We start from the raw sequence: 144,179 nt of genomic DNA, 5'->3' as shown, positions 1-144,179 counted from the left end.
ACACAATAAAAATATTACTGTAACTGCATGAAGTAAGACACAAATGAATTGTTACCATGACAACGGTGTATGAAAAACACAAGACACTGTGTAAGTAATTTATTTTACCAACTTAGTTTATGCAAAGGGGGATGTGCTATGTTTTTTTTTTGTCTTTTTGTAATGACATTTTATCGCGGAAAAGTGATTATTTTTTCATCAATTTTAATTGAATCTAATGAAATATTCACAATGATTTTCTTTTGAATAGCAATACATTTTTTAACAGATAATCAATATATAATTATATACCCTCCCCCCAACCGACCTCATTGTGAGGTACGTGAATGTTATTCAATAGAATATAAGAATATTTTATTAGTTAATCATTTGATAGAGTAAAAGGTATACAGAAATGTAAAAAAGTTAAGAACTGACACGAAGGGGGCACGAAATCGTGATACATGTATATGTTACACGAAAACGAATATCAATACATGTAGGTCACAGTATGATTTCCTATGATTTCCTATTCAGTGTGTATCGTCCTGAACATGCATGAAATATTTGCCACAAGTAACCATCAATCAATCGATCTATTCAGTGTGAATCAATAAGATTTTCAAAATCTTACACACGAATATGTTAAATCTGGCTTTATTTTAAAGTGTTATGAAAGTTTTACATTAAAACTCATCTGGCATATATGATAATGTCTCTGTATTGTAGCGATAAATTAACAAAACTTCACATTATTTGTTTCTAAAATTAAAATTCGGGCAATGACGATTTTTTTACACCTATCATAGATTGAACTTTAAAAAATAAATTCCCAAATCGGCAACAGAAACTATCAGACGAATATAATTTTGAAGTAAATTATAGTTTGCATTTTTATCAAGGAAAATAATGACCTCACACAGGTCATTATTTTAGGCCTCGGAGCATATTTCATTGAAACATGGTATCATCCGGGTTGTTTCTTCGAAAGAATGACCTATCGTTCTGAAAAAAAATAACTCCATATAGGTATATAAAATTTGATTTAACTATCTCTATTTGATAAATCTGAGAATCATGTGAGAATGTAAAAATCTATTTTTATAATATATCTTTATTTTATTGTGGCTGTTGTCATGTCAGTTATTAAAAATTAAAAAAAAAAAGAAAAAGTAGTTCTTCCATGTCACACGTATATCAATGGCATGGCATCAAGTCATACAAATCAATATAAGAATAAACGAGACATATATGTATGATTTGTTTATTACTTGTTATTGGCTTTGAACTAGCTGTCAGTAACTGCGAGCACTCTCAGATCTGTACTTAGTGTCTTTTTGTTGTTGGGATGTACAAGTACCCGTTTACGTCCACATTGTATTTTTGTTATATGTGTTTCTATTTGTATCAAATTGATGGGTTAAGCCTTTTTCAACTGATTTTTATAGTTCGTTCTTATGTTGTACTCTTACACCGCCAGGTTAGGGGGAGGGTTGGGATCCCGCTAACATGTTTCACCCCGCCATATTCTGTATGTATGTGCCTGTCCCAAGTCAGAAGCCTGTAATTCAGTGGTTGTCGTTTGTTGCTGTGTTACTTATTTGTTTTTCGTTCATTTTTTTGTACATTAATTAGGCCGTTAGTTTTCTCGTTTGAATTGATTTACATTTGTGATTTTGGGGCCTTTTATAGCTGACTGTACGGTATGGGCTTTGCTCATTGTTGAAGACCGTACGGTGACCTATAGCTGTTATTTCTGTGTCATTTGGTCTCTTGTGGAGAGTTGTCTCATTGGCAATCATACCACATCTTCTTTTTTTTATATAACATAGGTTCAACAAACCTGAAATGAAAAACTTTCTTCATTGTCTTGGAGGGAAAGGGGCATCATACAATATGATAGTTTGATCAAAGGAATGCAAATGTATTGAACTGAAACTTATAGAAAATAATAATTTAAAAAAAAACAACACGCAATGTATTACATAATCAAAAGATAAATGATCTTTTCTCAAAGATTTGCAGCTGAATATTTCTATTTCATTGTATTTTTATTTATATTTAAAGGTTTCAAGAACAAGACCCTTAAATCGTCAAAGTATGTATTAAAGTGTAGTATGCATGTTCAAAGTCAATACAAAAACACAAAGAATGCAGAATGTATGTACAAGTTGGTTGGTGTTTCAGACAATGTTATACATCGTTGTTATAAAAAAGTTTATATGGACGATTTCTAGAAGATAAAAAAAACTAAAACAGAAAAAAATTGCAAAAACACTTCACTTCCTGAAATGCAAAGGATATTCAAGTTCAGAAACATGATTTGAATGTATATACATTATGACACATGTTTTGATAATTCTAAATTCAAGGTTCCTTAAAGCAGCATCCATAAGAACAGTTAAATCAATTAAAAATGTCATCACTTTGCATTTTAATCAAAACATATAATACTAGTATTTGAAAATCAATATTTATTTACTAAATGAATTTCTTGATACCTATTAAAAGGTGTATATTCCAAATTTCAGATCTGATGAATATACTGGTGTACAGAGAGGCAATCCCGCATTTATAGATGAATACACCACGTTACAGACTGAAATCGGTATGTCAAAACACATAGCCACAATACGATGTAGATATTACTAAGAAAAAGGCAGATTACGCGAAAACATGAAGGTATTAAGAAAAGAAGATGAGGTATGATTGCTAATGGGACAACTATCCATCTGAGACTAATTGTCTCGTATGTTAGAAACATAAATCACTATAATGCCTTTAATAATAAGCCAAACCCATATTTCGCTATTAAGGCCAACCTTAAATGTTACAAAAGAATACAGACGGCCTTATTTATGCTAAAACAAAATGCATTGTAAAGTTATTGTAGTTTGGAATAATTTTCACTTTGGCAACCATCCCACAACTATTATATATCTATTTACATAGAAGCGTTATAATTTGTCAGCAAAACGTTCAGGTTATGGCAAGTAAACAATAAAAGAAAATATAGTGATGTGATTCATATTGCCATACAAAAGCAGTGAAAAAGGTATCAACTTGATAAAAGACTAATACTTACAGTCATCATTTTTACATAAATATCAGTCTGGTGGGCGTTTTTACGTCTAATATATGAAGCCTGTACGTTTACAAAACTTCCCGAACATATTAACATCAGATTATCCATGACCCAAGGTCATTATAACCGAAAAGGTCAACGACATATACATATTATATATTCTTCAGAGAAAATGCGCATGTCAATTCTAGTTGCGTTTTATAGGTGAACCGGAGGTCGATTTTTTCGGGATGTTTCCTTGGGAATACACATAACAATTTAACAGAAGTCATTTTCTTACTGGTGCTTGATTTTATGTTCGCATATTGTTTTTTTCTTCTGTTGAACTATAGTATTTTGGCATATTATATCTCAAAACGAACTACAATTATGCCACATTACAGAAGTATACAAATCACATAACAGCTTAGACAAGAGTATTTGGTACATATATGGTGTTGCTATTACCGAAATATAAACATTTATCTTGCATGTCATTGGTTATCGATAAAATGATTTCACGCAATAACAGTATGTCAATGTTAATGTAAAGAAAATAACACTTTTTGCATAAATTTAATAGGAATTTGTTTTAAATATGATTTACATAATCACATCAAAACATTTCTTTTGGAAGAATAATTGTTATTTTTCTCTCGCATTTGTTTTAATGAGCTACAAAAATCATGAGCAAAGAAAACATATAACGGAAATGTGCTCGATTATTTGATTATATTTTATCTGAAGATTAATTATTTTAGTTTTTAAAAAAATATTTCATGGGATTTTATAAATCGTATTAAAACAAATTGATAAATTCGTACATGTAAAAAGCTTTTATTTCATGATGTAATTGGGTATATATAGTAGTTATGTAAATGATCGGAAATATATAAAGTTCCCTGACATTCAATAATTGAAATTGATAGATTAAACATATTTTGCTGTTCAGAAACTAAACAAATGGATGAGACACAAGTTTTACAACTTAGTAATGTCTTCTCCAGTACATACACAATTTACAAATAAATGAACATTAAAAGAAATATACAATATATATATACAAGTCTAAATTGAAAACAACGTTCAAACCTATGATTGCATTGGATAACAATCACAATTTTTATACGTGTGCATTCAAAACAAATTTCTTGGTAGAGGGGTCTAAATACAACACAAACAACATTTTCCAAAAGACCAAAAAAGTGAAAAGTATATTTTAACAAAACGCATTTGACTAGCAGGTCGAACAACGGATGTTCTTACGCCCTGTTTACTGCCATGGCGATTGCCAAATAAACGGATCACCAGATGTAACAAAATGGATCTTAATTATAAATTTAATACCAAACAATATATATATATATACTTTTGTATAACGTATGACGACGTTGTAAATGAAGTGGAAATTGGTTTAGGTATATAAAACTTTGCGAGTCGATGATTTTACACAACTAATCGAACGTACCTTTTGATCATTTGGTGTTCTACTTGGTACATTAAACACGTTTATACCTGACGTAACACATAACATAGTACACGGATTAGAAGGTTAATCAACTTCAATATAAGTTTTGAAAAAAAAGGATTTATACACATAGTTCTAGACTGTAAGTACAATCTATGTGTTTAATAGCTATTATAAAATTACTTAGGTTACAAAGTTTGCCATTATTTCATCGACTCGCAAAGTTTATTTCGCTAAACAAAGGTGACAGATATGACCATGCGATAAGTATGTGTACTATTATCATTACAATATCAATGGTTTGTTATGCGAAGGAAAGCGTCCAGCATCTTTTATATATTTATGAACATTAAAAAAAATTGCAGTATTTATTTCGGTGGTAAGGAGTTCGTTACCATATAATAAAATATCAGTATTTAGTTGTAAATCTAACAGAATTAGCTCTCCAAATAAAGTATTTCTATGTTAAGTGTCTCTGTAACAGTCAACCAAATAGTGTCCTACACTTTCAGTTCTATAACCACATAAACATGATGGATCAGGAACCAAATTACAACGAAATGAATCATCATTTAATGAACTACACTCATTTCTTAATCTTGTGTGAAGAACGTTCATATACCGATCTCCACAGTAAAAATAATTTGGCTTCTTCTTTAACTGAAATTACTTTTGTTTCAATTTGAGTTTGAAGGTTGAAGAATTCCATAATTTAAATGTAGCTGGTAAAAAAGATTGTTGATACATTGTTAACCTACTAGTTGGTTGTGTAATATTTTGACTATTACGCAAATTATATGAACTAGTTCCAGCGACTGTAGGTGGCACTAGTTCCGTTAAATAGTCCGGTGCCTGATTATTTACAATTTTATAGAATAATGTTAATTTTTTTACTTCCCTTCTTGTTTTTAATTTTTCCCACCCAGTCTCAATATAAATCGAATTAATACTGAATTCCTGTGATTATTCGGGCAGCTTCAAGTTGGACCCTTTCCAGTCTATCAGAGTTCATTTGCCCACAATTATCTCAAACTTCAGAGGCAAATTCTAGTACAGGCCTTATAAACGTAAGATAAATATTTTCTAGATAATTCCTCTTTAGTTTATATTTTAGTTTCCTAAATACATTCAGTTGTTTTGAAACTGATTCTATTAATTTATCAATATGTTTAGTCCACCCACAGTCGCTACTAAACACAACCTCCAAATGCTTATGAAGATTTACTGGATGAAGTGTTGTTTGGTCAAATTCAAACGACAAATTACAACCAGTGCCCCTGACATTACAGACCATAATGTCAGTTTTATTTGGGTTAAATTTTATCATTCATCTGTCTGACCATTCCTTCAAATGAGTCAAATCAGAGATAATATTGTTCTGCAAAGAAATTCCGTTTGACGCTACATGACCTATCGATGTGTCATCAGCAAATAATCGTCCAAAGCTTATAATATCATCTGTAATATCGTTTATAAAAATTAGAAATAATATAGGCCCTAAACAAATCCCTGAGGCACACCTGCTTTCAATTTACCAGCATTAGATAACGCATCTTTTACCATAACTCTCTGAGTACGATATTGATAGCCAGTGATAGGCACGATAAAGATATATTTTTAAATATTGAACTTCGGTTAGATAAAAAAACTTACTAGATACATCTACCCTTGCATAGATCTGTTTAAGCTGTAATGAATCTCATTCTAAGTAATTAAGACCGAGATCATTGATGAAACACACGTTACCTGGTTTAAAGGTACAACATTTAATTTGTAAAGAAATAGCTAGTATTGAATGGTCAACGGGATGTACTTACAAAAAAATAGATATTTCAATAACTGTGTATGTTTCCATATGAAATATGTCTCACTTCATAGGATAACTATATGTCCATGTCAAATGAATCTAACCTACTTTTTGACATATTTAGGCGAATCTATAACAGTCTTGTCACGACAGTAGGCTTATTCAAGACAAATGACATCGTACCCGGACAATTATGTTGACTAATATTCTTCATTCAGGAAATGCGTGCTTGGCAGATAGATCCAATTGTATGATTTTTTTTAGTTTGCCACAAACAAGCATTTACAACCGACAAAAATAATTTAAATTTGCAAGTGAATAATTGATAAATTTTAATGTATTTTTTTTCAGAATCAAGACCACATCAAGAGCAAAGGTATATATGAAAACTTATAACAGTACGATTAGCTAGTTAACTTACGGTTTCATCATTAAAAACAATATGGTGTATAACATGTTGCATCAAGGCATCAACCCATTCGAGCTTAAAAAAGTGATACAAAAAGTGACAGTTAGAGCTGCCTAATATCTTTACTGACAGCTACAATACTATGAGGGTCGGTTGAGAACAAACCTTTATGCAGGAGATCATTGCAGGTTTCAAAGTGTAACATTCAGTTTCTTTGGAGCACAATTCCAGCGCCGCCCGCATGTGGAGTATATGTCTCTCAGTTGAAAAGATTTCTCAGAAGGTTGGTACTTGCAAGGAAGCTACTGAACCAAGGGCACCAAGTGGTAAAGTTTAAATCGTCCCTTCGAAAGTTTAACGGAACCACTCATGAGTTGGTTGACCGTTATGGAATACATGTTTAACAGATGATCAGGGAAATGTTCCAATTTTCGTAGCCACAATCATATCCCCTTTTCCTCTATTGTGACCGAATTATCACCGAATAAATTTTTTCACGGATTTGTACAAACGATGAGCAGTACGACAGGTGACACGTGTGCCAAGATCCGATCTCACTTCTAGAGCCCCTCAATTCATCCCCGTTTTTCGGTGTGGTTCGTGTTGCTAATTTTTGCCTAGTATTGCAAGTATTATTTTGAAAACTGATTGTCGCATCGTTTTTTTCTGATTATTTTTGCATCGTAGTTGTCCTTTGGAATTACGAGTTTTTATTCGGCCTTTGGTATCTTCCACCTTCTTTTTGTAATTTGATACAATACAATACTGACTCGAATGTTGTAATCATACACTTCTTGTTGCTATGACTGAAAAAACAAAAAACAAAAAAAAAACGTTTGTTATGGAATTAACTACAGACATTTGGAACAATAAATTATCATTCGTGAAAAACAGAAAACGCAGCAAAAGGAATAATGAGTTGACTTACAATAAATGTTGATCTCGGGACCTTCTTTTATATTACTAATATATCAAAGGAACATCATCTTGTTTCGTCCACACTTTATTGCTATTTATCTATTTTGCAATAGTGATGGAAATGGTTACAGTTGATTTCTTGTAATTAACATATCCCAAAGTATTTGAAAAGAGTTGAAACGATGCAGACTTATGGAAATGTGATCTTACTGTTACATTGAATAACGTGATAACGAACAACTGCATATATAGATCAACACTCAATTAGTAAATTTAAAAATACCATACCCACTTTGTATTAAATCCTATGTTATTGAGTTTCTTTAGACCGCATTCCTAGTCATGTGCCTGTTTTATTTCGTTGTTAAAGTTAGTAACCATCCTGTTGTTAGCTGTATTATTCATGTTTTTGTTTTGTGTTTTATTTTCAAAATTTAGTCTAGATAGGTAAAAGAGGATGGTGGTCGAGCTCACGTAAAACGTAATTAAACCTCATCGCATTCCGTGCCTGTGCAAAGTAAGGATATCTGAGTCGGGTGTTGTACATTGTTGTTCATCTTATTCTGCATGTCGGCTGTTGGTGATTTGTGTGGATCTGATGTTATGTCTAGTATTTTTGATGATTTATGTTATCTTTTTAATGTATTTTGTACTTTCACTTAATTTTCATGACTCTCTTCTTTCGCGTTGTAGATATGCCATGTTTTTGTTTCAATTGCAACACCAGGGATCATAATGGACATTTGTGTTGGTGTTGCCTGCTAGGAAATCAAATAAAATGATTCCAACAATAAATGATTTTTTACATTTCAATCGTGAAACAGTTAGTTTTCCTAGAACGCTTGTGCTGCATTAAATGAAAATGGCTGCCTTTTGAACGTTCGATTCGAAGTACAAAAGTTCTGAATTTTCCTATTACAATCGAAATAATTATATCATGTCGTGCTCTATGTTCGTTTTATTATGGATAAGCATTGTATTTATTCACATTTTACACTAGCACTCGGTATAGGTGGCACGGTAGTATTTCCTGTGCCATAGAGATAATGAAAGCCTTTTAAGAATTTTTAACATTTTCTAAAACTGACACTGAATCTACATACACAGTTAACTGAAGTGCTTTTATTATAATATTCAGTAAAAGATATGTATGATGACTGTTTACTTTTTCTGCTATTATTATACACCTTAGGCGACTATAGTGATTTTATCATGCAGTGAATACAAAATTTAAATATATATATATATATATATATTAATGGAAAAAACAAGTGACCCTAGTATAAGGTCAATTAAAAGGCTTATTGGAATAAAAACTTCATTGACAAATGCATAAAGCACTATATCATATATACAGATATGACTATTTGTATTAGGGTGCGATAAGTATATGACATGAAGTTGTATATTCTATTCGGAAGAATTGGTGGTTGGTGTGGTGTTTACTACTGTCTTACATTTTTTTATTATTTATGTTGATCTCTATATTTGTTATATACGAGGACTAATGTAGATTTGTATCGTGTGGTATTACCAAAACATATTTAATTTGAAAAAAGAAAGAAATAAACCACATGGCCAAATTTTTTCCTCAGTGTAAGCCAGTACGAGTTATCGCGCATGATTTTAATTTCTTATCCGAGGATCAGTCTTTTCTGTGTTTGATATCTTATCAAGACATCATGCTGAATTTGTAAAGACAATGTTGACACTCGTAAATAATTTAACAACCCTAAGAAAACAATATTATAACCATATGACATTGTATCATGTTTGGTTCCGCATAAATACGAGTTGTGTAAACTGACTTAATTTCCAAAAGATAAAATTCGATTTTATAGAATTTCAAATATACAAAATGAAAAGTCGAAAAAGGATAAAATCATATAAGATTATGATATACCCAAATATATATCATTAAATCAATTGTCTGGTTATATTATATAAAAGCACATACATTTGTGTATAATAAGTTTAAAATTGCTATTTATCAATTGCAAAAGCAAGAAGGTTGCAATTGTGAGGTTATATATATTATATTAGATATAATTTCTTGATTTCAGTAACATGATTTTTTAGAGAAATGTGCAATGAGTTGACAATCCAAATATGGATCGATGTAATAACAAACTAATAAATAAATAATCGAAAAATGATGCACAACAGTCATCAATAAAAATGTTCATTTTGATAGTAATCTTGTTTTTATAAATTTAACTTTCAAATGATGTATTGTTCGATTTAGAACAATAAGCCAGAGAACAATAAGGCGATATATCTAAAACCATAGATGTATAAACCCATACATCTATGCTAAAACCTTTCTTTCGACATAAAACCGAAATAGACACAACGTAGAATTTGAATACACATACACAAACACATTGCAACATTTTGATTTCTTTTATTAAAAGACTAAATTCAGTCTCTGCCTTTTATCTTGTTTTACCTCCAAGAATTGTATGTTGATTTTTAATTTCAATATTTTTTCAGCCATGATTTCTGTGAGACATTTTTCTTAAAATAGGCTTTCAACACTTAATGCTACCTTTGCCTTAACGATATAAAAAACAACGTCTTCTATCTAAAATAGATTTGCAGATGTTGGCACTACTATCATAGTCACTGGCTAGAACAATACACAATTTCTCCAAATTAGGAAAGTTTTTAAAAGTTTGGATGTTCTGACAAAATTTTTCTAAATAAGATCATTTCGCAGGTAATCATACAATGGACACTCTAACAATACATGTTCCTCAGTTTCAACAATATTTCTACAAGTTTCACAAGTTTGTTGATACAAGGATAGTCTCTGACTCACTAACATTAATGATATAATCCTAGATTACTTGATTTTATTTTAGATAGAAGTCAATCAAAGCACAAATGAATTTATATAATGATATTCTCAAACTAATCAGGCATATTTTCCCAAAATTTTATTGCATGCCGACTAAAAACATAAAAATGTCCCACAGAAGAAATGGTTACAATAATGTTCCGAGTATAATAAAAAAAAAAAAAAAGGGTGTGGGAGGACACTGCCCGGAAAATAATATTACTGATATGCAACGCTATACTAAAGGAAAGGTTTAACAACGGATTTGAACTTGACAATTTTATCTGAAATTCACACCAGGTGACCAAATACATGTTGAAATTTGTGGACTTCACGAGGATGTCTTTAGAAAACATGCTAGTCGAAACAACAGGGGTTGCAGACATCTGTTTTCAAGTATAATTCTAAATTTTTACAATACCAATTATCTTATTAATTTCGATAATTTCAAAATTTAAACTTCTGCAAATACATGTACAAACATGTTAAGTAATGCACTTTACATTAACAGAAAAAATAATTAAAATAAGTGTCCTTTTTAACACGAATTTTATATAAATGTTCAAATACAAATTAAATTTATTATTTTTCTCGACAGAAACTTTTGAAAGGACGGAGACAAATAAAGAATAGTATTTACTTTAAGTGGATAAAAGGAGAATGTGAATCAAATAAGCAACATACTAATATATTACATGTAATGTATCGAAAATTTTGCTTCTTAAAAAGTCAAATTATCTATTTCAATTTAATTCAATTTTAAGCGATTGCCGCTTTGTAATCTCTAAATTAACATTTACTATATAAATATATTTTCGTATATAGTCCACACTGGCACATATACTACCCTTGTCTTATTCTTTTCAGACTTTGGCAATTGGTTTGTCTTGGAGAATATATTTGCTTACTCATTTGAAACTTTTATGCATGAAAATGTGCAATTTATATAAAGTAAACTTGAAAAGAAAGAGGCAACCGTTACGAAGAAAAAAATCACAAATTACAGAGAGTAATAGAAGTCATCACACGGTCATGTGTTAATAAATTATCCATGAATATTTACCTGGTATGACTTAGATTATTTCTGGTCATCTTCAGTAAATGATCGCAACTCGATTTTTAAATAAAAAAGGAATGGATTCACAAAATTTTGTAAAATATAAAATTTATATCGTTGGATAGATTTAAAACCAGAGAATAAATATATGTGCGAATGAAGTTGTTTCTAATAAAGATTTAATGTCTATTCATATATGAAAACCCATGTGCACACATTTTTGGTTTTGTATTGTATGAAGTAATAGGTCGTGCACCCGGTGTTTTTTAATTGAAAATGGAACAAACTTCTGCAATCCTTATCAAAATACAAATTAGATCTGTAGAAAGCTTAAAAATTGAACTTTCAAAATTGATGCCAATGAAAAAGAAATTTAATGTTATTTACCGACAGCTAATCAACATTTAAGATTTCCTTTAATAATCTATAGTAAATTTATCGATATCGATTGTGGCCAAATTTTACGCATGCGCACGTGCCAAAAATAGCAATCAGTCGATGAAAGACAGACAAAACAGGACAAAAGAAAGAAAGCACGAATAGAAAAACAACTTGTACACAACACTCCAACGAAATCGTCAATGGAGCAACGTTAACTCAAACCCTTTTAAAATTTTGTACGCATATATTTTGGAAGGAAAACAGATCCTACTAACTAATGCACCGGCAAACTGCTGATTAAAAGTAGGAACCAGGCGATAATATGGATTCTGCAGTATCAAATTCTATGAAAAGAAGGACGAGGTTACAACTTCAAAACAAGATGTTTATCCTTGGTCATACATGCATGGCACGAATTTTTACCGCATATTCATGACGAATCAACCAAATAACTATGACGTCATTTCGAATTTGAAGAATCATCGTAATGTACACTGGTACTATGTGTATCTCAAAACAAATTAGATCTCTATCAGGGAGATTCTGGAAGAAAATGCAAGAAAGGTAAACCCATCTCCTATAATTTTAGATCATCTGTTGATGCCTATCTCCACATTTGAATCTTTGCACTACCCTTGAGTTTAAAAAACAAACTGATGTAAATAATTTAATTATACAAATGGGGTCAACAATTCAAAATTGTTTAATACTTACAATAAAGTAACGTATGTATTAATCATTTATAATATTGCTATGGATCTAGTGGCTAGAATGAGTGATAGAGGTGGTAACTAGTCCCGGAGAGGAGAAGCTATTTAAAGATACGAAAGAGAAGGAATACAATTACAGTTTGGGTGTTAAAAATTATAACTTCATGTTCGGTTTTGGATACATATCGTTGGATGAGCGCAGAAACGTTCGATATAAATACGCGTTCCCTTAGATTAATTATTCTGCATATATGATTTGTTTTGATATATAACAGTCAGTGTATTCATATAAAAATTGATATATAGTCAATTCTAATTGCTTAAAAATTGATATATGTTTATTTGTTATTGTTAAACTATTATATCATACAATTTAGAAAATATTGATCACGAGTATGCACTCACAACACATCACAGTACAACACAACACGCAAGTCAATAACGTCACATGTATGTTTGTAACCTAGAAATACGATAAATATAATGCATCAATTTATGTGCAACTATGGGTATTCCATGGCGTATTCGATACCCAATCAATGAATATTTTTGCTTTTCTGGATATCATTGCTATATGTCGCATCATACATTGTACTTTATCTATAGAAAAATTGCATTATATTAATATGTTGGTCAAAGTCCCATTATTCTGGAATTTACCTCAGCAATTAAAAAAAAATAGAACGGTATCTTACTATTACTAATTCCAACATCTGCAGAAAGTTTACAGTATATATATCCAGGCATACTTATTTCCTAGAACAACATGTAAAATCTACTTCAATCTTACAATTCAAAGTCCCGTTGCAAATTCGGAAACCGGAAATTGTCAAAATTAGCTTTAATTTGTCAATGCCAACAACAGTGAAAACTTTTTGTTTTGAGAAATCATTCCTTGCATACTGAAGTTCGTGCACGATATTTGAAAAACTACATGAATTATCACTGGTCAGGGCATATTACTAAAACGTATGATACTGCTACTCAAAAGCTTTTTAGAAAGATTAAACTCATTCTTCTTTTATACAATTAATCATATTTTATCCATGATGTACATTCTTACAGTTCTAACTCTTATGAGGAATGTGGGAGACGAACTGAAGCACACCCATGCAGTAACGTGAAATCAATGGGATCTGGTGAGCGTAACAACTGTTAAGGGGTCGGTCACTTTGATTTATGAGTATGTCTAATGCTTAATTGCAATCGTTATTACTAGTATACTTTTTATGATATCACTCAGGCAATAGTGTTGCTGGTCGCTCATTATTCCTAACATATATGATTTGTTTAGCTTTTATTTGCATCAGGTATTTAATACATTTTTAGTATAACTATCCACTTCATAAGTAATGTAGTTGCAATTTAACTAAGACTAAGCAAACTATCATAAAAAAGATAAGTGTTTTTACAATACAACAAACTTTCGACCAGAGTTATAAATAAAATATTCACACAGACTACACAACCTCTGTCATCAATACTAGAAAATCAAACATAACACAGTGAGTAACTTATAATTGTTTTGGCCTTTGCTAATATAAGTGCAAAAAAATTGTTATTAATATAATCTTGCTCTAAGATCCCTTTAACATATTTATTAGTAAAATCACAAAATTTAGACAAAAGAACGCACAATCAGTAGGAAGACCAAACAACACATTCCTTTTTTTCAGAACCAAAACAAACTCAAGAGCATTGGTATGTATGTATAATACATATCGATTTGCTTAAGTACTGGAAAACAATATATTTATGTTGTGATAAATTGTAGATTACAAATAAACCAACATATTAACTACTTTTGGAGTGTCAAAAACTCGTTGGAAGTACTTGATAAATTGCATGCATATATTGGTGGTTTTGAATCTGTTCAAAGTTTTGATTTTTCTACCCTATATACCACTTTGCCTCATATACTTATTAAGAAAAAATTCACACACCTAATTAAATGGGCATTTAAAAAGTCGGAATGCGAATACATATGTTCAAACTCTTTTAGGTAAATTTTTAGTAGCAACAAACAAAAGAGCTATGTCAATTGGACATGCTTTGATACTATATCTGCCCTTAAATTTTTACTTGATAACATTTTAGTTCGTTTTGGAGATTCCGTATATCGTCAAGTTATCGGAATTCCAATGGGGACTAACTGTGCACCACTTATTGCGGACCTGTTTTTGTATTGTTATGAATTACAATTTATGACTAAAATCAGCAAAGACCCATCGAAACAACATCTGATACAAACATTTAACAATACTTTTAGATATTTGGATGATATATTGGCTCTCAATAATGACAACTTCTGTATGTATACTAAAGACCCATTGGTGGCCTTCGGCTGTTGTCTGCTCTATGGTCGGTTTGTTGTCTCTTTGACACATTCCCCATTTCCATTCTCAATTTTATATAAGGTTTCACTAACTCTAACTAAAAATTCAGGCTTTATAATCGCCCACATGTCAACATATGAACTTTTGCTTGAATTAACTGTCAAGAACCAGTAAAAAAGGTTTATACAATATTTTAAAAAGAAATATAAAGAGTAGATTACAAACATATCCAAATCTCGTGACACACTAGGATACAAGGATGTACGTTTTACACACAAAAACTGCTTGTACTTAGTTATGAGTAAGAACGAATGAAATTGACACTTTTCAAGTTTTGCGGTACCCATGATGAATAAGTTGTCCTATACGATCGATATGTCTGTGTTTCAACTCACAAGGGACATGATTCACAGCCTTATATTTTTATATGACAGAAAAGTCGTCTAGTCTACAATTGCATTGATTGTGTCATATTGTCAGAGTGTTGATACGCATTGCGGTGATGCATGCATAACAAGAGGCACTTAACCTTTCGATGCACTCAGTTTCGCTCCTTTTAGAGTTGAAGCAGTTTCATCAGTTTGTTTTTGTTACCTTCAGTAGGTTTTTATTTAAGAAATATGGTATTGGAAAATCGGTATGATAATGCTGCTTTGAAATACAACAAATTTTTAAAACAAAATGTTAATCAGAACTGGTATTGTTTAATCAGCAGTAATTTATCTTGATCGTTTGAATGTTTTCTTTATTAAGTAATTGTTTATGTTTACCATATTTAAAAAGTAATATAAGAAAAGTTTGATAAACGCGATGTTAGATAGACAGAATATTAAGACTTGGGCGTTTATTAAAAAGACAGAAGCTCGATAATACTATGACAATGTGATGCTATATGATCGATTTGTCTTTCAGGAGATGAAAAATAACGTTAATTCAAAATGTCACGAATTTGTTTTGCTATGTTCATCCCTTTATAGAATACATTAACCAAGTCATAAAATAGTAAGAACCCAATAACGTCAAATGCATTAGAATTGGTCAAACTTTAAATAATTATCAGTGAAAATAAGTTTATTTACAATCTTTTAACGCAACCCTATTAACATGATAGTAATTTCATAAACGTGTCCTACCAAGTTTAATCAGACATTTTAAGGACAAAGAACAATTAGGACAATGTTTCAATTTATATACAATCAATATTTTATGTTTTATATATTTCGAATGATGATGATATTGATGTGGTTATAATTTTTTTTTTTTATATAGTTGAAAAATGACCTATGATTTCTTATATATTGTGGTGTTCCTTGTGCAAATTTATGTAAATAGAACGAGCGCCAATAAAGCTTTTTGTTGTTTCCTTTTTCCTCTGTCACTTAAAAATAATGTACCACACATTTATTTGATTGTAGTATTAATACATACGAGGAATGTGGAAGAAACTTTGAAGCCCATACTTATGATACTTTGGACAAATAGAGTCAGGTGAGGCAATAATTGTGTTATGCTCTTGAACGTTTTAGATTTTTTTTACTATCCAAACTTTCGGCCTCGAGCATATTTGATGACAACATGTAGGGCGCACAAAAATCTGCGTTTTACTTTATCAAATATCGCTTGGTTTATTCTGATGTTGGTCGACTTTATTTCGAAAAAGTACTATCAGTAACTTGCAGGTATGTTGGTACTGGCATGAGCTAAAATAAATTGTGTTTATAAATTTCAATTGTTTTGATTACGTAATTGTTTTTATTATAAACTAGCAATTATATTCCCCCAAGAAACAATTTCTCCATTTTTCAATAAGATTATTTGACCGACAAACATTATTCAGAAGGCATTCGCTAAATTTGTTTGATTTCTTTTAACTAGGGAGGGGGTGCGCGTTGTGTGTAAATAATATACAATGCTGGCTTAGAAATAATTATCTTGTTTAGAACAGTCACTTTGTTTAAGATACCAAACACATATTAAGGTAGGCAACTGAATACACATTTTTAAAAGACTTTAAGAATGTACCATATTAATTCACAGTAAGAAGAAATAAAGTGGACAATCGAGGGAAGTAAAGTTGCTCCAAGTGTTTTGTATTTCGTTTAAGACAAACACAACTCAAACCCCTCTTTTCTTTTATCATTTTTTTATACGAATTGGCTTTGCACTACGTCATGTGTAGATGCTAATGGTTCCCATTAATAACAAAGTAGTGCAATGCAAATATTTGAAAAAAAATATTCAGAAGGGACGATTGATTTTCCACTCTAAGAGAATATGTGAGCATGTGAATTGTTTCTCTATATTGACTAAGTAAAGTTTTGTGAACAAAATCTATTTAAATAGGAGATGTGGTATGATTTCCAATGAGACAACAGTCCAACAGAGTTAAAATAACATAGATTGAAGCTACTAGAAGTCACCATATGGCCTTCAACGATGAAAAACCGTATAGTTAGCTTCATGTATAAGAGACCCCGACATGACAAATTGTGAAACAATCCACGCAAAAAATTCACCGGCTAAGTTTATGACAACACAATAATAAAAAAATAAATATAAACAGACATCAAACAACAACACTGAATTACATAATCATAAACCGGGACAACCACATACAGCATGTGGCGGGTTTAAACATGTGTGCGAGCGTTTAACCTCCCCCCTCACAAGAACAAACTATAAACATCAGTTGGAAAGGACTTTACTCACATGATCGGGACACAAATAACTAACTTTAAGACAATAGACAAGAAGAACAGTTCTAAAAGTAGTCGCAGTTACTGAAAGCTACCTCAAGGCCAATAACAAATAACAGATGAATCTTGTTCTACAAGATTAAATATCAATCAGTATAAAATCAAAGTATTTAGTATAAAGACGTCATACATTGTAATTAGTCACAGAAAAAAAAAATGCCCATATGGAATGCCAAAACATAAGTGGGATGTAGAACCATAAATGTTCATGAATGAAAAGCAAAACATATTGATTTATTGTTTAATTTATGAAAAAACAAAAATCAAAGTAAGTACCGATAAAACCCATATAAAAAGATCTTATTACGGTGATAAAATGACATCCTTCACGAAGAGGTTTATTCACTGGATCGTATTCATATTTACGTAATTCAGACTATTGCTACCGAAAATAAAAACCGTGATGCGAATGAAATCGATACAAACTATCTAATTTGTTTTAACCAATATTATAAGATTACCTTCGCGAACACTGTATTATAAGGTTTCCATACACAGTCTCGAACAAATCTTTATTTAAATTTGATCATAAAATATATATGTTTGTACAAAAATATCTTATGCTTATTATTTAGTTAGTCTTTAAGTGAATTTTCAGACTTCTCCATTGCGGTTAATTCAGTACTGTTCAGGCCATTTGCTTGCAGTCAATGAAGATATGATAAGTTTATGTTCAGAATTTTCAATTTATCTGTATACATCAATACTGAAATGTCTGAATACATGTAGCTTCTGTTCAGTAATGGACTGACTGCAAGCGACTTAATGGTCTGCACAGTAACATGAGTAATGAATTTTCCGCAGTGGATAAGTCTGAAAATATAATGAAAGACTGAATATGATAATTTATTGCTCAAACTTTTCAAATAATGTTTAGATCAAAAACACCGTTTAAGACTAAAATGCATTTACTAGTGAATTCTTGTAGAAAGTTGGATTATCCGTAAAGAACAATCGACCTTTGACAAGCAAACCTTGTCAGTCTAGACCGGAGTCGAACAACATGCGGAGTTTGAACTTACAACTCACAGCCTCAGTGCTTACAGGCTAGAGACCACAATGGACGAATTACTTAGACCAAGTCCACTTGCTTACCTTTTCTCAGATACTTATTGAAAGACAATTAATTTCTCTCTTATTTATGCTTGTGAGTTTGAACCCCACTCGAAGCAGGTTTATTTGATTCCGATCCAATTTGACTAAAACTGCCAGTTTTTCTGCCGGAGGTCGGTGGTTCCCATACGGATACACTGTTTCCCTCAATGATGAAACCTAACAACAGCGTTAAACACTAACAGTCAATCAATGATCTTCCATTACGTTTTTCCCCGAAAAGTCTGAAAGATCCTACAGTTAAAAACGAATCACCTTCCGGAAAACGGTTTTTATTAAAAAATAAAATAAACCATATTATAAAAAAAAAACAATGGACAAGCCAGTATTTGAAGCCTGTTAGTAACAAACATATTTAAAACAAGCAAAAACCAAAAACCAAAAGTCACTCCCACCAAAAAAAAAATAAAAAATCGAAACTAACAAAAAACAAAACAAAAACAAAAACAAACAAAAAACATAAACAAAAACAAAAACAAAAACAACAAAAAATTCAATAAGAACTTAAAGTTTCGAACAAATTTGAATACTTCCATTCATAGTCTATGCAAATAAATTAAAGAATAAAGAATGAATTAGCCGGTATTTGAAGGCAGCTGTAAAAACATTCTGTCAATACAATGTAACATAAATACGAAAAAAAAACCTCAAATTACTCTCTCTCTATAATATTCAGTGTGAATAATTTTAAACATTTATAATTGTTGCTATTAAGTTAGGTTTCATATTTCTAAAATATTTTTATTCCTGCCTTTTATAGTATTTATTTTATGTACTACAAATTGAGAGGCAAAAATTGCCTCATTGATTCCTTGAATTCCAAGTGTTGAAATCTGGTCTATGCAATTGTAAAAAGGACATGCATGATAATTTTAAACCGTCATTATGTTTTAGTACAAACTGTGGTCAGTCATCAATCCACATTATATTTTTTTGGATGATTTCAGAATATTTTGCATGCATACAAATGTTAACTATTATGTACGACTTGATCTCACGAGGTGCCTATATACAAAAAGTTTTAAGTGTTTTATGTTGAACTCTAATCTATGACATCCCTGGAGCTATGTATGCGAAACTTAATAAAAGAAATCACCCCGATCTGTCAAGATGTAGAACGAGGACAAAATGACGTTAAATGTAGCTGCGCAGGTGATACTCACATTGTTTTCATTTAAATTAGTCGATACATTTTACAATTAATGAATTAATAGAACAATTTCTTCTCAACGAAAAGCGAATTCATATTTGAGAAGCATAACGAGGACAGTTTTTACAGTTAGTATACCCTAGGTTTCTCAAAATAAAGATGATTCAAGAGAAATAAAAATACTTAATTTTTATAAAACCGACAAGCAACAAACATTGGGTACAGATTCGAGGTATATGTAAAACTAGACCAAATGATATGTACATTTTTATTGAAATATAACTAAACCATGCCTGTCGATCTTAGATAAATAGTCACACTGTGTCAAAAAGGTTAACATGATACACTAATTTTGTATATTTGGTAATTATAACTTAGTACAGAATAAAAACAACAAGACGATTTGTAGAGTCCATTGCTGTTGAAACCGAGATTATGGTGAATATAATGCACATGTATCATCGATGCAAAGTAATATAGCAGTTATTTAAAGAGTGTGGTAAATTAGGAACCGGTTATTCGTTGTGTGGGTGATGAAGGTGTTTTTTTTTTAATAAATTGTCTAATGCTTAATTTCATGAAAAGACAAGTTATTTAAGGTAGATTCATGGTATACCGCCATCTTGGATTGTACTATCGCAGTACACAATCAGTCTAGTTATTTGCCCAAATCTGCAAATTTGTAGACAGAATGTGCAATTTTATTGGTTGGACTGTTTATGTATATGAAGAAAACTTGCTAATCTATTGCATTATTCAAAATTTTAAACAAATACCAAACATTTGTGTTTTAGAATCATTTTTTTCAACTAAGCCATTTAAGGGGAGATAACTCTTTTAGCAAAAAATTTATACTGGACTGATAGGGAAATTTTTAATTTTTAATTGTAGCAAGTAAACAAGTTCGGTGACACCATTTTTTATTTTTATTTTCTTAACACATATTATAAAACCTATCTTCTTACAATTTATTTCAAAATCTCATAGATTTCTTTTTATGCACAAAAATGTGTTTTTTCATGAACAATCTAAGCAAATTTAGGCAATTTTCAACAACTCATAGCTTGAAAAATAGCACGGTGACCAATCCTTTTTATTATTATTTTTTTTTAAAAAGATCACAGTAAAATCTTCATTCTGGCAAAGTATAAGAAAAATTCTATCTCGGGAAACATATACCGATGATCTACCTTAAGAATGTTAGAAAGAAGTTAACAAAACACCTTGTTTCAACAGGATTAACGAGGGAGAAATAAATAAATACAACGTTTAGTTAGAAAAAGAACTTCCTGCTCCTATATACTAAACAAATGTGTAATAACATGTAAGAATATCAATGTTTTATGCAATTGTAGTTAATGCACGTGTCTAAAGATTTATATAAAAATATGTTTTGAATTGACCTGTTGTAAAAATCATGTAGGAATGTTAGACATCAATGTAAAATAAATCTGAAGATGCTGAAACTACCAACTAGCATAGAAAAAAGAGGTACTGATTACTTCAGGTCAAGAAAAGTAGCCGGTTCAATGTTTCTAAAGATATGATATTTCTTCCTATTATTCAATAATGACCCACTTTGAATACCCAAGATCATAATTTTTATAAACTGTCTTTCAAAGTTATAACCGTGTAACATCACACCCGGTCTGAAGAGTCCTACGCTGCACGTCACAATGGATGTACCCCAAATATAACCCGATCAGACGTTAAAAAATTCTTTACTTCATACGGAATAAACTAATATTCACCAATGAAATCCATTACCAGATTTATCCCATCTAAATGTGAGCGTATTATTAAATGATGCCGGAAAATAAATCATGATTGTAGGTCATGAAAATGACAGTGAAGTGTTCACAAGTTGATAAGTTGATATGGGAAGTGTTGAATAGATATTTCAATGACGCAAGGTCAAACACAAAATGATTCAAATTAATTAAGTTTTGTTCTGTCTTTATTGTTAAATTGTTTTACATCAAATATAGATATCATGTTAACTTCCGTATTCATAATTAACTTGTTAGTGTAATTCAGATCAGGTCCTGAGTTACAAATCATCAAAAAGGTTACAATTATCACTGATGGGTATCTTTATATAGGAAAATAATATGTATTATAGATACAATGGATGAGCGTTGAAAAAGAAACTATGATCCCGGAGGGCGAATTATTTGTTTTTCGTGACCCAACGCTTATCCATTGTGTCTCTAACTCAAACTATTGTTTTGATGTCTTTTTTCTTAATTAGAAGGAATTGTAAGTGAGTTTACATAACCATTTTATTATGTTCAACGATGCATTTATAAATCATAGTTCAAAATAAATCAGTTAGAAAAATACAAATATAACATAACACATCTGTTTTTAAAATAACGCACGTATGTTCACTACTAAATTACTGTTTTTGTATTTGAATGAGTAAGTTATTTTGAAATCAATGATGTTCTAACCTCTAATGTAAAGAATATCAATTGACTTCAATTTTAAGCCTAAAAAGATTTTACTAAATTCCTTTGCTGATGTAAGAAATAAAAAAACTAAATTTATTAAATCCAAATAAAATAGATGACATTACAATCATTTGAAAAATACTAAGACATTCCTTCTCTCTAGTAATCACCTACAGGGTCGTGATCAGAAAGTTTTTAAAACCTAAAGAATGTTTATACCAAAGAGAATAATACATACTGACGTGATACAATTCTACATATATCGTTAAAAAAATTCCTTATTTTTTAGCCTAGTTATCAATCATCTTTGAGTCAGTCCAAAAAGAAACTGCACAATTGAAGTTGTGAAAATGAATATAATCCGTAATTCACCAAAACAAAAGACATATTCGAACTAATTTCTAAGTATATATAGTGTGTTTGTTACTGTTGCTAGCAAGAAATGTATTACTAGGCACATCACGATTTACTCGCATACAATTTGCAATATAAATTTGTAAAGGTATGTATTAAAACAGATGAAATAATACCATAACAGAAATGAACCAATTGAATGTAATCATTTTCTTTTGAAATCCATGCAATAGCCAATAATAATCATGCAAAAATAAACTAGAAAACCCGATTTTTTTTCAAACATATCCACAATCACATACAAAATAAGAAAAACAGAAAGCTTAAAAAAATAAGGCAATAAAGAGAAATCAGGGATTCGAACCTTAACCAACAAATTTCTTCTTCAAAATTGACTCTTTAACTCATTCATCTAAACCTCGCGGCTACCATCTTATACATCTTATACTATACGATTCTCTATTATGTATATACTAATGTACAAGCCCTGTACCTGTGTCTGTTGTAACGATGTGTATCAAATGTTAATATACATATATATCGTCTGCACCTTTGTATAATGTGAAGTTTACATATCGCAATTATTACGTAGCGTTCGTGCATGTTCACGATAAAACCCCAAACAACATATTTATTTAGTGTAAATCATATCACATAAACTGCTAGATAAATGAATTAGGTATTAACAATTCACTTCGAAACTCAACATATACCCCTACGACACTTACTAAAGAGTAAATCCTGGATAATCATTGGTTTGTTTTATGTTCCTTTGGAATTTCAACCAAAGATGAAGAACTAGATCTTCCATCACTGTATTGGATACCTAAACTACATAAGTGTCCTTACAAACAACGGTATATTGCTGGGTCTTCCAAGTGCTCCACGAAACCTCTTTTTAAATAATTAACATCAATTTTATCAGCAATCAAAGCCGGGCTTCAAAGTTATTGTGAAACTGCCTATTCTAGAGGTGGCGTGAATCAGATAAAGATACTAAAAAAAGCAGATCTTTTAGAGTACATACAATCTAAGACTCTTTCATCTTGCAATAGTATTTAAACATTTGACTTTTCTACACTTTACACAAGTATTCCCCATTCCAAACTAAAAGACAAATTGAAAGAGTTGGTATTGCTTTGTTTCATAAAAATAAAAGAATGGCCAATGTAGTGTTACGGCCAGAAAAGACCTTTGAATTGTAGCCAACAAAAGACACAAATCAATAACAAAATTTAACAAGATTTATTATACACAAGTTTACAAGAAGTATTACACAAATAGAAATGTCAACTTAACTGTCAAAATATAAGTCCGATCTTTAGTCTTTTCTTTATCCGGAATCCTTCTCGTAACTGTACGGAATATGTCCAATCTAGTATGATGTAATTAACGTAAATAAAAGTGTCAATCCAACTGAACGTCTGAGAATATAAATGTCTAAGTCTGAAAGTCTAACTTTAGTGTCTGTATATATATATATATAGTTGTCATGGAAATCTCTAGAACAATGTAGAAGGGAAACTCCTAGAAAACCGTAGAACGGAAACTATAGAATATGGTAGAAGTTTGAATTACACATTGTAGGTTATGATCATTCCAGAATTATTATGTAAGTCAAATAGAAAGTTCTAATCATTCCATCAGTATCTATGATTGTTCCAGTTATTTCTAAACTGCACAATTGTAAACAATTGTAAGTATTACGTAAACATATTATACATGTTATAAGGCCACACAAAACAAATTAGGCCTAGATGAATAAATGTAATAATTACAATATCATAACATCTCCCCCCTTAAAAAAAGTTTGAGTGCAACAAGAACTTTTCATGAACAATATATATACAAAAATACATAGTATGTATACAGCGTTTTACTAAAATCTAGATAATGCATCTGCTTTTACATTATCTTTACCTTTAATATGTTTTACAATAACATCATATTCGTGTAACAATAAACTCCACCTAGTCAACCTCTTGTTTCTTCTTTTATGCATAAAGGTGAGAGGATTATGATCAGTATAAACCATAATAGGATGCATAGTGGGATATAAATATACATCAAAATGTTGAAGTGCAGACAACAGTGCAAAACACTCTTTTTCAATAGTTGGTTAATTTTTCTGATGTTTATCTAATTTCTTAGAAAAATATGAAATAGGTTCCTCAACATTATCATATGTCTCTTGATATAAAGCGGCTCCAACTCCTACATCACTTGCATCAACGGCAAGTTTTAATTATTTTTCAAAGGCTGGAGTGATCAGAACAGGACTGTTACTTAAAAGTGATTTGCTGTTTTCAAAAGCATTTTGACAATTATCACTCCAGATGAATTTAGAATCTTTCCGTAAAAGAGGAGTCAATGGTTGAACAACAGTAGCAAAATTTGAACAGAATTTCCTGTAAAATCCAATCATGCCTAATTATTTCATAAGTTATTTTTTTTTTTTTGGTAATTGCATCCACTTTATCCATAACAGGTTTCACTTGACCTTGGCCAACAATGTGCCCTAAATAATCAACAGTGGCCTCACAAAATTCACTATTACCAAGATTAACAGTCACATTTGATTGTGACAATCTATCGAAAGTATCATATAAATGTGTTAAATGCTCTTCCCAGCTATCACTACATACAATAAGATCATCAATATAAGCATAACAACAGTCTAAATCTTTTATAACATTATTGATCATTCTTTGAAATGTAGCTGGAGCACTTTTCATACCAAACGGCATGACAGTATATTGAAAAATGCCGTCTGGTGTGACAAAAGCTGATATTTCACGAGCTCTCTGTGTCAATGGTACTTGCCAATAACCTTTCAATAAATCAAAATTGCTTACAAATTTTGCTTGTCCAATGTTATGAATGCAGTCGTCTATCCTTGGAATCCGATAGGAATCAGATTTTGAAACTGAATTTACTTTTTTGAAATCAGTCACGAAACGAAAAGTTTTATCTGGTTTGGGCACAAGGAGACAAAGAGAGCTCCACTCACTGTTACTCGGCTCAATAATATCATTGTCAAGCATATATCTAATTTCTTGTCTCATAAAATCAAGTTTAAGTGGATTGAGCCAGTAAGGATGTTGCTTAATTGGAGAAGCATCGCCTACATACAACATCATGACAAACAGCAGTGGTTTTGTTTGGCACATCTGAAAACATTTTTAAAAGAAAATACCAAAGTTTTCAATTTTTCTTTACGATCAAAAGTCAGATGTGCAAGTTTTGAGTCTAAATTTGACAAAATTTCAGAATTTTTCAACCTAACTGTTTGTTCAATAGTATTTGAATCAAAAGATGGTTCCATTATATCTGGTTTGTCATGATTGTTCTCCAATTCAACTATGGCTAAATTGGCAACTGGTTTACTCTCACCTTCATAAGTACGCTCAAAATATGGTTTTAACATATTAATATGATTCACTCTATTTTGTTTGTGCCGACCTGATGTTTTTACAATATTATTCAAATCAATAATTTAACCCTCTATTGTATAAGGACCACAATATTTAGCCTGTAAAGGATGTCCAGGGACTGGCAAAAATACAAGTAGCTTTTCACCAGGCCCCTGGCATCTTTATCATTATTGTAGTCCATTAAGGCTTTTGCCATTACGAATGTTGAGCAATTTTTTCAAACTGTGGAAAATATTTATCAACTGTTATTTTCACAATAGGCGGGAAGCAAACGTATACTTTTTTGCGGCATCAAAATGTTCTGATTTTGGCTGTACTTTAGTGTTGCTTTCTTGTTTGACCATTTCAATTTTAATTTTCTCCATCTCTAACCTTTCCCTCATTTCAAGTTCTGCCCGTTTTAATTTAAATTCATCTTCTTTTTCTTTTCTTTCCTCCATCTCTAACTTTTCCTTCATTTTAAGTTCTGCCTGTTTTTCTTCTTTTCCAATTGTTTTAATTTAACTTCGTTTTCCAGTTGTTTTAATTTAAATTCATCTTCTTTTTCTAATTGTTTTCATTTAAATTCATGTTCTTATTTAAGCTGTTTTAATTTGATGGAAGAGAACATCTATAAAGCCTAACTCCACACCTTGTAACAAAACGGAGGCACTAACAGAAGTCTACTCGGACAAAGGCAACACACCATCTAACAATAAAGTCTGAGAAGCTCCAGTGTCGCGTAAAATATTAATAGGCTGAGGAGTAGTATTATCAACAATAGAAACAAACCCATTAGACATAAAGGGTTTATAATCCTCCATGTCATCACAAAACTGGACTTACAAGCCTGACTCGCAGGACATTCCAACTTATTGGTAATAAGGGGTGTCGTACATGCACTGGATTTGGGCTTATTGTCTCTTTCATTCTTCTTCTGGAGTCTAAAAAAATCAGTCATCAGGTGACCATTTTTCTTACAATAAGCGCAAAATTGTGACTTCTTCTCAAAAGTATCAAATCTTGGACTAGACATATTATAACTAGACTGACTCTTATTCTGTGCAACAGGCTTACTATCAGTATGCTCAGTACTTTTATTTTTTGTAACGTCCGCTCGAAGTATTAAAATTTTGACCTTTGAAACTTCTTTTATGTTAAAAGGTATAATTATCGGAAATAACAGATGCATCTTGTAATGTCTCAACAGTTTTGTCATCTAAATGTGTTTTTAAGTCTAAATGAACACCCTGCTTGAACTCTATTAATAACACCAATTGTCTTATATTATCAGAATTGTTATCTATTTTCTTTGAGGTAAGTCATTTATCAAATAGATCTTTTTTTCCTTAGCAAATTCAACATAGGTTTGTGAAACAAACTTTTTATAAGACCTAAATTTCTGTCTATATGCTTCTGGCACTAGCTCATAAGCTTTCAAACCTTCCTGTTTTACGGTGTCATAATCCGAACTTCTTTCGGATGAAAGTGCTGCGTAAATTTCAGCGGCCTTGCTGTCAAAAACACTTTGCAGCATTGTTGTCCATTAAGGCTTTGGCCATTTCAAATTTTAAGCAATTTTCTCAAACTGTGGAAAATATTTATCAACTGTTTTTTTTTCTCAAAAGCTGGGAACCAAACGAATATTTTTTTGCGGCATCAAAATGTTCTGATTTTGGCTGTACTTTAGTGTTGCTTTCTTCTTTGACCATTTCAATTTTTATTTCTCCATCTCTAACCTTTCCCTCATTTCAAGTTCTGCCTGTTTTAATTTAAATTCATCTTCTTTTTCTTTTCTTTTCTCCATCTCTAACCTTTCCTTCATTTCAAGTTCTGCCTGTTTTTCTTCTTTTTTCAATTGTTTTAATTTAACTTCGTTTTCCAGTTGTTTTAGTTTAAATTCATCTTCCTTTTCTAATTGTTTTAATTTAAGTTCATGTTCTAATTCAAGCTGTTTTAATTTGATAGCATCAACATTTTTGACCTTGCGTTCAAGAGCCTCTTCACTAAAAACTTCTGAGTCAACTAAATTGTCTATTACCAAATTTTTTATAATTTGTTTTCTCATAGATCCTCTCAAATCTATTTGTAGATGTTTAGCAAGCAACACTAATTTTTCTTTCTTTAGTTTATCAAACCCTTTCGAGTCTGGCGTTTTCAAAAGTTTACCAGCATCAAATGTCATTTCATTGAATTTTGTTGGCTAGTTCTAATTCAATAAAAATACTGCAAAAATTTTAATCTGATGCTAATGTTCTCCCGGACGAGCCTCAAATTTCTGTTACGGCCAGAAAACACCTTTTAATTGTAGCCAACAAAAGATACAAATTAATAATAAAATTTAACAAGATTTATCATACACAAATTTACAAGAAGTATTACACAAATAAAAATGTCAACAAGTCCGATCCTTTGTCTTTTCTTTATCAGGAATCCTTCTCGTAACTGTACGGAATATGTCCAATCTAGTATGATGTAGTTAACGTAAATAAAAGAGTGTCAATCGAACTGAGAGAACTTCTGAGGATTTTGATGTCTTAGTCTGAAAGTTTAACTTTATTGTCTGTATATATATATAGTTGTCACGGAAATCTCTAGAACACTGTAGAAGGGAAACTCCTAGAAAACCGTAAAACGGAAACTATAGAATATGGTAGAAGTTTGAATTACACATTGTAGTTTATGATCATTCCAGAATTATCATGTAAGTCAAATAGAAAGTTCTAATCATTCCATCAGTATCTATGATTGTTCCAGTGATTTCTAAACTGCACAATTGTAAACAATTGTAAGTATAATGTTAAACATATTATACATGTAATAAGGCCACACAAACCAAATTAGGCCAAGCTAAATAAGTATAATAATTACAATATCATAACAGTAGATAGAAATATCTTGTCTTGGGGAGGGATAATCCTACTTTGTAAAACATCACTCTGAAACTGACATTATTAAAATGCTTGATTTCTTGATTGACAACATATTTGTTACGTTTGGAGGACGTGTTTTTCAACAAACTATCGGCATTCGTATGGGAACCAACTGTGTCCCTCTTCTTGACTTTATTCTTATGAGGCTGACTTCATACAGGAACTTCTTAGGAAGAAATAAAAAAGTAAGCAGCATCCTCTAACTTTACCTCCCGCTATATAGATGATGTTCTCTCTCACTAAATAATTCAAAATTTGTTGAACGCATCTATCCCATCGACTTTAAGATAAAGGATACAGCAGATACAGTTAGATATGCCTCATATCTTGAGTTACATTTAGAAATTGACAATGAGGGTAGGTTAAAAACAAAACTTTTCGACAAAAGAGATGATTTCAGCTTCCGAATTGTGAACTTTTCATTTCTATGTAGCAACAGTCCAGCATCGCCTGCATACGGAGTATATATCTCCCAATTGATATAATATTCCCGGGCTTGTATTTCCTATCATGATTTCCCTGATAGAGGGTTGCTGCTCAAAAGGAAGCCATTAAACCAAGAGTTCCAAATGGTGAAGTTGAAATCATCCCTTCGTAAATTTTACGGACGCCATCCAAAGTTGGTTGACCGTTATGGAATATCCGTTTCACGGATGATAGCAGATATGTTCCTAATGTCGTAACTTCAATCCCGTCCCCTTTTCACGAATGTGACCCACCAAATTAGAATTGTTACCGGGTTTGTACTTAAATGAGCAACACGACGGGTGCCACATATGGAGCATGGTCTGCTTACCCTTCTGGAGCACCTGAGATCACTCCCAGTTTTGGTGGGTTTCGTTTTGCTTTGTCTTTATTTTTTTTATGTTGTATTTTGTGTACTTTTGTTTGTCTGTTTGTCTTATTCTTTTTTTAGCGATGGCGTTGTCAGTTTATTTTCGATTTATGAGTTTGAATGTCCCTCTGGTATCTTTCGTCCCTCTTACACATATACAGACTTCATCTTTAGAAATGTGTTTATGACACAGTAAATTTTCTAACAGACTTGAAGGAAGAACGATTGAAATGAACATAACAAAAGTTTCAATGTCAACATCAATAATTGTTTGATTGAAACAATATGTCGGTGTCTCAACAAACTAGCGATATGTGTACGCTGTCTGGAATCTAAAATACAAGAGTAGTTGTCGTCAAATCTATTAGTTTACCGATTGTTTTCCTATATCACATTTTGAAATTTGTCTTTTTATTTTAACAAGTTGACAAATGATTAGCAGTCAGACTATAATGACATTTTGACTTATAATGGACTTGCATGACAGCGGATGCATGCATAACAGAGGCCGCTTGATTTTGTGAAAACACCAAGTCTCTCCCCATAATTTTTGTTTAAAACCATGGTTGATATTGTCGTAATAATTGATGAGATTTGTACATTTTGTCTTCAATTACATAGCAATTTTAAAATTCATCAACCGGTACTTTAACAGATGTTTTTGAAAAACAATGAAAACAACATGCTATAAATGTCATGCTTCCGAAGTGCTTTTTCTGGATTAACTTTCATCAAGATCGCCAAAAGCCGAATATTTGAAAGCCAAGGGTGTAAAAGAACCGAAACAGTTGGAGAGCTATATGAACAAAAAGTACCTAATAATAATAGCCAAGTCCATCTAATGACAATTTGAACTATAAACAAACAAGACAGGTATAGGGGCAAGTGGAATGAAGAGTAAAGGCATCGGTAAAAGAGATTTGCGTAGACTATGAAAAAGGAGAAAAACATGGAAGTACATTCAGAGAAAGGAGAAGTAGGTATCATACGACAATAGTTTGATTGGCAATGAGACAAATCTCCACCAGAGACCAAATGACATAGAGGTTATCAACTGTAGGTCACCGTATGGCTTTCAACAATGAGCAAAGCCCATATTACACATAGTTAGCTATAAAAGACCTCGAAATGGCAAATGTAAAACAATTCAAACGAGGAACAAACGGCCTGACTAATGTTCAACACAATGAACGAAAAACACATATGATATATAGCAACAAAAACAAAAGACAACCCCTAATTAAAGACTACTGACTTAGGATAGGCCCATACAGAATGTGGCGGGGTTAAACATGTTTGTGGGCGCGAAACCCTCCCCCTAACATGAAACAGTGGTGTACTGGCTCAACATATAAATAAACTATAAAAATAAGTCGAAAAGACCTTAATAAGTCTTGGATTATATCTTGATAATAATGAGAAGATATCAGAATGAGGATATTTGAATTGAATGTGCAAACAATGATCTTTTCAAACCTTATCCTGTCATTAAAAGACAAATAAATTATATAACGCCGAACAAGCTTTTTGTCGGCATTCTATATTTCGAAGAAAAAACAAAAGGTGCTCGTATCTGTTCGATGTAATTAATTCATTAAGCAATGATTCATTCCACTGGAAACAATCAAATCGTAGTTGAAAAGTGTTAAACAATCTCTGAGATATACTAAGTGTCTTTGTTATTGTGGCGATGTCTAAATATCCAGTCACGTCAGTTCTTAGTTTTTGTTAGAAGTTTTTTTCTGCTTTGTATCGATCTGATATGTTAAGCTCTTTTAACTGACTTTTATAGTTCGTTTCTTATGTTGTTCCTTTACACCACTGCCCCTGGTTAGAGGGAAGGATTGGCATACTAATTTAACTGCGCCACATTATGTATGTGTCTGTCCAAAGACAGGATCAAGCCTGTTATTCAGTGGTTATCGTTTGTTGCTGTTTATTATATTCGTTTTTCGTTTATTGTTTTGTACATAAATCTGGCCGTTTGTTTTCTCGTTTGATCTGTTTTACAATTGTCGTGGCGGAGCCTTTAATATCTGACAATGCATTATGGGTTTTAACATTGTTAATGTTACGGTGACCTAAAGTTATTAACTTCTGCGTCAATTGGCCTCTGGTGGAGAGTTTTCTCATTGTTAATCATACAAGATCCTTTCATTTTTATATAAAGGATGACAAAAGTACCAGTGTTATTGTTCAAACAGAGATCAGTATCTTACAACCACACATTGAAGGCACTATAATTATTTTTAAGGGACGGATAAATCATAAAAGAGGGACGAAAGATGTCAGAGGGACAGTCAAACTCATAGATCGAAAACAAACTGACAACGCCATGGCCAAAAATAAAAAGACAAACAGACAAATAATAGTACAGATGAAACAACATAGAAAACTAAAGACTAAGCAACACGAACCCCCACCAAAAACTGGGGGTGATCTCAGGTGCTCCGGAAGGGTAAGCAGATCCTGCTCAACATGTGGCACCCGTCGTGTTGCTTATGTTATTACAAATCCGGTAAATAGTCTAATTCGGTAAGTCACATTCGTGTAAAGGGAAGGGTATTGTAGTTACGACATAAGGAACATATCCGATATCATCTGTAAAACGGTTATTCCATAACGGTCAACCAACTCGTGATGGCGTCCGTAAAATTTACGAAGGGATGATTTCAACTTCACCATTTTGAACTCTTGGTTTAATAGCTTCCTTGTGAGCAGCAATCCTCTATCAAGGAAATCATGATAGGAAATACAAACCCGGGAACATGAAAGTTATTCCTATCTCTGGGTGAATACCTCCACTGGTGTACTCTTGTTCTCTGAGGGTATCAACATCGACAGTAGTTTAGTACTTTGGTACTCGTATGAGAATATGGATATTCTTATGTTAAAATTTACCATAAATAAACTTAGAAACTCATGTTAGGGAGAGAAAAAAATGAAAACAACACGCTATAAATGTCATGCGTCCGAAGTGCTTTTCTGGATTCACCTTCACCAGGAACGTTCAAAACCAAATATTTGAAAGCCAAGGGTGTATAAGAAACAGTACGGAATAAATCACCCTCATAGCTCTGATTCTTTGTCAAAGTGTGGCCATACGTTTCTTCCGGTGTTGCTAATATCAACTCTTCAACATTTGTTTTAGGTTTTAGATGTTCAAAAGAACATTTCCCCGCGAATCAGTAAAAAGAAATCAATTATTGAAACTGACGTCTGAATGACGAAAAAATCAATTGTTCAAATTGGCGTCTGGTGCAGAAGAACTGGTACCGTTAACTTCAGGTAAATAATTGGTTTTATACTTTGTATGCTAAATGTTTAAATGTCTGCCTTCCTTTTGAATTGTAACATGTAGTAGTTTTTTTTTTTAAATAAAAGGAGATGTGTCAATGCAACAGCAACACACCGACAAAATTTAAAGGCAATTTAGTGGACAACGATTAATTTTTAACTATAGACTAGTGTATATTATAGGTCAAGCGATTAATCGTCCAATGTCGATACAAAAAGAGAGGAGAAGGATACTTAAGGGACATTCAAACTCATAAGTCGAAATTAAACTGACAACGCCATGGCTAAAAATACAAAAAGACAAACAGACAAAATAAATATAGAAAACCTAAGACTGAGCAATATGACACCACCCCCAAATTATGGGTGATCTCATGTGCTCCGAAAGGGTAAGCAGATCCTGCTCCAAATGTGGCACCCGTCGTGTTGCTCATTTATGTACAAACTCAGCTATATGTATCGTTCTGTAGGTCACAATCGGGGACCAGAATGTAGTTACGACAATTGGAACATATCCGTCGTCATCAGTGAAACAGATATACAATAACGGTCACCAATTCGTGATGGTGTCTGTAAAATTTACGAAAGGATGATTTCAACTTTACCACTTCGAACTCTTAGTTTCATATCTTCCTTGTGAGCAGCAACACTCTACCAAGGACATCATGATAGGAAACACAAGCCCTGGAATATCGTATCAACTGGGAGATACATATAATACTCCGTATGCAGGCGATAGAATGCTGCTATATAGAAATGTAAAGTTCACAATTGGGAAGCTGAAATCATATTTTTTGTCGAAAAGTTGTGATTTCAACCGACCCTTATTATCAATTTCTAGATGTAAGTCAAGATATGAAGCATACTTTACTTTATCTGTTGTAGCCTTTTTCTCAAGTTCGATATGAAAGATCGTTGTGAAAAAATATAGAGCAGGAAACGGACTTTTAAACTTTTAATGCATTACAAATTGGTTGATGAATGAAGAAAAGGCACACGAACATATAGAAACCATTTTTATACCGTTATATATATCAGAAATTCTCGGAGTGCCTAATGAAAGGCCGGAAATACTGAACATGCCTATATGAAACCCTGCCGCGCTACACTCTAATACCATGTGCTTTACGTTATACAAAAATTATCACAATAAGCAGCTATAATTCTGCGAGCATCATATAACGATATGAACAGATACTTTCGTTAACACAAAAATTTATGTGTCCACATATTTTTCTAAATTACTGTCCAATTGTTGCACTTTTCATCTAAATGTCTCATTACTTGAAATCTTAACATCACTGTAAAATATTCTAGACTTTAGTCGTAATTAGTACATTCTTCTAAACAAAAATACAAAGAAAACAAAATGTACAGAAAAAAATACTGCTGTTTTTGATTAATTTTTGTTGATGCTGTTAATATGCCATCCGCATGGAGGTTAAAATTTCTAGACATTCGTGCAACGAAATCACAAAATCGTTTTTAAAAATTTTTTTAAACATCAACATTTCTAGTAAAGTTCACTTGTTTAATTCGTAAAATGCAATTGTAATATTTTAATTATGATGCAGTATTCCAGTTTTGACAACTGTTCGCACCTTTTTCAAATTGGTCCCCACGTGTATCAATTAAATTCATGCAAATACTAGGAAAACAGACTAATAACATTACAAGTTATTTCCCTTTGAACGGTTTATCAACTTATAAACACAGTAACAATAAGGAATTACAATTTGATATGCTTTTATTGAATATAGTTTGTGATAGGTTATTGATCAAAAAGCAATTAATAATTTGTATAGCCATTCCTTATTTCGCCTATTTTCTGCCATGAATTGATACGTATTTACCAACACATGTCATTCAGTTGCAGTGCATCATATGAGCAACATTAGAGAATATAGTATTACAAAAATTAATAATTTCTATATTTGTTTCAGGAGTTATTGTGCCGAATTGCTGTATTTAGAAAATTAGCGACTATACAACGCTAGTGTAACAAATGTTCAGTACCCCTGTTCCCGTGATTAAACTCCTTATTACGTAGCTTTTTAGTGCCTTGGTAATTGGCTGATTGTGATTGCTTTAAATCCAGTCGCATTGTTCCATGTATATTCAACACCAAAACTCAATTTAGTACGTAGTCTGTAGAAAGGTGGTTGACCGGGATGGAGGGCTCTCACTATCATATGTTAAATACGTACAGACAAAGTCCTTTGCAGATGAGGAGCTCATCTTTCAAAAATTTAAGGCAGGGATTCTTTTCTATTCTAAAGCACATAGAGATTAAATCGAAACCAACTATTGTTCCCTTTTCTTCTGCAACTATTATTTTCATGACAATGAAACAAATTATTTATCACCAGCATCCCTCCGACAAAGATAAATGATCGAAATGCCTTATTCATTATCTTGAGGGAAATAAACGGACCCTTATCCAGGGTCATACTGTCCTGTATTGTTGTGATATTGCTTAAACTAAATAAATTGTGAGAAATATCAAGAGAAAGAAAGAAAGATAATGAATTGTTTTGATACTGTTAGTGTTCTTACAAATAAGAAAAGAGATGAACAGAACAAATTTCCGATTTTTGTTTGTGTAAAGTTTTACCTGAGCATACCCGCTCTTTTATCCAATAATAGTTCCACCTTACAAACAAAAAAACAAACCCGTTTTTTCACAAGAGTACATAATTGCTGTCAAAAGATGTGGTTGGAAGAATGAAATTGTATTATGCCATTAATATCTCAAATAAACATGTTTTTTATGTCAATTGATGAGAAAAACCTATGGACTATGGGCTCATTCCGGCATTAAATAAATCAAAAAGACTAACAAAAATATTAAAATGAAATTAAAAATCATTTGATTTACTGTGATGATCCCCTTGGCGTTTCATACTTTTTTAAACTATTTTACTGTATTGACATTTCATCATATGTTTTTCCAAGAATATTCTATTTCGTCTAAAGCACAAGGAAAAAATATTAAGTCAATGCGTACACGTTTGATTAACATCTGAAATTGTAATCGACACTGCTCTACTGAGGTTTTCGACCTTTATAATTAGATATTCGTGGAAATATATATAGGTTAATTATTTAGAACACACGATTCAAACCAAAGGAAAACACTACAAGTTCGGCATAAAAATTTAAAATAAACTTCCGCATTCAAATATCTGTAACTGCTACATTCAACCAATACATATACGATTTGATGTGGTGAGGAGATAGGGTTATCTCTAAAAGCATATTTCAGTATCTCAATTATCCTCAAAAACGTTTTAATGCAGTAACATATCAAATATTTTGATCTTGGCGGGAAATCTGAAACACGTTCGGCATGTGATAATTTTTCTAAACATCATAGTAAGTTCGGTATTTGTGCTTTCAAACAAATTAAAAAAGATACGAGTAAAAGGTAGGGCCTATTTGATTAGTTCAAAAATGTATGCAATGTTATTCAACAGGAAACAAATAAACTATACATAAAAACATCAAGTATATCATTTTATCAGTGCATTGTGTGTTAAAATCAATGAAGTTGTTATTATGAAATAGAAATAATATGTCCCTGACTAATTACGCCTACATAACCTTGAACAAGTATTTATCAATTCGTTTTGTTGTAAAACATGGTGTAAAAGTCGCAAATGAAACTTTAATATCTATACGTTCGAGTTGTGTCATGGGCATTAACTTGTGAGTCTGCAATGTTTGTAAATTAAACTATTGTTGAAAAAAATGCAGAAACGGACAGTTGATCGCTTGTGTGTATGTTTTAATTGCGGTCTCGATAGAAACCCCCTCTTTTATCATTTAACACGTTTAATGTATAAAACATTATTTGTATACATGTATCGCGATTTTTCGGTTTTTTTCGGAACACAATATTTATGAATAATAAAAGTAGCAGATGTTTTGGGGTTTTCAAAATAATACAAAAACGACTTCAGACTAGATACAAAACACTGGATACGCATAAACGTAAACTTGATGTTGTATCATTGTTTGTTTCGTTGGATTTTTCTATTTACAAAGACTAAACACCATGTATCCCAAGTAAAACTGGGGCTTAAATAAAGTTAAACGTTTTGAACACTATCGTTAATATAAAATCGAAAGAAAAAAAATATGCAAATAGTGTTTATGTAATATACTAATATAATCTAGTGTCGTATAGTATATTTGTCTTAACTTTGCATAAATGACAAGACAGTGAAGAACTAAACGTGAATAAACATTACTATTGATACATGTATATTACATCTATTGAAAGGGGCAAGCTGTTTAAGCTAAAATTATCACAAATGTTATTAGCTGGTCTCGTTTGTAGTTGTCAAGGACTGTGTGGTTTTATTCAAAGCTTAATTCTATTTGAAGGGTTTTATGTAACAATAAAGTTGAAACTAGATCTGTAACAGGTTAATTATCGCAATAAGATGTAATGGATTTTAGATTTTCCATTTAAATTTATGCAATAAAGTAGTCAATCTAACTGCATGGTCTATCAGGTTTTTACCGTTTGACGCTTTGTGTGAAAAATAATCGCTACACATAACATTACTTCTATTAACATCATAATATAACCCATATCAAATGTTCGAAATCTATTATCTTAAAAGTCACATACCAAAACAAATAATACATTGCATACGCAATTATTTAAATAACGACCTAGTCAATCATAGCTTAATGTATGATTATTGGTGCTGTTGTCAAAATAAACAAATATATTTATGGTTTAATATGTAGTATTCACTTCAAATTTGATTACGCTTTGTAGAAATGAATTCTTTGTACGATTTGTAACTTTGTTAACACCACATTAATGGAGTTTTGATGTAGCGCAGATTTCACGTTAGGTCTGAGGAAATAAAAAAAAAAACGTTATCATTGACAATGAACTGATACATGAATGCAAACGTATGAAAATTAAAAAAAGGAGTTAGGAAGACCTTATGAGTGGTACCAAGGATATGTAACTGTTTCAATTCGCCTTTTATATAAAATGTCAATATCTCTTTACTAGAAATTCGTCTATCTGTTTAGAAATTCGTCTATCTGTTATGTCTACGTGGAACGTTAATAAAGCCTTTATTTTATTAAGATTTTTGTGTAGGTAGCCAGTCACGTGGCACAAATTCTAGTGGCATTCTAAATACTTAGTCCTCTACTTGGTCGACAAGCATACATGGACTACCTACTTTTTTAGTGTTATGCGTGTAATTAACATACTTTAAACAATTCTCAAAAGTCACTATGCAAAAATCCGAAAATCACTAAAAATCAATATTGTCTTTACAAATTATTAGCTGAATTCTTTTTGAAGACATGAAGAAGGTTTGGCGCCAGCAAACATATTCAACCCTACCATATTATGAATGTTCCTGTAACAAATCAGGAGCCTGTAATTCAATGGTTGTCAATTGTTGCTGTTTATTAAGGTCTTTCCTTTTCCAAAAGGGAAACCCCTTACTGTTTTTCTTCTGATTATTATTATTACTATTATTATTATTATTATTATTATTGTTATTATTATTATTAGGTCTTTCCACTTTTCGGTGGAAAGACCTTTTGATTTTGTACTGATTTTTTTTTTCTTCTGCCGTCTGAGATATTTTTTTGTTACTTGACATATCGAAAGGATGTTTGGCCCATGATATTGTACAGTGATTACGAGTTCACCATTCACCCTGTGTGACCGAACAATTTATCTTATAGGAGTTATCTCCCCGCGACCCTTTTTTCTTATTGTCTTTTTTTCTCTGGAACCGTAAATGATATCGACAAAAATATTTTTCCAAATTGTTTGTCTACTCTTGAGGATGTTATGTTAAGTTTAACCGAAGTGATACAATGACATCTTATGGGAGTTATTTCCCTTTTCAAATTTAAAAAATGTCATATGTTGAATAAATTCATACACCATAAGTCAAAGAGACCTAGAGTCTTTTGATATGAAGTCCTTGCTTCATTTTGAGAAAATTGAGGTCAAGGTCATAGGTTAAGGTCATGTTCTTATATTTTAACTTTGCTTGTTATCTTTATTCAAAAGAAACCGTAACAGTTAATGATAAAATGTTTTTACCAAATAATTGTTCACGTCATGGCGCAACTTTAACCCTTAATTCGAAGTGTTTTGGTGACCCTTTATAGGAGTTTTCTCCCCTTATGTATTTGAAATCAGTACAACTCCTCAACCATACAAGTGAATGACATGGGATCTTTCGATTTGAGTTCACTGACCTATAACCTTGAAATTGAGGTCAAGGTTACAGGTGAATTTGATATTCTAGGTTTTGACCTTTGTTAAAAATTCATACTGGTTCATTACAATACATTAGGTTTTTTGTATTTGGTAGTTAGACATATGACCTTTTGAAAGGTTAACCGGAAATATTTCACATTAATTTAACCGGAAGTAGCCTATTGTTACTAATTTAATGAAAAAGTACCTAGAAATCTTATATTTTTGGAATCAGTTTGAAGTAACAAATGATATGAACCAGTAGTGACATATTTTAACACAGTTTTTTTTTAAATTTCATTCTTTATTATCGAAGTTGAGGTGGAAAGACCTTCAATTGTTCTCTGAACAATTGGTTTTTAATTATTGTTATTATTCTTTTTCCGCCAAACTTTGCAGCCTTAACCGTAAGACGTGTCGCTTTCAGGTTCACAATTTGTATCGGTGACACAAATATCTATACGGAACTCACCCTGTGAATCGTAAAATTTTATCGGTCCGGAGTTATCTGCCCGAAATCTAAAAACCTTGTTATCATTCAAACACCGTAACCGTAATAGGTACAAGAAAACCGAAGGGTGGAATTTCCTCACCAATGGTCATCAATTCATGTGACTTTGAACATGCCTCAACGTCAAATTTGTATGTTGACCTTGACCTTTGACCTTACATCTTGTTATGGGATAATCTCAGAAATCCTTATACTTACAAAAGTCTTGAATATTGGAAATTGATTGGGTCATTTTGGCGCAACATTGTTATCTTTTGACCGAAGAGATTTGAACTTTCTGTAAAGGGCATAACCCCCGTTTACGGTTTCTGAAGAGACAAAATAAGCTTTAATCATTCAACTAAAGGACCTAGACCCATGGGGTCTTTTGCAATGACATCTAGGACAATGACCTTGAGAAAGACACAAGTTCAAAGGTGAAGGTTATGTCCCAGATAGCGAATTATGTGTTTTTGACCTTACTTATAGGGTTAAAGGTGTGTTTTCAAGCTTTTTAGGTTGACCTTGACCTTTGACCTTACAACTTTTTATGGGATATCTCTAAAACCATTATACTTAAAAAAATCTTGAATAGTGAATACTTTTTGTGACATTAAGGCGCAACTTTGTTATATTTGACTGAAGAGTTTTACGTAAGGGGCATAACCCCCGTTAACGGATTCTGAAAAAACAAAAATAACTTTGACTATTGATTTAAAGGTCCTAGACCCATGGGGTCTTTTACAATCACATCGTAGACCAATGACCTTGACAAAGGTCAACAGGTCAAAAGTCAAGGTCATGTTCCAAATAGCGAATTATGTGTTTTGGCCATATTCTAAAGGTTTTATGTGTGTTTTAGAGCTTTTCAATGCACTCTACACCTATTGAAACATATATTTTACATTACGAAAAGGACAGTTGACATTTTAATTATATCTATTTTTCGTTTATTGTTCTGTACATCAATATAAATCAGGCCGTTAGTTTTCTTCTTTTTTTTTTTTACATTTATTGAAGGCCATACGGTGACCGATAGTTGTTAAATTCTACGTCATTTTGGTCGCTTTGTCTCATTGGCAATCCTACCGCATCTTCTTGTTTATATATTTTATCTTGATTGCTGGCGTAGACAGTATTATTGATAGATGAAGAGCCGCATTATATATAATATATATATAATTTTATAATTTTACCAGATTCTTTGCTGAGTATCTTTCATAGATTTATCAGAATTTTTTTTTAGAATTGTGATTGAAGTAGAAAAATATTAACCCATATTTTGTTGATGAGGTTTGTATTGCTCAATCTTTAGTTTTCTGGTAAATTTTTGGTTTTTATTGTTTGTCTTTTCTTCGTTTTTTTTTTTCTTTCTTTTTGGTCGTTGTGTTTTTTGTTTTATTTCAATTATGATTGCTGAGTGGCTTTTCTTGGTAATAGTGGAAACTGTAATAGGTTTTAGAACGGTAGTAAATCCAAAATCCATTGTATATTTTCTTAAATACAACACATATTTTTGTATCGTAGATATAACATTATCATGTATCCTGAACAACACAGAAGCCTTCTCCGACTTATAGAACGGACAAATTCGATAATCTAGTTCAAATATAGAATTTGTAGTCATTGTTTAATTTTTGTTTAATACTTAATTGAAAACTGCCAAAATCTTGCCAAACTGAATAATTATGTGAGAAGGAGAAACAGCTTTGAAACATGGCGCCCGTTTGCTTTTCTCAAGAGTAGCCAACAATCGCGGTCCCTTGTTTCCACTTAGTTTCTTGCTATTATTGTAAACAACTTAAATTAGAAAACTAATTGCTTTTGACTATCTATTTGAGCCATCCAATAATGATTCGTTTTTGAGCCATCCAATAATGATTCGTTATCAGTTATGGTATCCGTAGGTGACGTTTTTCATTTTTGTAGTAGGGAAAAATTACCAGTAATCATCTCATACACACTGCTTCAAATATACCGGAAATTAGCATCTACTGCATTAAGCTGGCCTTTAAGTCTGCATAATGAGCAAATCGTTATTAAAATCATGTTATATTCGTTGTTCCAGTATAGCGTGTTGCGGTAAAAATGGTAAAGAGATGACACAAATCGTGTTATTTTCGTCTATTGAGATATAATAATATAGTAACATTCGAAATACGTATCGGAAGCACAATTCCAGGCTTCAATGTCAATAAAGAGACATTGTGTGAATATCAACGATAAATAAAGGCAACAGTAGTATACCGTTATTCGAAATTCATAAATCGATTGAGAAAAAAAAACAAATCCGGGTTACAAACTAAAACTGAGGGAAACACATCAAATATAAGAGGAGAACAACGACACAACAGAAACACAATACTAAAATGCAACACACACAGAAACGATCTATAGTATAACAATGGCCATTTTCCTGACTTGGTACAGAACATTTTAGGAAAAAATGGTGGGTTGAACCTGGTTTTGTGGCTAGCCAAACCTCGCACTGTTATGGCAATGTTAAATATGACACTAAAATGACACCATTACATGACATGAATACAGTACAACATTACGGACAGAAAATTACGCAAATAAATAATACAATATATGTCATTTGGACAACGAAACAACAGAAACACTGAAGTGAACAAACAACAAACGACAATGCAACACACACAGAAACAAACTATACGATAACAATTGCCATTTTCCTGACTTGGTACAGGACATTTGTAAGAAAAAAATGGTGGGTTGAACCTGGTTTTGTGGCTAGCCAAATCTCCCGCTTTTATGGCAATGTTAAATATAACATTAAAATGACAAGATTACATGACAGGACTACATTACAAATAAATGGGAGAACATACAGGACAGAGACACACACAAATAATAGCTACAAAAGGTACCAGGCTTATAATTTAATACACCAGACGAGCGTTTCGTCTACATAAGACCCAACAGTGACGCTCAGATAAAAAAAGTTCGAAAGCCAAACCAAGTACAAAGTTGAAGAGCATTGAGGACCAAAAGTTTCAAAAAGTTGTGCCAAATATGGATAAGGTTATATGCCTGGGATAAGAAAATTCTTAGTATTTAGAATAATTCATACTTTTGCAAACAGTAAATTTATAAAAATGACTACATAATAGATATACTTGTTAACACCGTAGTGGTGACTAACTACAGAATAAAAACGAATACGTAAAACAACCAAAATCAGCACAAAAAAAGGCACAGCCGAACAACGTATTATATGTTAGCCGAAGAGATCGACGCACAATGTGACGTCACATATAAATTTCTATAAATTTCCAAAAAATAGGATAGAGTTCAAGATTAGGTTTGTAATACTGATATAACATGTATTAATAACAATGAAAATTACAATACTTATTAATATACAAGTGTAGTAGTAATTATATAATTAATTGTATTATCAAGCTATGTCGGTATTTCTTCTAAATCAAACTGTATATACATCGTATAAAACTATCAACCGGAGATTAAATGATATAGGTCACTGTACTACCTTATACCATTACAAAGCAAAAACCGTAAAAAAGTTACGACATCACAAAATATTATAAAAGATCAAACTAGAAACCCTTCGGTCTGATTTATGCGCAAAACAATATAAATACAAATAAAAACAAATATGATAAACCGCAACAAAAGAAAACCACTTAATTACAGGTTCCTGACTTTGGACGGGCACATTAAGGATGTGGTAACACTCTCCTTATCCTGGAACAGTGATATAATAGCACAACGTAAGAACAAACTATAAAAATCAGTTGAAAAGGGTTTGGAATATCGGATCGACACAAAGCACAAAAAGTACCGATTAGGGAGTACTCGATGTAATTCAAAGCTAGCTATAGTGCAAAACCAATAATATCTTATTAAACAAGCAACACAAGACAAAATATTGACCAGTACATATCAAATGGATTTAGTGTTAAAAATGACCTTGTACAATGCAAAACACGTCAATAGTAGTATTGGCACCGCATTAATGTTAATCTGCCACATGAAAAAATAAAAACTTTTTAATTTGACAAAACTGGTATTCTCTAACGATAACTGTCCTTTTTTTCAAAGAGCTGTAAATGTCGTTACAAAGAAGAATTTTTATCTTACGTGTATCCTAGATTAGTGTAAGAAAACAACTGGTGTGTTTTTGCAACAAAATATGTACAAAACTGAGGCAAAAAGCAAAACAGGTCGTGCGATCTAAATACTAAATGCTCTGTTGTCCAATGTTCGGAAGTAATGTCCCTTGTGTCATGAAGTTTATCGTAACAATGTTGGATGAAACAAAAAACGAATAACATGAAGTTATATTTCATCACTGAGGCCAATATTAATAAATGTATAATTCCGATAGATTTGCAGAAATAATACGAGTTGTACGGTAAAAATCATGTTGAAAGTTATGCCTAAATATTTTTCGATATAAGTCAAGATATTAGGCAGACTAAGCTGTATTTGTTGTAACTTAAACGTTATTTCAAGTTCAATAGGATAGATGCGTTCAACACAGTTCCCACACTTTAAGTTATGTAATATCAGGACTTCATCTATAGCGGAACATGAAGTTAAAGAAAATGCTAGCTCCTTTTCATTCTTCACAAAAAAGCTCCTGATATGAATCAAGGAACAACGTGGTAATACGCGAAGCAGTTGGTTACAACGGGAATGCTGATTGTTTGTTAAAAACACGTCCTCAAAACATATCAAATATGTTGTCAATCAAGAAATCAAGAATCTTGATAATATAAAAAAAAATAGATGAGTTCAGTTTGCCAATGAGAGAACTATCCACCACAGTTATAATGAAGTGGATGAGAGCTGAATAGTACTAGTAAATAAGTTTTAGCCCGAAACGGTCATTTTGATCTTAACAGGATCTGAAAAGTCTGAAAAATAATATTGTTCAGTCATGTTAAGCTTTTCAGTGATTTTTCAGACTGATCCACTGCGGTAAATTCAGTACGATTCAGACAGTTCGCATACAGTCAAATCAGTAGCATTTTAGACAATTAAGTATGATATTGATGTGTACAGGTATATAACAGATACTGAATAGTCTGAATATAGACTGAACAGATCTTAATTGAATGCAAGCTAATGATCTGAACAGAACTGAATTTACCGCAGTGGATAAGTCTGGAAATTGACTGAAAAACTGAAAATGACGTAATAGATTTTTGTTCAGTCTTTTAAGAGCTGTTCAGATCAAATTGACCGTTTCAGATCAAAATTGGATTTCTGGTGATATATATATAAAATGTGTTCTGTTAAAGTGTACTTTGTCACTTTTTTGGTCTTTTGGAAAATGTTGTTTGTGCTGTATTTAGACCCCTTTACCAAGAAATTTGTTTTGCACGCACACGTATAAAAATTGCGGTTTTTATCCAACGCAATCATAGGTTTGAACGTTGTTTTCAATTTAGACTTGTTTATATTTTTTCGTTTAAGCTTGTATTATATTTGCCTTCGGGTTTATATGATCCGTTCATCCTATTTCGACTCATCAAAATTCAAGAGTCTATCCTAAATTGAAGTAAATTATATAGCCTTCCAAATACCGTTTCGATTCATGAAGAGACATTAATTGTCGAAATCCGGATATGTTGTACTAATTTTTGCACCTTTTGTTTGCGGTATACCAAGTTTATTGTTTTCTGTTTGATATTAAATTAATAGTTAAGATCTATTTTGTTACATCTGGTGATCATTTTATTTGGCAATCGCCAATGGTAGTCAGCAGGGTTTAAGAACATCCGTTGTTCGACCTGTTAGTCAAATGCGTTTTGTTAAAATATACTTTGTCACTTTTTTGTTTTTTTTTTGGAAAATTTTTAGACATCATTTCCAAGAAATTCGTTTTGCATGCACATGTATAAAAATTGCGGTTTTTATCCAACGCAATCATAGGTTTGAACGTTGTTTTCACTTTAGACTTGTATATATATATATATATATATATATATATATATATATATATATATATAGAAGTGTATCAAAAGGACCAACCAGCAAATTTACTATATACCGGATCGTCTAGAATAGACGATGCTGTGCAGATAAGGAAAAAAATTATATAAGTCTAGAGATTTGCACAACGATACTAATATAAGATGGTATTATACGAAGATGTTGTTAATAAATCGTGTTGACAAATATTTCGGCTTATCAAATAGCCTTCTTCAATGTCAGTTATTTTAACAATACTCTTGTAAAAATAACTGACACTGAAGAAGGCTATTTGTTAAGCCGAAATATTTGTCAACACGATCTATTAATTAACAACATCTTCGTATAATACCATCTTATATTAGTATCGTTGTGCAAATCTCTAGACTTATATATATATATATATATATATATATATATATATATATATATAATTCGTCTAAACAACAGCCCAACTCATGACAATGTTAGATCTGTAAATTTGTGTAAGCAAATTTTTTTTCTTCCCTGGCCGGGATTCGAACTCATGCTACTGAGATAGCGTGGCAACGAATCACCTCGCACTATGCCCGACGCGCTTGACCCCTCTACCACCTAGGCTCTATATAATAAAGCTTTTGGTAGCCAGGTGTTACCTTTCCTCGTCAGTTTTTATCTAGCGTCGTAACACAGTACATGATATATAAGGCATGAAGATGGAATTGTAAAGATCAGCTGAATTATCTATTGTAAAAAATCCTACAAATTAATGTAAGATGCAGTGACAGGAATAATTATATTATTAGTACGTCTGAACCAGTGACGACTCCACAACTGATTTGATCCAACGGATCACGAGCAGTGATGGTGATACAAGGCTGAAAATACATTCTGTATATATAATTCGTGGGGACCTCGGTGGCCGAGTGGTCTAAGAAATTACTACTGTAATCACTAGCCAGTCAACACTGAGGTTGTGAGTTCGAACCCCGCTCGTGCGGGTGCACTCGACTCCAATCTTAATTGACTAGGATTGTCAGTTTTCCTATCGAAGGCTGGTGGTTTTCTCCGGGCACTCCTGCTTCCTCCACCAATAAAAAGTGGCCGCCACGAAATAGCCCAAATGTGGCGCTATAAAGTGGCGTTAAAACACCAACAATCAATCAATCAATATAATTCGTCTAAACAACAGCCAAACAATGTTAGATCTGTAAATTTGCGGAAGCAAATGTTTTTGTTCTTCCCTGGTTGGGATTTGACCTCATGCTACTGAGATATCGTGGCACCAAATCGCCTTGCACTATGCCCGACGCCCTAGACCACTCGACCACCTAGGCTCTATAATAATAAAGCTTTCGGTGGCCGGGTGTTACCTTTCCTCGTCAGTTTTTATCTAGTGTCGTAACACAGTACATGATATATAAGGCATGAAGATGGAATTGTTACAGATCAGCTGAATTATCTATTGTAATGGATCCTACAAATTAATGTAAGATGCAATCCATCGGATCATCAGCAGTGATGGTGATACAAAACTGAAAATACATTCTGTATATATAATTCGTGGGGGCTGAAAATACATATATATATATATATATATATATATATATATATATATATATATATATATATATAAGTGCCTATAAATAGCAGCACATGACATACAAATCTATGGGAGTGGGGATTAATCAGTGCAGAGATTAATTCAATTACACAAATAAAATTATAGATTGCCTAACAATGTAATTTTAACACACATTTTAGTATGTAAATATAAGAATGTTTAAAATATTTACAAAATGATGAAAATAAACGCAATATTTCGCTAGACTAACTAGCTTTATCAAGCGTGCATCTATCCAGGTGAAATCGGATGAAGATGATAAGAAACTTTTGCAGCTCAATGTATATGTTGCACTTGAATTTAGCTGCCTTGAAAATAATACATAATTTGGATGAAGTTCAAGATTTTTACAACATTGGTAGTTGAAGTTAGCAACGTCCATTGGCCAATATTACAGGATAAAAAGGTCGATGCTGTGTACTAAATAATTCTTTATCTTTCCTGTATCACATGAATTTTCTAGGACACTGTAACTCTTTCCACCATTTAATAAAATTTACATATGAATCATCTATGGAGAAAATAAACTTCCTCGACACTACGAGTTACATCAAGAACGGAACCATTATAACGGACCTTCATACCAAACAAACGGACAAACATCAATTCCTTTCTCCTAAAAGTTGCCATCCTAAACACTGCTCCCGTGGCATCCCATACAGCCAGGCATTGCGAATCAAGAGAATATGCTCTACTGAAAATAAGCAAAATGCTAGACTTGGACAACTACGTAAACATCTAGTTGTTCGAGGATACAATAACAACATCATTGATAGCGCTTTCGAAAGAGCAAACAAAACTAGTCGCCAAGAACTTCTAGAGTACAAAGATAAGAATGAAGCAGCTAACAGAACACCCCTTGTACTCACTTACCAACCTGATTTTAGAAATGTGTCTTCCATTGTTCAGAAGCATTGGAAAATTATAGAAAATGATTCAAATCTTAAAAAAGTATTTTCCTCACCACCAGTCATGGCCTTCAGAAGACCTAAAAACATCCGTGACAAATTAGTGACATTTGTATTAGCAAAGCAGCCTACTCCATCTCCCGGTTGCTACAAACAATGTGGTCGAAGGAACTGCTTGTGTTGTAAAGCTGACAATACAGGCAGTTCTTTCATCAGCTCCGTTACTAAACAAAATTATACCATCTACTCAAATTCCAACTGTAAAACGGAGAAATCAGTTTATATATTAACATGTGACACTTGTGGCATTCAGTATGTGGGAGAAACAATGGACAAATTTAATATTCGGCTCAATAACCATCGTTCATGGTACAAAACCAACAAAAACTGTCCTCTCACAAGACATCTTCGTTCAACGAAACATTCTTTTGATAATGTTACTTTCCAAATCATAGAAGTCAACACCGAGTGGGACACCACGGCGAGAGGGAGAAGAGAAAATTTTTGGATCCACCAACTCCACACTTTAGAACCTGATGGTCTTAACGAAAAAGATGAGAAAAGATACAGGAAAGATAAAGAATAATTTAGTACACAGCATCGTCCTTTTGATCCTGTAATATTGGACAATAGACGTTACTAACTTCAACTACCAATTTTGTAAAAATCTTGAACTTCATCCAAATTATGTATTATTTTCAAGGCAGCAAAATTCAAGTGCAACATATACATTATGCTGTTAAAGATTCTTATCATCTACATCCGATTTCACCTGGATAGATGCACGCTTGATAAAGCTAGTTAGTCTAGCGAAATATTGCGTTTATTTTCATCATTTTGTAAATATTTTAAACATTCTTATATTTACATACTAAATAGTGTGTTAAAATTACATTGTTAGGCAATCTATATATATATATATATATATATATATATATATAGGCAACCGTACAGCCTTCATCAATTAGAAACCCTATCATATAGTCGGCTATAAAAGGCCCCGACATGAAGCTTCGTGTGACATAATCCAATTGAAAATCTCACGCCATAATTTATGACCAAACGACAACCACTGACATGAGACAGGCATGTAACACATGTGTCGGGGTTGAACATGTTTGAGAGCGCTCAAACATCCCGTAACAGTGGTGCCTCAGTATAATAAAAGAACAACTGTTAAATTCAGTTGCAATTGGCTTAGCTCAAAAGGTCGATACGAGGCTTTGTATATCTATAAGTTTGAACACTGAAAAATATCTTTTTCTATGGAAGGCATAAGCGGATAGATCAAGAATGGAGCGGAGGGGTGGCGGTCCCCCCCCCCCTTTTCTAGGAAAAAAAAGGGAATCACTGAAGCATGACTGGAGCGGGCCTACTCTTAGGGCAGTCAGTGGGCCCGCCTTATTAAAATTTCTGGATTCGCCACTGGAAGGTATAGTAATGATATTATAGTATTACATCGAGGCGACATTAAGGAAATTCACACTTGAATTTTCATCTACAGAGATAATATTTCTTGATTTTAACATTTTAAATAACAATATCTTAGTTGTGAAAACACACTTTAAACCAACGAATACATTACTTTATCTACATCGCAAAAGCTTTCATAGTCGACACGTCTTTGCAGGTTTTATAAAGGGAGAGGTCATCAGATACATCAGAACTACAAATAATGACGATGATTCACATCATATTTTGTTGCAGTTTAGATTGAACTTAATTAAAAGAGGATATAAGGAGATTAGAATCAAACAGTACATAAATAAGGCATAATCAAGTGATAGATCTGATTTAACAAAAAAAGGTCAAAACACACACAAAGGAAATTCCTTTAGTATTGGCAACGACATTCAATCCGTGTACTGTTGTTTATCTGTTTGTCTTCTTCTGTTTTAGCCATGACGTTGGACGTTTATTTTCGACTTATGAGTTTGAATGTCCCTTTGGTTTCTTTCGCCTCGCCTTTCATATATACAAGGACCAGGTACGCAGAATGAATACAAAATCAATTACTATGTGCAAATACATTTGCATGTTGTAAAAGCAAAAGCCCTGTTTTATTTAGGTTATAATATACACATCCTATGTGACAGGTAGCGCGTCCCGGTTTTTACTTGAGAAATCGACGTTTGAATAAACACTACTGATATGTTGGCGCTGGCGTTATTGATTAATTGTTTTAACTGAACATTCATCCGCAATTGTTTCTTGCATATTCAACATGTGAAAAAAAGTTGTGTAATACACCTTAATGATAATTGTTCATATATTTTTCGCTATTAGCGAACTTTTGTTTTTTAACAACATAATATTATTCATCAAATCATGTTTGCTTGCGAACTTTTGTTAATGTGAATAATTTTTTTTCTAGGCACTGTTAAACAAAACAAGTGGTATTTGATTATTTTTGTAGATAATTTATCGCAGGTTATACCTAAAAATATAGTTTGCTACCTAGTACAATGTAGTACATCCACACAGCAAACGTAAAATATATATTCAAAAAAAGAAACATTGATAAATAGAAATGTGTGGAATATTTTATATGTAAACTATTTACAACCGACAAGCTAAACGATGAACGACAAATTAATTGATAATATACATCCGCATTTAAATATTCTTTAACTATCAAACTAAACACAACTAATACATATTAGGCCTGGTGTGATGAACAGATGCATTTTTCTCTTAAAACAGATTTGATTATCTCATTCACTCTTGAACAAAAAACAATCTACGTTCTGTTAAATATGAAATTATTTGATTTTTATAGGGAAAGTTGATACTTGTTTGTCATGTGTAAATGTGTACTTAACATTGTCGGAAGTTAGGTGTGTTTCGTTTTAAACACAGTTCAAAAATGGAACGAAAATAGGTTAGGTCAATTTCATTAGTACATACAATGTAATCAGTGTTATATTACCGGAAAACAAAAAACTATTTATGTAAACAATCAATTGTATCATTTCATCATTACATTGCGGGTTAAAACCAATAGAGTTGTTGTTATGAAATATCCTGTCCCTGAATGATTACACCGACACAAATTTGAACAATTATCCAACATTACGTTCTTGTTGTAATTTATGAGTCAATATTTGAAAGTGGTTTTGATTGTGGGTCAGTTGTTAAAATTAAATTCACAAATAAAGATTGCTACTGTTATAACATTTATTTTGAAATTTCATAGGATGCCATGTTTATTTCGGTCAGCATGTGCCCATCAGGTTCGTGTGTCATTATAATTTACTTGTAAAACAGGAATATATTTGCAATTTCATTAACACCCCTCTTATTATTATTTTATATTGATATATCCATCTGCACATGTATCCCTATTTTGAATAATGATGGCAGATGATTTCATTGGTACCTTCAGATCAATAAGCAACATCAAAGACAAGAACAAAATACTGGATACTCATAACGTAAACCTGATGCTTATTATTTGTGTCGTGGGATTATTTCATCGATCGAATTATTTTGTGTACAAGGGAAAAGAGTGACACGAATTCCAATTACAACTAGCTTTATGTATACTTCACGTTTTGAACATTAGCTTTTACGATAAATGAACAAGAATACTAAAATTTAGTTGATGCAAAATGTGTGAGATAATTGCATATCGTGTGATAAAAATGGTTGACATTATATGTCTAATTTATACAGATGTCTAAATAGTGCAGACCTAAATGAGAGGAAACATTCCTATTGGTACATGTATACTAGGTTTATAGGAAGCTGCAATAAATCCAAAGCTAATTAACTAATATTTAAAACAATAATTTGTGGTAACCAGTTACGTAACACACATTATGACCTTTTTGTCTAGGGACATTCTACATATTCTCAACTTGGTCAGCCTGTATACATGGACAACATTCCAGCAGCGCCTGCATACGGAGTATATATCTCCCAATTGATACGATATTCCCGGGCTTGTGTTTCCTATCATGATTTCCTTGATAGAGGATTTCTGCTCACAAGGAAGCTATTAAGCCAAGAGTTCCAAATGGTGAAGTTGAAATCATCCCTTCGTAGATTTTACGGACGCCATCACGAGTTGGTTGACCGTTATGGAATAACCGTTTCACAGATGATATCGGATATGTTCCTTATGTCGTAACTACAATATCCTTCCCTTTTCACGAATGTGACTTACCGAATTAGACTATTTACCGGATTTGTAATAACATAAGCAACACGACGGGTGCCACATGTGGAGCAGGATCTGCGTACCCTTCTGGAGCATCTGAGATCACCCCCAGTTTTTGGTGGGGTTCGTGTTGCTTAGTCTTTAGTTTTCTATGTTGTGTCATCTGTACTATTATTTGTCTGTTTGTCTTTTTATTTTTGGCCATGGCGTTGTCAGTTTGTTTTCGATCTATGAGTTTGACTGTCCCTCTGGTATCTTTCGTCCCTCTTTTCTTGATTTAAAGTAATACATATGATTTTTAAAAATATATGTTTGAATACAAAAATTTGTGTATTGATATTTATCTTGTTTATGTTATTATATGTTTATAAATCAAAAGCTTACAAATAAAACTTGTGAGGGCTGTGTATTCCTCTCATGTAAATTTAAAATGTGACTGCTATTTTAGAAAACACAACAAAACAAAACATTTACAATACAAAAACGTGTAATGGTATAAGTTGACAGTCAAAAACGGTGCTAGTTTAATAAAAAGTGTAATAACATGGTAACTTTTAATGTCGAATTTGCACGTACCTATGTATTTTTTTAATCTCAATGGTGAACATATTGAAAAAAGTTGTACCATACATTAACGTTAATTACATAGTATTGACTGAATTAAGCTATGTTCATGTTTTTTTATTTCTCATAAGAATGCATGCATCATAATGCATAAATACAAAAATATGCTTTTATTTTGATAAATATTACTAGTCTTGTAATTTTTATAAGCAATGTACATATTAAAATTTCTGTACAAATTGAAATTAATAAGATGTAAATTATTTGCAAATTGATACGCATGTGTTTGTTTTAGGGTTTTTCTTGGGAAATTTACTATCTGCAGTTGACAGAGAAGTGAATTACTCATAAAAAATATGCACAATCGATCCATTTTAAACATCATGCCCATAAGAAGGGCCAATATACATCGAAATTTTAATGTGTTTAGAATGGGCTCTGAGGATTCAGATATAAAAAGAATTAAGCACATTCGCATAATGTTATATCATGAATATATTGACCTCTCGTTATATTAGCACAAAATTATCATTTAGTAAAAAAAGAATATGAGAATTTGGAGTATATGCTACTTTGAACGTGACCAATCAGATATTCGTTTTAGCATTAAATGTTTAAAGTTAGATGTAAAAAACGTTTACTTTGTATATCATTAGACTGTTGATACCAATAGAACAAATCAATACAATCTATGTTAAATTCTGAATTAGATTTAATTTATATTACTAACATCTACACGTACACGTACACTTGTACACCTTAAGTAGGTTTGTGTTCCAGCGCACAAAATTTCGTCCTGTTTTTTTCTTCTTATTATATATTCCTAATTTACTTGGTATATTAGTACACATTATGTTATAAAACAGAAGTACACATATGACTGAAATTGATATAATCAAACAGATGTAAGTCGATAATTTGGTGTAAATAAGCTCATCGTAGAGATAAAGATTGAAATTTTGTACGCAAACCCGCGTTTTGTCTACTAAAGACTCATCAGTCACTCACGAATTAAAAAAGTTAAAAAGGCTGAATAAAGTACGAAGTTGATAGGAATTGGGGACCCAAAAAAACAAAAGGTTTTGCCAAACACAGCCAAGGTAATATATTCCTTTACAGTTTACATGCCGGAATTGGCAAGGGTACTCGTGTATATTATCTGCGTTATACGAAAACCAACATGTTATTTCATGTTATTTTTAGTTATCATTAAAATATTTTATTCCAGTTATCTGCATGTTTTTGTGCATACTACCTTGAACTTTACCACTGTGTCACTGATGTATTGAGGACATATGATTACTTATGTCTCAGATTAGACATGTATGCATGCCGTCATCCAGAACAAAACATGTGTCTCGCTTTTTGTATCTTCTGAGGACATATAAATAAAGCGGCGTGTACAATATTTGTTTATGGTTCAATAGCAATTATGTTGTATACATTTTGTTGATTGCAGAACGTTTGATGAGTCTAATAGCTATGGTCATAATATTGCCAACTTTGTCAGGGATGTTAACGTTGATAAACTTGTCATCTATTATGATTAGTAGCAGTACTTTCAGCAGTATTTAAAACCGATGTAACAAATTTAACATATTTTATACCTTCATAACGGAATCAACAAAAACTAGATAACTTATGTGTTAAGAATCTTGTGACTTAGAACCTATTACCATCAATTTATTTTATAAAAAGAAAACCACAAACTATAACTTCACTATTTAACATGTCAAACACTCAAAGAGTTAGATGATAAAGAGCAGTGGTATATTTTGAACAAATACAATTTTTTTTTTCATAATGACACTAATAAAGGTGTCGCATGTCGAAAGCCTACGATTTCTAAAACCTTTTCAAATTCAGTGCCATTTAGTTCAAGTTTTTATTTATTGGACTTAAAATAAAAGAAAAGCTGACAGATGGAAGTTTGTGATACAAATTTATTTAATTTTTTATTAAAACAAAACATACAATAATGAAAAACAATACATTAGAAGATTAACATGAGTTTATAAAAAAAATGAAGATTAAATACAAAGAAAAAAATGCGGTAACAAAACAGATATGACAATGTCATGGAAATAGTACAAAATCACTCAAAGCAAAACAGTAAAATATATGTAAATATTAAGACATTTTTAAAAACAAACAACCAAATATATCATGAATGGAGTAGGCCCGATAAAACCTTGAAATGGCCCCTCATTCTAGCTTAAATAGAAAATTAGGATTTATTGACCAATGTGGCAATAAAACAAACAACCAAATATATCATGAATGGAGTAGGCCCGATAAAACCTTGAAATGGCCCTTCATTCTAGCTTAAATAGAAAATTAGGATTTATTGACCAATGTGGCAATGAATCAAAGCTGAAACAATGACCGGAAAATTGATTATTTGGACCGGAAACATAGGGAGCATGTTTCAACAATAAATATCTTATTTATACTATATAATATTTGTTACGACATTTTGCATATCTGACTTGAAAAGTTGGTTGTTATTTATATATTTATAAGTTTTAACATATTATAAATCCAATATGAGAATTTTGATCAAATCGGTGAACAAAAATTTACAACTAATTTTAAATCATTTACAAAGCAAAATAAAATATTTAGTCAAAATTTGTATGAATTTTAATATTTTTCTGTTATAAATCATATGTATGCAAATGCATGCATGCTTTTAATGCTTCAAAAATGCTTTATTTTCTAAACCTGTTCCGATACAACCAAAACAAGTTGTACGTATGATAAGCACATTGTAAATGCAAAAAAAAAATCAAAACTTTTTTACTGATCATCTCATATCATGTTTTCAGCTACATTCACATATGATACATTGTGTGGAAATAAAAACAGATAAGAAACTTGACGAAAATCGTGATAGCTTTACAATCAATCTAAATAAGATTGAAAGAAAATATACAAAGGAAGCAAGTACATGTTGTACCACCGCTTATGAACAGCGGTGTGTTACATGTACTCAGAAATTGTTTCTTAAACCATTTATAAAAATTCGAAAGACAATTCATATTTTGCACATCTCATAGATAAACTATTTGATCTTCCTATCGTTTGAAAATATCGAAAATATAAGGAAGAAAAATATCAGTTCTTCTTATGTTAGTTAGTCCATCAAGGGAATATATCGATGTTATGAAAAGTAAGTAAGCATGAATAATACATACAAAATTTAGAAAATGACAAACATAAAAATGAAAAGATTTCAATAAATTCGCTTAGAAATGTTAATTGTTGTCGTTCAAGATCCCGCTGTCTTCAACTATGATTTTCTTATTTATTTTGTTTAAAAACTCCAAAATTAATGCCAATGATTACGCAAACAAGTTTGCAAAGGATTTCCGAAGCTAAAACCCAATAGAAAAACTATGAGAATAACATAATGAATAACACTACTAAAAATGTTTTTGTTTGAGTATTTCATTCGGTTTAACTAAACCAATATCATGGACGTTAATCGTTTAAACGACTTATCTTGCGTTGAAGTCCATTTAAGATTAATGAAAAACTTAATTTGAACCTGGGTAAGTTAGATCTTTCCGTGTGGAGGTGTAATTTGTTTATTGTCGACAACTGTATAGTTGGTCTCGAGAAGTCATCTATTTATGTTTTGTTTTGTTTTGTTTTATTTTATTTTGATATATTTGATGTGTGTTTGTCCATTTTTTATGTGTCATTGACGCATAAATCGTTCTTCTCCTTTTCACATCGATAACTCTACATTCTAACTCGTGCGTTAAATGCCAATAAAAACACTAACAGAAACAGAAAGATTAACGAAACAATCCGTTACACCATATGTTTTAACCAATTTAATTTAAATCCGTCTTTAACTGACAATACACTGACGAAATATGCTTATCGTGATACACACAATGTATTGAATCCACACTGACCTTTTACCGACAATGTCATGGTTATTACTTATGACTGTAACCTAGCATTCTTTTTAAAATTGATAGATATAGGAAGATGTGGTATGAGTGCCAATGATACAATTCTCCATCCAAGGTACAATTTATAAAAGTAAACCATTATAGGTCAAGGTACGGCCTTCAACACGGAGCATTGGCTCACACCGAACAGCAAGCTATAAAGAGCCCCAAAAAATTACTAGTGTAAAACCATTTAAACGGAAAAACCAACGGTCTAATCTATATAAAAACGAGAAAAGAGAAACACGTATGAACTACATAAACAGACGACAACTACTGTAATCAGATTCCTGACTTACGACAGGTGCAAACATTTGCAGCAGGATTAAACGTTTTAATAGTACCAAACCTTCTGCCTTTTCTGAACCAATAGTATAACATCACAACATAGAAAAACACACTATAAAATATCAATTGGAAGGCTTAACTCAATAAACAAAACGTAAATTAACACACAATGAACGAATAAATTTGACCTGTGACACCTGAATGCAAATACACAGTTAATAAAAAATTACAAGGGATAAATAATTAAAGTCAAAAGTAAATAAACAGGTTTAAACAAAGTTAAAGTATGATATCACTGTGAAATTTCAAACAATTTATAGAAAATCATCACTTTTGAAGAAAGCTGCGTCATATTATACACAGGTAAATGATAACCATTTAAAAAAAAGAATGAAACAATTGTGCTTTGTGTATTATTAGGAATGCAACAATGGTAATTATGGTCCACTATATATCCATTGACAACTCACTTGTCTGTTCTCTTCTCATCGCCGCATAATTCTAAGAAATTGAACAAAGTAGTTAACATTCATCAGTGTTTATTTTTTAATACACACCGAATTGATTTCGGAAGAACATCTTTATTCAATAACATGGTCTTCATTGACATAATAAGCAAGTGTTTGATGTTTACGTTTTTTTCTGCTTTACCACATTACCTCTCGGAAAGTCAAAAAAAAAACGTGTGTCTATTTATTACAATGTATTAATCATATTATAGAATATCAAAAATATGTTTAAGAAAACATCTTTGCATTTACATTTCAATTCAATTTGATGTAATAAGTTGTTACTAAACTTTACGAATACATTCATAACAATTTTGTATATGAATACATGTAGATGTTATAAAGGTTAGCATAATATTCTTTTTTTATGCGAATCTTAAATTTCGGAAACAATCTATACCTCTGCTTCTTAGTTCTACCTTAACTTTGCTTTTGTATATTTTTGGCTGGATTTAAAACCTGTCTTAACTGCTGTTTACCATTTTGTTTGGCATTACTTAAAGTGATCAATTATTCTCGGACTGACTCGTTTCACACTTGTTAGAAGGATGAACTACATTATTTTACACAATAGAATTAAAGCATGATGAGCTATATAATGACGGCTAGAAAAATGTATAGCACACTTGACCATGGCTACAACAACAAACAATTCAAAGGCAAACAAACGTCACTTTACTTTAACAAAAAGCAATACTTACTTCTGCAAAAGTTGACGATTACAATTACAATCAATAAAAACCAAGCTACTGGAAATATCACGATGAGAAAAAGCCCAGTGAAACACCATGCTGTAAATATAATAATAAGTATACTATAAACGTTACAGGTAGAATAACCTATATCAAATATATTAATTCTTCAAATTCGATGGTGTCTATTCAATTTAAAAAGAGGAAACATTACATAATTTGCATTACAACTATCCAAATCTATCACCAAACATTTCTTACGTCCGATGTTTTTTTGTTTTTGTTTTTTCACGGATTATTTCACAGTTAAGTCGGTCTATAAGTCTACTGATGAACCTTTAACATTCCTACAGTGAAATGGAAACCTGCACCAGTTAATGATGTTGAAAACTGAAATACATCAAAATTTATGATATCTTATGTCTTTTGTTTTACAAAGTGAATAAACGGGTGGAGCGCTTTATGGTCGTGCTCCTAAATGCCGTGTCTTTGGTAAGTTAAGTCAAATACAACTTTTGAAGTGTTTCGCTTGAACCGGGAGAAAATTGATTCAACGACCTACTGTAAGCTACATGTAGTAAAACAAATTACAGTTAAAATCCGGTCGATACTTACTTCAAAAAGTCAGAACTGTAGGTAAAGAACATTACAGTTAAAATCCGGTCGATACTCACTGCAAAACATCAGAACTGTAGGAATATATGAACCGGATATTTTGGCCATTAGGGAAACTGAATGGAACAATAATTATTGCTCACAAAATAATCGGACAAAAATCATTTAATCATTGACGGTTACATACCCTGAAGGGTGCAACATATTGAGCAGGATCTGCTTACACTTCCGAAGCAGTTGAGATGAACTCCAGTTTTTGATGGGGTTCAAGTTGCTCATTCTTTAGTTTTCTATGTTGTGTTTTGTGTACTGATGTTTGTCTATTCGTTTTTCCTTTACCATGGCATTGTCAGTTTGTATTCAACTTTTGAAATTGAATGTCCTTTTTGTATCTTTAGACTCCTTTTAGAAAAAACTTACGTGATAACTTCTTGTCATCATTGTCAGCACATACGCCCGAGGCTAAAAAGAATAAAACAATATTCGATGAATGAAGGAAATAACCGCAAACTATATATCAGTATATAACATGTATAAGGCACAAGGTTGACTGAAGTAAACAACTTCATTTGCAGTCGTTAAGGAATTGTTGTTTGTATACGATAAACATATAGTTTTTTTTTGCAAAATTACTTATGTATGATTAATTTTGTGTGGTTCGGTTGTTGCGAATGTTCATTCAATCAGTTTAATACAGCATTCTGATTTATGATGTTAGCACTTACTGCTACATACTGCCTCTCGTGAATAGTTCAAATCAATTTCCTGTCAGGATTACATAACAAGAATGCATTAAAAAAAGCATGTATTGTAATTACGGAAACTAGTGCAGTCAGGATTCTACTTCTTCAAAATTATCTCCCCGTTACGCCAGCTAATTTTTACAGTCGTTAAAATGGTTGCCATTGTAGGGATAACGCGTTTCCAATTTAGCTCTTGAAAACCGATATATGTATCCTAATAGCACCATTCCGATCCTATATTCCAGTTGTATTTTAAAAAACAAATGTATCTGATAGTTATTGAGAATTGTTTAATGTACTTTTTTGCATTTAGGCAACTTAAAACTATTGTCTGATCGGTTGTCAGGGGTAATTTTCGAAAGTTCAAAAACATTTAAAAATTTCTAATTAAATATTTCGTGGAAGGGCAGACTAAAATTTTTCGAGGTTGAAGAATGATAACCCTAGATAACACACACAAAAAATGAGGTTTTTTTGAAGTTATGCATTTGTAAGATCCAGTTGTAAAGTCTGTCGTCAATTAATTTTAGTAAAAATGTGTTATTCGAACATATATATATATATATTTCCCTTGACTCATATATTTCATTTCTTAGTGCTGTGATTTTTAAATGTTTAAATCAACCTGTAGCCTAAACATATAAAAATAGTAGAATAAAAGCGAGATGATGCATCAAATATTTTTGCCTTCTACGTTTTCAAGACAGAAAAGTCAACCCAAACAGACCCGAACACACAAAGATGTACTCGACTTTCTCTTTTCAGTTTCATTGAAATTTTAAAGCCCAGTTAAACAGATGTTAACAATTCAAATATACCTATTTTGCCTTTTTTATCTTCTCTAATAAAGATTTAATCTGCAAATTTGTGGAAGCAAATTTTTGTTCTTTCCTGTCGGGATTCGAACTTTGGGATATCGTGACAACACCGCCTGCACTGTGTCCAGTGCTCTAGACCAATCGGCCAGTAGAATCTAGAGTTGTAACACAGTACATGATATATTAGTCATGAAGATGGATTTGATTGCAGATTAGCTAAATTATCTGTCGTAAAGGATCATAAGATGCAGTCACAGAAATAATAATTTGATAGTTTAGTCTAGGATGGTCGAGTGGCCTAGGGCGCTAGGCACAGTGCATGTGTGGTTGTCACGATATGAGTTCGAATTCCTGCAAAGGAAGAACAAACATGTGCTTCCTGAAAGTTGCAGATTTAGCATTGTTGTGCTGATATATATATATATATATAGTCTATGTGGCCGAGAGGTCTAGAGCGATGAACACAGTTCAGGCGATGTTGTCTCGATATCCCAATAGCATTATTATTTTGACGTAAGTAAAATAGAGGCGAAATATACCAAAGGGATATTATAACTCATAAGTCGAAAGCAAACTGACAATGTTATTGAAAAACAAAATGACAAACAGTGAAAAGACAAACATCAATATACAAAACACAACATTGAAAAACTAAAGACTGAGCAAAACGCAATGTATAAAGGCACTTCAAACATATAGTTCTTGTATCATATGTAGCTTATCTTGTGTATTCTAACATCAATAAAAATGGGAAATAGAATGAATATTTCTGCTTGCATTATGATTGACAGATATGACACTTAGTTTATCTATTTATAGTGAAATAAAACTCACACGCTGCATTATACATTTTTTTCCACAAATAGAAAAATAACAAATACTCACTTTTGCGATAATATATCACGATAAAAACATATACAAGGAAACATAAAACATGACATAAAGCTGTAAATACACAAGCCACTGTAGCTAGTATCGCGTCTACGTCATAGTCCCAAAATCTATTGTGCAGAACTACCAAGACAATCATTGTTGTCATGAAGACAACTACTTGATAAAAAGCGGCAACAAAGAGTAATTGTATAACCTTGAATGACACACCTAGAAATACAAATCAATGTCATAATGAGCAAGTGGACTGAGGAAAACATAACATAGTTTTTTAAACAAATTGAAAAAACACTAAGATAAAGAATTCAATTCTGTGAAAAATAAATTTTCTAAAAGATAATTATAGATTGAAAAACTTACACATCCATTCGATTATCATTTGTATAAAATAGTAGAAGTTCCCTGATTGATGTTATTTAAATTTTGAGGTCGAATAATACAAAAGTAACCATATATGTAGGAATGAAATAGTAAATTTGTAGAGACCAAGTGAGTTGGAAGTATAAGCACGTGCTTTACATGAATTATGTTATGGAATTATGATTGAATATCGTCGTCGCTCAAAAAGTTCCCCAAGTCGAAGTTGTGTTGTATTCTGATTTGGTAAAATTGTGTTTCTTAACAACAGCAATATTCAAACATTTCTGACCTACATAGTGCAGGATAAGAAAATGAAACTTTCCAATCATTACTGGCTAAATTGGGTCAGACGATGAACTATCACATTCAATATACAATATACATATATAAATAGTTAATCGTTAACAGATTTATTTTAAAACAAACATGATATTTTGATTCTATTCATCTCTGTTTGCTTAAGCATCTGTTTAAGCCATTAACTCGAAGTTAAGAGGCAACTGACTTTTCTCAGATATGTTCAGATGTCTTTTGTGTTTTGGTTTTTTGTTTCTTCAGGCTTATGCGTTTCAGTTACAACTGCAGCTATCTTTGATGGCAATAAAGTATGTTCAATTGCAACATTTTAAAGAGATCAAAACGGTATGAATTATTATTTATTTGGTACATTGTAACAAGTAGTCTTTAAAATGTGCTTGTACTTTTATATTTATGTCATCTACTTCATAATTTAAGTACCTAATTTTGACATGTATAAAATTTTCATTCGGAGTTTGTTTATCTATAAACATTGTCCTTATCGTGTTGTCAGAGAAATGGCAACAAATTATCTCCATTTTCGAGGGATCTTAGCAGTAGAAATTAGATATGCTTACCCTTCCTGAGCACCTAAGACCCCTCCTGATTTTTTCATGGAGTTTGTGTTGCTCAGTCTTAGTCTACTTTTTTGTGTTTTGTGGTGTACAGTTTGCCATATAAATCATCGTATGCATCTATGAATGAATGATCAAATAGCATTCATTCATTCCATCAATGTTTCTGTTTATTAGATTTATCATTTTTAATGTAGTTTTTTAACAAAATTCATAATCCATCAATATCCTGGACTGTTCCCAGTTATTGAGGTCGCACATACGATAACCAGGATCTTTTAAGGTATAGATGACGACGTTAACGATTGCAATGGCAGTGAAATACTTACCGCAAACACTTAATCTGTCTCCAAAAACTAAAAGAAAAACAGAAGATGTAAAGTAATTTCATGACTAAAAAAAAAAAAGGAAATACCTTAGAAACATTAACCTAATAACGGACAATAATTTGAATAAATATATATTCATTGATTTGACCAAATATCCAATTGAATTTGAACATGTGTATTCATTATTTGCGACATATAAATAAGCAATTGCAAATAAAGAAAATAAGACTGTTTTTAAAGGTTTTGATACTGAAATTGCTATCACAATTAACGTTTCTAGAGAATCGGATGGAAAGTCCTTTATAAGCAAATTATAAAATTAATTTTAACTTGAGCAAATGTAGATATAGGAAGATGTGGTATGAATGCCAAAGAGACAACTCTCTTTCCAAGTCAAAATATATAAAAGTAAACCATTATAGGTCAAAGTACGGTCTTCAACACGGAGCCTTGGCTCACAACGAACAGCAAGCTATAAAGGGTCCCATAAATTACTAGTGTAAAACCATTCAAACGGGAAAACCAACGGTCTAATCTATATAAAAAACGAGAAACGAGAAACACTTATGAACCACATCAACAAACGACAACTACTGACCATCAGATTCCTGACTTAGGACAGGTGCAAACAATTGCAGCGGGTTTAAACGTTTTAATGGTAGTTTATTTATTACTTTAACCAATAGTTAACGCGAGCGGTAAAGGCGCGTATATTTTCAAGTGCACGTAAAGATAAAGGTGCAAAATCTGTATACTACTTTCTTAACAGAGAGAACGTAAAAGTGCGTTTAATCCAGTAGACATAAGAAATGTCCAATCTGATGGCATAGCGTAATGCAAGTAAACGTGCGTATGCACAAAAAAAACGCGGAAATTGGCGAAAAACAAACCTGCTTGTTATGTATCATAATTAAGTTTACAAATAAAAATGAATATTAACTTTTGACAAGAAATTGTATTTATTTTATTGTTGTAGTGGAGTTGCTGACTCATTTGCATAGCGCTTTAATTTCCTTATTCGTGTCGACTTTCAAAATTACTTGAATAAATCATATTTCAGTCCTTGCAGTAACTTGGATAAGAAAAAAACAACAATTATTTATTTGATGTCTAAGATAAATCATTTTAAGTATACCTTTTGGAAAGCAATCACATTATTTCCCTGATTTTTTTTTTTAAATTCAGTATGAAACATATGTTAAAACATTTACATTTACTGACATTTTAAAAAAAAACATGCATATGGACTTCATTGTTTAAAGCTTAGTTATACGGTTTGTATTTTTTTTTTAACAAATTGTATATTACAAATTAGAATCAAGTACATTTTATAATCTAAAATCGTATTAGTACAAATATAATTCAACTATCTACTTAAGAAACTGAAATTAAAATCAATTAAAAATCAGAATTATACTAGTAACAAATGTAATTCTGTGCTTAATCAGATGAATATAATGACATACATGTCAAATCACCTCAAAAATGTTATCACAATTCAGTTCACTGAAGACTTATTTATTGTAAGACTTACGCATTCCACATGTTTTATGAGAGGTATAGGGTGGATTGTCGTCAAGGTCTTTTGTCAATCCTAAAACAAAATGTATATTTCATAGTTAGTTAGGCACAGAGACATGTATATATGTATCGGGGGAGGAGATGGACGTTATCCAATATATTTGATATATGTTTAGCTTTTTCAATTATTTCTATTTACACCATACCATATTGTTTTTGTTTATCTTAAAATGTTGTCAATTTAATCACTTTTTTCATTTTTTTTCTAAGTCAGACAACCAGAGTACTCCTTTGTAAATATACATGTATGTTCGTGCGGGGAACCGTTGGTTCGTAGCTCTTATGGTCTGTGTGATGTTGTTTGACAATGGTCCCAAATTTAAATATTGTAAAGACCATAAGTGCTACAGTTCCCTAGCTATATTAGAACAAGATATAGGATATTAAAACATATTTATTCATTTACAAATGCTCACACTCTGACTAGTCTGATACAGTTCAATGATCCAAGTGATAGCATAAGTTGTCAAGTGTACATATTGATCTCATAAAAGAGAGAAATCGTCCTCCGTACAAAAAAAAGAGAAAAACCTAAATGCATGTCAAGTATCAATAGTTCTCATTATAATGCATAGCTTTGTTACATGAATGAAGTTGTGAAACAGGGACAAAAATGTTAAAACAGTCCAGAAACTTCAATAAGATATATTAACATAATCAAGTCAACCAGTCAAAAGTTTATTTTGAAAATAGCAGATTGAGTAGATTCCTTAAAAGGATGTACTAAGGTGAAATTAAAAAAAAAGTGGTACTAAAAGTCAAAAGAGGATTTGTTAAGGGGAAGAAAAGCTAAAAATATTGATAGGTTAATGAGCTCCTTTTCGAGATATTTGATTTTAAAAAGTGGCGGGAAAAGGTTGTATCGGTCTTTTACCTTATATTTTCATTGGTACTATTTTGGTCTCAAATCGAAAGAATATAAATCTAGAATCTACTTAAATTGTGGTAAATGACCTTTTATGAGCTATCAAAGTCTCATATTAAAAGAAAACTGGGTGTTACGCCAGGGTAAAATATATTACCCCGTATTGTAGGAAAAAACCAAAGAGTCCAAACATCTGACAAAAATCCCTGAACTTGACCTAAGTTCATCCTTAAAGTGTGCAACCTAAACATTATGCTGTGCTCAACAGGGGAAACTATTTTCCAAAAGATTTAAATTTCAACTACATGTACATGCACAACTTAAATTATACACAGGTATAATGTGGAAATTCAATGAACACTATGTAATAACTTTATTAGATACAAATTTAAAAAAGAAATTTGACATGGAGACTTTTTGTTCATATTTGCAAAAAACATTTATATACATGTATACATTGCATGTGTTTTCAAATCTATTAGACAAACAAGACTTACACGCTGCAAATGTTGAGGATTACGTTTCAAAAATAATAAAAATAAAAAAAACACTAATCACCATCTGTTTTAATATGATTAATGAAGTATCTAAGAAGTTAATGTAAAAAAAGGAGACGTGGTATGATTATCAGTTAGATAACTATCCACCTATCTAAATGATGTAGATAAAAACACTATAGGTTATCATACAGTCTTTAACAACGAGCAAAATCCATACCGTAAAGTCTGCTTTAAAAGGTCATGAAATGACAAAATGCGTCAATTTCAAAGGAAAACTTCATGGTCTGATGTTAAATTAAAAATATATATATACAAATGACAGAGAGCATCCAACAACATATACTGGAATATAGGATCCTGATTTGGGATATGCCCTTGAGGACATAACGGTGTAAAATATGAATGTTTGTGAGCCTTTAATTCTATTGCAATGTTACGTTCGACCTTTATAAACAAAACAAGCTATAATTGGTGACCCAAACCACCATAAAGCATGACTCTCATTGCATAAGAAATAAAACAACATGGTATTTTTTAAATATACTATCAAGTCTGCAAATTTTGTCCCATATACAATTTACAGGTACATTGTCGAAAAACACCAAACGTATTATTTGGTTTAGCCTTACAAAACGCTTAAGAAACGAGAAGACAAGCGAAAGATGTTCTGCTGGTTGAAGCAAGTACATGTACAAATACAGTACATATTTTCTTACAATGAACATGAATATTATTGTTATTCTGTAGAAGGCAAACCATTATTTGAACACCGATCATTTTTTCAAGTTTAGTGAATTGCAGAATGACATATTTTAGCAATAACATACAAGTCTTGTTTGCGAGATTGTATGATGGTTTTTATACTATGTTTTTGATTTTCAAACATGACAAGTACCATTATAAGATATATATTTTATATTGTTTTTAAATTATGTATTCTATTTTCTCTAATTCTTACTCGATTTATAATTTTCCTGACCTGTTGATTATTTTTATTTAATCAACGTGTGGTTCGTTTGATCTCAGTCTGAAATTTGGGCTAAATTCGATTATAACGTCTAACGTTCTTGCTTTCCTCTGAAATTCCCATTGTGACGTTATGAAAAAAGGCGACCATGTCTGATGACGTCACATAGAAAGAACAAATATTTGTGCAGATCATTCAAAAAGAAGGATTATGATTGTATGCATATCGTCTAAAAATCATTAGAGAAACAGATTCCATCACCAAATCTCGTGCAATACGATATGTATCCACTCTCGACAGTTACATTGTAAATATTTAAACACTCGGCAAGACTCGCGTTTTAATTTTGAAAATTTGACTGTCTCGAGTGGATAAATATCGTATCACACTTGATGCAGTGGTAGAATCTATATAAATCACTTGTAAAGAGAGAAATGATATGCTTGGTATATAAATAAAACAATTCTAGTTGGTTTGTTTTGCATTCAAACTTTTTGTGGTCAATTTTAGTTTTTATATATTATATTCCTTTAAATCACATACTGATGATTAAAGAAAGCGTTACATTGAATAAGTTGCTATGGTTGCCATTTCTTTGTTTGAATATTTTTTGTTATGAATAAAATGAAATTCTTGATTTTGTATATAACTTTCAATGAAAGGAGTATAGCCCCGAAGTGCCGATATTGGCCCTGTGAGATGACAAAGAATAAAGAAGAAATAAGGTAGACCCTTTATAACTAAAACATATCTACATATATTGTTGTTTATTATTATAGTATAAAATCATATTTTCATGACGTCATTATTGTAACATTATACCCGGAATTGAATCGGAACGTTCAGTATATCAAAAGTTTGGTTAAATTTCACATTGGCCACAGGCCTCGACCAAAGTAATTTTAATCTTATACGTGTATTATTTTGTATACACTTTGACGTCGTTTGCAACACGATTTAGCGTGGTCGCAGCCTGTGGCCCCAATCGAAAAATAACTGTTCCAAGAACTTATTCAATTGCTATAAATAGAAATAAATTCTACAGTTAATCTTAAATTATTCTTATTTCTAATAAATTTTATTACATAATCATATTGTTTATGGTATTGAAATAACCCTGCGCATATGTGTTGCAAGTCCCATCATATAGTATTGATGTCAGTTTTGCAATGTCACTTCGCATATCGTGATTTTTATTTTCCCTGACAAATAATGTAGACCTCTTTGTCATTTTCTTCTTCCAACTGAAGTACGTACTGAGGTACATGTAAGTCAAAATGAATAAACAAACCAAAAAAAAATTGAATAAAAAGTTTGTATTTTGCGTAGCTTCGTCAACTTCCGACGGAGGTTTTTAAACACAAATAAATATGTTCTTACAACGGTTTTTATTAGAATACGGGACACATTACGTGGAAAATAAAATTATTGTGAATTTGCAAATTACTTCACAGTTCATTTTTCTACGTTGAAATATAAAAATATAGATTCCACCACTGAAACTAGTAAATGTGTTACTTTATTTTTCCACTCAAAACAGTTAAATTTTAAATAATTGAAAATTAAGATTATTACTACATACGGATGGTAAAAATAAATTACAGAACTGTGAACAATAACTACATGTACATTATATTTGTATGACATAATGGTTTAATTTAGAGAAGCTGAGAGGGCATATGGTGTATATTTTCCGTAACATTTGTTAGCAATACCCAGAACATTTGTTGTTTTTGCTAATGAAAATTAAAAAAGATGAAAGAAAACTACCCGACACTTTGGTATGTCTTGGGTAACTTCTAAATAATAGTAAGACCATATACAAGAAGCAGTTTCTTATTTGGTCCCTTTTCGGTGGTGTCTTTTAAAAGATTATGCTACAACTGGCTGCTTACTAAGAATAAAATATCTCTGGGTATCTTTAAATTCCTTTATTTCCCTCTTTTTATGGAGACTTCTTTTCTATCCTTTTCAATGACAATTTATTGTTTCCTGTTAAAAATTCTCTAATTGCTATCCGTCATAAATATGGATGAAGTATTTGCCACCTCACGTTCATCTAACAACAATCAATCATATATACCGCTTAAACTACAGTACTATGATGACTTTAAACATAATCGAATAGTTTATAAAAGGTCTGTTTATTTTTTTAGCAGATATATATTATTTCAAATTTTGAAGAAACTGAAAACTGAGATTGTATTACACTCGGTATACTGTACATGTACATATTGTGTAATTCATTAATTGGTTTTTGACCCAGTTTGCATAATAATTGATGTCTACTGTTATTTTTTTTTTTAAATATCCATAAAAGATCAGCAAGTGTTACATTACTTGTCCATTCTGATTTTTTATAAGATGTAACTATTGTCTGAACCATATTAAACAGTCTGAACGTGTACTTGACCTTTACTAGACCAGTTAGGAACCATTAAAACCATACTCACTAAAGTCTGAATCATAATAGACAATAAAGTGACATTCAGAGTAATGAAAGAGGTTATGACAAACATTTATATAAATACCCGAGAAAATATCTTTTAAAAGTTATTTCTAAATGATACATCACCAAAACTCTTTTTAATACATGTATCTGCTGTCCACGGATTTTATCGAACACTAATTTACAATATGCCGTTTGCAAAGTGCAATACACAATGTTTTAATCAATTATTCTCTTTAGTAGATTTAAGTCAGTATAAACTGTTTAATTTAGATCTGTTTCTTCTGCAATTTTAAAAAGTTTAAACGTCAAATCACTGTTTGTCAAATGAGTTTGTAAACAATTGTGAGTATTCATAAAGACGAGAAAAGCTTATTTTTAAAAGTGGTTTAGGAATATGAAAATAAAGGTGTGATTACCTGTCTAAAATTCTTTTAGATTGATCTGTATTCTCCTATGTTAATCTCATTTGTAACACTACAAACCAGTAAAGGTCAAAAATGGCCTTTACCTGTACTCGACTATACTGATATTTACTCGACCAGTCTGATTTTGTCTGAATTGTACTCCATATTACTGGAAATCTAATCTTAACTATACTCAACTGTATTGATTTGTACTTGATTCTTATCTTTGTCATTGAAAAAACGTCTGGACTATTTTTCAGTCTTATAGTGTCTAACAAGATTTTGTGAGGTAGACGAAATTGACCTTAAAACGGTCGTATTGGATTTTGATGTCCAAAAATTGGCAGATCGGACATATTTTGACTTTATTTACGGACTACTATTGTTTGGGTTAAATTGTAACTATTATTTTATAATAAGACTGAAAAAATTTTTTTTTTTTTTGTTAAGATAAACAATAATTTTACCTGGCGTAGCCGTGCGTGAAATGTATTTCCGTATTTTTCTTTGAAAAATGACTTGTTTAATGGAAAAAAACGTCTGATTTGTAAAGTTCTCTTTTTGTCTCCACAATAGGCAGCTATTCAAAAATAATTTATCTACTCTATATGTGGCAAATTTTTGAAAATATAAAAAGTGGCAATTCCTACCTATTATACATGTACCTTTAGTTTCATTGATAAAAATAATATGGACTCGTCCAGTGGTAAGTTTGAATGTCATTTAAGGTACTGTACGTTCTGAATTAAGTGGCAAAAAAGAAACAGATTGAAGGTAATCCAATAATAAATTAATCCAATCAAATTGCGTAAGATTCAATAACAATGACCGGTCCACATCATACTAACTAATAGTGGTAAACTGGGTAGGGAGAAAATGACACATATTTTAAGTTCATTTTTTGCAATAATGAATAAAAATTTGTCGACCAAAAGTTTTGCTCTAATTTTAAAAACATTTTGTTCTGTTTTGGTATAGTTTTCGGGTCTTTCATATGCGTATCTAAGGCAATATAAAGTTTGGGCTTCAAAAGTCTACACAATTATTGGCTTTATACAGAAAATTCGCCCTTTTAAAATATTTATTATTTCACAAACAATACATGGATACAAAGTAAAATCATTTCTCAAAACACTGCAAAAAAATCATTCTGAATGGTTTCGTGGTATTGTCATAAAGTGCGTTCAATTGAAAGGTGGTATAGCAAACATCGAATTCGCTCACAAAATGTTATTTCACACTATAACACATTCTAGATGTGTACTCCACCGATACTCGACCAGTTCTCAACCTATGTATTCAGTCTAAACCCACACTTATGGGAATAGTTTAGACTAGATAAAGTATGGTTCAGACTTGGTCGAGAATGGTTAAGACTTGGTTTAGTATTTCAGACACGTTTTAAATGGTTCGGTACTGGTCGAGTACAAGTTCAGATTGTTAAGTATGATTTAAACTACAATTGAATAATATCGAGTACATTTCAGACCAATTCAGACTGGTTGAGTAAAAATGAATACAGTCGAGTATAGATATAGGCCATTTAAGACTTTATTGGTTTGTAGTTTAATTATATTGCATTTAATTAATAGCTGAAAATTTGCATTGACACCATATTCAACACAGTCGAAGTTTCATTAAAAATTATATTTCAGTGGATAATTTGAATGCTTATAAAAGACTGAATGATATTTTTGTTTATACTAGGACTTTTCATTTGGAATATCAAATAGTTATTTGCATGGTCATATATTGTTATAATGAATATCTTGCTATCTTCAAAATTTGCAGGGAGTCTTATATTTGAGTAAAACAAACTTTTGATTAATCATATATTAATTATACAGCTTTTTTAATATTCCTTAAATATAGATTAAAGTATGTATCCCAATCAACATTGTTCAGATGGAAATAATCCGGGTTGAGTATGATTACGAGTTGGTTGAATATGGGTCAGACCTATTTTCAAGTATGGTACAGATATTGAAAACCGGTTTCGAATGGTTGAAGTACTCGTCGAGAATGGGTTAATATGAATATGTGGTACGAATACCAATAAGACAACTCTCCATTCAAGTCAAAATGTATAAAAAGTTAACAATTATAGGTCAAAGTACGGCCTTCAACACGGAACCTTGGCTCGCACCGAACAGCAAGCTATGAAGAGCCCCAAAATGACTAATGCAAAACAATTCAAAAAGGAAAGCAAACGGTCTAATCTGCATAAAAAACGAGAAACGAGAAACAACTATGAATCACACCAACAAACGATAACCACTGAACAATAGGCTTCTGACTTAGGACAGGTGCACACAAATGCAGCGGGTTTTAAACTGATTTAGTCTGAAGGAGTACAAGCTTTAAAAAGAGGGACGAAAGATACCAGAGGGACAGTCAAACTCACAGATCGAAAACAAACTGACAACGCCATGGCCAAAAATAAAAAGACAAACAGACAAATAATAGTACAGATGACACAACATAGACAACTAAAGACTAAGCAACACGAACAAAAACTGGGGGTGATCTCAGGTGCTCCGGAAGGGTAAGCAGATCCTACTCCACATGTGGCACCTGTCGTGTTGCTTATGTTATTACAAATCCGGTAAATAGTCTGTTTCGGTAGGTCACATTCGTGAAAAGGGAAGGGTATTGTAGTTACGACATAAGGAACATATCCGATATCATCTGTGAAACGGTTATTCCATAACGGTCAACCAACTCGTGATGGCGTCCGTAAAATTTACGAAGGGATGATTTCAACTTCGTTATTTGGAACTCTTGGTTTAATAGCTTCCTTGTGAGCAGCAATCCTCTATCAAGGAAATCATGATAGGAAATACAACCCCGGGAATATCGTATTAGTTGGGAGATATATACTTGCTACATAGAAATGAAAAGTTCACAATTGGGAAGCTGAAATCATTTCTTTTGTGGTAAAGTTTTGTTTTCAACCGATCCTCATTGTCAATTTCTAGATGTAAGTCAAGATTTGAGGCAGAAATAACTGTATCTGTAGTATCCTTTATCTCTAGTTCGATGGGATAGATTCGTTCAACATAGTCACCAAATCTTGTATTATTTAGTGAGAGAACATCATCTATATAGCTGAACGTAAAGTTAAAGGATATTGCTAACTTCTTATTTTCTTCCTAAGAAGTTCCTTGATGAAGTCAGCCCTCATAATAATAAAGAAACAAGTCGCCAAGAAGAGGGGCACAATTGGTTCCCATTGGAATTCCGACAGTCTGTTGAAAAACACGTCCTCTAAACGTAACAAATATGTTGTCAAACAAGAAATCAAGCATCTTGATTATGTCAGTTTCAGATAATTTTTTGTTTGAATTTGAGTGATTCTTTTGAAGCAAAGTTTCGTTCGAATGTGATGAATACCTAACGGCTTTGTATAAATGGCAGCAAGTCATTAATAGAGACATCATGCAAAGTAGGTGATGTATAATGACGATGACCATGACTGCGTCTACGTCGAGGAGTAGAGTTGAAAATATTCATCACATTCACCGAGCTACAGGAAGGACTAGATAGAATACCTATACCATCAATTTTGTCATTGCAGCCATATGGTGTCGCAGTTCCCAATTGTCGAATCCAGTAGTCCTCTTTTTGTCTACGGAGAGGCGTTGCAAGTTGAAGATTGTTAGTCTTGTGGTATATTTTTTCGATAATACGAACTGTCATAGAAACGATGGAATGATCAGGCTGATTAAAATGCTGATACAGAATGTCGTTTGCATTGAGGTTTATATCTGATCTATGGTCGCACATACGTTTGTTTAGCATTCCTTTCGTTTCACCGACGTAAACAAATCCGCAAACGTTACACTCTAATCCGTAGACGACATTTATAGATCTACAATTCAGATCATCGTTACTTCTAGTAAAATAAGACTTTTTAGTTAAATTGCTAGTGAATTGAGCATCTGTTATTAAAATTTCATAAGTTTTGCAGCCATTTGTTCCACATTTCGAATTGAGACAGTGTTGTTCAGTCATCAAAATCCAAAATGTCTTTGAGGAGAACTGAACATGGCTGTGTATGTGTACTATTGCTATTGTCACTAGTATGATGATCTGAATGAGTCATGTTTGGGATATTTGACTTCATCCGAAACGCTCAAATTGGAATATAAAATTATGCAAACCCAGTATGTACAGGAACCGAAACAGTTAAAGAGCTGTATAACCAAGTAGGAATTAAGATAATAGCCAAATCCATATAAGGTCAACTTTAAAATGTTTGAGTAAGAATCAGTACAGTTGAGTACAAATACCGGCCATTTCATACTTTTACTGGTTTTTCGTGGGCGTAAACGTTTGACTGATTACTGATTGATTGATTACAATTAACTGTTGAAGACGTAATACTGTTAGTTTTCCTACCTTTTTTTTTTTTTATAAAGTCTCCAAATACAAAACTCAGAGGTTTGGAGCTTTATTGTGTTTTATCCGTTTCGTTGTCCGTAACTTTTTATGTCACCCGAATATTGGAGACTTACGTTATTATGTCATTTTGATCCTGCTTGATGACAAGACAGATGGTATGTCGATCTATCCTAAATTCTTGGAGTTGCAGGATTATTATTCAAGCGGTATTAGCCATTGGGATTTTATTTATTAATTTATCATCTTTTTGCGGTTTTCATGGCAACTGTATCTTTTTTCTTATAAATAAATTTCACATCTTTTCATTTCAGGTTGCCACCCAATAACATGACAATTGCGTCCCACAAAATGTGTTGACAATTCTTCTTACACCAACATTTTATCAATAGAACCACTGTGTGATACCGTTTGTGTTTTTTGTTTACACTTAGACTGTGCATATGGAATTATTTATGCAACGTCTATCACTTAAGGATGTACTTAGGTCAGGTTTAGGTTTTTTTGTCAGATATTCGGACTCCTTGATATTTTTCCTTACGATATCGCACCCATTTATTCTTTTCAAGATGTAAATTTTACCATGTTTTCTTTCAAAAATATTATTAGTAAGTAATTTTTGATAAGTATTGGTCACCGTGCTATTTTTGAAACTTCAAGTTGGGCACAACTGCAATTTTGCATAGATTATATATGAAAAACATGTGAATAAAAAAAATTAATGAGATAGAATTTTGAAATAAAATATTAGTAGGTAGGTTTTATGAAATGATTTGAGAAAATAAAAAGAAAAAAAATTTGTCACCGATATTTTATTCTTGCTACAAGTGAAAATTAAAATTTCTTTAAAATTCCTTTACAGAATTTTTATTATTAGAGTTATCTCCTCTTAAATGGTTCAGTTGAAAAATTGATTATGACAAAACAAAATATTAGGTATTTGTTAAAACAGTGTTAATAATGCAAAAGATAACTTAATGATCTTTATAAAAACAAACAGTCCTACATCTGAAATTTGTTAATCTGTCCCAAAATTTGCAGATCTTCTAAAGGAACTAGACCGATTGTGTACTGCTATTTGAAGCCTTGTATATATATATATATATATATTCTGTTATCCCTCTCAGATACTACATCTATTGTATAAAAAACATAAAAATAAGAAGACGTAAAATGATTGAAGATCAGACATCTATCTACCAGTGACCAAAGGACAGGAATATAAACAATAGGTAATCGTACGGCCGTCAATGATGAGCAAACTTCCTTCTGTAAATTAAGCTATTAAAAACATGCATTACAAAATTGAAAAAATTGCAATGGGAAGAGGGGGCCTGATTTCTTTTAAATAACAATAATAAGGATAAACCATCTGAAGGTGTCAATAATTAAACAGTTCTAGAGCACGTTTTCATAAAATAAATCGATTTCTAGGCGAAGAAAATTCAACGAATGTAATGTTGTTTTTTTTTTTGTTTTTTTTTTTAAGAAATTATAATATACTTACCTTTCTTGAACTGTTTTCTTATGTGTATGAACATGCATATCAAACATAGCAAGCATACTACCACCAAACATGCACATTGTATTCCAATGACAGCTATTCCTGGAAATATATAAATATTTACATTTGAATTTTGCATTTACTTCTTGCATCTATGACCACATGATTTTTTAGTAGAGTGCAAATACAATTTAGTCTTAAAGAAGAGTTTGAAAGATTGAAAAGTCAGCAGAAAAAATACAGAAGGACATTTTGTCTTCATAATGTATAATACACCTTTACGGATATTGTATGCATACTTTATGTTTCATTTTATATTTCAAAATTGTATTGCACTTGTATGAGTCTGAGGTTATGAATACAATCTACAAATCTAGAAATCTTTACATGTTGAAAATATGCCGCACCGCTCTATGTTTTGAACTTTGAATAAAATATTAGTACATATCAACTTTCCATTCTAGGATATGATTTTTTTTACGAAACTTCATAGTAAAAGTGGCATAGTTTTTAGCCGCAAAGGGAGTTCCTATTGGAAATTGAACTGTCAATATTTACAGAAATGCAACCTATATTGGGTGAAAAAAGAGAACCAAATATGGTTTATCTCAGTGATTTTAATGGAACTAACTCAAATATGAAGTTTTATGAATATTTCATGACGATTGAGAAAATCCTGTGCCTTAACTATGACTAGTCAGCATAAATTCACAGTTTACAGTATGCATAGTTTACTTAAAGCCCTATATGCAAAATAAATTCATAATATATGCATATTTATAATTTGAATTGTTTAGAAGTGCTTATATTTACTCTTCGCAGTCATTGAAACTTCCTGAATATTTTTGGTGGTGTTTTTGTTCTGTCGATAACCCAAAAATAAGCCGTAACACCTCCATGTGCTTTTTTGTGACCGCGGCATAAAACAAATACAAGCTAGAACTACAAAAATACCTCAATAAAACTAACAATAGTGTGTTCTATTCTAAATATGTACTACATATTCCATATTCCTAAAAAACAGCAGAATTATGTAGCAAATTTGAGGCCCCGGAGGCAAAAAACAGAGAAAAATGCCTACCCCTGAGTCATAAAAAACAGATAATTTAACCTGTAAATGCTGTGCTTTTATTAATTTAAAGGTCTTTTTGTTTAGAAAACAATAACTGTGCTTGGAAGATATGCAAAAATCAGATATTAGCAGTCAGTTTAATAAAACTTTTAGTGAAAACATACATCCGACTGGTAACTTCATACATACAACTTTTGCAAATATGGCTTTGTTTAAACACCTCTAGTTCATATATTAGATACATTATGTTAGATATATGGTTAATGATGATATTGTTGTGACAAGATTTCTAAACTGACCATTTGAGGCGGACATTGTGAACTTTCACTGACAAACAGGCGTACAGTCAGATGTGCACTGGAGATAGAGGAAGGCTTGAATACTTTATATTTTCTTGAATGTTGGAATGATTAACTACTAAACTTTACATTTATAGTATTCTGAAATGCTTTCAATTTGTTATCAAAATAGTTTCAAACAGGTTCTAGACATTTCTTGTCAGGACACATGAACATAGGGTAAGCTGGCAATAGTTATAGTCTTGTTTTTAAATTCTTTTAAAATTGAAACAGAGGTGGGGGTATAAAATGTACTGTGAAAGAAAAGTTAGAATATATGCAGTGATTTCTTTTAGGCTATAATTTTAATAAATAAGTATTGTTGTGAGAAAAAAGTGTTTTTCGAGAGTTTTCTTTTTTGAATAAATGTTAGTATAAAGGTATTTTAAATACGTTTTTTTGTTTTAGGTCACGTACATTCATTATCTTATTTATAATGTTATTATTTTAGTAAATACTAAAATAGTATTTGTAGGTTGCATTTTGATTGCTTTAGATCGTTCAATGATTCACTTTGCACTATGCCGGTAAAACAAGTTGCAGCGTAGTATACAAAGATGGATAGCCAGGTCTTTGTAAAATTTGTGCCATATAAGATGAAAGAAACTTTTTTTCATATGTGCATGAAAAATGATAAATTACCGGATAATGATAAACATTTATTTGGGCATCATACCATATAAGATGGAGATTGCATTTACAGGACATGTTTTGTAAAGATCATGCGGGACACACGTTTATTTTGTGATGATATAAATTACCCTGCTGAACGCAGAGGATGAAATCCAGTGAATATGCAAGTTGTGTTTTGCAGAGTCTTGTTTACTTGCATCTTTACATTGTAATATTCAATTATGTAAATTTGCTTCAGTTGAGTCGAATAAGTTCAGGACTTCCTTTAGGAATTGTTATTCTTTAGTATCTCCCTGTTTCCAACAATGTTAATGTTCATGATGCAAATATCATTAAAGAGAGTAAAGGTAATGTGATAAATGATATTGCATATGTGACAAGCTAGACTTTTAAAAACTTCAAAAACAAATTGTAGTCCTTTTTACAGATAAACAAGACCCTTTAACCAGTGCATTACAGAAGAATTAAATGCTGACAGAAATAGAATCAAGAAGCATGATAGTATGTTTGAACTTCTACAGATCATACAACTTGTTTTCAAAATCTGATAACCTCACTTCAATTCATACACATCCAGATAGATTTTTAACAGATTTTTTACAGCAGTTTAAAGAAATTTATCTTGAATCTATCCAAGTCACTGACATTGCTATACATAGATTATGACACTGCATCGAGTATGATACGATATTTCTCCATTCGAAGAGTTAAATTTTCAAATGTTAAGCGCGAGGCTCGCTGAAGACAGTTACTGAGATCAAAAGTTGAATAAATGAAAAAAATCAACAGTTCGGAAAAGAACAAATCAGACTATAATTAGAAAAACAAAATTTCAGAATGATTTTGGAAGAATCGTTAACAACTTTTTGACTTTTAAACCAATCTTATTTTACCCTTTAATACTCAGTATGTTGCAAAGATGTACAATTTTTTTAAACCTGTCATTAAATTTAGAAAGTGAAAAGAGAAATAATCAAGATATCCGGTGGATATTTTGAATGCTTGCGTCTTAACTTTTGGGTGTTAGAAGGTAAGAGGTCATGTAAGATAATATATAGAGTAGATACAAACGTCATACGTTGTGCAAATTCAAAGCCTATTGCACTAGTAGCAAAAGTTTAGTCTGAAACGGACGTTTTGGTATTATCAAGTATTAATCGACTGAATTGTATTATATTGTTTCATACATCAAACTTATTCGTTCAGTGTATTTGTTAAATTTTCTTTTTAATCGAGTTAAGCAATTTCAATTGATATTTTATAGAGTGTCTTTTTATATTGTAACGTTATGCTACTGTCTCAGGTTAGGGTGAAGGTTAGCACCTGTTAAAACGCTGAAACCCGCTGCATTTTTATGTACCTGTCCTAAGTTAGGAGCATGTTGTTCCGTTGTTTTCGTTTGATGGTGTGCTTCATAGGTGTTTCTCGTTTCGTACATAACAAGCAGGTTTGTTTTCGCCAATTTCCGCGTTTTTTTTTTGCATACGCACGTTTACTTGCATTACGTTATGCCATCAGATTGGACATTTCTTATGTCTACTGGATTAAACGCACTTTTACGTTCTCTCTGTTAAGAAAGTAGTATACAGATTTTGCACTTGAAAATATACGCGCCTTTACCGCTCGCGTTAACTATTGGTTAAAGTAATAAATAAACTACCATTAAAACGTTTAAACCCGCTGCAATTGTTTGCACCTGTCCTAAGTCAGGAATCTGATGGTCAGTAGTTGTCGTTTGTTGATGTGGTTCATAAGTGTTTCTCGTTTCTCGTTTTTTATATAGATTAGACCGTTGGTTTTCCTGTTTGAATTGTTTTACACTAGTAATTTTGAGGCCCGTTATAGCTTGCTGCTCGGTGTAAGCCAAGGCTCCATGTTGTAGGCCATACTTTGACCAATAATTGTTATTTTTTTACATTGTTACTTGGATGGAGAGATGTCTCATACCACATCTTCTTATTTATTTGTACATGCAAAACTCTGGATTTCTATTTCATAATTGTTATTTGTGCACTTTGAAGAAAATAAAATGTTTAAACTCAAATCCTGGATTTACTTTTGATATTAATCTGAGAGATTATAAAAGACATATCTCACAAGAACTTCGATGATGTTTGCAAAATGAGACCAATAACAAATTAAAGAAGAACATTTGATTGAAATGAAAGTAAAACAACTTATGAAAATCTTTCAACAAAAAGTTGAAAAAAAAACCCTTATTGAGTTGAGTAGATGAAAAAAAATATTAAAGGATTATAGGTAGAACACGACACACGATTCATGAGTTCCCATGTTCATCAATTAAAACAGGTTCATCTATTTGTTTCTATTGTTGCATTCCGAAGTACACCGCGTTGGCTCTGATCGTTGACCGTTCAGCCAACAATATAACATGTTTTGCAGGATTACACAAATCGAAAGCAAAAAAGAAAAAAATAATTTAAAAACTTAGAGCATTTCTTAAATTCAACACTTTTTTTTAAAACACCAGCATGAACCCAACAACCTCATTCGAGATTGATATTTACTTCTTTTCCACAAGCACGCATTGTTTATGAGTTAAGTTGGAGCATATGTCTCTAATTCACAACAATGTGTCCTGGGAGACATGGCATATTGTCGACATATTTTCACCGTATCAGACTAGAACAAAGCGATGCATATCCATGTCACAAATGTCTTTCTTCTCGACATAAATGTTTTAAAAGTATAAATAAAGGTTACAATTGTAGCGTAAAGAACTGCATTTGAAACTAATGTGCATCTAGTTTGCTGTTCACTCAGTTGAACATCTACGTTGTCAGCGATGTGTAATACTTGACAATGGACATTAATTTTACCATCGATACAATACATACAATTAATGTATTTCTATCAATACTGTACTTATATTTAATTACTTTTGAATCTAACAGTAGGATACAAATAATTTACTTAATTTGCATATGTTTTTAATTGAAATTAAAATATTATAAACTGCTCCCGAATATGAAGACACGTGAGTTCGTTACGTTATTTCATAGCTCTTTGATCAATTCCGAAAAATTAAGCATGTACCTTGTTTATAATGAAAAGCAAAACTACTATGAAACAGAAATATAAACCGAAAATTAGATTCATAATTATGTACTATTTTTATCAATCATTTTTAACTTTAGTGTATTTTATTTCTTTTTCTATAATATAATCGGAGACATATATGGTTATTTTTTTAATATTGATGTTTGGGAGGAGGAATAAATTCCTTAAAACTGTGAGGGTCTTATACTGAAGCCTGAATTACAGGAAACAAGTGATGACAGGGATTCATTTTATGTATTTTCATCAATGCACTCTGGTGAAACTGTCTTCAACTTTCTTATCCAAAATCTTTCTCGAGCAAGTCTGTTGACCCTTGAACAACCCGCGTTGTGGTCTATGATAGTGATGGTAAGGTTTTTGAGATCAGCTTTGGCGTGCCCAGATGATCTCAAATGATATTCCATATTTACCAAACAGAAGCCTTATCAAATATATTAAACACAAACATCGATCGTGCTTATTTTACTGTATACATCTAGATGATTGTGATATTACTTTCATCTTAGTTAAATAATAATTGTTACTTACTGAAATCAATTTCAACAACAAAATTTTCAGGCGTGTCTCCTGTATGTTCACAAGTCCATTGCATTTCATCTTCACTTGATTCCAATTGTATAAAATCAACATTTATCGAAGAGTCATCTTGACTAAAACTATATGATTGAGAAGTAATCTCTGAACATCCAAAAGTTTTTGAACAGTTTGACATCAGACGTCCTTGTTTTCTCCAACACGATGGCTTATTAAATCCAGGAATTTTACATTTTATACCGTATGAATCAGAATTCAAATCATCATCTCCTGACGATTTAATAGTAAGTCCTACAATGAAAGAAATATATTGAACCCATGTCATTATAAGCATAAATCTTAAACTATGTCTGGTCGTTTTGTTACCTAAATACAGAAGGGGCTAACAGAGAAACAATAAAGATTTTTAACCTTTTATATAATACTATAATGCAATTAGCCTTTTTTTTAATGTATACGATATTATATTCAGGTCCATATGTTTTCTTTTTGGGAAAAAACGTAAAAGGGTGCGTAAACTTGAAATGTATATGTAGGTGAGATAGATAGTTACATGTACTGTATAGGCGTGACATGTTTTGAGAAAAAAAACATGGTGTTTTTGGAATCATAATATACAAGCGCGATAAATAACAAAGTTCAGTAACACGAAGATATTGATGCTTGCTTAGGAAGGCGAATGTTGTCGTGTTTCGTTAATTGGTATTAAAAGATAAGACTGAATGTAATTTCGATTATCACATTTTTATACGCCAAAAGCGTCAATCATGTTTCCGTATCTGAATAAAAGTCAATTAAAATAGCAATGCTGGTATGTCTTTTCAGTGGCTGTAAAACAGGGGGGCGAAGGAGACAAGGGGACATTCAAACTCACATGGCAAAGCCGTGACAAAAAAAAGACAAACAACAGTATACGAACAACATAGAAAACCAAGGGCTGATTGAAACGAGCCCCGACAAAAACTGGGGTGATCCGGAAGGGTAAGAAGATCCTGCTCTACATGTGGCACCCGTCGTGCTGCTCATGTTAGCATAAACCCGTTGATATGTCTAATTCGTAAGATCACATTCGGTGCAGAGAATGAGATTTTAGTTACGACAATTAGAACATATCCGTCAACATCTGTGAAACAGATATTCCATAACGGTTAACCAACTTGCGATGGCGCCCGTAAAGTTAACGAAGATCTTGATTTAATTGCAACCTAGTAAGAAGCAATCCTCTATCAAGGAAATCGTGATAAGAAATACAAGCCCTGGAGTATCGTATCAACAGGGAGATATATACTCCGTATGCAGGCACTGCTGGAATGATACTACATAGAAAATGAAATCGGGCATCTAAAATCATCTCTTTTGTCGTAAAGTTGTGATTTCAACCGACCCTCATTGTCAATTTCAAGATGTAAGTAAAGATATAAGGCATGCTTAACTGTATCTGTTGTATCCTTTATGTCAAATCGGATGGGATAGATGTGTTCAACGTAGTCACCAAATTGTGATTTTTTAAGTGAGAGAACATCATTTATAAAGCAGAATTTGAAATATAGGAATATTGCTAACTTCTTTTCTTTCTTCCTAGTAAGAAGTTTATGTATGAAGTCACCTTAATATGTAACGTAAAGTAATAAAAAAATAAAGCATGGTCTTTTAGCGTTCTTCGGGAGAGAAATTGTCGCACACTTCATCGATATTTCGAAATCCGGATTAGTGATTCTGATGAGTTGAAACAATTTTCTTGAGCATGAAGAAAAATGAAGCTACATAAATAGCTATTATCTTATTCAATGTGGCACAATTATACACAACCAGTGGCGTAGCTAGGCCATTTTTAAGTGTTCGCCCGAACCTCGGCGAAGAGTCTGTAGCTACTCAGTTGCTTCAGTGCGACATCATGGTATGGGGATTTTAGGCAGATGAAACCCCCATCCCAGAAGCTCAAGCGTTATTGAGAAAGATATACTATTTTTGACATTAAAAAACTTATCAATAGCAACACACTTAAGAGTCTTATATTTTTGATGGTTTAGTGTTTGATATATTCATTGTTATACAACATAAATGAGATGTTGCTATAAAAGGCCTCAACATGAAAAAAAAAAACGAAACATTTTGAACTAGAAAGCTAACTTCCTAATTTATAAAGAGACAAACAAAAAACAAATATGACATGAACCAACGACTACCACTGTTCTACAGGACCCTGACTTGGAACAGATACATACAGAATGTGAAGGGGCAAAACATATTTGTGAGCGCCTAATCCTTCCATAACCTGAAACAGTGGGGTGACAGCTCAACATAAATACAAATTGTAAAAATCAGTTGCCATTGGTGTAAATCAAAAGATCAAGACGAACACAAAAAATGCACACCTACATATAAAAACAATACACAAAAAACGTTAAAATAAGAGTACTCGCAGTAACTAAAAGCTTCGTAAATTCAAAGCCAATTACAACAAAATGTTGATTTGGAATCTTATATTTTCATTGGTTTTAAAGAAAGATGTCCAAACCAGTTACTTCTGTATCTCTTCTACCTCTTCCTTTTAAATAGGTGGTTTAGACGGCAGAGGCACATAACAAACATGGCGTCGTTTAGTCTAAATAATTAATAAATTTAAGAATGTAGATGTAACTGAATATGAACTGTGTGATAAACATTTTTATGGTAATGCAACCTTAGGAGAACATCCCTGTAGGATGATAAACTGGAAAATATTATAACTGCACGGACAATAACAGTAATGGAACGACTATTTGATGTTCTGGGGAGGAGGGGCAGGAGTTTTTATGCCCCTATCGTAGCAGAGGGGGTATTAAGTTTTACCTTTGTCCGTCTGTACGTCCGTACGAACGTACCGTTGGGTGCAGACCAAGCATTACATGTAGACGAGCCGAAAAAGTTAACGCGGCGTTTACTCGCGTGCACTTCAGGTTAACGCCGCGTTAACTGTGCGTTAACTCCGAAATTTCAGTAGACATCAAAAGTAAACGGGCGTTTACTTTCGCGTTTACCTCCGCGTTAACGCAAAAACGGCGCGTCTTCTAATTTTGTAAAGAGTAAACAGGCGTTTACTTTCGCGTTTACTTCCGCGTTAACGTGAAAAAATGCGCGTCTTCTATTTTCATCAAAAGTAAACGCACGTTTACTGTTTGTAGTAAACGCGCGTTAACGCAGATTGTCATCGTATCCTGGATACACTGACCCAAAATATTAAATGATAAGGCACATCAAAATTAAATGACCAACTGGTCATTTTCGATTGACATATTGACGAATACAGTTAATTAATAATGTAATCACACTTCTTTAATGAATTGAAAATTAATCATAGTAAATCTCTTGTTCTTCACAAATAAATAGTTCAAATATGTCCTTTTATTCAAATAATTTAATCATCACCAAAATCAAACAGTTTACACATCTCAGACAGGCTGACTCAGGATGACTCGTAAAACAAAATTATTTGATCTCATTTACCAAAACTGACCATATTTGCCCTTTATCAAGTTATCTATATAGCCGCGTAGTAATTCAGTTATATCTTTATGCCATTATGGACCGTAAAATACAATTGACAGCAATATTGGAACCAGCATGACCTCTTTTTGTTCAAAATATTGAATCGTAAACAAATTTCAGTAGTTTTCATACCTCAGACTGACTCTTATAACAACAGTATTTGTCCGCATCAACCAAAACTGACCATATTAGCACTTTATTATGTAAATCTTATAGTAGCATAGTAAATCAGTACTATTTTCATGTAAGGATGGATAATATAAAACAAATTATAGTAATATTGGAACATAATGACTACAAAAGATTTTCTGCATCAATTAAGAGTACCAGCATGTCCTCTTTTTATTCAAAATATTGAATCATAAACAAATCTCAGTAGTTTCATACCTCAAACTGACTCGTATAACAAAATTATTTGTCCGCATCAACCAAAACTGACTATATTAGCACTTTATTATGTAAATCTTTATAGCCGCAGAGTAAATGAGTTATATTTTCATGTAAGGATGGATTGTATAATACAAATGATAGCAATATTGGAACACAATGACTACAAAATTTTATTCGCATCAATTAAGAGTGCCAGCATGTCCTCTTTTTATTCAAAATATTGAATTGTAAACAAATTTCAGTAGTTTTCATACCTCAGACTGACTCGTATAACAAAATTATTTGTCCGCATCAACCAAAACTGACCATATTAGCACTTTATTATGTAAATCTTATAGTCGCATAGTAAATCAGTAATATTTTCATGTAAGGATGGATTGTATAAAAGAAATTATAGCAATATTGGAACATAATGACTACACAAAATTTTCTGCAACAATTAAGAGTAACAGCATGTCCTCTTTTTATTCAAAATATTAAATCGTAACCAAATTTCAGTAGTTTTCTTACCTCAGACTGTCTCGTATAATAAAATTATGTGTCCACATCAACCTAAACTGACCATATTAGCACTTTATTATGTAAATCTATATAGCCGCATAGTAAATGAGTTATTTTTTCATGTAAAGATGGATTATATAATACAAATGATAGCAATATTGGAACATAATGACTTAAAATTTTGTTCGCATCAATTTAGAGTGCCAGCATGTCCTCTTTTTATTCAAAATATTGAATCATAAACAAATTTCAGTAGTTTTCATACCTCAAATTGACTCGTATAACAGAATTATTTGTCTGCATCAACCAAAACTGACTATATAAGAACATTATTATGTAAATCTTTATAGCTGCATAGTAAATGAGTTATATTTTCATGTAAGGATGGATTGTATAATACAAATGATAGCAATATTGGAACATAATGTCTAAAAACTTTTCTTCGCATCAATTTTGAGTGCCAGCATGTCCTCTTTTTATTCAAAATATTGAATCGTAAACAAATTTCAGTAGTTTTCATACCTCAGACTGACTCTTATAACAACTGTATTTGTCCGCATCAACCAAAACTGACCATATTAGCACTTTATTATGTAAATCTTATAGTAGCATAGTAAATCAGTACTATTTTCATGTAAGGATGGATAATGTAAAACAAATTATAGTAATATTGGAACATAATGACTACAAAAAATTTTCTGCATCAATTTAGAGTACCAGCATGTCCTCTTTTTATTCAAAATATTGAATCGTAAACAAATGTCAGTATTTTTCTTACCTCAGACTGACTCGTATAATAAAATTATTTGTCCGCATCAACCTAAACTGACCATATTAGCACTTTATTATGTAAATCTATATAGCCGCAAAGTAAATGAGTTATTTTTTCATGTAAGGATGGATTGTATAATACAAATGATAGCAATATTGGAACATAATGACTAAAAAATTCTGTTCGCATCAATTAAGAGTGCCAGCATGTCCTCTTTTTATTCAAAATATTGAATCGTAAACAAATATCAGTAGTTTTCATACCTCAGACTGACTCGCATAACAAAATTATTTGTCCGCATCAACCAAAACTGACCATATTTGCACTTTATTATGTAAATCTTAATTTAACGGCATCATTCAACACTCACATGACTGATTGATGTACTTTATAATGAAAAGTATGAGAAGTTCACTTCTTGCAATAGTATACTGTTAATATATTATGTAGGTTGATTGATTTTTTTTTGTAGCATAACGTCCAGTGGCAATATTTCATTCATGTTCAGATCGAGTCTATTTTTCGGACGCCCCAAATATCATTTATAATCGTTATGGATAAGTCTGTCTAAATTGAAGAGATGGTACAAATGTACATACGTATACAACACTTTATTAATATCCCTGTCAATACACTGTACAAGTTTCGTTTGAATATGTGGCAAAACAGAAGCTTAAATCATGTAAATCCAAGGCAAACAAGGTGAATTACGATTTAAAATAATGTATTAAATGCATCAAGTTATAGCTAGGAATTCGAAGAGACAGTTAAAAACGGGGAACGATGCCACGTAAACAATGATGTTTATATCCCATCATATAGAAATATTTTCTGATGTGTTGGATAACCTTTCTATCCGCCTCGATATTTGTACATGTAACTTTTGAAAAGGAAATATAGAAAATCCGCTAATCAGTAAAGTTATTGGAACTGATTTTTTGTAATTTAATAAAATTAATATTTCGAATTAAAATTAAGTGTTTTTGAATTGTTCTGGTTTAAAACACATATACGTAAAATATCAACATAAGATACAAGTCGTTTTAATAAAAATAAATGTACAAATGAACACGAAGTTTGTTTCTTAATTTACACAATCAGTTAACGCGAAAAGTAAACGCGCGTTTACTATCAAGTGCACGTAAAAATACACTTGTGAAATCAGTAGTAAACGCCCGTTTACTTTTAAGTGCACGTAAAAATAAATTTGTGAAATCTGAAGTAAACGCCCGTTTACTACTGACTAAACGGACACAGAGTAAACGCCCGTTTACTCGGGTAGACATTAGAAATTTCCATTTTGACCGCGTTAACGTAATTATAGTAAACGCGCGTTTACTAGTAAACGCGAAAATTGAAGTTAACTAACGAAATATGTGCACGCGGCGTTAACTTGCGTTTACTTTATGTAATGCTTGGTCTGCACCCAACTGTACGTATGTACATCCGTACGTCCCAAGATTGGTTTCCGTTCTCTAACTTTAGTTTGCCTCAACCAAATGTTATGATACTTATACACAGTGCTTATTACCACAAAACACAGATCAAATTTGAAATTTATTGGCGTCACTTTAACCGTTCTAGAGTTATGCCCCTTTACAAATGGAAAAATTGCTGAGGTTTTCGTTTCCCTTCTCTAACTTAAGTTTGGCTCAACCAAATATTATGAAACTTTTACCGTTCTTCAGCTATGTCTTTTTATAACTTTATATGATATGCAAGCGGGGGCATCATCTGTGTTCCATGGACACATTCCATTTTTTTTCTTTATTTATTATTCATTTTAATAGGTCCCTTAGCATGCCTGTTTTTCAGCTCCTACCAGGCCACCATATTCAAATTCAAAATCCTCCTATGAGACTATTTGATATTCTGAAGAGGGGGAAGGGGTGGGGGATGGCAGGAGGAATTAGTGCGAATTTATTATTCATTTTAATAGGTCCCTAAGCATGCATATTTTTTCAGCTCTTACCAGGCCACCATATTCATATTCAATATCCTCCTGTCCCCTGTAACAGTACAACATAAGAACAAACTGTAAAAATCAGTTGCAATAGGATTAACTGAAAAGATACGAGACACAAAAAAGAACTTACATTTAGACAATAGACTCAAAGCACCGAAATAAGAGTATTTGCAGTTACTGAAAGTTTGTTCAAAGCCAGTTACAACTAACAAATAAATCATGCTCTCCCAGACTAAAGTATCAATCAGTACACAACCAACGGATTTAGTTATAAACAGTCTGAGAAACTCCATGACCTTGTATACTTATACTTTTATACATATACATATCAAGTTCTTGAAAATTTGTGGTCCCAAGGTTTTGACCCTCGAATGTTTGCAATAGAAATTATAGTTGGGACCAGCAGATTTTCTTCAATGCCAACCAGTAAACGATTTTGATAACTCTGCAATATCTTTTATATACAAAAATAATCCAGTTTGGTTACTTTAAAAAAAATTGATAGACAAGATCATGAAGATGTTCCTTTCGATCATATACCTCACAAATTCTTGTAAACTTTAAGATTATTCCTGAAAATCAAATGGTCGGAGCTTTAAGTCGGATTTGTTTAGCAAAATTGAGTTAGGAAAGCATAAATGTCACGAACACAGCGATTTCTTCCAACAAATTTTCTTTTTTTTTTACACTTGTATAATTACATCAACACCAAACATACATTTTTGTGTAGTTCACTATTACAGTTATGCCTACCGAATGACCTGAGATATCTTAATTTTCTAATAAATCATTGTAAACTTTTTGTCATCCAAAAAAAAAAATTCTGATATATTCGACGGCAAATTAGTATCTTGTTTTATTGCTTCTTCTACAGAATATCTTCAGAAGAGGTCTAGATTCATTTTTTTGGACTCTTCACAAGAAGACATTCTGGAGATGTACAGAAGAGATCAATAATACACGCCCCAGTTGTTATATCTTGTACCACTTAAATGTTCATGGCCGAATGGTTCAGTATGGTTACTTGCTCAACAGGCTATTTTTGAATAGTCATATCTTAAAATCACATGCCGACTTAAATGTCTAATCAATCAATATTTGGTAAACCCGTCAACAATGGCAACTACATATTAAACAAATCGCGTGGTTTTTTTTTTCAAATTGAAAAGGGGAATGTCCAGATAATCAGGGCATTTATAAATCAACGTAAAGACAGTTCAGGTATTTCACATCCCATCTTGTACGGTAATATTCTATACAAAGCAAAAAATCGCCATTTACCTCAAAAGCTAACCAATCATTTAAACAGACTTATTCAGAAGGGATATACTTACGATAATGTTGTCAGGTTATTAAAGTTGGCATTTTTTAATCAATATTATTTCACTCATAGGGTCATTGCATTGGAAATAAACACATTTATCCTCAAACTGTTTGTGGACATAATACGGGTTATCACAGTCTGTATAGTATCCGGCTGGGATCGTGCTTTTTCGAGTAATTTGATCGTGTTTTTTTTTCGAGTGAATATGATCAAAATGTAAACAAACAGACTTCGTTTCTGGAACTTACACAAAAATGGTAGAACATTAGATAAGTGATCAATGAAGGTAAATTTGTATTTGTTGAAAAAGGATATTATCAACCCTACAATCGATTTCCTTTAAATTAAATTTTAATGTGCGTATTGCTGTTTGTTTGTTTATTCGAAATTAGCTAGAAGTAAAGGAAGAGGGTTGAGATCTCATATCATCTCAAAATATGTTTAACCCAACCGCATGTTTGCGCCTGTGCCAAGTCAGGAACCTCTGGCATTTGTTTGTCTTATATGTTTTTTTTTTCTTTCAAATTTTGGTATATTTACATGTTCGGAGATTAGTGTGACGTCTGTTTTCGCTGAACTAGTATTCATTATTGTTTAGGGGTCAGCTGAAGCCCGCCTCCGGGTGCGGGATTTTCTCGCTGTGTTGAAGACCCATTGGTGGCAGTGGGCTGTTTTCTGCTGTTTGGTCTTGTTGTTGTCTCTTTGATGCATTCCCCGTTTCAATTCTCAATGTTATTTACTTACAAGCGTCATTTTCCAAGGTAAAACTGTGCCAAAGTTTTCTAAGATAGAACCTTCAGAATCTGTTCTCGGATAGAATTTGACGAAATTGCTCGATGTTAGAATTTTCATAACCTGTTCTAGGATAAAATAGCCTTTCAAGAATAGAACTGTTCAATTGTTTCAAGGTAGAACAGCAAAACTGTTTAAAACTTTGATCAAAGGTGACAGGACAACTGATCTATAGACTGTCATTGCTCAGTTCCCTCTGACAAAGAAAACTTTCAAAAACCTGCTCTGGCGAAAAATTTGCAGAACATGTTCTAAGGAAGAACGTTTTAAATTACGTTTATTAAAGAAGAATTCTGTTTAACATGAATGTGTTAACAAACATATTTGCTTTCATCTGCATATAATGAATCAGGTAAAATATTTGAAATCAATAATGACCCTTGCATTTTCTCTCTGTGAAATATTTGATACCTGAGATTTTTTTATTTAAAATACTATGGCATGTTAAAAAGTTGTTAAGTAAAAGTATTTGTATATAATTTGATGTAATAAGTCTTCCGAATGTCAGCACATAGACACAACTTTTTTATGTGACCGTGACGTCATCAACGTTTTTTCATAATTTACTACTAGAAAATGGAATTTAGAATTAAATTATAAGGAATGACTGTGATATTTTTTTTCAGTCTATTCAGAATAACCTCACAAGTGTGGTGACCACTTTAACATAACACGCTATGCGATATATTCAGTGTGTACCACATTTTTTATGCTATTTCTTCATAGACAGAAAACATATTACAGTATTTCCTTAAATGCATATACTAGTACAAAATGTATATGCGACTGTCATACAAGTGAGAGGTTTAGCTAGCCATAAAACCAGGTTTAAGCCACTATTTTCTACATAATAATTGCCTGGGAATATGACAGTTGTTATCCATTCGTTTGATGTGTTTGAGCTTTTGATTTTGCCATTTGTTTATGGACTTTCCGTTTTGAATTTTCCTCGGAGCTTGGTATTATTGTTATTTTACTTTATACTAGTGTTTTAGCAGTAGAGGAAATGTGTTTGTTACATTTCAGTTAGTAGTACCTAAATACTATCCATCTTTTAATACACTTTTGAATTACACAATGACAATATCATTTCAAATGGCAGTGTTATAATACCTGAGTTCACCTGATTGATAATTATGCCATTATACAGCCTTATATCATGAAATAATTGTGTTTGCCTAGTATTATGTAAATATTGTATATGTTAGTAGACATTGGCGGAAACTGTCATACGCTTACAGGTAGATTTTAAATCGTGGGACTTTGTGCAAAAATAAACTATGGTTCCAACCAAATGCTAACTTCTGTGATGTTTTTCTGTACTGGGACAACGGGATTTTAAAGAAATATATAGTGATATGCACATATTAATTATTCAACATTGTGATATCAGGCTGAATATGTTGTAAATGTACAGAGTATGATAGAATGAAACAACCTGGACCCGTATCCTTAGTACATGTGAACGCGTAAGTTAAGGAAAATCCGCCCTTTTTACCTTAGTGGTATGCATACAAATCTTTAACTAAGTATCTCCTTAGTAAAATCTTAGTTGTTCTAAGTCACGCCAACAAAACTTAGTGGTATCCATAAAACCTCTTATTCAAAATAACCCTCAAGATTATACTTAAGTCTAAGTTACCTTAAATTTACAAAAATAGTTAAAAATCAGTCGAAAGTATGCGTTTTTTTGCAGAACATTAATAGATTGACTACCATTAAATTGATAAATAATTATATCAGTAATATATTGTTTGTTTATTGCTAAATATTAACGACCATTGTAATTTTGCTTAAAATCACGTATAATTAAGAAATCAAGAGATAGCATAGGGTAGTTATATAACTTCAATCTACACTTATTTCTCAATCTCGTTATTGTGTATACCGAAAAATACTCAGCTTTATACGCATGTAATTCATGCTATTATTTTTCTTTTGATTACTCTGTTCGTGCATGTTTTCTCAAACAACTTTGAACGTTATATTGTTAAAATACACCGATTGGTATCAATTGTAACCGTTAGTAAAAACAGTATGAAGTGTGGTGATTTTGTGTCTCAAGTAAGATCGTTTACCTTAGTTACAATTCAGTAGAAGCCTTATTTTATGTATTTGTATATACTTTAATAAAACATGAATAAATGAGATATGTGGCGGGTAAACCTTGGGTCAGGTCAAATGTGAAGGGCTGTTTCAAATGAAACTCTAATACGAGTAATGAGGCACTTTGAAAGAGCACCCCTCCTTCCAGAATGGTACGGCTACCATTGTGGTATATAAGCAGGAGCGAATCCTTGCGATTGGTCATTCGTCTGAAGTCTTCGAAGACGATGGCCATGCTTCGTACGGTACGTGATTATTAGAGATAGGATATTTGAGATCGTTGTCACTTATATAAGATACTTTTACCTCAAATGTAATAAAGTACAGGTTTGTGCCTGTTAGTATTCTCTAATATGGAATTGCATTCATGATCGTAATGCAACAAAGGACAAGGTTGGTGTCTGTTCTTTATGACTTGTACAACCTGTAGTTTCTCAAGTATAAATTTCCCGTATAATACAAGCTGTAGCTTGTAGGGCACAAACATGTGCCATTAGGACAAGTCGTAGCTTGGAAGGTACTAAATTGTACCATTACGACAAGTGTGTCCCTGACCAAGGACAAGTTGGTGGTGTGTGTACAAATTTGTATCATGTGTATATATTTTAAAATGGAATGATTTATGTATAGATAAATTTAATTGTTGAAGCCAGATCAGTTGTACATATTTTAGTTCATTGATGTCAATTGATAAATAAAGTTTACTTGTTCAATATTATGTAAATATAAAACATTTTGGATGCAGTAACAAACTGGTAACGAACCTATTCTAAAATAGAAATAGACACGCTTACCCTGTGTGCACATTAAAGAATCAAGGAAAAGATGAGGATCTTGAGGCATGCAAAATCCTGGTTTCTGGTGGGGGGAGGAGGGAGGCATCAGTTTAAGTTTCAATTATTTAGTTTTATTCTTAAGATACAGTAAGGATTCTACTTCGTCAAAATTATCTTCCCATTACGCCAGTGTAGGGATGACGCGCTGCCAATTTAGCTGTTGTAAACCGATAAATTTATCCACATAGCCCCATAACAATTCTTATATGCCAGTTGTATTTTAAACTACAAATGTATTTACTATCTTTTGAGTATCATTTAATGTACTTTTCTGTTTTTAGGCAACTGAAAACTATTGTCTGATTGGTTGTCAGGTTGAATTTTCGAAAGTTCAAAAACATTTAAAAATGTTCTAATTAGATATTTCATGGAAGAGCAGACCAAATATTTTAGGAGGATGAAGGCTAATAACCCAAGATAACACACCAAAAAATGTAGTTTTGTTTTTTTAAGATATGCATTTTCAAGATCCACTTGTAAAGTCTGTCGTCAAGTACTTTTAGTAAAAATTTGTTATTCAAACACTTGTAATCTGTTGTTATGACTCATTAGAAAGGTATTTCACTTGACCCATATATTTCATTTTTTAGTGCTGTGAATTTTTGATAATATTAAATCAACCTGCAGCCCAAATATATAAAAAAATTGAGTCTGAAGCGAGATGTGTATCAAATGGTTTTGCTTTATACGTTTTCAATATTCAACTCAAACACGCTCGAACATAAAAAGGTGGACTCGAAATTCTCTTATCGATGAATAAATAAAAGCAACAGTAGTATACCGCTGTTCAAAAGTCATAAATCGATTGAGAGAAAACAAATCGGGGTTACTAACTAAAACCGATGGAAACACACCAACTATAAGAGGAAAACAAAGGAACAACAGAAACACTGAAGTGCAACAAACACAAACGCCAAAATACATAGAAACGAACTATTTGATTACAACTGCCATATTCCTGACTTGGTACAGGACATTTAAAAAAAACATTGAAATTATTGCCCATTTTTAGGATTTAAACTGTCGCCGGAGGCAGAGGTGCAAATTAATGCTTTACAAAGTTAATCCATTATCTTTCTGTGACATTATTTATGGCGGAATTTATGCTTTTGCACATACAAAAACACTAGTAATTGCACCTACCGAAAATCAACTGTTTTATAAAAAATTGTGTTTAATTTAAAAGTTTACAAATATCTCGAAGCTCCATACTATAATTTAAGTAAAAACACGTATAAAGATGCAAACAATCCTGAATTATGCACCTTTATTTAACTTTTTAAACCCCATAGACACAGATGTAAACAATTCAAATATACCAATGTGTACCATCTATTTTACCTTCTCTCACAAGAGTTCAATTTCTTTTGTTTAATTTCAACTGGGTATCTGCCTGCTGTAGGGCAAATCTTTCTGGAATTTGTCGCAGTTACTGGGACAAAGTTTTAAGACCTATCCCATGGAATTCGAAATTTATATAATGTATTTATGATACTAAACCGTATTAAATTATTTTGCATTATTCCTTATACATGTATATTCAGTGATATATTGCTGTTAACTAAAATATTGCAAATTTCAATTTTGAATAGAGGGAAGACTTTTACCTAAATAAATTATTGTATTACATTGGTTGCTATGAATTACCGTGATTTCCCAGTGAAATAAAAACCGATAATTTCGCAAGTGAAGTAAACTCGGTTATTTCACTCCTCTGACGTCATATAAAATAGCTGTTGTAAAGACGTTGTCGATTACGTCGCATCAAAACAAATAGTGAATGTGTAGAAAAAGATATAGTTCCTTACATTTTCTACTTCCATTAAAAAGCCCATTGTCAATGTAATAAAAAGAATAACTAATCAAAGAATTCAAATATCGAAAAATATTCAACGAGTGACCGAACAACACATTAATTCACGAATGTTAGGAAAAAGACCCATATATATAAAATATGAAACAATCCAATTGTGAAAATTAACCAGCACGGCCTAATTTCTAACAAAACAATTTACGAAAAATAAATATAACAGTCATGAACCAACGACAATCATTGAACTACAGGCTCCTGACTTGGGACAGAAACATTAAGAATGTGCCGGGGTTATACATGTTTGTGAGCCCTCATACCTCCCTTAACAAAAAATAGTGATGTAACAGCACAACATAAGAACAAACTTAAGAAGAAAAAGACTTAACACATCAGATCGATACAAAGCTGAAAAACAAAAACACAGACCGGACGTGGCAGGGTATTTATACATTCATCATCCCTAACAACGAAAAAATAGGCACAGATCTGAGAGAACTCGCAGTTACTGAGAGCTAGTTTAAACCAAATTACAACTACTAAATTAATCATGTATCTTAGACTAAAATATCAATCAGATATAGGGGGAAGGTTGAGATCTCACAAAACATGTTTAACCCAGCCGCATTTTTGCGCCTGTCCCAAGTCAGGAGCCTCTGGCCTTTGTTAGTCTTGTATGTTTTTTTTTAATTTTAGTTCCTTTATATGTTTTGGAGTTTAGTGGACGTCCGTTTTCACTGAACCAGTACACAATACTATTTAGGGGCCAGCTGAGGACCACCTCCGGGTGCGGGATTTTCTCGCTGCGTTGAAGACCCATTGGTGGAATTCGGCTGTTATCTGCTCTTTGGTCGGATTGTTGTCTCTTTGACATATTTCCCATTTCCATTCTCAATTTTATGTAATTTTATCTGTTATTGGAAAGCTAGGTCGTCCTCCATTGCATATTAACATTATTTGTTCTATTCTTAAATTATTACAAAGAATAAACTGTTTAGAGTACTGTCATTTAGTGTAAAGACTCTTATTCTTATTCATCCAACATCCAATGGATTAAGCGTAAAGACGTCATTAGCAGTCAGAGAAAAACAGGACCTTGTGCAATGCCAAAATATAGGTATCGACTGATTGTAGTACAGTGAAAAATGAATATGTGTATTAAAATAGTATTTAGTATTTTTTGTCATTACATTGTTGAATTGGTAACATTTTAGAATAAGTTTACTTAACGGATTGATAAGTTTACCCGGATCGTATATAAATTTCCAGACTCGATAAATACGATCACTGTAAAATTTAGAATGTGTTATTCTGTTTGAAATAAGTTTTTTATAGGTACAGGCTTACTTGCAAACCAAAACTTTGTATCTACTTAATAATTTGTCAATATAATGGAATTTTATGCGACTGTTATACAAATGAGAGGTTTAGCTAGCTATATAACCAGGTTAAACCCACCATTTTCTACATAAGAAAATGCATGTACCAAGTCAGGAATATGACAGTTGTTATCCATTCGTTTAATGTGTTTGAGCTTTTGATTGCGAACTTTCCGTTTCAAATTGGCCTCGGAATTCGGTATTTTTGTTATTTTACTTTTTAGTAAAGGTTTTAAGTTATTTGTTGTAATGAAATCCCTGACTTAATATCTTATCAGTAATACATAGATTACGCACATTGAAATCCAAAACGTCACTACAGACACGGGCATAGCGAACGACTTGGGATATACAAATACCGTAAGACGGTGCCTAAGGAACATAACCGATCAAAAGAGGAAAATAGTTATCAATGATATATAATTTAAATTATTCGTCATATTTTGTTGAAGGGGAATGTGTCAAAGAGACAACAACCCGACCATAGAGCAGACAACAGCCGAAGGCCACCAATGGGTCTTCAATGCAGCGAGAATAAAACTATCTATCGTTCAAAATTAAAAAAAAAACAACATGTCAAACCGGATATAAGTTCTTTAGTGTGTGTAATTTTTATCTTAAGGATGTTCGGTCCTCTGTATCAAATTAACAAGGTCTTTTAAGACTGTTATAGAGGGATAGAATATGAATAAGGGAGCCTAAAAATTAGAAAAAAAATACAGGTCCGTGTTTTAGTTTTTGAGATAAAATCAATTAAAAATTTGGCGAGAAATAGTTCTCTCTAGACTTTTCATTCATTTAACATTGACACGTTTTTCCTTTCAAAAGTTATGAAAAAATAAACAAGGATTTTATAAAAAAAAATGACTTTTAAAACTTTTTACAATAAAATTATGAAATGAAAAGAAGAGGTCAGTGGGCAAAATTGTTATTAGCAATACATTGATAAAACTAGAGGATTCCGAATATCTGACAAAAAGTAAAAAAAAGAGTAGTGAACTCAATTAATTATGGACGTTTTCTTTCACGATGTCGATAAAACTTTCGAATGAACATGGGTGAGTCTGGACTACTCAAAACATGAGTAGGTATACACCTGATCTGAGACCGAATAATACTATACAGTGCACTTTTGTCTGTGCTCATGTCATCACAAAGTGTATCTGAAAAAATCATTCGTCTATTACAAGGGAGAAAAGGTGTAAGCTATATCAATGAGAAGACATTGTTTGAAAACAACATTAAAATCGTTGGTGCATAATTATGTTACTAAAAATCGGTTTATATAAATGCTTACTTGATATCATTATGTTATTCCCTGTAATCTTGTATAGATATATTGAGAAAATTTTGTAAACACCATATTGTGCTGTTTTAAAATGAAAGGTTTAAGCTAGTCCTATGTTAAGTTGGCATTTGATAAAGCTAGTTGATTATTCGAATATATATACAAACAAATGTCACATACTTACTACGTTTTTCTGGAGAAAATGTGTAATTAGACGAATCTCCATTTGAATTATCGCATTTCCAATTTCCCGCATGATTACTGGATACTGGATAAAATTCAACAGTTATTCCCGTTATACTTGGACTAAACGTAACATTGTTATCTGATGCAGGAGAACAAACACTAGGTAAACATGTTGATCGACTTGTTCCGTCTTTTGATATTACGGCAGAACCCGTAAACGGTGGTGTTATAATAAATGTGAGTGTTAATGTATCACCATGGTATGATTCACCACTTGTTGAATACACTACGGCACCTAAAATAGAATGACAGTTGTAATTATAATAAAAAAAAAATCAAACGGAAACAAATATGTTATTAACCCAAACTGATGGATTTTCATGAATTCCAGTTGAAGCTTGATCACAGCCTAATGCCAAAACTCTGTTCGAAACAGAAAATCCGGCATTTTGGTTTCTTTGGTTAGTATGAGTACGATAGGCTTGGAGTTGTACTGCACATTGTTGTGAGTAAAGGGCCCGGTCCGTTTCCAGTGTAAGCGTCTTTACTTTACATGCATCTTCCGCCAAGGGATTTCACACTGTCAAAATGTCATAATAAAGAACAGGACACAATCGGTAAATTTACAAATCAGACGACTCTATTAGTATCTACAGATCTAAGATCTCGATAACATGTTGCTAGTGAGATGAGACACCGACACATCGTGTCGGTCAACTAATTCCTGATGGTGACCACAAAATATATGTAATGTCGATTTCAGTAATTCATCCTCTTAACCCTGTCGGAATAGTTGTGGTGTAAGAAGCACAACCATGTTAAAAAAGTCCTTCCTTATTTTTTTCAAGAAGATATATGCTCTTTTGAATTTAGACTTGTGTTGCTCTCATGTTATTTTTTAAACACTCCACACTGATGTCACAAAATTGCTGATTTCCAATACAAAAATATATTTATAATAAAAAAAGAACTACTGGACTTATTTTGTTTAGAATACCAATCCATACTGAGTTATATAAAATACTAATTGCAATACATCTTATCAGTGTTAACTCTAAAAAAAAAGAAGAAATATTTTTCTGTTTTTGTGCATGCCGAAATATTCAAATAAACTTTTAATAAATTCATATTGCTTACGTTTTTTCCATTAAAGATCAGGCCTTGTGTACCAAAATTAATGAGTTTCAATAAAGTAAATGTCACTCTTATATATTGTAGACAAGATGTTTAGAAACCTTAGACTGGTATTGCTCACATTTTATATAAGACAATCCATCACGATGTACCAAAAATACTGATTGCGAATACAGTTAATATAAAAAAAAAAGAATTAGAGACAAAAATAGAATTCTTCATTGATTTAAACTAGAGTTTTAGTAACCATAGACTGTGAAATGGCTTACTTGTAAGAATATTGAAATATCACGATAACATTATGGCATACATTATTTCAATTTTTTTTAACATTTCTTACGAATTAAAACAAGTATATTTCTTTGCTTTAGAAAAAAAAAGTCTGTCAATCTTATTCGAATAAGCAAAAATTGCAATTGCTCCCTTTAATGATTTTTCAATTTTACTTTAAAATTGAAATATGAAATAATGTTCCAATTTGAAGTATTTTTCAGTTTGACATTATGAATTTAAAAAAAGACAAATGCTCCATTTGTTTTTCATTTTTCTTGGTAAAATTTGAAATTGAAAAATGCTCCCATCTACATTATTTCTAATTTGTTTATACGTAGAATACATTGGACTTTGTTTCAACATAGGTTTTCAATTTTATATTGTCGACAATATTTTTGAAATTCTCCATTGTTTCTCTTTTTCCTATTTTCGGTTCTTTAGGTTAACAATTTGAGGACTGTTGAAGGATAAATACGCGTGCACAGTGTGTGATATCCAGTAGACTTGTTTTAAATCGCTATTGAAAGGTAATATAAAAATGCAAAAACGTCTCTGAAACATGTTTTCATATTGCTGTCAGAACTTGAAAATGAACAATATAAATTAAACTCAATGAATAAACATCTATATATTTTTCTATTTTACAAAACAAATTCGAAAATTTAAATTCTCAAACAGGAACATTTTCATATTAGTGATAATTTTTGAATCTTAACAAATAAACCATAATGCAACGTTAACATTTTCAATTTTTATCAAAAGATCTAAAATGAAAAAAAAGGCTGTTCTTGTGAGTCGTCTTATTTTAGTTGAAATTGAAACAGATAATGCGAGGTTTATCGAGGCAAATTTCAGTTTGTAAAACCTTGCAATAATGGCGAGGAATAGTTTTGTTACTTTCTTCAATGAAAAATGAAAAAGCCTCATGAATGTTCATTGTGTAAATTTGTTTTTTTCTGTAGAAAACAAATCGATGATTGGAAAATTTCACCTATATTTTTTTCAATTTGTGTATCAATGTTAAGAAATGGAATTGATCAACAACAATAACAATTTTACTTCTTTTCGAAATCTCTAGCTATAAAACAAATTCTGAGAATTTTTCAAACCCCTAGCATTTCATGTATATTAAAGAAAGCTTTTTAGTGTAGGTAAACTTTTGTGTTTCTTTGTGCATCAGATTACAGCATAGACATTCTTTCACATTTACCAGTTACACTTGTACTTAGGGAGGTGTCTAAACATACTTATAATTGATAAATTAAAACGAATAAATATGGTCATAAATTCCGTTCAATGTATCCATTGTTCATGTTGCAAAAAATGCTCCTATTCGACATGCCCTTATTTTTCCGTGACAGTCCTGCTTTTTCCAGTTCTTACATATTTATTGATGATTTGTTTCTTCTACAAATGTATGGACTTTTTGTCACTGGACAATAATCATGCAAACTACAGTTAACCAACTACAACATATTCAAGGGGTTACTACTATGCATGGGCATGTACGAAATACATTAAAAAATCAAATAAATTTAATGTTGTAAAAAAATCTTTTAAAATTTTTTGCAATATTTAATCTTTCTTTTTCAAAATGTATTGCAAAACAATCCTCTTTGCAGAACATTTTTCTGTTTCTGTGTGTTCGATTAATTGGATTGTATAACGTTCAGTGAAAATTTTATAAATGGAGAGTTCACAATAAAGAATCAAAAATCATCACTTAAGTTTCACGAATAAATTGACAAACACGTAAAATTACTAGACGGCAAAGTGCTGTCGGACCGAACAAAGATGACTGAAAATTTATGAAAACAATCCTTATTCACACGAGGCAAACATTATACACATGTTCACTCCTATTTTGTAGTACTGGTATTTGTAGGGACAATCTGGTTTACATGTTAATGAATTGGTTGATGTATACTAACGTCCATTGGCAAACGATCTGTGCAAATTTAGCAATAAAATAGATTAACAATTAATACAATTGGTAGGTCGACCATGATTGGTGGCCTTTTTTTCTATCATAGAAAAAAGTAGCAAATTTTACATGCATATGCAGGACGACAAGAGAGGCAGAAGATACTAAAGGGACATTTTAACTCATAAGTCTAAAATAAACTGACAACGCCATGGCTAAAAAAGAAACAGACAAACAGACAAACAACAGTACACAAAGCACAACGTAGAAAATCAAGACTGAGCAACACCAACCCCAACAAAACCTGGGGTGATCGCAGGTGTTCAGGAAGGGTAAACAGATCCTGATCCACATTCTCATGTTAGTAAGAACCCGGTAATAATTATGTTGGACAAACTATTAACATTCAATACAATAGGCAGTTTCTGCAATCTGAGATGCCATAAATGAGGCTAATGGTTACAATGGTATGCTAAAGATTGACAATGACGGTCGGTTGAAAACAAAACTTTACGACACGAAGAGATGATTTTAGCTTCCCAATTGTAAACTTTCCATTTCTATGTAACAACATATATGACGGATATGTTCCAATCAACTACAATCACGTCCTCTTTCCCACGAATGTGACCTACCTAATTAGACTTATCAACAGGTTTGCACTTACATGAGCAAGACGACGGGTGCCATATATGGAGAAGGATCTGCTTACCCTTCCGTAGCACCCAAGATCACGCCCAGTTTTTGTTGGGGTTCGTGTTGCTCATTCTGTGGTTTTCTATGTTGTTTTATGTACTGTTGTTCATCTGTTTGTCTTTTTTTTCCATGGCGTTGTCAGTTTATTTTTTACTTTTGAGTTTAAATGTCCCTTTGGTATCCTTCACCTCTCTTGTAATAGGCAGATAAATGTTGCCTTTTAACGTGCCACCTACAAACACTCTTTATTAAAGAGTAATTACTATAAATGGCGAAAGATACCAAACGGACATTCAAACTCTTTACTTGAAGAGAAAATGACAACGACTTGACAAAAAAAGAAAAACGATGACAAGTCAACAACATATAAAACTAAAGACTAAGAAATACGTATCCTACCAAAAACCGGGGACGATATCAAGCGCTCCAGAAATGTAGGTGGTATTTCTCCGAGTGTGTTCTTTAACGTACAGAGAGCGTGACATTTTAGCTTCATGATCATATGGCATCGGATTTAACGTCCCCATTTTGAACGGATGAAGCTGCATATTTATACACCTCACACATTCAAATGGGACGCCAAACTTTAGCAAGGGTTTATTGTCGGAGGGAAGGTGTCCAGAGATGACAATATATTTATAACCGAGTCAATCCTTGGAGTTTGAATAAAGGAGATGAGAGGTATACTTAATGAGACAACCATGCAACGATACAGAAAAATATAGACGTCTAGAGGCAACATACCGTCTTTTATAAAGGATGGTGCCTATACAGAATGTCAAGCTAGAAACATCCCCATGACTAATAAATTAAGCAGTTAGTTTGTAGGGGAACTAGCTTCAAATTCATGTTCACCGATTTGAATCAAATTCTCTAATGTGCTTTATTACACACTTAAAAGAATATCCAAAGTACAAAAAGTTTAAAAGGAAAAATTATCAATTGATAATAAATTTTATAATGTATAAGAATTTCGTGCCTATTTTAGACTAGCCGCCATTTAATTATCCATCCAAGTGACCACCGAAACTGCTGATGGTCATATATATCATTTTTGGACAAAATGTAACCAAAAGGACTGCTAATAACGACATATTATTGGAACATATCCAACTTTTATAAATGTTTGAAACAAAAACAAAATCATATTTCGATTCTTTCTCCAATTCGTAATTAATGCCCCTTTACCATTAACGATAGGCTGACAGGCACAAGAATGTTTTGTAGGGTTGACATATTTCTTTGTCTATTTGCTATATCGATCAGTTGAAATTCAAATGGTAAATCAAAGAAAAATATAAAAATCAATACAAGAAAAAAAAAACACTTCACTTTACAGTAACTTATAATTAAATACAATACTAACACAAGTATAAGCAACAGCAATAAGCCATCTCTTTCATAGATTTATCGCAGTTACTAAGGAGAGCCTTCTGTATCCAAACTAATGATATCATTAGAAACTACACTTTACTATCGGTCGCAGATTTCAGAGTTATTCTTTGAAAAAAAATGCCTTCATTTAAAATTTGAGAATGGAAATGGGGACTGTGTCAAAGAGACAACAACCCGACTATAGAGCATTTGTATATATTTGTATATTTGTATATTCTTTATATTTTTGACAGTTTGTTCGTCAGTAAAGGTTAAATGATAAGTTACCATTATAAAAAAAGTCAGAGATCTTAACAACACTATGTGTTAGGAGGTTTTTAAATGTCGCAATAAACTGATCATTACTTTCCATCTGCCTTGCAACAAGGAGCATATAAAGGTAGTGATATTTAGAGCAAATCACAAGCAACCAACATTTCCTTTACTCTGCAAAGTGGTACTCGTTTTGATTATTTTTCACATAAATAATTGTGTTCTCTTTTAATTGCACATTCCAATTTTTTCCAAATCTAACTATTGAAATAAAACAAAACATTAATAAATTAGTTTGCAGCAGACAACTCAAACTGTTATCATAAGAATTGCTAAAATTAACTTAATATTAATTATCAGGCACTGTATTATCTGCACTGCATATGACACCGTATATGCGTGTGTATATTACGCATTTTGTGTTATGACAAAAATAAAATAAATAAAACAAAAAAATATTGCTCATTGAACTTGTACCAATTTGACGCTGCTACTCACTAATAGGTTTCATAACGAGCGAAATTGTTATATCGATTGAGATCAACTTCAACTATGTAATTTCAATAGACCAATAAACTTTGGCGTAAAATGTTTCCATCGGAGGTTTTTAGACAGTTATTATAAAAATAAGGAGATGTTTTATGATTGACAATGCGCAAAGAATTAACCAGATACAAAATGTAGTAAATTTAAATTATTCGCTTCACAATAGTATCAGATTTGACAGATTAGAGATGTTCCTGTGAAAACTATGTCTTTTGTATATTATTAAACACATTGTATATGTCAATTGTCATGGATAACAAATGTCTGTTGTGACCTTTGGAAGTTAGTATTGACCTTTCTGGTAACATTGAAAGTTGTTCATAATTATATATTGCATTGCAAGATAGACCTTCAAATTTCACATGTTTTCGTCTCAGTCATTCATATCATTCTCAATTGAGTGTTATTCGAGAAAGATGTGTTAATGCAGGAAATAGATGCACACATAAAAGAATTCATTCTATCATATTTGTTTTTCTGTTTTGTTGTTTTTTGGGTTTTTTTTTTTGTGTGTGCATCAATTATGCTGTTTCTTTTCTCTTTTGAATTTTTCACGATTTGTAATGTTTGCTGGTTTTAGTTTTTCTTCATTATTGAAGTTATGCTTTTTGTAAAAAAAACACGCATACCATTGATGAGATGTGTATTCAGCAAAACCAGTACGATAAAAGTAGCTTTGTTCTCGGTTAATTTAGATGACTCCATCTTAATGTGTCCAATCTAAAATTAAAAAGAAAACGAAAAAACAGAAATGAGCATTTAATACAATTTTAATCTTTATATTTCCGATATCAGTTCATTTGAGATTATTATTTGTAAACAAAGCATACACAACATCGTGACGCATTGTCGAACAAGACTTTGTTATCAAGTATCTAGAAGATAATCAATTCGAAACTTTCGAGAACCCATGCGAGTTTATTCTTTTATTCTTTGGTTTTTAATTTCTAAAACAATGCATATTTGGAAATCGATTATTTTTTATTTGTTTTCAACTGGAAATACGTCGTTCATATATAAGAAGTTGATATTCTTAACTGTTATGCAAACTGCAATTGCAAATTGAATAAGGTTGTGTAGCACAACAGGACATCTTCAGTACCATCAGATTGTTATTGTGTCTACTTGTTTTTCCTTTTTATTGTACGCAAGAGTGTAAAATCCAAAGATTGACCACATCATTAATTTATTTACATTTATTAATTATATGTGTATATTGGACCATACCATAATACACGTGTTACTAATAGATGTGAACGAATGTCTATTTTGTAGCCTTATGCACAAAGAAATACATATTTTACCTACACAACAAAACTTTCTTTGATGTACTAGAATTGCTAGAGGTCAGAAACTTTTAAACTAGTTTAATTCATCATGATGGGTTTATATGTACATGTACCCTATCTTGGCAAAGAAATAATAATAATGATTTAAGACAGAATATTAAAAAGTAAAATCACAAAAATACTGAACTCCGAGGAAAATTCAAAACGGAAAATCCCTAATCAAATGGCAAAATCAAAAGCTCAAACACATCGAACGAATGGACAACAACTGCCATATTTCTGACTTGGTACAGGCATTTTCTTATGTAGAAAATGGTGGATTAAACCTGGTTTGATAGCTATATAAACCTCTCACTAGTATCACAGTCGCATAAAATTCCATCACATTGACAACGATGTGTGAACAAAATAAACAGACATAATAGGTAAAAATGTTAAAAATATGGGTACAACAGTCAACATTGTGTTATTATCTTAATCATTATAAAACAAACAAATATATAAAAAAACATTTACCCTGGCACAATAACACAATGACGGGATGCACCAGTTCAGAGGTCATGTGTAACATAGAAACACATAGGCATATAGACAAAGCATATTAGCAAAAATGAAACATAAGAATACAAAAATTATCATAGAACAATAACACAATGACAGGATGTATAAGTACAGAGCTACGTCAAATGGATACCACCAAAAACAGACTAAACAATAAAAGTAATATTCATAAAGACAAATAAAAAAATACCATAACACGTTATTAAGACGATAAACAACGTCAGTACCCAGAATCTATACTTCAAGACCATCGTTTATTATTTGTGAAGTTGATACGGAATATTTATCAACAATTAAGCAAGGTCTTGGTACCTTCCGATGAACTTTTTTAGAAAAAGGACGAGACGTTCTTTGACATACCCCTGGTTCATCAATTTTCTGCACAGAAACCGGTGACGTTTTACAAAGTCTGAGTAGTTGCTGCATGCTCTTAAATACCGAATAAGTTGGGAAATGTATATCCCATATGCAGGTGAAGTTGGTATATTGCTACTTAGGTGGGGGAAATTGAAAATTTCAAAATTAAAATCGTCCCGTTTGTCATAGATGCTGGTACTGAGATGACCGTGTATGTCAAAATCGAGGTTTAAGTCTAAATATGAGGCGAGACGTGTCTGTTGTTTCTTTAATTTCTAGTTCTGGGGGATATATTAATGGAACCCAATCAGAAAAGTTTGGATTGTTAATGGAAAGAACATCATCAATATATCTGAATGTGAAATTAAATGACCTGTTTCTTTGATCTTCTTGTTTTTGCAGGTGTGTGACGGAACTCCGATTCATATGAAAATAAGAACAAACTTATAGCATATGCTACCATTTTTATGTTGAAAATCATTATGAATTATTTCTTTAAGACGATTTTTCAATTTCACACGGGGAATGGTGGTATACAGGGTTGAAAAATCTAAAGTTTTGATAGAACTAATTTCAGAAAAAGATCGTGATTTAACTTGTTGTTTGCACCGTTAAGGGGAAGGTCATATTTTCAAATTAAAGTGCTTCTAATTCCAGTTAGTCAATTGATCTATACCACATGCTATTTTTTAATGATTCACATACATAGGTTACATGAACAGGTTGTTTTGTTATTGAGAAATATAATGTGATGCTTACAATGCAACTTGCAATTTAACACAACCTTTGACAGTGTATGTCATTAATTACAAATTACAATATCTGACCGATGATAGATGAGGAATGTCATTTAATGAATTAATATACATTTTTTTCCGGTTGTCATAACAAATTTTGAACATAAGGTTTGTGTTCTGATACGACAGTACCTTGTTGAAAGTTTATGTGATCTGTTTTGTTTAATTTGAATCTGATGAGTTTAACACTTTTCGTTTCACTTGGTGTTTGCAATACTGCGAATATATTAACAAACAGTTTTGTATTGCTTTTGTAATTGTTTAACATCATCTATAAATATAAATCTACTACAGTAAATAATCTTGTACAGTACTACCTGTGACATTATCTTATTAATGGTGGCCATAAAAAATATGGTCACCATGATGGCCCTAAATGTCCATCATTATACCTCCTGTTGCTTAATTAATACACAAGGTATTAATCAAAAACTAGTCAAGGATAAAGGGAAATCATGACTGCATTGAAGTGTTAAAATTATATAACTTACAGGTAAAGTGTCTCAGGTAAAATATAAGTGTTTGTCAAATTTAATAACTGATTATGACAAGAAAATTCTAAAATAAAATGAAATAATAATTATAAAACTAGTTGAACATATAGCTTCCTAACTTTTTTTTTGTAAACATTTTTTCATGACTGTTTGTTTTGATGTTATACCTTTTAAATAATTCTATCAATTTAAGTTATTTTTACATGTATTTTTTGGCAAGTGAATAATAAATGAATATCATCTTCTAATATATAATGCAAACTTTCACAATGCCTGCCTTTTTCCATTGAAAAGGTGTTTCTCAGATTAATTTTCTAAAATCAAAATTGTTTATACTTACTGCATTTAACATGATTTAACAAATGTTTAAGATGATCTTTAGGACTTATTTTAAATAAAATTTAGGCAATTCATTATTTCTCTTTTGAATAAATACATGTATATTCAAAATATTCATTACAGAAAAATTTGATAATATTTTTGTTGTCATATAAACATATTACAATTCAATCAAGTTTCTGACAAAAAAAGACAAAAACAATCATTATAATGCAAATAAAAAACAATTTTATAAGAAATCAAAGCATATGGAAAAAAGTTATTAGGTTTTGCCCTAAGTTCTAATGACTTTTTTTTATAAAGGAGCCAATATTTTAAACATGTTCCATGTTATAGAGGTTTAGCATTTCTTTTACTTTTTGTTCTTGGTTAAGGTTTTATTCATAAGATTCAAGATTTTATTCACAAACTGGTCAGAGACATAATTATGAGAAGGTAAACAATTTTCAAATAGAATATCTCTAAGTTGTTATGTTAATTTTACAAGCAATTCTATCCTTTATAGTAATTTTTATCCACCATTTTCTATTTCTAAATTATGACCACTAATTCTTTACTGAGTGAAGCATTTGAGTTTACTGTTTTCATCATAAGTTTTTATTTTATTTTCAAAAATATTCTTATTTTTTTTCTTAAAATTCATTTTTAATCAAGGGCTTTAAAGAATCTAATTCATTCAAGTCCCTGCAATTATTAACTTTATCTAAAAGGCCTGAGTTGAGTGAAATATTCTTTGCAAATGTATACCAAGAATATGTATCATGCATATGCCAGTCCTGCAGTTTCGACAATATAATACACAGAACAAAAAGTGATTTAGACGGGGCTATTCTTTTTTTAGATTTTTCAAAGGCATTTGACTCGTTAGAATGGGAATTTATGTATTGTTCATTAAAGAAATTTGGCTTTCAGAAATCTTTATTGAAGTGGATAAATACTTTATATACAGATATAAAGGGTTGTATATTAAATAATGGGTGGATTTCAAGACCCTTCAGCATTGAGCGCGGGATCCGTCAAGGGTGTCCCGCGAGTTCTATAATCTTCGTAATTGCTGTTGAAATTTTAGCCTGTAGATTAAGACAAGATAAAAAATTTAAAGGTTTTCAAATCAAACTAGATAATAAAACCCATACTCTAAAGTTAAGCCAGCTTGCAGATGACACCACTTTATTTTTAAATTCAAAACAAGAAATTTCATTAACTTTGAATATTATCGAAATTTTCGGATCACTTTCAGGCCTAAAGCTTAATCGAAATAAAACAGAGGGGATATGGCTCGGAAATTTAAAATCTTGTAAAGATAAAGTTGAAAACATTAAGTGGACACAAGGACCGATAAAAGTATTAGGAATATATTTTGGACTTAATAAAAATGAGTGTAAAAAATTAAACTTGCAAAGACAATACGAAAAATCGGAAAAAATAATTAAAGATTGGAATAAAAGAAAATTAACTATGTTAGGTAAAATAACTCTTGTTAAATCACTAATCCTACCAAATATAACCTATGTTGCATCAGTAACAGATATTGATAAAGAATATCTCGCAAAATTTAAAAAAATAATATATAGTTTTATATGGAATAATAAACCAGAAAAAATTAAAAGAGCTATAATAAGTAAAAATTATCTTGCCGGCGGACTTAAAATGATAGACATAGATAAATATATAGAATCCATAAATATTAATTGGGTAAAAAGACTCATTGATAATGAAGACTCATCACCCAATTGGAAAGTCTTACCAAAATTTTACTTAGACAAGTTTGGACAAGAATTCCTTATATTTAAAATGGACTTTAACAATATTAATCTAATCAATAAACTAAAAGAAATTGTTCCAGAATTTTACTTAAAAATAATTATATCATGGATAAACTCAAAATCTGAAAAAGAATCAAATCGACTAACATATAAGCATATCAGACAGCAACTAATATGGGGCAATAAGCATATCAAATTAAATGGTAAATGTCTTATTTTCAAAAATTGGATAAACAGCAAAATTTTATTTGTAAATGACATAATTGATGATAAAGGAAAAATTAATCAAAATAAGATTTTGGATAAACTATCTTGCCATGCTAATTGGTTTTCGGAATATTCTAAATTGATGAAAGCAATACCAAAAAAGTGGTTACAAGAGCTCATAAAAGAAGAGTCAATCAAAACAAAAGTTGCTACCGACTCCGAATTTAAATTCAAAGATAGAGAAGGAAAAATGGTACCAATAAAAATATTTTCCTCAAAAGATATCTACATCTTGCTTTTAAATAGATATTATGAGAAAGCAATAGGATTTCAAAAATGGGACAGAATTCTAAATTTAGATAACAATACAAGGAAAAGAGAACAAATGTTGTACTTCATCTTTAACTATATCCAAGATAATAAATTGAGAATGTTAAGATGGAAATTTCTACATTACATTTTACCAACCAAACAATTACTTTTCTCTTGGAAAATAACTAAAACTCCTCTATGTAATATATGTAATGTCATTGAAGATTATGATCATTACTTTCTGACATGCAAATATCTAAAATCATTTTGGGATCAAATAAAACTAATACTAGACAAACTTAAAATAGGACATCATATAATATCACTGACATCACTTTTGTATGGATATAAGATAAACGATACAAATTATTACAATATCAACGATTTTCTAACAATCGTACTTTTTACTATATATAAAGTGTATTACATATCCGAGCAGAAAACAAAACAAATTAATGTGTTTGAAATTTTTAAAGGTAAACTTTTCCAACATTACGAAATATTGACAAATAAACAAGGCAAATATAAAAACTTCTACAATTTGGTTGCAGAAAAAATTAATTGATCTTCTTAACTAAGATTTATAATATATCATAGTAATTTCTTTTTATCCTGTTATACATTATTTATTAGCAAAATTGTATGTTGTGTACTAACAAGTACTAACCTTATGAAATGCTATATACTAACGTCAACGAGACCGGGATAAGGTACCGGTACTTTATGTATCTCTAACAAATGTACATTTCAAATAAAATTATACACTGAAAAAAAAAAAAACAAAAAAAACAAAAAAAAAAAAACAAAAAAAAAAAAACAAAAAAAAAAAAAAAAACAAAAAGTGATTTAATTAATAGACCATAAAAATGTCACAATCTATATAGAAGTGTATTTTATTTTTTCTGGATACAAATTTTGCCTGTTAACTGATAAAATTAGCAAAACTGAAGATAACATATTTGTTTCAAAAAGGAAGACAATTTTTTCTTAAAATAATTTCTTTTCATAAGATTTACTTTATTCAGATCAATATAGAGATAAGAACATTTTTCATTATGAATAGCATATGTCAAAATTTGATGATAACTAGGTAGCCATTTGGAAAATTTTAAGTCTCTAGTGATTCTTCGTGCACAACTCCAGTTTTGAGATTTGGAAATATATAAAAGATAAACAAAAATAGTTTATTCCTATACCATATAATGATATTTTTAGTTTTCCCGAGTAATAATCATGAAAATAAATTGTACAACTTTGTTGACAAAATTTATTGTAAAAGGATTGATATTCATGATATTGATATTATATTATCAATGATTATTTTAATTAGTTAAGAAACAGGCTTGTTAAATTACTTGCTTCATGGTTCCTTTAAACATATCATTTGCATGATTATAAGTTATAATTAATAATTATTCATTTAATAATGCAAACAAACAATTGAATACCATGTACATCATTTGTGTACATCATGTACAATAACTTTTTTTTACTGTAAAAATAATTTAAAGGATTCTCTGTTATGTTTTCAAATTCTAGTCAATAACTTTACTTATCTTTGAATTTTTATCATTTCTACTCAAGATTCTTTCCAAAAAGAAATTAAAAGAATAAGAAGCAAAAAAACAAATAAAAAATAACATTATTAAAAAAAAGAAAATATGTAAATATAAAGACAGAAAAATCAACAAATGATATGAATTAACAAAGACTAAAACAACATTCTATTCTACATTTTAAAGAAAAGGTGATATGTCATTTGAGAAGAAACCTGAGTTACCTGTACAGGTAAATTTTAATGAAACATACAAGCTGAAAACTTTAACCCTGATTGATTTCAACAGGTAACATAATTAGATAAAACTTTAACCTATGTTTTATGACCCCAATAAATGGCCAACATCTCAAGATTGAATACCCCAATAAATGACCACCATTCAATGGTGACCATACAAGAGGGTGGACATAACTAAGAGGAAGTCACAGGTTGTACTGTACTATCGATATATATTTTAAAAAAATATCAAAACGCTTTCCAGTCACATTCAATTTGGCCTAGTCAAGATTTTCCACTTCCCTGCGATTGTACAAAGACACAATCATTCTCAAAGCACACGCCTTGGAATTATCATCGTTAATCAGCAAACAGTAAAATGTTAAGGTAACTGCTAATCTCATACGAAAATGACAACAAATCATAACTTGATCACATAAGAAAAGATAAATATCTTACCCAATTGTTTTATATACATATATATCAAATGCATTTCAACTCCATACTGACGGAAGTACTTCCACATTATATATAGAAAGAACGACCATGCGCTGAAAATAAAAAAATGGACGTAACCATGGTTGTAAACACTCATATTATCGAACAATTTGTTTATCCAAAGAGTTTCTAAATGTAATGTCGAAAAAATTAAATCATGTATACAGAAAATCTTTTCCATAAGTTAACGTACTGGTGGGAAACTAAAAAACAAATCATAGGATAGTATTTTTAAAATATTTAATAATTGTCAATATATCAACCCTAAGTAATTGAGGTGAAAGCAATAATAAGGAACATGGTGTAAAAAAACTCACTCACTCCTTGTGGGACTTGTTGTACACTGAATTTCACTTCCGTATTGTCGCATATGTACAAAGGGGGATAATAACGTTGTGTTCATATCAACAGCGTTCTAAATGCATGCATATAATACAGTGAATTTGTAAAATCATTTACAGTTTCAGTAATTTTTTATAATCCCTGAAATGGTTAGGGATTTTATAAAGATACTACAAATAGTGGTAGGGATTTTGTGAAATCCCTGATTATAAGTTTCAACTTGATACTAAAAATGTGTTTTTCTTAATATAGATAAAGGCAATAGTAGTATATCGCTGTTCAATAGTCATAGATCGATTTAACTGAAACAAATCCGGGTCACAAGCCAAAACTAAGGGAAACTCGTCAATTATAAGAGGAAACAAAACGGAACAACAGAAACACTGAACTGCTACAAAAAACAAACGCCAACATGCATAGAAACGGACTATTTGATAACAACTGCAATATTTCTGACTTGGTACAGGACAAAAAAAGAAGAAACAAATGGTGGGTTGAACCTGGTTTTATGGCTAGCCATACATCCCGCTTATAAAATAGACCAATGATTGTCGTAATAAACACTACTAGTTTAAACTGATATAAATACTACAATTTACTTATATTTGCATGATAAGTTTGTGTGGCATCTACTGTAATATAATTTCCCTGCTTTTCGACGGGAACACATATTTTGTTCACATTTATTCTTTCCAGAACACAATTATATGATTTTTTCAATCTGTCCTTCTTTTTTTTTTTCTCTTTGGTTTTTACCTTTTTTTGTTTTATATTCTATTTACTGTTTGCTTTACATGCATGCTCATTATAAATTTGTTGTATTTATTTATATTGTATATTGTATAATGGAGATGACTACATCAGTTTAAATACTTGTGTCTAATCCATTCTGCTTTAATTCAGCAAATAAAATATGTTTAAACTAAATCCAGGACATCCAGATTAAAAAAAAATCTTTTTCAATCACAAATGGAAGACATTTTAAAAGCTTATCGAAAATATATGAAAAGATCAAAAGATACAGTTGACGGACTCGAGAACAAGGGCATCAATGGGTTCAAATTGGTTCTTGTATATGATCCTAACAAAATGCCATATTTGGTAGCAAAACGATAACCTTTCTCTCTTTCCATGAAATTCTATTATATTATTGGATAACCGTTTCCAGGATCAACAACTAGAATAGGAATAAATAAATGCAACAGTAGTATACCGCTGTTCAAAAGTCATAAATGGATTGAGAGAAAACAAATCCGGGTTACAAACTAAAACCGAGGGAAACACATCAACTATAAGAGGAAAACAACGAAACAACAGAAACACTGAAGTGAAACTTCATTGAATGGTTGAATGATTTCAGGTTTATGAAATCAACCTGTCCTCGGAATTCAACTCTTTGTTTATTATGGCCTTGAAAAACAGAACTACGTTTTTTTAGTTGACATTCCTCGCAAAGTTCCTTTAAAATCTCAAAAGCTTTGTATAAAACATTTTTTTTTTGCATACTTTCTTTTTGCCTCCTTTACCATTTTGGTCCTATCACCATGACCTATTGATATGTGAATTTTCTGCACTATATTGTGACATGTCTCTAACATGCCCAAGAGATATAAATATAATGTTATCTTTCGATTTTTGTTCACATCTCCACATTGAAGAACTTCATACTTTCATTGAAAAACATGTTTAATTTTATTTAGATCTTAAGAGTGGAGAAAGAACAGAAACTTATTTCAAATTTTATCACTTTCTGATAGAATACAGGTACCTGACAAATGCAAGTACAAAACAAAGTATTTATCTACATTATATGTTGTCTTTCTTTTTATTATTATTTTGTGGATATACATGTACATGTCTTTTTATAGGCTACATAAATAATACATCACTTGATTGCTTTTTATATATCAATTGTCATGTCACAATAAGATGCTCTCGTCCTGATATGCATGTACTATTTGCGATTGAATCCCATAGCCTAAAACCAATCAATGTCTAACTCATTGCAATGCGTTTTTCTCTTCTCATCACTGCAATTACTAATGTTTTTATATTTAATTATGATATTTGATATAATTGGTAATTATTTGTTGTAAATTAGGCCGTTCGTTTTTCTCAATTGGGCTCTTTCATATTTTTCCTGTCGGGGCCTTTTATAGCCGACGATACGGAATGGATTTTCCTAACTGTAGGAAGCCGTTCGGTTGCCTATAATTTCTTACATCCACTTCATTTGAACTTTGGTGATAAGTTCACTCATTGGCAATCATATCGCATCTCCTTATTTTTATATTCATAACTTTGAGTAATTACAGATGCACAATAATAAACATTAACTTACTTTCAAACGAGGTAATAATGAGAGCTTGCATTGTTTTCTTTTTGTGGCTCTTCAGGAAAAATTTCCAATATTTTTTCATATTTTTCCCGGTTCCATATGTTTCATTTTAATTTTCACTCAAACATTTGAAGTAATTTTTAGTGCATGTTTGCTCTTGATTTGAAAACATCTGTGTCAGGACTTTTTTTTACAGTATGTCAGCTTTTTAGTGAAAACTTCCCTCTTAGTATTTATATCAAAGGCTTAATCAGTTTCAAAATTATCGAATGTAACTAATGAAGGCTTTTTTTTTTAATTTTAATAAAATGAGCAGATTTATTTTTAATCATGAATTTAATTAGGAAAAAAAGGTAAAAAAGGGATTTTATGAAATCACTTATCAATTCAGTGATTATACAAAAACCTTGAAAGTTCTAGGATTTTATAAAATCCCTGATTCTACAAATTCACTGTAAATAAAGGCAACAGTGGAATACCGGTGTTCAAAAGTCATAAATCGATTGAGAGAAAACAAATCAGGATTACAAACCAAAACCAAGGGAAACACATCAACTATAAGAGGAAAACAGAGGAACAACAGAAACACCGAGGTGCAAATAAAAACAAACACCAACACACATAGAAACGAACTATTTCATAACAACTGCCATATTCCTGACCTGGTACACAACATTTTGAGAGAAAATGGTGGGTTGAACCTGGTTTAATGGCATGCCAAACCTCCCGCTTTATGACAATGTTAAAAAATATCGCTAAAACACTACGTGACAGAAATTAAGCAGAAACACACGCAAGAACATTCATAACAGAGAAACGCACAAACAAATAATATAATAGTCGAGACAACATGCAAACCGCAGACCAACAACGAACATATTCCATCAACGACAAACACCACAGGATATCAACATATATAAGAGTTTTTTCATGTTTTTCATAGGACTCTGTTCTTATTGACATGTCTTGATAATTGTGACAATACATAACAAGGTTATGCCCTGTGTTTAGAGAAACCAACAAGTCTAGGTAACATTGATCGACGAACGATAATGAACTTAACACGAGAAACAAATGCATGAGTATGACAACTAAACGAGTAGTTGTATTTACTTAAAAAACTGTACAATTATATCATCAACGCCAACTTTGAGACAAACTAACAAATTAATACAAAATACGGAAAAACAAATATGACAAACATGAACCACTGAATTCAACCAACTGACATGGGAAAGGCACATAACGCATTTGATGGAGCTAAACATGTGTATTAGCGCTCATCCTCCTGCCATAAGACAGTGGTTTAACAGCACAACAAGGATCAATCATTTTCCATGAATTGTGTTTAATTTCCGCGCCATTTAAATAACATAACCGTAGAAATAAAGACTGTCCATGACGTTAAAATACTAAATCCCAAGGATGTGTTTTAGTTGATTTTAGTCTCTGATGCATCATTTTTTAGTATCAATTGTTTTTGGCTTTTAACTAGCTGTCAGTAACTGCGAGTACTCTCAAATCGTACTGTCTTGTTAATTTGACCTGTTGATACTATTTGTAATGCTTATTTGTTATTTAATGTTTACTTATTTCGGGTTATATCTCGTCTATATACCAGCTTTGATAAATGTTTGGTATGACTATAAATTTTCACTCCTTCGTACTATGAACAACAAAATTATTTATTTTGTAAAAATATTTCCGTTCTCCATTTAAACTGTTTATCTAACAACAAAATTAATTTTATTTACCTGTGTATATTATTATATTTGGGGGCTTTTTTTCAGGTTATTGTTGTTGTTTTTTTTAAATTGTTTAACATCTCACAGCGTTATACTACTGTTGCCTTTATTTATTCACCCCTTATTTTATTGATTTTGTATTTACATTGTATCATAGATCGACTTTATTCGTTCAGTGTATGTTCACTAGTGTTAATATATCTGTTGATTGAGTTAAGCCAGTTCAATTGATATTTTATAGTGTGTATTTCTATGTTGTGATATTACACTATTGTTTCAGATAAGGGTGAAGGTTGGTACCTATAAAAACGTTTAAACCAGCCGCATTTGTTTACACCTGTCCTAAGTCAGGAATCTGATGTCCAGTAGTTGTCTTTTGTTGATGTGGTTCATAAGTGTTTCTCGTTTCTCGTTTTATATAGATTAGACCGTTGGTTTTCCCGTTTGAATGGTTTTACACTAGTAATTTTTGTGGCCCTTTATAGCTTGCTGTTCGGTGTGAGCCAAGGCTCCGTGCTGAAGACCGTACTTTGACCTATAAGGGTTTACTTTTACAAATTGTGACTTGGATGGAGAGTTGTCTCATTGGCACTCATACCACATCTTCTTATATCTATGTAATATCCCATTTTTGATAGGAATTCTACAGGAACAGCCAAAGTTCCTAACCAAATATATGAATCCATGAATAATTTTAATAACAGTTTTAATTGATTTTAACAGAACTCCTGACTTAATTATTTACCAGTAATTCATATTTTAAAAAAGACTTCTGTACTAGATTTATTTCAAGTACGTTCCTTCGTATAAATTTACACACTACAATTAGAAAATTCTCTATTACTGAATGCAAAAATATCATTATGGTGACGGATATATAAGCATCTTTAAAAAAAAATCAATGAAATGTAATTTAGACAAATCTTTAGAAAGTCTCTTAAAAATGAAGAAACAAGTGTGTTCTTAAAGAGGCGTAGTTGGAGCACGAAGGAATTCATATAACCTGTCTTCCCGAAACGTTCAGAAATATTACCAACGAACAAATTCACATCTTTAATCATCTCATCCCAGTTCAAGACAATACAATTAACAAGTTTCTCTTTTCACTACAAAGAAAACTGTTTAGGAGTTGGAGCATGTACATCTTCAACGATATTTTGCTAAAGGCCATTTCATTGCATATGATAACTTCTATTTGATAAGATTGATAGTTGCTATAGTGTAATGTAGAGTCATACCTGTCAATCGAATTGAGCGGAACACCGAACCAGCACTGTATCCATCATACTTTAAAAGTTTTTAACCATCCAAGAAATAATTAATTCCATTATTTGTATATGCTTTGATACGAAACTCGGTAACAGTTTCTTTAATAGAGCTAAAGGAACTAGTTCACAGCACAAACACACAAGTCCTAAAACACTTTCTGACAGTCAAAATAAAACGCAACTTAAAGGTTTTTTATGTAGTTTATATAGTCAATACCTAGAAGGGACTTCCAAATATTTAAAGACGCCCTTAAAATGAGATGTGTTAGTGACATTGTCATTTACTATATGTATTACTTACGTCTTACAAATTCCAAATTGTTGAGTTCTTTGTCGGCAGGTACAGTCCTTGGATGGTGTAAACTTCCCACTCACACCATACACCATTACACCATTCAACATACACCATTACACCATTACACCTTGTGCCATTACACCATACACGTTACACCTTTGCACCATACACCTTACACATTACACCATACACCATTCCCCATTATATCTACACGATCCGAAATTACCCATAATGCAATTAAATTTCAAAGAAGGCGTGCGACTACAAAATTATTTATTTGTTTTAAAAAACGAATTTTGATAACAATATTGTAAATTAATGTATAAAATTAAAATCTCCGTGGTCATGCCTATGATGGTTATATAAACAATACAGATTTAATATATATACGTTTATTTGTAAATAAAGTAGGCATAAAACTTTGCTTGTAATGCAAATTTATCCACGATCTGCCTATCTATAAATTAAAATATATTGGTTACAATGCTATTATTATCGGTTTTAAAATGTAGCGTAAAAATTGGTTTCAGATAAAATCGACACAAAAATGAATAGTACTTAGATCATATAAAATAATCATGATAATTGAAAGCAATATTGGTGTACAGTTAATCATGTTTATGGCCAGTGTAATATTAATAATATTTCTTTTTCTGCACCAATTAACAGTGCAAGTATGCATGTCCTTTTTTTATTCAAATAATTGAATCATCACAAAAAAATCAATAGTTTTCACATCTCAGACTGGCTCCAATGTAACATGTTTTTTACTGTCGTAGGAACATATATATATATATATATATATTATCTGTAGTTTTGATACTTCGGAATGACTTGTACATGTACAACATGTACAACAAAATTAGTTTAAGCATCAACCAAAACTAACCATATTTACACTTAATTATAAAATTGAGAATGGAAATGGGAAATGTGTCAATCTGTTAATTTATATAGGGTTAAAAAATATGGAAATATTTTTGTCCTCTTTTTAATAAAAATATTGTCTCGCAACAAAATTTCAGTAATTTTGATACCTCAGGCTGACTCATATAACAAAATTATTTTAAAGTATCAATCAAAACTGACCATATTTTCACTTTATTATGTAAATCTATATAGCCGCATAGTAAATCAGCAATTTTTTGATGTCAGGATGGATTGTATAATTCAAAAGACAGCAACATTGCAAAACAACAGGTACAATGACAACAAAAATTTGTCCCCATCAATCTAGATTGCCAGCATGTCCTCTTTTTATTCAAAATATTGTCTCGCAAGAACATTTCAGTAGTTTTGATACCTCAGGCTGACTCGTATAACAAAATCATTTAAACGAATCAACCAAATCTGACCATAATTGCACTTTATTATGTAAATCTATATAGCCGCATAGTAAATCAGCAATATTTTGATGTCAGGATTGATTGTATAATACAAATGACAGCAACATTGCAATACAATGACAACAAAAATTTGTCCCCATCAATCAAGATAGCCAGCATGTCCTCTTTTTATTCAAAATATTGTCTCGCAAGAAAATTTTAGTAGTTTTGATAACTCAGGCTGACTCGTATAACAAAACTATGTTAAAGCATCAACCAAAACTGACCATATTTGCACTTTATTATGTAAATCTATATACATGTAGCTGCATAGAAAATCAGCAATATTTTGATGTCAGGATGGATTGTATAATACGAATGACAGTAACATTGCAATACAATGACAACAAAAATTTGTCTCCATCAATCTAGATAGCCAGCATGTCCTCTTTTTATTCAAAATATTGTCTCGCAAGAAAATTTCAGTAATTTTGATACCTTAGGCTTACTCATATAACAAAATCATTTTAAAGTATCAATCAAAACTGACCATATTTTCACTTTATTATGTAAATCTATATAGCCGCATAGTAAATCAGCAATATTTTGATGTCATTATGGATTGTATAATACAAAATACAGCAACATTGCAAAACAACAGGTACAATGACAACAAAAATTTGTCCCCATCAATCTAGATTGCCAGCATGTCCTCTTTGTATTCAAAATATTGTCTCGCAAGAAAATTTCAGTAGTTTTGATACCTCAGGCTTACTCGTATAACAAAATTATTTAAACGAATCAACCAAATCTGACCATAATTGCACTTTATTATGTAAATCTATATAGCCGCATAGTAAATCAGCAATATTTTGATGTCAGGATGGATTGTATAATACAAATGACAGCAACATTGCAATACAATGACAACAAAATATTGTCCCCATCAATCTAGATAGCCAGCATGTCCTCTTTTTAATCAAAATATTGTCTCGCAAGAAAATTTGAGTAGTTTTGATACCTCAGGCTGACTCGTATAACAAAATTATTTAAACGAATCAACCAAAACTGACCATATTTGCACTTTCTTATGTAAATGTATGTAGCCGCATAGTAAATCAGCAATATTTTGATGTCAGGATGGATTGTATAATACAAATGACAGCAACATTGCAATACAATGACAAGAAAAATTTGTCCCCATCAATCCAGATAGCCAGCATGTCCTTTTTTTATTCAAAATATTGTCTCGCAAGAAAATTTGAGTAGTTTTGATACCTCAGGCTGACTCGTATAACAAAATTATTTAAACGAATCAACCAAAACTGACCATATTTGCACTTTATTATGTAAATCTATATAGCCGCATTGAAAATCAGCAATATTTTGATGTCAGGATGGTTTGTATAATACAAATGACAGCAACATTGCAATACAATGACAACAAAAATTTGTCTCCATCAATCTAAATAGCCAGCATGTCCTCTTTTTATTCAAAATATTGTTTCGCAAGAAAATTTCAGTAATTTTGATACCTCAGGTTGTCTTGTATAACAAAATTATTTTAAAGCATCAACCAAAACTGACCATATTTGCACTTTTAATATTTTGTATATATCTATATAGCCACATAGTAAATCAGCTATATTTTATTGTCAGAATGGATTGTATAATACAAATGACAGCAACATTGGAACACAATCACAACAAAAATTATCCCCATCAATTTAGATTGCCAGCATGTCCTCTTTTCATTCAAAATATTGTCTCGCAACAAAATTTCAGTAATTTTGATACCTAAGGCTGACTAGTATAACAAAATTATTTAAACGAATCAACCAAAACTGACCATATTTGCACTTTATTATGTAAATTTATATAGCCGCATAGTAAATCAACAATATTTTGATGTCAGGATGGATTGTATAATACAAATGACAGCAACATTGCAATACAATGACAAGAAAAATTTGTCCCCATCAATCCAGATAGCCAGCATGTCCTCTTTTTATTCAAAATATTGTCTCGCAAGAAAATTTTAGTAGTTTTGATACCTCAGGCTGACTCGTATAACAAAATTATTTTAAAGCATCAACCAAAACTGACCATATTTGCACTTTATTATGTAAATCTATATAGCCGCATACTAAATCAGAAATATTTTGATGTCAGAATGGATTGTATAATGCAAATGACAGGAACATTGCAATACAATGATAACAAAAATTTGTCTCCATCAATCTAGATGGCCAGCATGTCCTCTTTTTATTCAAAATATTGTCTCGCAAGAAAATTTCAGTAGTTTTGATACCTCAGGCTGACTCGTATAACAAAACTATGTTAAAGCATCAACCAAAACTGACCATATATATAGCCGCATAGTAAATCAGCAATATTTTGATGTCAGGATGGATTGTATAATACAAATGACAGCAACATTGCAATACAATGAAAACTTAAATTTGTCCCCATCAATCTAGATAGCCAGCATGTTCTCTTTTTTTCAAAATATTGTCTCGCAACAAAATTTCAATAATTTTAATACCTCAGGCTGACTCGTATAACAAAATTATTCAACAGCATCAAACAAAACTAACCATATTTGCACTTTATTATGTAAATAGGGGGAGGGTTGGAGGGGTCCTGATCCCGAAATCCCGGGCTTAAAAACATGAAATCCCGAGGTCCCGAATTTAAAAAAAATTAAATCCCGACATCCCGAAATTCGAAAAAAGAATTCCCGGATCCCGAAAGGATCAATCCCGAAATCCCGAGCTTAAAAACACCCGATCCCGGAGTCCCGATAAAGGTCCTACCCCCCCCCCCCCCCCCTAAATATATATTGCCGCATTACAATGCAATAATATTTTGATGTTAGGATGGCTTATGTAAAACATATGACAGAAATATTGGAAAACAATGACTACAAAATCTTCGCTTTAATTTAGAGTGCCAGCATTTCATCTCTGTATTCGTAATATAAAACTGTCACTAAAGTCAGTATCATGCAGTATTTGTATATCCCACTTCCATGACTTCTGAATATGGATGGGTACATCACAGATTCCTTTTGGGCTATTGTGTGATGGGTTGGTCTGCGCATAATTTAGTCGTGCTTGCTGAGGTGTGATGATTTAAACTCAGTAGTTCAGGATGGTTTGTATAATAAAACTATTCCACCACATCATCCAACACTGTGACTGACATGACAGATTTCATTTGTACTTTATAATGAAAAGTATGAAAAGTTCTCTTCTAGGAAAAGTATACTGTTAGTATATTATGTCGGTTGGTTGATTTTGTTGGTGGCTAAATATCAAGTGGCAAATATTTCATTCCTGTTCACATGACCATGATGACATGAGTATATTTTTTCCGACGTTCATGATATCATTTATAATCCGTAAAGACAAATCTAAGGAAATTGACGAGATTGTCCATAATTATACAACACCTTATGTGCAATAACACTGTACAATTTTCCTTTGAACATTTTTTTGGAAAACAGGATAAATCCAAGGCAAACAAATGTGAACTACGATGAAATAATTTAAAGAGACTGTCAAAAATGGGGAACGAAGCAACTTTAAAAATGATGTTGATAACCCATGATATGAAAATATTGTTCCGATGCGTGGATAACCTTTCTATACGCCTTCTAGTTTAAATAAAATCCTCTCTTTTATGATAACTGCATGTGATCACAAGTGCGTAATTTTATAGCCATTGTTTAATGTAAATAAGAATATGAAAAAAAAAAGATTTTTTGATATGTGTATAATATATATAACATAGAGTCTAACGAGTAAAGTAATTTGCTATACTGGGAAAAAAGAACAATAGGATTATTATTATTGTTTATGTTCACAATCCGAAAAATGAAAATAAAATGAACTTCGGTTTCAACCAATGAAATGTCGTACACCATTCATTCACACCATTCCCGATCGCACGTTACACAATCACACCATTCCTCATACACCATTACACCATTACACCATACACCATAGCACCATACACCTACTACCATTGCACCATATGCCATACACCATTACACCATACACGTTTTTTTGGGAAGTTTACACCATCCAAGGGCTGTATACACAGATTTATTTCACTAAGTAAATAATTTCGTTTAAATCGGTCGTTTTGGTCTTAACAGCATCTTAAAAGTTTAAACAACAAAATTATTAAGTCATGTTTAAAATTGTTTTAATTGATTTTCAGATTGCGGTACAATCAGTGCTGCTAAGACAATTCGCTTGCTGTCAATTCAGTACTGGTGAGTAGCCTGTGAATTCCAATGGGAACCAATTGTGCCCCTCTTTTTGCCGACTTGTTTCTTTACTATTATGAGGCTGAATTCATACAGGAACTTCTTAGGAAGAAAGATAAGAAGTTAGCAATATCCTTTAACTCTACGTTCCGCTATATAGATGATGTTCTCTCACTAAATAATACAAAATTTGGTGACTATGTTGAACGAATCTATCCCACCGAACTAGAGATAAAGGATACTACAGATATAGTTAAGTCAGCCTCATATCTTTACTTACATCTAGAAATTGACAATGAGGGTCGGTTGAAACCAAAACTTTACGACAAAAGAGATGATTTCAGCTTCCCAATTGTGAACTTTCCATTTCTATGTAGCAACATTCCAGCAGCGCCTGCATACGGAGTATATATCTCCCAATTGATACGATATTCCCGGGCTTGTGTTTCCTATCATGATTTCCTTGATAGAGGATTGCTGCTCACAAGGAAGCTATTAAACCAAGAGTTCCAAATGGTGAAGTTGAAATCATCCCTTCGTAAATGTTACGGACGCCATTACGAATGATATCGGATATGTTCCTTATGTCGTAACTACAATACCCTTCCCTTTTCACGAATGTGACTTACCGAATTAGACTATTTACCGAATTTGTAATAACATAAGCAACACGGCGGGTGCCACATGTGGAGCAGGATCTGCTTACCCTTCCGGAGCACCTGAGATTACTCCCAGTTTTTGGTGGGGTTCGTGTTGCTTAGTCTTTAGTTTTCTATGTTGTGTCATCTGTACTATTATTTGTCTGTTTGTCTTTTTATTTTTGGCCATGGCGTTGTCAGTTTGTTTTCGATCTATGAGTTTGACTGTCCCTCTGGTATCTTTCGTACTTTTGTCAAGTAAATTGTCTAAGATATAACTTAACGCAGTGGATACGTCTTAAAATTTACCTAAAGACTGGTAATGGCGTATGGAGTTTATATCTCCGAGTTAAAACGGTATTGTCACTACACATTTAAGACTGTATAAAACAATTCAATATTTTGAAAATAACGTTTGTTCGTACTTCATATTGAGGGGTCACTCAAGACTTTAACCCTGTTACAGACCTAAGGTTATTTAGGTATGTCTATTTAATACATTTATACATATAAATGTAAGCCATTAAGCTTACAGTCTTACCACCTGTGGACAATTTAGTAAAGGTTGTCAAAAATATCTTAAAATTAATTTCAAATCTTATTTACTGAGCTGTTATGCACAGTTTAAAATTACGTAAGCCGTTGTGCATTACACTGACACTTTCCCTAAGACGAACTTGCATGAATTAAGTGTGATATAAATTCATAAAATTGCTTTAAAATGAATACAACAAGGCAAGACTAGGATGTTTGGTTTCACCAGTTTTAAGGCATATGGAAATCTGCCGCAGACGACAAGTTCAATACCCCATGTGTTGACTGCATTGGGTAACAACTTTCCAGCACAACCGAGCTAAAAGTTTTGATATTGTACAGCAATACGTCAGTACTCAAAATGGATAGGTGATTAACATAGTGACACACTTCAAGTATTTTCGAATGATTGAATTTATGGATAATTTTTTGTTTTATGTTAACCGCTTTTGGGAATATAAGTTGTCGGGAAATAATAAGTTTTGGGCGAAATTATTTAGGCTTTAAAATATGTTACCGTTCAATTAAATAATGTAAAAGTACAACAGTAAATATGATATATTTTAATTATACAAATTTAACATCACGATTATGTAAGAAAGATTATAATCTTTTGAAAAATGTCCGTGTTCCACGCGTACTACAATTTTGTTCTAGGTGTAAATTGCAATCGATGAATAAATATTTTGACAAACACATAGATTTTGTCATTCTATCTTGAAGGGGAAGAAAAAAAATTCTTAATTGAATGATTCAATTTCAATAACGACAGTGTTGTGTGTTTATTCTAAATGCATAAAATTCAGCATACGGAAGGTTACAATAATTTAATGACGTGCCAGTGTCATTTCCAAGTTAACAGTTGTAGCCAGGTAAATTTCATATAAAGCTACAGTATAGACGTTTATTATATTTTTCAGCATTCCATATAAATTGAGCGGAGAAAAGATTAGTATAGAAACATGACGACCAGAAAACATAATTAAACTTTCTGGAAAACAAGATAAAATACTTTTTTTGCTTGAAACTTTCATTATGATTACATTTTCGAATTAATTTCGTGTGTGAGATCAAGTAAATAGTATTGATAATGTTCTATGATAAAACAAGATATATTTCCGATTGTCTATCTCATGATTCGTTAGTACCGATAGTGACTTAAGGACAATTTTGTAGTATAAGTGGTATTACAAGTGGACCAGAAACCGATTAAACATTTGGAACACCGGAATCAAATTGGATTTTTGAGTTTGATTCATCTTGAGCAATATTCAGTTTTTTAACAATGTTTTGCAGACAGTCGTTTGCCTGTTTGTATGACCCCGTTTGTCATGTTGATTTCCTCCCTTTTTCTGTATGGTATAGGATTCGTACTGCACATCACTAAACTATATGAAGAGTAATCTGACAAGAAAAAGAAAAACATAAATATCATAAGTCTTATAAATTGCTAATAGCTAGATGAAATACAAGTCTATGTTGCAAAAATTATAATATGCATTGTAACGATTCAAGTAATATATAGCTCGTATTCATTCAGTTTCATATATATCTAATGCAAACAAGGAATCTTTATACACTATTTAACATATATCGAGTTTAAAACTTAATTTTTTATAGTTGTAATACCACTAAATTATAGTACGTCATATCTGGTTTCAAACGAAAAAGAGTCGACAAAAATATTCCCATGGATTTGGCAGATGTAGGAAGGTAACCCTGTATTTTATAGCAGAAAAAAAGCTCTGAGTCATAAACATATAGTTTGGGGGTTTCAAAGCACCATTTTTTTTAATTTGGTTATTCTATAAAACATTTTGAAAATTTCAGATTACATGGTTACTAAAGCTTGTAAACAGGTTGAAATTGGATAAGTTAACTTGCAGTGATGGATATTATCTTATATGCAATGATATGTTATATGACATTTTGTCTGTAGTACTTGACTGGATAAAATTTTACTCATGCCAAGTATAATTTATTTATTTTAAACAAAGTGCCAATTTAAAAAAATCAATGGTGGTATAACTCCTATATAATTTTGTAATATTGTATTAATAAAGAGCTGACAAATCACAAAAAAATAAACTTTAATGCTGGAATTACGAAATAAAGGGTTAATATCTAGTTCGGCAGCAATGACATCGACTTTATGAAAATGATACGTATGCTGAATATTTAACCTTCTGTTGTAGTTAAAAGCTTCCCTAAGTACACGAATACATTCCGGCCTAACATTTGTCCAACCAGGAAAAAATTAATCTGGCAACATGTCCACAGGAATTGCGAGATTATTGATATGTGTACTATTTCAAAAAGGTTAGTACCATATAATTAGATTTTTACAAATGACTAAAGCTTGTACAAGACAGAAAAGAAAACGATTATGAATTTGCATCTTATTAACGCGTAATATATATGGTAATTTTTCTTTGAAAATGTGAATACTGAAAGCCGGACATATTTTCCTTGAAATGACATTAAGTTACTAGCTAATGAACATTTTATGTGTTTTTTAAAATAAAGTGAATACTAAACAATTATTAGCGTTTACATTGTGTATGGAAAAATTATCGTATCAAATATGATCTGAATGAGAATAAAAAACTGTAAATATGTGAATCCGTTCTGAACAAAAGGGAATCTTGAGAAATTTGACAAAGGATTTTTTATCTTGTCATTAATGTTTACATATGAGCCAAGACTTTACTACGAAATATCTTTTCCGGCAAAATGCATCTAACGAAGGCTTTATTCAATTAGAAATATATTAATTTGTTGTTAAAACCTTGTTTTTTATATTTTATTAAAAAGGTAAACGTACCATTACCAATTTCCACATGATTTGACATCAAACTAAGATTAATAATTATACTTTAGCAGTCATATGTCATGTTAAAGGGACATTAGCTGTTTCATTCATGTTCAAAGATTTGATCCAAATTCTAATATTTGATTTAAAACATACTATAACATATATTCAAATTACAAAAGATACCCTAAAAGCAAATGTCATGCATTGACTCGAAATAATGAATCGACATTTCTTGCATATTTCAAACTAGACGTCGTCTTACTATCAATTGAGATGACCTCCGTAAAACATCCGACGGTTAATGACATGTAACCCGATATTAACATATTTACAAGTCCAGTGCATGCTTTCTTATAAAGACGATTTGTCTAAGTCTGTTTGGATTCATGTTATATGTATCATTAAACGGAATTGATATTCCTGTTGTATCCTTTGCTTCACATTTCAATAGTTTCCTTTGATGGAATGAACCACATGCTAAACAAATTCTCAACCTTCACCAATATAGCTCAAACTGAAGGTTGCTTGAATACGGATTTAAATGAGTTAAATTGTAAAATTGTTTGGTTTTTTTTAGATAATTAGGACGAAATTGAAGCAAACTGACTGATAATAACGAAATATATTTGTTTGTATTCCACTTAAATTAATGATAAGAACAAAAAAAAAATAATTTCTCATTTTGCGTCTTATTAGTAGTAAAAGAGGGACGAAAGATACCAGAGGGACAGTCAAACTCATAGATCGAAAACAAACTGACATCGCCATGGCCACAAATAAAAAGACAAACAGACAAATAACAGTACAGATGACACAACATAGAAAACTAAAGACTAAGCAACACGAACCCCACCAAAACTGGGGTTGATCTCGGGTGTTCCGGAAGGGTAAGCAGATCCTGCTCCACATGTGGCACCCGTCGTGTTGCTCATGTTATTACAAAGTCGGTAAATAGTCTAATTCGGTAGGTCACATTCAATAAATGTCATAGTAACAATCAAATAGTCTATTGTTTACTCGCATTAGCTAACGCAACATGATTTTGTCATGACAGTTTTTGACGTTGTTTTCTGCTCTGCAAAGACGACAAATTATAACGTCTAATTTTCAGCAATTCACAGATTCCAATATAATGTACCCGCTAAAACATGTTTCATCAAAAAGTTGCGATTGAGCACCGCAAATAGATAGTTGAAGTTAAACAAAAAAGAACAAAACACAAAACCCAGTAAACAATCCAACGTTGACATTACGTTGTGACAACGTAATACTATCGTTGTGACAACGTAGTAAAATTACGTTGGTTCAACTTAATTTTGTGGACTCCAAGGCACGTGCTGACAACCATCCACACAACGTTGGCACAACGTAATTTGTGACGTAATTTATTACCATCATATGACGTTGTAACAACGTCGCAACACAACTGTAAATGTCCCTTGTCCTCATTTGATTGATAGGAGCAATAAAATTCCATTGAAGAAGTAAATAGGGTCTGTATTTTATTCTGTTGACCTGTTTTATGTTGTAAATTTGTCTATGTAGGAAAGATGGACACAATGTCGATATGTATTATATTTCCAAACTGCCAGCTGTGTATAATATAGTCACAAAAGGTTTTTTTTTACCTTTTTGCCAGGTTTCAATGTCAAATGTATAAATATCTCGTTTTCCCAAAAACTTTGCATTATGTTTTACATTAAACCTGTAGTTTTGTCCAATTCATGTTTCACACAGTTGTTTAAGGTTAAAGTCTTAGTTTTAACTTTTGCAATACTGAAGTACAAGATTTACACATTTCCATTTAACAAAAGCAACTTTTCTTTAAAAAATTAAACACATTATACTATTCGAAAAAGGAGATTTTGTATGATGGCCAATGAGACAACCCTCTATCCTAAAATCAAATATTGATGATGTTAGCAATTATAGGTAACTGTACAGCCTTCAACATGACATCTTGGTACATGCTGCAACTTCTGAATGTTTAGGGTTTCAGTTTTATAGAATATAGATTTCACTATGATGGTGGAAATTCTAGAATGTAGATTTCACTTTGACGAAGGAAAACATTTTTTAATGAATTATTCAGAAATACAACAAATTACCACATATACCTTAATATTTACTGTAGATTCGTTCAGCTGGATTCACTACACAATGACAAGCTAGGAAAAAAGTTTGGAAAAAGGCCCAAAAGCTGACTGTCTAATTTACAAATATATATTCTACACAACTTATACACACTTCTAAAAATATCCCAAATGAAGAAAATACCTGAAATTCAATCAAACTAACTAATGCTTTTTTTCCATTGACCAACTAGAGATAGACCTATCCAAAAGTTAAGACTTCTTTTTTCTTAGCTACATGAACCAATAAAAAAATAATAATATGTTTCTGAATTTTTTTCATTTGTATTCCAAATTTTATTCTTGAGTTGGTTGTATACATGTCATTCCAAATTTTGGTTTTCTGCCCTCTGATCAGCTGGTCTTGTGTTGGTTTCAGGTCTCTGAAAAAAAAAATAATCATAAATTATAAAATACAAAAAAAAAGTTGATCCCAACTTATGAATTACAGCAGTTCTTAAAAAATATCCTGTGTGTAAACATAATCAATATTTTTTCTATTGTTGGTCGTATAATAAATCTTGCAGATTCATAATAATGTTGTGTTGATACTGAGATGTTTGTATCTTTGCCAATTTTTGGTTAACCTTTGTTCTTATTTAAAAAAAAAATTTGTTGTTAAATTGAACATGTGTTAATGAAATTATGGCTGTTCCAGAAAATACTATGTCAGCCCCCCAGGGACGGCCCTTTTTTTTTTAACCCCAGCACCGACAGAATTGACAATAAATAAGAACAACACTCCCTTTGCATTTTGGTATTTCAAATACATGAGCCACAAATGATGTTATTAAAGGACATAACTAAAGAACAGTAAAACAGATGCTCTCCAAATTCAAACTCTGCGTTTTATGATAATAAGCATTGTGTATAAATTTCATAACATGTCGTTCAGGCAAACTAAAGTTAGAGAACAGAAACCAATTTGTGTTCAATGTATGTACGCACAGTACAAGAGTAAAACTATATCACACAGTGAAGGAGGGCATAAAAAGAGCTGATCAACTGATGTTACCTTTTTATAACTTGGTCCATCTTTTTGAGCTAGCTGGTGCATGCTTAAGTGTTACTGCAATGCATTCCTCAACCTCAGACACATTGGATCTGTGGATTTTTATATTAGACACTGAAAAAAAAAATATATTCAATTATCTTCTATATTCTTCCGTCTGTTTACATGCGTGTCAGTCCAACAAATATTTGGGAGATCTAGGTAAGTGACAAATTAACATGCATTCCAAAATTTATAAGTTTTATGATTGATTACGACATTGTTTCTGATCACATATTTAGTGAGAGTTGATTATAGCTCGTCATTGATAAACATGTAGATTTCATACCATAAATTGAACAGCAAAAAAGACGTCCCTATATACTGTTTTTTTTTAACACCAGTAAACTGGGTTTTACCCTGAAAACAGGAAAATTTTACCCAACTTTTCCCGACTGGATCCTAGTCAAGATAATTATGACGTCTTGGAAGGCTATTTTAATTTTTTTCTGTGACGCCTTCCTATGGCGACCTAGTCCCAAATAATTATGACGTCTTGTTAGGTTATTTTAATTTTTTTCTGTGACGCTTATCTACGACAGTCTTTATTGGCACAATTGTCTATTCCCATGTCAGACCCAGTGACACATTGATTGATTGTTGGTTGCTTAACGTCCAGTGGCAAATATTTCATGCATGTTCAGGATGACCCCCAGTGATACATGTAGTATTATCATTAATAGACTGAGTTTGTAATATGCCAAGTTTGTAATGTGCCGAGTTTGTAATGGGCCGAGTTTGTAATGTGCCCAGATTAGCTAGCTTCGCATTTGTGATATTGATCAGACTTTAATGCTTCCAACATTATCAAAAAATAACAGTGCAAAAAACACTTGCAGCCTTAATATGTAGGGATAGTAGCTCTTTTCATTTATAGAAAATAAGTGCCTGTGGCTGTGCACCCATCCCCCCTTTTATTTTACTTTCTACAGTTAATTGCATATATCTTAAAAAACAACACAAGTTTATCGAGCAATTTGAAAAAATGGATTCAAATAACACAAATTTTGGCTAAAATATCTTATATCAGTGCAATATATTGACAGTAAAAGAAGAAGTATCATATTTCAACACGGTCACGGACAACAGACTTGAAAGAGGCGCCCAACACGGAAACAGCTGTTTTATTTTCTTCAATCATACTTGTTTTTATCATGGAGAACCTTTTTGGCGTAATGTGCAGTTATTATATTACCTTTTTCTTTGTTCTGGAATCTGGATCGTGCTTAATTTCACTGCAAGTTTTATCACTGTTTTTAAAAATCAAGCGGTGAAAGTGCGCATACTCAGACTTTTCATAATATGCAGCGGTAAAACCCGAGTACTGCTGAACGTTCCACTATTATAACCAATCGTAAAAAAATCGATTATGAAATTAAAATAATAAATGATGACAAAACCTTAATGATATATTAAACAATACATATTCATATAAAATATATATATTAGAACATTAAAATTGGATTTGTAATATTTTCTTGGACATTTTGGTGCAAATTATGTCTGTGCTGGAAAAAAGGGGGATATTTTGAAAATCGAAAAAATCGTGAATATATTCTAGTGAAGGTGAATGATATATCCAGGAAGACTCAAACCCACAAAATTCGTCCCATAAAACCAGATTTAAATGTGTCACTGGTATTCACAGGGTTTGTTCACTACGTTATTATAATGTTGATACGACGTAACAAAATGTTACGTCGGATTATGACAGTTATAAGCACGTTGTCACGACGTAATAAAATGTTACGTCCTGACAGGGTACTAAATTTACGTAAATTCGACGTAATTTTATAACGTCGTCTGTACGTCTGCATCCAACGTTGGGTTTTTACGTTCCCACAACGTTGGTACGACGTAAACTCAAGACACGACGTTCAGACGACCATTAACCGACGTCGGGAGTACGTCGTGTGTTTGCTGGGAAAATACTACCTAGATACTACCTTGATAATAAATGGCCAACTACATTTTTTGTTAAATTTGTTTACGTATACGCATGGGTAAATTGAAATTGACTGATGTTTAGATTTATAATTTTTATAGAGCTTTAATGTTTAAGCCGATGAAAAAACTATTTATGATATACTGGCACAAATTTTAACAGAGGAATACTTTTACTTTTTTCTAGATGAAATAGCATCGTTATTGTGTAGTTGTAATTTACCATCTTGCTGTTTCACACTATTGTCGACAAACTACAATCATGTGATCATAGAATGTGTATTGTCAATCAGATATGGTATTTTCTCAAATTTTTGTGCTATTTTCACATTTCTCGTCACTAGTGAAATATATGTTCTCGACAAATGATTGGTCGAAATTTAATTATCACGTCAAATTACCCCCGTTTCTTCTGATTTTTCTCTGTGACAACATGAAAAAGGCGAACACACCTGATTACGTCATATATAAAGAACAGAACTTTCTGCAAATCTGAAGGATAAAAATCATTAAAGATTCCACCACTATAACTCGTGTATTACGATATTTCCTCAATCTCAACAGTTCGGTAAGTCTCGCGCTTTAAATATTAAAATCTAACTGTCTCGAGAGTAGAAATACCCCAACACACTTGTTGCAGTGGTGGAATCTATATTTCTTTACTTAAGTTGTAGGATATTATAGAGGGGCAAGCAACATGACAGTTTATTTCATTCTGAACAGGATTAATGACAGTAGTCCTTGAAGGACCCGATGTTACAGTTGTTTTATATATTTTACATATCATATATAATTTGTACTGTACTCTTATAGTGGCTATAATAAAACTTGAATCCGGTGCTGGCATTCAAAGGTGATGTTTAATAATATAAATCAAATGTAAATACGCATAGAAAAATGTAAATATGCAAACACGCATAAAGAAACAATGTTATGTTAAACAATAAGTCATATTAAAACTAAACACCATAATCACCTATAAAAGGTTAAAATAAATTTCTGACAACAACAAAAAAAAACCAGGCAAACAACCTTTCACTAAAGTTGCAAACGAGGAAATATCAAAGACAATAAAATGTCAACTATATATACATATGTAATATGCAAATAAGAATCCTTAATAGGGTGGGCGGGAGGGATAAAAACGTGGTTTCTTTCAAATGTGTATATATTTGTGCTAATCTTGCCTCTAATAAGAAAGAGCCTAAAACATGAAGGACGCACAGAACAAATTAAACAAAATGACTAGCCATGTTTTTAAGAGTTTATATGGCCAGTTTGGCATGTTTCTACTTTTAATGTAATACAATAGATCATAGTTACATTGATTTAGCATTGATTTAGCAAGTACATTGTTTTTTCTTCATATTTTCTATAATTTTGTAGAGTTTTGAAGGCCATTGTACTAACTGTATAAAAGTGCATCTTTTTTAATGAAACCTCGTGTTGTAGAATAGCATATATTTAATTGGAAGAATCACTTTGTGATGATTTCAATTTCTTGGGTAAAAAATTAGATCATGAAAATTATATTAGCAAGTTGTAACTATTCTACTGCAACAGGGGTTTTAAATTGGAATAAAATATTCAAAGAACTTTTGGTGAAAATGGCTGCTGATTTTTGATTTTGTTTGTTGAAAAACTGCACCATATTTGTTCTTTTGGCGACCACATTTATGATCAAGTGCACACATTTCTGATTCGAGTGATAAATGATATAGCCGTGTTTTGATAACTAAATTTTGAAAATGCTGGTAACAAGGCTATATAGTGTTTTATTTCGACTTTGGATAAACATAGATATATCGATATATTGGAAATGATTTATCTCCCAATACAATTATAAAGGGTTTTTTCATTGAATTATTAGGTCGCTTATTTATTTAGTTGGAATGGGAGGTTCAGGGATATATTTGTTATAGTTGTGTACCTCCAATATGTTTCATATTGTTTTGCTCTTAAAACAATTGTTTTAAAAATTATCCTAGAATTCTATGCTCCCTGTTTTGCATAACAAAATAACTCAATGGAAGAGTTATTATCAACAGCAACAAATGCATAATATATGTAATAGAATAGGAGTATAGTATGTATTCTATGAATTCCCAAATTATTCTATCTTAATCATGTTAATTGTCTATCTTCTAAAGAAAAACAATAAATAATGTATTAAAAAAAATATTTTGTACCGTTGTGTTCTTTCAGTTCTAGAAAAGGGATGCTTCGAATTTTTACGTATTTGTTTATTTATAAAACAAGTAAACAAAAAGTTGTCCTTTGAGTTCATTAATTTACCTAATTTTTTATACACAGAAGGGGTCGTCCAAATAGGTAGACTAATTTAACTTTATAAGTGATTGTGACTGTTTTTAACGTTAACCTGCGACAGGTTTCTGGACTGTATCGACCAGTACTATAACCAAAATCAAGTTATTTTAATAAGCAGATTGAAACACATTTATGACTGCCGAAAAAATATTTTCTGACATCAAATTCGAAGTAAATCCATGAAACTAAGTTAATTTCAACCTTGACCACTTAAATTGATCTAGACCTGTTCTTAATTCAACTTTTGACTGGCCTGCTCAACATTTAAATTACTTTTGACCAGGCCCGCTTTAAAATCGATTTATGAAATATCTTAATGTCTTTGTCCCTCGATATAAACTATACAGTTACAGTACTTAGAACTCTTTGCTCAGAATAAAACCATTTTTTTTTTGTATACATATGTTTACAGTATTTTTAATACGAAGTTCCTAAACCTATACGCCTGGTCAGTTTTTTTATTGTATTTTTTTACACAAAACTATATTGTTAAACATGTTACACAGTTTAAATTAAACGGCTAACGTGCTAAATGTTCAAGTTTCTATGATTAGTTTAGGTATACATGAGTTTACCTAATATTATACAATCGTATGCAATGATACACATATTCATTATCATAATGTACGTTAAAGTCAACACATGAGAGAAAATACTTTAAAAAGTGTACAGTACTTAATGATTCACCCCAAAATGTAACAACTAGATCCCAGAATTATTTGAAATAATATAGATGAAATTTGAAATATATATATAGGCAAAAAAAACTAAATAGAGAAACATAAATAAACAAATGAATAATCAAACAGTTATAATCTGATAATTATCCAAAAGAAAACATGCAAACAAATCAACCAATAGACGAATTATTAATTTAAATTAATGAGATAATACAAACTAATTAAATAAATAAAATAAATAAATAAAATAAATTGGATACCACTGCATGAACGCATGCGTTTACTAAAATTTATTTTTTCAATAAATTCCTTTCTACTTAAGTTTAGAAATATACTTGAAATTTAAGGCAAATTCTACTACAAGTTTGTCAGAAATTACTGAATTACTTAGATCAGAAAATTAATTCACATTAAAGTAAATTTACCATACAATATATTTCAAGTTTATCAGAATTTATTGAATGTTTTACAGTTGGAATTTAATAACGAATAACGCGAATCTAAAATATTTTCTACTTCTAACTTAAGGTAATTTATTCTGTTATGTTTATTTGCAATTAAAGTCTTGTTAGATCACATTTAACCCCATCTTTAATGAGATTTATTTTTTATAGTATACATATATTTAGGAGTATTTTAAAGGAAATTAGTTTCAGATAATACTTTATTTCATATAAAACCGGTTTCTAATTACGTTTGAAAAAAATGTATATGTTTGAGAAAGTATAATATTTCTACCCAAATTTAAAGAAAATAAAGCATTAATTTTGTACTCCAGTTATTCTAATCTTTTTTTTTTCATTGTTCACTGAATTATCCGATTATGAGGAAAGTTACTATGACACGACTTTTTGTATGATGTTTAATAGACCTTTGAGTAGTATGATCTGAGACTACAGTGTTGTACAGTATATTAGTCTCAGGTTTAATTTATCGGCTAATGAATCATTTATTAAAGAAAACATTTTGTTTTTGTCAGATTTCAAGAAGCTGATCATAATTCTTTACTCCCTTATCCATCCTAATATAACTTATTTTACATTCAAATTCCTATTTTCCTCGTACATAATTTAACATTCTTGAGGGTTATCAAGAAATTATGCTTTTAGTTTTCTCAATTGAATTGTTTCATAGTTTTCAGGTCGGGGCCTTTTGTAGACGTCTATACGGTATTGGTTTTTTTTTCATTGTTAAAGGCCGTACGGTTGCCTATAATTGCTTAAATCCACTTCATTTGAACGATGGTGGATAGTTGTTCATCGGCAAATATACCACATCTCCTTATTTTTATATGCATCAAATATGCTGTATTATGCAATTAAACTGTTTAATCAGGTATTTATCATTCGTACATTCGTTATTATTTGTATTGTTTATATTCATTTGCATTATCTATATAGCTAGGGTTTTTACTTTTTGCAATAAATTTATTATATATTGTAAATGTTTAGCATACATCTACAACTAGACATTGTACTGAGTTTGCTCATTAGGATCCTAAATTGTATCTTTATGTTCGTAAAGTTTACCTCCCTTTGATTGCAAAAGATGTGTTCAGGGGGAACTAACTACGCTGCATTTACAGCAACTTTTTAGTTGGTTATTCTTAAATATAAATTATTACCTAATTGGTTTATTTCCCGTTTCCATCTTTCTGTTTACGAGCACAACAACGCCAGCACATACAAGATTTTGTTATATGATCAAGGTTAAAAAAATTAAAAAGATGTACAATACATAAAAAATGTTAAGGGAAAAGGCTATTTTCTAAACAAATTATATATTTATTTATTTATGTAAATAATACAATTGGAACAGTCTGGCCAATCCTTGTTTTAAGAAGCAGAAGAAAATCGAAAATATGAAGCAAAAACTACGAGGTGAAGAAATGCGTTCTTTTTTTATTTTCGATATCTTATTTTATTCATGTCGTATCTGTTAATACATTTACTGTAATTGCAAACAGATTTCCTTATGCAAGTTTGTGTGACAATCTTTCCATGACATCAATACACATATGACCATGATTCTAGGGAAATCTCAGTGTAATGGTTATGTTGACATGATGATATGTTAAAAATAATATTGCCTTCTATAGATTTTTATTATCTCACAATTAAAAATAAAAAACCGATTTGTACAAGAATTAGGATGAGACCTAAATCCACCAAAGACCAACAGACATGGATTCACAGCATGACCGTCACCAATGAGCTAAACTCATACATTGTATATAAATAAATAAATATATAAATAAATTAATAATCTTTATTTCAAGAGGATAATCCCATTAGTTAAAACTAATCTTCCTGAGAGTCCTCAAAATAATAATAACATATTGATAAAGTATATACAATATTATAATGACAATATTATAATGATATATACACAATATACAATTGTATATAGATATTAAAGAAAAAGCATATTAATTTGCACAATTTATGAAAAATTTGTAACATTTTGTTTTATAAGATACAAGTGTATTACTCATCTTTATTTCTTGTGGTAATCTGTTCCATATTTGAGAACCAGAATATGTAAATGTTTTCTTCAAAAACTTAGTTTTTGGCTCCGGAAGATTTAATAATTTTTCATCAGCTGAACGTAAATTATAATTTTGATAATCAGTAAAATGAAAGTTTTCTTGTAAATAGTTAGGAATCATATCCTTCAATGATTTAAATACATTGTCAAGTATTGCCTTTTGATATTGAATTCGTTTTTCCACATTTAACCAGTTTAAACTATTAAACAATAAACTGGAGGATGTCATTATGTCAGCTTCTACTATAACCCTAGCAGATTTCTTTAGTAACTTATTTATAAGTTTATTTATTCCACTTTCATAACAACTACCCCATATACTGCAACAATAATCAAACAATGGCAGAATATAAGCATTGAAATAAATAATACTGTAATGGTATATCGTGTAGTAAGGCATTTAGCCATCAATTAAAAGCAATTAAAACAATATAAAACAATTAAAAATTAAGCGAAATAAAAACGGTGCGTAAACAATAAACTAAGAGCAAACAAGAAAGAAAAACCGACGACAACTACTGAATTACGGGTTCTTGACTTGGGACAGGAACATATAAAATGAGGCGGTTTAAACATGTCTGTTAGCGCAAAACAATTCGCTTAACTTGGACAGTGGTGTAACAATCGCCGATGTCGGATTTAGGACAATGACTGCTCAAAACTTCACTGATATAAAACATCAGGTGCTTGTTTCTGATTGTTCTTATATACTATGAATAATATCTTAATCAATTTTTGTAATGATTAATGATTGCAATCACACTTGTAACATAAAACGTCTTTACGTCAAAATATTTGGACTGTCCATAAAAAGTAATTATGTTGGGTAGAAGTTTCTTCTTACAACATGCCTCATTCCGACCACTCGCAGAATTTTGCCAGAAGAGTTCTAAAGCGCGAAAAATCGTTTAACTCTATTTAGAAGAAGAATCAGATTAATTTCACCTTCTGACTTCACCATGCTCTACGTGGTTGCATATTTACACATCTCGCACGGTATTTCCGGGCATCGCCTAGACATGCGCTATAAGCACGAAAGCAGGTTAGGTTCATCCTAGTCTTACCTATCCGTATATGCAATCTATAGTGTTGAAATGTTAACCGCTTCGACAGGATACCCTATTGGGTTTTTAAATATTTAGAACTAAATCTTATAGTATATCTGCATTAGTGTACTGAAATCTTTGTAGCATGCTCTCTGCAAATGTGAAAGGTCGTGTATTCAATACCCGACAGTATCAAACAAAAGCCTTGAAAATAGTGTGGCAGTCGAATCACAAAGCATGGTACATACTTATATTGTGTATACTGATCAGAATATAAATTTACTGTATATTTGACACTGGAATTGAAAAAACCGTCGATCCTTCCTGAACGTATAAAAGGTGTTAATCTAAAAACAAATATATATAGACCGCTTGCTTCTGTTATTAGAGCCTAGAAAAAAAATTTCAAGAAAAAAAATCGTCGCCCTCCCTTAAATTTTACAGTAGATGACTGAAGAACAACATATCAGATTGATGTGGTCTTACTGTTGCTGTTTAATCTTTTCCAAGCTTCAATCTTTGACACGGGCATCGTACCCATCTTTACGCACCTAGTTTAGATTGTCATCAAAACGAAAGAAGAATACGTGGGATATTAAAAAAAGTATAGCCCTTTAAAAACTTTCAAAACCTTGATCCGTTGTGATTTCCTTGCTTAAATCAACAAAAAAGTGAAAGTGTTGTTGAATATGCTAGATGTGTATCTATTTTACCAATTGCAATCAACGAATCTTTGAATCCTGCATGACTTTGCATGTTTGTGTCATGTAAGATTAAGTGTGCACACAGTGTGAAATGTGTTTCAGGAATAACTATTGACTTGAGCATGCGAAGCATCCGCTTCTATTTGCATATCATATGAGAAAGGCGAGCTGTAAATGTTATTGTAATATCGTTTTAATTTTGTTTGGTAAATGAAAACTAGACAAGCTTGCACAAATATTTGAAAATTTAAGTAGTCAGTTTATAACAATTTTAACCGATGACGAAAACACAGTTCCCCTCCCAATATTACATTTTGACGTTTAGCACTTCTCCGTATATTCTCTACATCAGGTTGTCAAATACCACAGAATTTAATAGTCTGGCTAAAATTAGTTCAAGATGTTATTGTATGAAAAATTTCTAACCATCAAACCTAAAATCTAATTCATTTCGATTTAATGTCACACGAACTCAAAGGTAGAAACCGAGAACTTCTTTAGAGTACCAATATCATGAACAATTAAGATTGACAAAGAAATTACACCAACTCCTTTAAAATCAAGTCACAAAGGTTAAGTCAAATGACTTTATTTGGACAGGTAACTTCAATATTGTACAAGTAATGATGACAGGCCCCACATTATTGTATGTAAATAGGTCTTCTTCAAAAGAAAAGAGTTTTTTTTACAAGAGTATTTCCACACAGGAAGAATGGCACACATAATATGCCAACCTTATTTGAAAGGGCGGTTATAAATGCAAGTCTTTTACCTGAAATATCCTATACAAATGTTGTTGCTTTTGATTAAGTTCTAGTTAACTCTAGATTATTTTTTTGTATAACCACATCGGTAGTTTCACGGTAGCGTGTATTTTCCCCAAGAACAGGCCTAGAGGTCGTGGGTTTGTCCAAATCGAAATAAAACCAAAGACTTTACAAATGGTATTTGTAGTTATCAGCAGTATACATGTACGAGCAAATACTAAGTCTTGTCAAAATATTAAACAATGAGTTCTTTTTCGGACTGTTAACATGTATAAACATTAATAAAGTTTTTATTTGTGTATATGTGGGAACGACCTTTTGATATTTTGGGAGGGGGATTATTTAATGAATCTTCTGGCCTTGTTATACATGTCCCTGAAAAAAGACAATTTTAGATAAATAAGCCGGCTTATCAAAAGGGGAAAATTAATATTCTCTACCCGAAAATCATATACTGCCCCCTCTCCTCCAACAATTACATGGTCATCCCCTTAACAGTACGTAGAAAATTAAATTGATGGTCAAAATTCAATAGACAATTAATTTTACTCCCAGTTGTAAGAGTACATTTCCACCATCCCTATCGTTTCGTCGTTCAGTGGCAAATATTACAGATATATCTAAGACGAACAACATTCAACAAATGCTATCCATTTTAAAGCGTTTCAACCTTGATATAGAATATTCATTTATCATATGTAAACTGGAACTGTCGAAATGTGTAGGGAACTAGATTGCCGAGTGGTCTACGTAGTACTTTTAAACTGGCCACTAGCGTGTCAAAACTGACGCTGTGACTTTGGTTATTTTTTCGGCAAAGTGTGTTTGGCTTAGATCTTTAAAAATAGACAGGCGGTTCTTGTTTTCCTGTCGAAGGCCGATGGTTTTCTCTGGCTTTCTCCACTGGAATGGAAAGCCAAATGTAATGAAAGTGGCGTTAAAACCAGCAAACAACTAATTATTGATCGATATTTTGACCTTGCTGAAGTGCGTTAACTCGTCTGTATACAATGATAATCGATTTATAATTTGACAACTTGCAGTTTTTAAGTTTTTTATTCACATAAGTTTGAGTTCAGTACAACTTGAATAACAATAACTCGTCATACATTTACGAATCTTTTCCCTTACCGGTAAAATGATTTTATCTCAGTTTGGACCATTTTTCAAGACATAATTGCGCAAACGTTTTCCTTCACTTTCAGATACTGCACTTCTGAGAACCCTAATTGTGCGCCTATCCCTGAGAACAGACACTACAAAAGTCTAAAAGTCTGAAAAGACCAGTTTTTGTCTTAATTTGCATGAACTTTTACTCGACATTCATCAAAAGGTGACTTGTGTCTTAATTTTTCTTGACAAATTCTCATTTATATTAGATTTGTATGAAATTTACTCGACATATTCTCGACATTCTGAATATGGTCTTAAAATTTCTTGACAAATTCTTGACATTTGAATACTGTCTTGAAATTTCTCGACATATTCTCGACATTCTTATTTTTTCTCAGTATGGCTTGACATATTCTGAACATTTTGAATCGTGTCTTAAATTTACTTGACAGTTCTGAGTTTTACAAATCATGACCAATATTCATGATATAACTTTAATCTTTATTTCTCTTTATATGATATACTGTTGTTTCAAGTTACACTTCTTTACAACAAAAATAAAAGTTGGGCATGTAAAATAATTAAAAATTTGGGTATATACATATCTTTACAAATGCAAATATGGCTATGAAATCTAAAGTATAAAATAATTCAAATGTGGTTGTGTTGATATAAAACAATTTCAATGTGGGTTTTTAAATAATTACAAATTTTGATTCCTAAATCTTATAAATTAAATGATTCAAACCAATCATACTGTAGACATATGGGTGCGTCTAAACACTGCTAAGGAGTCCTTAGTGCACTAAGGACTTATGATATGCCACTAAGGACTAGATGGGATGCTGTTACATGTAATTTTTTTTCATATTATGGTAGATATTGAAAATATTTCTGTTGTTTTTTTTTCAAGGATTTGTATAGTAATATACATTTATACATTTGAAAATAAAACTTCAAAGTTCGATAAATGATATCTAAACTTCTTATACTTTTAGAAAAAAAAACAAATGTCGAACAATTACAAAAAAATAAGTACCGTATGAAGCCTTTGTAAACAGATATCAAACTGGTTGAAAACTAGTGGTTTTGATAAACCCCAAGGACGCCACATGATTTTTTTTTCAATTCAATCGTAATTCGTACTAAGTATGACGCAGCAATAG

The 144,179-nt window shown here is 31.6% G+C and overlaps 1 protein-coding gene across 1 annotated transcript; it reads right to left on the bottom strand.

Moving 5' to 3' along the window:
- Nucleotides 1-55,150: 55,150 nt before the first annotated feature.
- Nucleotides 55,151-113,172, bottom strand: LOC127707328 (uncharacterized). Its single transcript, XM_052211846.1, has 11 exons — nucleotides 113,087-113,172; nucleotides 105,361-105,451; nucleotides 98,510-98,806; nucleotides 81,628-81,924; nucleotides 75,979-76,077; nucleotides 64,836-64,895; nucleotides 63,302-63,328; nucleotides 61,735-61,950; nucleotides 59,709-59,750; nucleotides 58,683-58,772; nucleotides 55,151-57,973 (listed from the first exon to the last, which is right to left on the bottom strand). The coding sequence occupies exons 2-11, from the start codon at nucleotides 105,434-105,436 to the stop codon at nucleotides 57,939-57,941; spliced, it is 1,239 nt and encodes a 412-aa protein (XP_052067806.1). The 5' UTR covers nucleotides 105,437-105,451; nucleotides 113,087-113,172; the 3' UTR covers nucleotides 55,151-57,938.
- Nucleotides 113,173-144,179: the final 31,007 nt, after the last annotated feature.

The sequence above is a fragment of the Mytilus californianus genome, unplaced genomic scaffold (assembly GCF_021869535.1).
Source record: "Mytilus californianus isolate M0D057914Y unplaced genomic scaffold, xbMytCali1.0.p SCAF_64, whole genome shotgun sequence".
In the NCBI taxonomy this organism is placed as follows: domain Eukaryota; kingdom Metazoa; phylum Mollusca; class Bivalvia; order Mytilida; family Mytilidae; genus Mytilus; species Mytilus californianus.
Note: the sequence above shows the minus strand (reverse complement) of the source record. Positions and strands in the feature narration are given on the sequence as shown.

Bases quoted from the DNA above. Each gene is read 5' to 3' on its own strand.
- LOC127707328 (XM_052211846.1), bottom strand. From the start codon at position 105,436: ATGGAGTCATCTAAATTAACCGAGAACAAAGCTACTTTTATCGTACTG. The intron at 59,751-61,734 runs GTGAGTATTTGT...TATTCTTTTTAG, and splicing joins CGTGATATATTATCGCAAAA to CCTCGGGCGTATGTGCTGAC. The intron at 58,773-59,708 runs GTAAGTTTTTTC...TTATATTTACAG, and splicing joins TGATGACAAGAAGTTATCAC to CATGGTGTTTCACTGGGCTT.